Raw genomic sequence first — 144,179 nt, 5'->3', positions numbered from 1 at the left:
TTTTACATCAGTAAGCACTACAATCGGTGAAACTCTGCAAAATATTTATCTTTAGTTGATATTTCTGTTATTTTATCGTATAGTGTACACTGAATAGTGTGGTTATTTATAAAACATTCTTTTGTCTCAGCCTATGTCCGTCTTGCAAACTGCTAAATATTCATTTCTCCTCCTCCAGTGATTCAGCTGGATCTTGTTTTCTGTACCATGCTGCAGTGGTGATGCCACGTATATTGTATGGAGAGCAACCTAACATAAAACATGGTATGAATCAGTCAAGGAAGTTATGATGGATTTATATGAAGTGTCCATTGATGCTTACTGGAGGAAACTGCATCTAATTAAACCAGACATAGATTCGTGCAATAATCTTGATACTTCGAAAAAAATTGATTCCCAATTTTCACTCTCTCTTTCACATACATACACACACAGGAAAGAACATGTTTCTTAATGTGTTCGAGCTTTACTTAGACTGATAGTAATTTTCTTGTCTGTTGAAGATTTATTATCACTCAGGTATTGGTTTCCCCTTAAGCTCACCTGGCCATCCACTTAGTCTGATTACTGCAGCTCAAGGGTTATTGATTAGCTATTCCCTGCACGTTTACGTAAACGTTTTGACATACATCGATGCATGTGTTGGCGCTTCATTATGCGAGTATAGAGCCACGTTGACATGTTTTCTGGCCTGTAATGAACGTCCGGTTGTAACGTAAAAGTTAGTACGTAGGTGGTTTGATGACGCACGTGTCGCAGAAAACGAGTCATCATTGAATAAATGAGCTTCCAATGTTGCTTAAGACGGTTTCCTTAACGATTGCTGTAAACACTTAAAAACTGCTGACCTGTGCATCCACAGGGTGCAGTCCACCCCTACAACTGCTGAAAAGACTGCTGCCCCTCTTCGGGAACCACACGTATGTCAAAGTCTCAACAGATACCTCTCTGTTGTGGTTGCTCTTGTGGTACCAAATGCCGATATATAAGCACTGACATGTTGTCAAACGATTAGCACAAGCACAAGTGGAAGGATAAGCGGCCAAAGACACTACTAGCTAGGGCATAACCACCTATGGCAAGCTAAAATACACCCACAAGCGACAAACGTCGGCAAGCCCCTGCATATCAGGAACGTTGACTGCATGTACCAGCTGCTATTCGGGCCAACCAACAGGCTACAGCAGCGAAACCAACAACCTCGCACACTTACGCCCGAACAAATCGCCAACACTACCCTACACTGTGAATCTGATGTATGACCTACCGGACACAAAACGATGATGAACCTATCTATTACAGGTATGCTGACGCTGACCGAGAAATTCTACCCCGGTACCTAGTAGCAGCCGCCGAGTAACAGCACCGCACAACGTCACAGGTATCGACCTGCATGATAAACACTACTAACAAACCCTACCCTTGCAGGACCTGTCGCAGGCAGCATGAAAACCGCTACTGCTCTTACAACCCGACCCAACTATCGCAGAGGTTTCTTTCCCTTGGCTATTGCGTTGGCACCTTTTACCCTCTGACCTTCAAACCGCTACCCTTCGTTCAACTTTCGACCCAATCTATCTCCAGATGAGCGCGTATTAATGGTGAACCTTAATCTGACGTATGCAAACATCGCAGTACCCACATCCTGCGAGATCTCACTCAACTGAAATCTAACCCTTTTGCAGAGATGGCAGGAGACCTATTGTGTTGGCCATCATGCAGGTGTGAGCGTGGAGGGACTCCACCTCTAATAAACAAAATCAAACGATTAACATGGCATTCGAGTCTTACTGTCATGCGTGCAGTAAATGCGGAAAAGTGAACTATGGCAACGTTATTACCAAATGTGTCCAAGTAGGACCGAAGATCTGGTTTTCTTTTCTTGACTACCGAAAGAGAAAGAGCAGTAGATATCAACCGGAGAATGAAGACTGTGTTTTATGGCGGCATATATGGCGAAAACCATCGTTGTGGAATGGTGCTCCAAGTTTCGTGTTGGTCGCGATTTTACACAAGACGCCGGTCGATACGGGAGGCCAGACTCGTCCATTACGGACAACAAAATTCAATCCTAAGTGAGAGCCCAATGGTCCTTATCCCTCCCCAACTGATTAACACGCTTTCGGTCCCTGCCAGACTGCCTGGAGTGGTTGAAAATTCTTGACCAACGAGGATGTGCAGCAGACGGTTGCTGACTTCTTCAAGCAGCAGGACTTGATGGTATAGCATACGGGTATCTTCAGCCTCGAGCGTCGATGGGGTGATTGTTTCCATGGTAACAGCGATTTTACCTGATTGTCGTACCGATTCTGAACTGTACGGTCTTCCAATGGACACATTTTATCGCCCCTTATATTTAAAATGTACATGAATAAGTTAAAGTAGGCCCCATTTAAAATGAACGTTCATTTGGTTATGTTGATCTTCCTGGTTGAAACGATGCAGTTAGATTTCTGAGAAGGGCAATTAATTAAAAGCTGTAACAAACTGAAAATTCTATTACATTACGTAATGAACAAAAATTATAAGGTAATCTGTAAAACGGGAGGTAGTGTGACTCCCTTTTTGAAATCAGACATTCCTCCAATGTTTTCCATAGATCAAACAGCTGCATAAATTAATAGTTCATTGAAAATACCAAAACCTAACCCAGACGATTTTCAAAAAATTATGCGATTTTCGAGATTATATTACGTGCTTCACAACAGTCTTTAAATAGCACACCCCACCTGGAAATCACGAATATGTGCCCCCACATCATAGACCTAGTAACTGTGTATGTAAAGAGACTGAAACAGTTTATATCTGTGAGTCTTGAAGTCTGTGCCTAGCTATCTTGATGCTACCATCTATGTGTCGGTATGAAAAAATCCCGGTAGCGACATCAAACATGTAATATCAATACAACGTACCTTCGAAACTCTTTTCTAACTCCACAGTAGATACACATCTTAGTGTCCTGTAACAAAACGACTTAATGTATGTTTAATTCGGGTATCGACTTTCAACGCTACAATAACGATGCACTGCGTATTAGGACGTCTTCTGACTGTGACACGTTTTCACTGTGATATTCAACATTAATAACTGGACTATTTCTGTTACGACTAAGAGACGCACTTCTGTTTGATATGTAAACTGTTAAAGTGGAACCGGCTATCAAAATCGTTGGGGCCTTAGTGCCAATACGGTGTAAAAAGCCACTACAATTCAACTACTATGTGGTCTACATGCATTTGGTACTACCATTTCTAGATTCAGTTTTCAGAATATTATGTCAGAACGTAAAGATATGAGACTTCAAGTTAAGTGGAGCCAAGTGCAAAACAGTGAGGGTGTCTATCCGTCGTAGTCACTGTGCAGGATGCAGATTAAAATTCACCTACCTCAGAACTGTGTCTGCTCAATGTCCCTTCACTCGGCAACGGAGATACTTACAAGATGATGAAAGAGCAGCGTTGATAAAAAACACCCCCTAGTATCTACCATTAGTGAGGCGACGCAACTCTAGTTGTGAAATAAAGTTCTGTAGAAATATTTTCATCCAATTTTATCGGGCAGTAAGAAAATGGATTGGCTTCTAAAAAATAATATCCGAAATTTCCACACAACAATGTTTATATTCTCCTTGATAACCAGAGATGAGGTACTATTCACTCCACATTTAAACCATTGGCTATTTCATTCCAGTTAACGATTCATACACACATTTCATATGCACAGCAGCCAGAAATCTGTCCAAACCCGAACCAAATTAAACAACGTTTTCACACTCTTGAATTTCATCACTAATATGAGTTATTACATTCGGTCCTTCTTGTGGAATTATAAAAAAGAAACTGCTCGCCAAAAATGCTCTCGGTAGTTGAATACTGAAACATGCCACACGGATTCTATGAAGGCCAATATTTCACACGCGAATATCTGTCCAACAGTTTTAGCCAAAACCTCTGAAATTTCACCAAGCAGTCCTCAACAACAACTGCTATCGACTTTAGCTCACCAATAACTGAAACACTAAGTAATTCTTCATCTTACACATTATTTTAACTGGCACTAGTAACATGACCGTCCGCGTTCAAAGTTAGCAAGCGACCTCCTTCTTCCAGCCTCTCTCCCAGTACAACTATCACGTAACGAGCGGGAACTGTCTCAATTCTGATTGGCTGACCATACTGACTGCCAATCAGAATACTCGCTCATGATCATACTCGCGCCAAAACTGGTCTGTACCAATCCTTATACACAGATGCATTTGCGTCAATCTGACACACAAATATTCTAGTATTGTTTAATAAACGAAAACGAAAAGACCATAATTCTGGAAATATTCTTTAGATACAGATTTTACTCCAGCTGACTTTCTGGCTGCTCTGTGACAATAGCAATCACACCTAGACTTGCGTCATCAGCAAAGTGGGTAAATCCCCTAGGATCATTTTCCCACGACAGGCTTGTGTAACTCTCTCAGACGGTATATAATGCAACATTGAAATTTCACGAATGTCCCACATACACACTCTCATTTACTCACAGGCTCACGTAACACCTAATAAAATAAATATTGATTTTAATAGTTCTTTCTGAATTTATTCTAGATTTCATACTACGACAATTGTAAGGTATTTGAAACTTTTAAATTAAATGTCAGTTAAGTAGTGCTATACCTTAATACTTCAGGTGAGTATTTCAACTGACAACCAAAAATACGTCATAAATGCTCCCAGGTGAGTGTAGTATTTTTAACTTTAAAGTAAATTTTTCTATCTCCGAAAATATGTCCGCTAGAAAATTGAGATTTTCGTACTACTTTTCTATTAACAACAAAGTGCAGTATACAAGTTTAGAAAGCGATTGCACAAAAACTAGTGTCCTATATTTATATTTTTGTAGGTGGTGAATGTACGCGTTCAGTAAGAGACACGAGTAGCTTTCCCACGGCAGGCAGTGACAGACGCACGTGTGTCTGCAGGGTAGGCCGCTAGATGTCAGCCCCCGAAGATACATACAGCAAGCTATCCTAAAACAAACGTTCGCTCGGAACAACTTGCGACGCTACAAGGGGAACTCGCAAATTTCATTCAAGCTGTTTTATGTACTCACATAAGAGAATTGGACGGGAAATTCTGAGGAGGTCCAGTCTGTCTGTAAACTGAAATAGGAGCAGCACTGGTGATGGAAGTCGCCTTTCCCGAAAAAGTGCTACAACTGCCGTACGTGATGACTAAGTGTCAATTTTTCGTCTAACGGTGTATAGATTCATGTGGATACAATTCCTATGCTTTCCTTGCTTTAGTAGTATTAGTAAATAAAATCTGTTTTCAGTGATATGTGGCGTTGACACACTTTGTAGAAAATAAACACCTCCCCATGTATCTGCACATTGCGTCGCCAGTAATTCCCAAGTTGTGCTGTGGAAAGATTGGTATTACTTTGTAAAAGACGGTGTAGCTGCTTCTTGTGAGGTAATGGGGTAGAGGGAGTGGCGACTCAACTGCTGACCCTTCCATTTACAAGAATATGAAGTGGGGAAGATCAGACCCTAATCAATCGACCAACCTAACCTCACAGGTCTACCATTCACGCATCTCCACCTCCTTCCCCGACCCCCCCCCCCCCCCCCACAACCCCTCAAGCCCGCTCTGCACATTGTGTCGCCAGTAATTCCCAAGCTGTGCTGTGGAAAGATTGGTATTACTTTGTGAAAGACGGTGTAGCTGCTTCTTGTGAGGTAATGGGGTAGAGGGAGTGGCGAATCAACTGCTGACCCTTCCGCTTACAAGAATATGAAGTGGGGAAGATCAGACCCTAATCAATCGACCAACCTACCCTCACAGGTCTACCATTCACGCATCTCCACCTCCTTCCCCCCCCCCCCCCCCCACCACCACCCCTCAAGCCCGCTGCGCTTGAAGAAGACAGTTTATCCCTTAATATATCTCTGCTGCGCTTAGAAGTATTACACACATTTAATTTGAATTCTTATTCCGCTTCACATATCAAGAAACATTAAGTGTATACCATTAAAACGTTTTTTTTTTATAACAGCGATTTTTCTGTTCCCTGAAACGAGAATCCTATAAAAAAATTAAGAGGACTTTTTAATAGGAAATGTAATACAGTCTGATTTTGTACTGAGTAATATTTTCGCTAGAATCTGCAGTTTCCCAGTTATTTCAGAAAAAACATAGAAAGGTTATTTTTAAATGTATCCCCATCGCTGTGCTCTTACACCACCTATCAAGATTTTTACTATGTTTTTCATGGTAGTCCCTCCTAACACTGTAAAAAGATGTGTCACTACAGGAATTATTGTTTTCATTGATTGGGCTACAATGCGAGAGGCCATGGAAGCATGTCATTTCACGCTGGCCAGATGAAGTTCCCCCTGCTGATAAGGCAAGCACTGTGTGCGAGGCAACAAAGCAGTAACTACATGTTACAACCAAGCAGAGGATCCAGAGGCATAACAGCATGGGCACAGCAGAAAGACAATACCATGCAGGAGCTTTAGCTGTGTTGTCGCTTAAATTATAAGAATTGATGGTTTAGCAAAACAGGGACGAGCCAAGCCCGTATAAATTCTATCCATTTCCCATTTGTAGACAGAGGAATAGCAGTCTACCGCCCACAATCGCCTAATGGTGACTTTCTGCAGTCTACGAGATTACACGGTTGTGCAAGTCACCATCTCTGGTATCTGTCACTGATGGGTACAGCCTTCCTGCTCGCACTGAGTCTCATGCTGCTAGGTCTTACCCGACTTGTATGGGACCCACTGGCCTACCTCAGACGCTGCCTGACTCCCACCACGGAGTTCTACAGTTCGACTACGGGTCCGTGCAGCTCTTGAGCCTTGAGCCATCATCGCGTGCGTGGGCAAACTCCTTGCTGCACAACCGTCATGCGCGTCACGACGCGCCCCATCCTGGACAGCCATGCTGCTCCCAGTCTATAACGTGGGCTGCTGACCCCTGGAACGACCCTACTGAGTCACTGCCATGACCAGGGCGTGCGAAGCTGCCAGCTGAGGGGCTGCCTCCTTCGAGTTGCATATCCTCGCCGGCCGTAAACAGCGATCTGCTGGAAGCGTTGGCTTCTCTGAGCATTGGCACAACCGAGCAATACGAGAATGTTTTAACTAAAGAGGGTAAACACTAATAAAACCTACAAAGTGCAGAGACGGATTCCTGACCGCAAATGAGGAAAGAAAGCTCCTATCAACTTATGTCCGGAAATGAATCATTGGCTCTGAGCACTATGGGACTTAACTTCTGACATCATCAGTCCCCTAGAACTTAGAACTACTTAAACCTAACTAACCTAAAGACATCACACACATCCATGCCCGAGGCAGGATTCGAACCTGAGACCGTAGCGGTCGCGCGGTTCCAGACTGTAGCGCCTAGAACCGCTCGGCCACTTCGGCCGGCGAAATGAATCATTGTCATGTTAGATAGTGCTGAGGAATGACGGTTCCTATGACACCTGCCTTGTATTCCTTGTGTGTTGCAACCGGTCTGACTGACGCAGCGGACTGTAAGGAGCAGAATGGTCCTGTATTCATGTCGGGAACAAGCCGAGATCGTGTATGTTTACGGACAAGCAGATGCCAACGGTCGAGAGGCAGCACAGCTATACCAGAACTAGTACCCTCACAGACACCAACCACATCACAGAAAATGCCAAGCCGTTTTTGGGCGTTTGTGCGATTATGGGTCCTTTCAGACGAACTTGTAGGTACGCAGCTGTGCGTACACAATATTTGGACAGACCGGATTATACAGTATAATGAGAATAACCCTAGTGGCCGTCGGGGTGGCCGAGTGGTTTTAGGCGCTACAGTCTGGAACCGCGCGACCGCTACGGTCGCAGGTTCGAATCCTGCCTCGGGCATGGATGTGGGTGATGTCCTTCGGTTAGTTAGGTTTAAGTAGTTCTAAGTTCTAGAGGACTGATGACCTCAGAAGTTAAGTCCCATAGTGCTCAGAGCCATTTGAAGCAATACCCTAGTACAAGTTCCAATAAGTGCCCTCCAACATACTGAAAGCCAAAGTACTATTATGTGTATCCTGCATGACTACCAAAACTACCCCTATCACTTGCAATCCCATGCAAGCCACTTTGAACATCTGTTGTAGCGTGGGCGTGTTGCATGTCTGTATTGTGTCCCGTGACGATTTGTTGTCGTTGTGCGCACACCGTCGATTTCCGGACACATGTTCATAGGACCTTTTCCCCTCAACTTCCTGTCAGCAGTCGATCCCAGAAGTTTATCGGTTTTATGAATGTTCACCCTGTATATTCTTGACATCTTTTAAGGTGGGTTCGATGCAGAGTAATATGGAGTACAAAAGTAAAAACGTCAAAAGCCAAAATCGCTAATTATAATTTTTTTTTTTGTTTTAACACTGATGATCTCACGACGGTACACGGCGCATGCACTCGATGCCCTACTGCTGCCCCGTCCATGATGGTGAACTACTGGACTCCTGAACTCCACCAAGACAGAGGCCTGTCGTGTCCATCCTCTGTAGTTTAAATACCAGTCTCAGACCCACGTGGAAAACACATCCCATGAAAGAATTCGTCGTCTCTCAATGCAATCTTGTCACTACAGTATCCTACCTCATAAGACGACAGTTTGGAGCACTGTATTGTATGGACTGTGGGAAAACCAGAACAGAAGAGAGTCAAAGCATTTGAGATTTCATCTACAGACTAATGTTGAAAAGTAGGTGGACTGATAAGATAAGGAATGAGAAGATCCTGCGCAGGATCGTAGAGAAAAGGAATATGTGGAAACCACTGACAAGGAGAAGGGGCAGGATGGTAGGATGGTAGGACATCTGTTAAAACTTCAGGGAATGACTTCTACAGTATTAGAGGGAGCTGTAGAGGGCAAAAACTGTAGAGCAAGACAGAGCTTGAAATACATTCAGCAAATAATTGAGGACGTAGGTTGCAAGTGTTACTCTGAGGTGAAAAGCTTGGCACAGGAGAGGAATTCGTGGCGGGCCGCATCAAACCAGTCAGAAGACTGATGACTCAGAGAAAGACGAAAATCACTTGTGACACCAGCAACATCACATACCAACCAGACTGCAATCACTATTCATGTTTCTATGTGTGTCTCACAAATGGGCTCCGTATTAGAATGAGTGTAAACTACCAAACAGTGATCAAATGTAAGCTTCACGAATCCTTTAGAACATACTGTGTAATAGGTCCGAGCAGATGTAATTTCGATGTATTGCTCACGCGCTGCCTGCGATATGTAAGGTATAAGAGAATCTCAGACCTGAGAGCAGTGTTGACTGCAGTAGGAACTGTGTAGCAGTAGGAGTAAGTAGTTGCTAGCAGTCTGGTCTGGTCTGGTCTGGTGTATCGTGTGGGCTGGGGCGGTCGTGGTGCAGCGATGCCGGAGCCTGAGCATTATTGTATAGGGTAAAATGCAGCCTCGCGCATATGTAGTAATGTTATCTCATGTCCCATGTAAACGTTTTAAAAATCTCCTAATAATAATCTTTCTCATAAAAAGTAACTTTTAACAACCATTCATTTCAATTTAAAGAATTTACTAATTTCTCCAATCCATGATCATCCCGATTATTGCAAAAGAAAAATCAGTTGTTTCCTTTGATAAATGACAAATCTATCGGCCAGCATTGCACAGGGCCGTGCCAGAAAAATTTATTGTAAGAGCAGATGTATATGCGTTATCCGGCGACTTCATTAAGGTAAGAATTTTTCTTTTTTTATTCAGAATGATCTTTCAGGGCCATGACGCAGAACTGCTGACGTCCAAAATTTACCAGGTTAAATTCACAATCAATTATTGAAAAGTTATAAGTGAGCGACAATTTAATTGAGAGGTTAGTTACATTGTATTGTTACCAGGTTACTGAATTTATTTTTTGTTGGCACGTTACACTGAATGTAAACGACATAGTTACAATTTTTTTACTGTTGAGAAGTTTAGGAATTTTTCTGTTGTGAGGTTACACTAAGTGTGAAAGAATTTTGTGGGGAGGTTACACTTGGCGACAACCGGCCAGGATCGTATTTCTTTGTGAATTTCTGAGAAGCAGTTAGTTATATATCTGCTCTTATTTACTTAAATGAAATTTGCACCTGGAGCAACGCATTTACTAATTTATCACTCTTCCTTTCACTGATAATCGGCAATTTATTGCTCTTTGTTGTAATTGTGTTTGTTCCATTTTTGCTTTGTCTTTGTTTCATTTTGTGCTTAATTTTGATTTGTGAAAAATGCCGCGAAAAACTGTTAACAGTACATTGCGATGTGCAATGAGTGAAATAGCCGACTCGAATAATTTGACCGATAATACTTGCGACACTCAGTGTAATAGTGATAATCCCTTAATTACAGATAATCAGTGCCTGCCAATCATTAGTATGAGTTAAATCCTAATGATGGGCAAACAAATTCAATTATGTCCACAGTAAATTTAACAATTGATGACGCGACACGTTCCGTTACAATGAACGCTGCCCAGTTTGACACACCTGATTTGCAAAATTTACGTAGCGAACAGATAAAGGTTTCTAAGGAAGGTGAACAGTGTACTCAAAGTACGTCACATTTATTTGATTCCGATGTAGTGACCCACAGTGCACATCCAATTAGCAAACCTTTTCGTGAATCAGACAATGACCAAATGCTTACATAAATCGTGACAAATGCAGATACACCATCACACAGTACAGTGAATAGACTCACTAATTTTGGTTGGGATCAAGTTATGGCATTATTACTACAACTCAATGAAAAATACGACAATCAGCACAAACAATTCAATGAAAAACAAGACAACTATTTCAAACAACTCAGTGAAAAACTAGACAACAATTATAAACAACTTACTGAATCGTGGAAACAACTCAATGAAAGTTTCAAACAGTCGAATGAAAAACACGACAACCTTAACGAACAGAACAAACAACTTAGTGAACAGATTACAGTCGTTACCGTGCAACGTCATGATATTAAAGAACAATTACGTGACGAAATTAAGGTTTGTGCTAGGAACTGTAGCGAAGAATTACGTAATACACATGCAGCCTCAACAAAATTACTTATAGATGAAAGTAGTGCAGTCACTGAACAATTTTCTGAAAAAGCAACACAGTTACGCGACGAGTTTAAATTAATGTCAGCAGAACATTCACGCACACCGGACGCGAAAGTAGACACGAAATTTGACCAACAGAACAGCCAAATTGACGAAAGTTTTAAAGTGACAGAAATGAAAATTGTTTCAGTCTCTAACACGTCACAGCATGTGCCACATCTTGAACATTTGTCGCACTCACACAGCCAGTGTAACTTAGGTAATTTACAGAGAGTACGTGACTTGGATTAAGGTCAGACACAGACAAACGGATTATCATATAATCCTGAACCTCTTCAGACATTCAGAGACGATAATTTTGATTATAAGCACTTTCTATCCCTTAAGAAATTTAAGAATGGCAGAACACAGATTCACCCTTTTGACTGGATACAACAATTTGTTTTTGAATTTTCACCGGCATTGCCTGTAACGCAGAAACTAAAATTTATTTGTAGCGCGTAAGAGAGCTCACGGGATTCATTACACTTCGATGAATATGTGTCGTAGCGTGCACAGGGTCCCGAGCCGTAGTAGTGCTATTTCATCTTTAGTTTTCTGCACTGCTGCCTTCTCTTTTACTATCCTTTATATCTATCAAAGGTTGGTTGGTTGTTTCGGGGAAGGAGACCAGACAGCGAGGTCATCGGTCTCATCGGATTAGGGAAGGACGGGGAAGGAAGTTGGCCGTGCCCTTTGAAAGAAACCATCCCGGCATTTGCCTGGAGCGATTTAGGGAAATCACGGAAAACCTAAATCAGGATTGCTGGACGCGGGATTGAACCATCGTCCTCCCGAATGCGAGTCCAGTGTCTAACCACTGCGCCACCTCGCTCGTTATATATCTATCAAAACAGCTCTTCAACTATCGATCTATCTAGGATTACGTATGAGTAAAGAAAACCTGATACGACAAGTTTTACCCGAAAGTGACAATTTTCATTAGACACTCCAGAACTACCAGCGTAATTTTAATGAAAGACAGAAGTACGAGGGGCGTTCAGAAAGTAAGCTCCGATCGGTCGCGAAATGGAAACGACTATGAAAATCCGATAAAGCTTTGCACAGATGTGTTGGGTAGTGTCTCTAGTATAACCCCAGTTAGCATCACGTCGCTCTTCTCATTTCTGAGCTCGCAGTGAGTGCTTAAAGATGTCTAGAAAATAGTGTCTGCCGTCAAGTACGAGGGCCTGGTGAGAAATTTCGCCTGAAGCTATGCAGCTAACATTACATAACTGTCGTGCTGTTTCGTCTTCACGACAATTCTCAGCCGCATTCTGCAGGGGCAATGAAGATGCTCCTGCATCGTTATCAAATGGAAATGTTAGATTACCCACAATACAGTCCGCAATTGTCTCCCCCTGAGTTTCATCTCTGGTCACATGAACCGCTGTCTTTGAAGACAACATTTTGACACAGACAACGAGGTGTAGGCCAGCGTGGAGAATTGGCGTAAAGCACTTGCGGCTGCCTTCTATGATGAGGCTATTGAAAAGTTGGTACAACGCTATGACAAAAGTCTAAGTCAGAACGGCGACTACGTAGAGAAGTAGCTGAAAGGTGTAGCTAATTGTTACAAGTAAAACATTTCTGATGTTCACTGTGGTTTCAAATTGGCAATCAATCGGAGCTTACATTCTGAACAGGCCTCGTATAATCATCAGTATGTACAAAATTTTCAGCTACCGCAGACACATTTTGGTAACAATAGGGGCTTTTCCCCACAACATCAACAAAACCAGTCCGTTAGCATACCTAACCAACAATGTAATGTGCAAGGTCAACCAAGCTTTAATGTTTCGCCGCCTACACGTATAGCGTCGGCTCCGCCAAATAGTAACGCACAGCATCAAGGAAATCACTACGTACAGAAGACACATCATTTCAATTCCTATCGCAACGCGCCGTATAGCAATGACTATCATGAAAGACGTAAAAGTAATGAGCACAATTTTCAGCGTACGTTTAATAACAGTAGGTCTTACCAGCAGCAAAATCGTCTGCAACAACAGATTATCATGAATGAACCAGACAGTACGTATCATCCCGAACCTAATACGCCAGGAAGGAATAACAGAACAGTACAAATAGTTGAGATGCCACAGCATCCTCCCGCAAATAACAGTACGTCAGAAAGCATTTGACTAGATACAGTACAGGTTGCATCTTCCAGCATCGTAAGCAATACTTTTGACACAGAGAATTTTGTTCACGAAAATGTTATTACTTTTGACGACATCCGATACACACTTTTGCATGAAAGACAGAATCACAACGTATGTAGACGACATTCTTATTGCTGAAGCTAACTGGTCTGACCCCCCCATGAACCATGGACCTTGCCGTTGGTGGGGAGGCTTGCGTGCCTCAGCGATACAGATAGCCGTACCATAGGTGCAACCACAACGGAGGGGTATCTGTTGAGAGGCCAGACAAACGTGTGGTTCCTGAAGAGGGGCAGCAGCCTTTTCAGTAGTTGCAAGGGCAACAGTCTGGATGATTGACTGATCTGGCCTTGTAACAATAACCAAAACGGCCTTGCTGTGCTGGTACTGCGAACGGCTGAAAGCAAGGGGAAACTACAGCCGTAATTTTTCCCGAGGGCATGCAGCTTTACTGTATGGTTAAATGATGATGGCGTCCTCTTGGGTAAAATATTCCGGAGGTAAAATAGTCCCCCATTCGGATCTCCGGGCGGGGACTACTCAAGAGGATGTCGTTATCAGGAGAAAGAAAACTGGTGTTCTACGGATCGGAGCGTGGAATGTCAGATCCCTTAATCGGGCAGGTAGGTTAGAAAATTTAAAAAGGGAAATGGATAGGTTGAAGTTAGATATAGTGGGAATTAGTGAAGTTCGGTGGCAGGAGGAACAAGACTTCTGGTCAGGTGACTACAGGGTTATAAACACAAAATCAAATAGGGGAAATGCAGGAGTAGGTTTAATAATGAATAGGAAAATAGGAATGCGGGTAAGCTACTACAAACAGCATAGTGAACGCATTATTGTGGCCAAGATAGATACGAAGCCCACACCTACTACAGTAGTACAAGTTTATATGCCAACTAGCTCTGCAGATGACGAAGAAATTGAAGAAATGTATGATGAAATAAAAGAAATTATTCAGATTGTGAAGGGAGACGAAAATTTAATAGTCATGGGTGACTGGAATTCGAGTGTAGGAAAAGGGAGAGAAGGAAACATAGTAGGTGAATATGGATTGGGGGACAGAAATGAAAGAGGAAGCCGCCTGGTAGAATTTTGCACAGAGCACAACATAATCATAACTAACACTTGGTTTAAGAATCATGAAAGAAGGTTGTATACATGGAAGAACCCTGGAGATACTAAAAGGTATCAGATAGATTATATAATGGTAAGACAGAGATTTAGGAACCAGGTTTTAAATTGTAAGACATTTCCAGGGGCAGATGTGGACTCTGACCACAATCTATTGGTTATGACCTGTAGATTAAAACTGAAGAAACTGCAAAAAGCTGGGAATTTAAGGAGATGGGACCTGGATAAACTAAAAGAACCAGAGGTTGTACAGAGATTCAGGGAGAGCATAAGGGAGCAATTGACAGGAATGGGGGAAATAAATACAGTAGAAGAAGAATGGGTAGCTTTGAGGGATGAAGTAGTGAAGGCAGCAGAGGATCAAGTAGGTAAAAAGACGAGGGCTAGTAGAAATCCTTGGGTAACAGAAGAAATATTGAATTTAATTGATGAAAGGAGAAAATATAAAAATGCAGTAAGTGAAACAGGCAAAAAGGAATACAAACGTCTCAAAAATGAGATCGACAGGAAGTGCAAAATGGCTAAGCAGGGATGGCTAGAGGACAAATGTAAGGATGTAGAGGCCTATCTCACTAGGGGTAAGATAGATACCGCCTACAGGAAAATTAAAGAGACCTTTGGAGATAAAAGAACGACTTGTATGAATATCAAGAGCTCAGATGGAAACCCAGTGCTAAGCAAAGAAGGGAAAGCAGAAAGGTGGAAGGAGTATATAGAGGGTCTATACAAGGGCGATGTACTTGAGGACAATATTATGGAAATGGAAGAGGATGTAGATGAAGATGAAATGGGAGATACGATACTGCGTGAAGAGTTTGACAGAGCACTGAAAGACCTGAGTCGAAACAAGGCCCCCGGAGTAGACAATATTCCATTGGAACTACTGACGGCCGTGGGAGAGCCAGTCCTGACAAAACTCTACCATCTGGTGAGCAAGATGTATGAAACAGGCGAAATACCCTCAGACTTCAAGAAGAATATAATAATTCCAATCCCAAAGAAAGCAGGTGTTGACAGATGTGAAAATTACCGAACTATCAGCTCAATAAGTCACAGCTGCAAAATACTAACACGAATTCTTTACAGACGAATGGAAAAACTAGTAGAAGCCAACCTCGGGGAAGATCAGTTTGGATTCCGTAGAAACACTGGAACACGTGAGGCAATACTGACCTTACGACTTATCTTAGAAGAAAGATTAAGGAAAGGCAAACCTACGTTTCTAGCATTTGTAGACTTAGAGAAAGCTTTTGACAATGTTGACTGGAATACTCTCTTTCAAATTCTAAAGGTGGCAGGGGTAAAATACAGGGAGCGAAAGGCTATTTACAATTTGTACAGAAACCAGATGGCAGTTATAAGAGTCGAGGGACATGAAAGGGAAGCAGTGGTTGGGAAGGGAGTAAGACAGGGTTGTAGCCTCTCCCCGATGTTGTTCAATCTGTATATTGAGCAAGCAGTAAAGGAAACAAAAGAAAAATTCGGAGTAGGTATTAAAGTCCATGGAGAAGAAATAAAAACTTTGAGGTTCGCCGATGACATTGTAATTCTGTCAGAGACAGCAAAGGACTTGGAAGAGCAGTTGAATGGAATGGACAGTGTCTTGAAAGGAGGATATAAGATGAACATCAACAAAAGCAAAACAAGGATAATGGAATGTAGTCTAATTAAGTCGGGTGATGCTGAGGGAATTAGATTAGGAAATGAGGCACTTAAAGTAGTAAAGGAGTTTTGCTATTTGGGGAGCAAAATAACTGATGATGGTCGAAGTAGAGAGGATATAAAATGTAGACTGGCAATGGCAAGGAAAGCGTTTCTGAAGAAGAGAAATTTGTTAACATCCAGTATTGATTTAAGTGTCAGGAAGTCATTTCTGAAAGTATTCGTATGGAGTGTAGCCATGTATGGAAGTGAAACATGGACGATAAACAGTTTAGACAAGAAGAGAATAGAAGCTTTCGAAATGTGGTGCTACAGAAGGATGCTGAAGATTAGATGGGTAGATCATGTAACTAATGAGGAAGTATTGAATAGGATTGGGGAGAAGAGAAGTTTGTGGCACAACTTGAACAGAAGAAGGGATCGGTTGGTAGGGCATGTTCTGAGGCATCAAGGGATCACCAATTTAGTATTGGAGGGCAGCGTGGAGGGTAAAAATCGTAGAGGGAGACCACGAGATGAATACACTAAGCAGATTCAGAAGGATGTAGGTTGCAGTAGGTACTGGGAGATGAAAAAGCTTGCACAGGATAGAGTAGCATGGAGAGCTGCATCAAACCAGTCTCAGGACTGAAGACCACAACAACAACAACAACTGGTCTGAACACAATTTGATTCTAGAACAACTGTTACAAAATTTTCGTGCACAAGGACTCACAGTTAATCTTAGCAAATCGCATTTTGGTAAAACTTCCATAAAATTTCTTGGACATGTAATTTCAGCTGAAGGCATTGCGCCTGACCCGGAAAAACTTCAAGCTTTACGTGACATTACTGTTCCTACGACGAAGCAACTATTACGCAGCTTTCTGGGATTAATTAACTTTTTCCGTAAATTTATTTATTACGCTGCTTTAGACACCCCTAGATTATTCCAATTGATGGGTAAAAACGCTATTTGGTCCTGGGATAGCCGAGCACATTCTGAATTTGTTAATTTGAACCATGCCTTGTTGAATGCACCTCCTTTATCACACCCAGATCTTACTAGAAATTTTTCCATTGCCACCGACAGTTCTAACACAGCTTTAGGCGTACACATTTTTCAGGAAATTGAAGAAAATGGCACTACAGTAATTAAAAACATCGCCTTTGCGAGTCGCATTCTGTCACCTGCTGAACGCAATTATTCTGTTACAGAACTTGAAACATTATGTGTTGTATGGGCATTTACGAGATTCAGGCATTTTCTTTATGGAAGACATACTACCTTTTACACAGATCATAGAGCTGTACAGTTTTTACTTTCCGCAAAATTTACACACGACAGGTTAAGCAGATGGAAACTTTACTTATAGGAATTTAATTTTACAATTGTTCACATTCCCGGTACACAAAATATTGTAGCAGACGCACTATCCCGTTCTCTCAGCAACAATCAGCAAGACATCGCAACCAACTTCTGCCAAGCAAATTTTAGCGTCATGTATATTCAACAAGTCGCATTCGAAAATTTTATTTCGGCATCATTACGAGACATAGCACAAGAGCAGAGCAAAGACGACGTATGGAAAGAAATTAAACGCCTTTGACAAGATAGAAATATTGTTACCATCAGAAACCATTACACGGTACGCAGTAACATTCTGTTTCGCCGCTCTCTCCCTGACAGCAACAATCGGTTATTATGTATTCCTGACGAACTTGTTAACAAATTAATTTGGTATACTCATTTAAGTTACGCACATTACGGAGCTAGAAAATGTTTTCTTATACTGAGACAGAACTGTTATTTTGCCAACATGGAGAAACGTATTCGACGAGTTTTAGCGTCATGTAAAATCTCCCAGACAGCTAAATCAATCACGACTTCACATATTCCTCCGTTACATCCTATTGTATCCGTTAAATTAAGACACATGGCCGCGGTAGACATTTTTGGACCGATTCCCAGAACTAATAGAGGTTTTTGCTACATCTTTGTTGCTGTTGAACTCACTTCGAAATTTGTTACCTTCACTCCGTTACGCAAAGCTACTGCTAAATCTATTTCGAATGCATTTGTAAAACATTTTTTATTTCATGTTGGGCATGTATTGAAAGTAATTTCCGACAATGAACCACAGTTTCGATCTGCTATATGGACACGTATGTTAAGAGGAAGAAACATTTCTCCAATCTATATATCCAGGTATCACGCTTCTTCGAACCCTTGTGAACGTCTAATGAAAGAAATTGGTAAGCTATGTAGAATATACTGCCATAAAAAACATATTGATTGAGATACACACATACTCTCATTCCAGGATGTAATTAACTCCATACCAAATCAATCTATTATGCTATCTCCGACTGTTATACTGAAAAATGTTGAACCACCCAACAAAATTAAAGAACTAGTATCATTTCCTACATCTCGTCGACTACGCCACAATGAAATAATTGACATTGCGCTGAACAACATCAAATGTGCCGCAGAACGCCGGGGAAGCGAGCAAAAACAGGTTTGTACACGCCGTGACTTTCACGTTGGATAGAAGATATTAGTACGTACACACTATTTATCCAACAGAGGAAAGAGTAGATGCAGTAAATTTGAGCTTCTATACGCAGGCCCATGTCGAATTCTCAGCATTCCTCACCCCAATGTATTACACGTCGGAACTTTGAGAACCAGAAAAAGCAAAGGCAATCACCATGTCTCCAATATTGAACCCTTTATTGAATGAACATACTTTACGATTTATCACACTGTAATGACATTTCCTGATGTTTATATGAGCACTTAAGCAATCACATCTATGTGACTACTTACTGATAATGATCGTATTTTTTCTTGGCAAGTGCCCTGCAAGGTAAGGTTAGCAGGTCGCTTTCCTTGTCGTTATATATCAAACCGTACATATTTTCCATTTTTTTGTGTATGTATGATTGGTTTCGTATCGAAAGTAGAATTGTTCTCTGTATATACTATGAAATCTTTAAGATGTAACAAACACCAGTTGACATTGACATTTTGTCTTATGATATCTCAACATCGTGACTATTTTACACTTTTTGCTACTACATTATGATACTGTGTGTACATTTTTTGCATCTGAACACTCTCTATGTTTTTGACATAATACGTTTCCTGTCATGCTATGCTGTATGCTTAATTATATCACTAGAACAAGTTTTATTTTAATGAGTATGTGATTTAAATGCAAGATATTAATCCTTATTCATCATTTTCAGAAAGCAATAACGTGTACATGAAATAAATTAAACAAACCACAGTGGTTTACTCTGAAATGGAAATTTTACCATAGGAATGAACGAAAGAAAATGCAAAATATCTTGTAATGAAGAGTAAATGGATCAGAATTAACAACCATTAACCAGAATATACTATACACATCGTATGATAGCAGTCTTGACTAATTATTTTTCTTTCAGAATACGAGGCGATTGATGCAAGCTGTCGTACAGAACCACTCACGTTAATTTTAGTGATGAAATATGCTAGAAGTAAGAAAGTCTATACTATATGAAGTAATGAATGATAATGAATAGTTGTATGAAGTAAATGGTAATATGAATATGAATAATGCAGTGTCTATTTTTTGCAGATGATAATAAATGATGATGAATAATTATATGAAGAATATGCTAATATGAATAATCAGGTTTTCTTTGCAGGTGATGATAGTGATAAAGTTATGGTAATATGAATAATGAAGTTTTTCTTTGTGGATGATGATAATGATGACGTTCATATATTTATTATTAGTTAAGAGATGCTATGTAGTTATTTAAGTATTTGTTGCAGTTCCTTTTGACAGTATGTCTTATGTCACATGGTATAATGACTGAATGTTTTGGAAAGGACAGCTAGAGTACATACATATTGAGTATACGTTTCATTACCTGTTAATTCGAAGTTCATTACTTTTCAGCATAATATGCGTTTCTTCTTTCAGCTGAATAATCCATTTTGTATTTTTTCCAGGAGAAGCTATTCATGAAATTAATGTGCTATAAGCAGTTAGTCATTAAACCTGTTCTAGTACTTGCATTTTTTTTTACCCATTTGTGTGTATCATTCATGAATGTGATCACATATTCTCTACTTGTTTCATAACCTTGCTACAGCTGACTCTTGACGAATGACGTTATTAATCCTTATTTCCAGCAATAAGTCTTGCCAGTCCCAACTATTACCAGTATACAACGAAATAATGCTACCAGTTTAAGATATATTTCTAGTCCTAAATATAATGCAAATTTTTTTGATGTATTGATTCCATTATGTCTATGTATTAGTCGACCACAGACCTTGAGTAATAGTTACAGTGTGTTACATTTTAAATATGTCCTATGTCACTTGAATGATGAGTTCTGAGAAATACTGAATGATGTTTTGTAACAATGCATAAATGCTATGCCAATAATTTCTATAACTAATATTTTTTTTATACTCTATAAATGCTATGCCAATAATTAACTCTTGCTTTGAATGATGACTTCTGAATAATGCATAAAAATGTTTAGTAACCGGCCAATGAGTGCCAATATTTACTGTAATCAGATGACTTATGAATAATGTTCTGTAATACTCCATACATAGTACAGAAATGTTTAGTAACTAGGCAATAAGTGCCAATAATCACTCAAATCGGTTGATAGACTAGTGTAATTCTCAATGATGACTAGCATAAGACTTAATGTCTTTCACCTTCTGACCTAATTACCAGAAATTACTGCAATATCCATTTGTCCTGTCCATCCTCATGATCATGGAGCACTATATTTGGTTTTTGCACTAATTCTACGTTGGTGAAAGAGTATGGATTCTACAAGAATGTGGTGTTGACATATCAAGCTGTCCACCATCTTGAACGATGGAGATGTTATTATGGTCCTACTGTTTGGTGTACTTAATGTGCTACCAAAATGATAACATTGAATATTAATACAACATTTCAGTGTCTTCGCTACACTGATAAATACTTCAGGGAAGAGAACTTCGGATTGTCTCACTTGGTGTTGTGCTTCTGTAGAAAGATATGGACTTACAGTGCAACTACGTGCAACCTACTGTGCTACAACCATGATGCAATCCTTCCCATTCCTTTCCTAGTTCTTGTAAAATGGTAAAGACTCATACAGTGCGTTTAAATTCTTGTAAAAATACTAAATACTTATACAGTGCTTGTACACTTTATGTCATTTATTAATATATTTTGTATTCAGTGCGTGTGCACTTTATTTCACTCCATGATATGTTATGTGAATATGCTAAAGACTTTTACAGTGTGTGTGCACTTTATGCCATTTGTTAATATATTTTGTATTCAGTGCATGTGCACTTTATTTCACTCCATTATATGTTGTAAATATGCTAAAGACTTCTACAGTGCGTGTGCACTTTATTTCATTTTTAGGGTAATCAGTTCTTGTAAAATGCTAAAGATATTTACAGTGCGTGTGGACTTTATCTCATTTGTTAGTAAGATTAGTTGTCCTAAATATGCTAAAGACTTTTACAGTGCGTGTGCACTTCATTTCAATTGTTAACATGATCAGTCGTCCTAAAAATGCTAAAGACTTCTACAGTGCGTGTGCACTTAATTTCACTCCCTGATATGTTATGTAAAAATGCTAAAGACTTATACAGTGCGTGTGCACTTTGTCATTTGTTAATATCTTTTGTACTCATTGCGTATACTTTTTGTCAATTCTTGATATATTCTGTACTCAGTGCGTGTGCACTCTATTTCATTACTTAATACGTTCTGCACTTATCAATAATGTATATACTCTGTGACTGTAGAGTTAGTAACTAAATACATTTTAGAAAAATTTGTTTCTCATGGCAAGTCCAATTGACTCACCATCACTGCCAAATTTTTGCCCCCCCCCCCCCCCCCCCCCCCAGTGGAGGGTTATGTAAGAGGTCCAAGCAGATGTAATTTCGATGTATTGCTCTCGCGCTGCCTGCGATATGTAAGGTATAAGAGAATCTCAGACCTGAGAGCAGTGTTGACTGCAGTAGGAACTGTGTAGCAGTAGGAGTAAGTAGTTGCTAGCAGTCTGGTCTGGTCTGGTCTGGTGTATCGTGTGGGCTGGGGCGGTCGTGGTGCAGCGATGCCGGAGCCTGAGCATTATTGTATAGGGTAAAATGCAGCCTCGCGCATATGTAGTAATGTTATCTCATGTCCCATGTAAACGTTTTAAAAATCTCCTAATAATAATCTTTCTCATAAAAAGTAACTTTTAACAACCATTCATTTCAATTTAAAGAATTTACTAATTTCTCCAATCCATGATCATCCCGATTATTGCAAAAGAAAAATCAGTTGTTTCCTTTGATAAATGACAAATCTATCGGCCAGCATTGCACAGGGCTGTGCCAGAAAAATTTATTGTAAGAGCAGATATATATACGTTACCCGGCGACTTCATTAAGGTAAGAATTTTTCTTTTTTTATTCAGAATGATCTTTAAGGGCCATGACGCAGCACTGCTGACGTCCAAAATTTACCAGGTTAAATTCACAATCAATTATTGAAAAGTTATAAGTGAGCGACAATTTAATTGAGAGGTTAGTTACATTGTATTATTACCAGATTACTGAATTTATTTTTTGTTGGCACGTTACACTGAATGTAAACGACATAGTTATAATTTTTTTACTGTTGAGAAGTTTAGGAATTTTTCTGTTTTGGGGTTACACTAAATGTGAGAGAATGTTGTGGGGAGGTTACAACTGCTCAAACCATTTGACAAAAATCTACAACTGCCTTATATTTAATGGCATCGTGATCATATATGAACAACAGCTTGCTTTACATTTTCTCTGGTGGGTGTTGTTTGCAATATACCTGACACGTTCCAAATCAAACCAAGTTTTCATATTGCTGCAAGGTGCCCTTGCGAAGGAATTCTACCGTCCATGGACACAAAGGTTCTGACGGACGATGGAGGAATTAGGGGAGACTGGTCTTGACCGCGTAACCGAACAGACGTACCTGTAATCGGGTCTTACATTGTAATGTTACTCGTATGTACAAGAAAGGCAGTTGCATTATTTTCAGACTTTTAAAAAGATATCTACAGGGATCACTGTATTTGAGTTTCTTTATTGCCATGATAAACTTTTTATTTGTATTTTAATTTTTTTTTTAATTCTAGAATTTTCCCTTATAATTATTCTGTACCTCAGTAGTGATTGTATGCTACTGTGGTGCATCACCACCACCAATAAACAGATATATTTTGAATCACAATCGTAGCAACCTATGAAGTGTATTAGCTTTTAATGATTGTTAAGGTGCATCTACCACTTCATATACTCTTGAATATGCATACCCACAAATTTTATGTGAGGCACATCTGAGAATTTTTTCGTTCAGTAGTGAAAACAGGGTTTTTAGTAAAGAGGTCTTGTGTGGTGTGTGGATTGACTGCCAAAATTGTTTTTTAAATTTATGATGAGCCCTTTAGTCCTGAACCACTGTGCTAAAGTATAGATAACCAATGTTGCAATCACCTGCAGATTCCCCTCTGTGTGTAATTCAATGAGAATATTGGTATCATCTGCAAAGAGTACTACGGTTTTGTCACATGTTTTATCAATGAAGTGATTGATATCCAGCAGTAGTAGGGTGAGTCTTAGAACTGACCCTTGTAGGACTACATACTTGATATTTTTTGTTTGGCTCATTGCTACAAAAAATAGAAATTTTTGTTTCATCATTTTGAATTTTATTTCTATAATCGTATTTTCAACATCCTCTCCTTTGCAACGAGTGTATTCTTCTGGAATGTGGGACTAGCGAGGCAGCGCAGAATTACTGAGCGTTTTGCGGCTACCTACAGCAGGAAATGGCAATTATAGCCCATGGATTGTGCAGGTAACTAACAAATTCAGAAACTTGCTACTTAAAGGAGCTTCTGGGTTGTTTTGAGCACCAACTACGTTTGGAAAAATGGAAGACAGCCCCTTTGTATTGTATACTGGGAAGCACACTTCCTCTGTTACAGAGGATCTATCCTTCTCGGCCCTGCCAGGCATCTTGCGTAGTACTCAGCCGTTCATGAGTAGAAGCTTTGAGTTACGTAGGTTCACCTATCGCGTATGTCTGCGCGTCAACAGACCTATGATACATTGTCTTCCATATAGCTTCAAGCCATCAGCCGCCGAGCCAATATCAAAACCCCGCAGTGGGCGAATAACAAACAGAATGCAGGGGTGTTTTGACAGCGGATTGCTCAGCCGGTCGAATTAAATATGTAGAGGACTGCCGAGGAGTCGACCCTCAGGGCGTTTTTTGAGTAAACGCGCGCTCCCTTTCAACAGTCGAAGCTGCGCCCTGTCCCCGGAGCAGATGGCAGTGACTGATTCGTTTACTATTTACCTTGTAAATTGGAAGCAGTTTTTTCCGCCACTTGTTCGGTGCCGCTGGTATTCTTGCCTCCCCCCCCCCCCTCCCCCGCCCCCGCGGATTTTGCATTATGCATGCAGCGCATATCATCTTGGCGTCATACATATTTAATGAGATGAAAAGGACTAGTAGCGGCTGCGGCTAGTCTTTATTCAGAGCGCTGCCTGGCGCGCAGCACCAGCACGGACCGCGCGGGCGCCCACCGACATATGGCGCGGTCGGCCGCCGGGAGGCAAGCCGCCGCCAGCAGCGGACGGAAATTCGCACTCTCTCTCTCCTGTGGGCTGCCGATATTTTGTGCGCTGTCTACCCCGCCACCAGCTATTTTCGCTAGGGAACAATTGAAATAGACCCTAGCTAGGTGCACTCAGCGACAAACGCTGTACACAAGCGAAAGCAACCATAGGGAAAGAAGTGCATTAGGACCAGTAATGTTCTCAGTATAAAATAACGACCATTAAAATTGAACGTCGCGTGGACTACATCCCACAAACGCCAAACTGGTATAAAGTTCAGCCGATTTTTGGATATCCAAACTAGTAGTTTGGTGAAGACTCACAAAATAGGTTGGAGTAACACCACAGCACTAGGCAAAGCACTAAGCAAAGAAGGGAAAGCAGAAAGGTCGAAGGCATATATAGAGGGTCTACACAAGGGAGATGTACTTGAGGACATCATGGAAGTGGAAGAGAATGTAAAAAAATGGTTCAAATGGCTCTGAGCACTATGGGACTTAACATCTGAGGTCACCAGTCCCCTAGAACTTAGAACCAGTTAAACCCAACTAACCTAAGGACATCACACACATCCATGCCCGAGGCAGGATTGGAACCTGCGACCGCAGCAGTCGCGCGGTTTCGGACTGCGCGCCTAGAACCGCGAGACCACCGCGGCCGGCAAGAGAATGTAGATGAAAATGAAATGGGAGATACGATACTGCGTGAAGAATTTGACAGAGCAGTGAAAGACTGAAGTCGAAACAAGGCCCCGGGAGTAGACAACATTCCATTAGAACTACTGACGGCCTTGGGAGAGCCAGTCCTGACAAAACTCTACCATCTGGTGAGCAAGATGTGTGAGACAGGCGAAATACCCTCAGACTTCAAGAAGAATATAAAATTTCAATCCCAAAGAAAGCAGGGGCTGACAGATGTGAAAATTACCGAACTATCAATTAATATGTCACAGCTGCAAAATACTAACACGAATTCTTTACACACGAATGGAAAAACTGGTAGAAGCCGACCTCGGGAAAGATCAGTTTGGATTCCGTAGAAATATTGGAACACGTGAGGCAGTACTGGCAGTGATAAGGGTCGAGGGACATGAAAGTAGTTGGGAAGGGAGTGAGACAGGGTTGTAGCTTCTCCCCGATGTTATTCAATCTGTATATTGAGCAGACAGTAAAGGAAACAAAAGAAAAATTCGGAGTATGTATTAAAATTCATGGAGAGGAAATAAAAACTTTGAGGTTCGCCGATGACATTGTAATTCTGTCAGAGACAGCTAAGCATTTGGAAGAGCAGTTGAACGAAATGGACAGTGTCTTGAAAGGAGTATGTAAGATGAACATCAACAAAAGCAAAACGAGGATAATGGAATGTAGTCGAATTAAGTCAGGCGATGCTGAGGGAATTAGATTAGGAAATGAGACTCTTAAGGTAGTAAATGATTTTTGCTGTTTGGGGAGCAAAATAACTGATGATGGTCGAAGTAGGGAGGATATAAGAGACATCTGTTAACATCGAGTATAGTTTAAGTGTCAGGAAGTCGTTTCTGAAAGCATTTGTATGGAGTGTAGCCATGTATAGAAGTGAAACATGGACAATAAATAGCTTGGACAAGAAGAGAATAGAAGCTTTCGAAATGTGGTGCAACAGGGGAATGCTGAAGATTGGATGGATAGATCATATAACTAATGAGGAGGTATTGAATAGAATTGGGGAGAAGTGGAGTTTGTGGCACAACATGACAAGAAGAAGGGACCGGTTGGTAGGACATGCTCTGAGGCATCAAGGGATCACAAATTTAGCATTTGAGGGTAGCGTGGAGGGTAAAAATCGTAGAGGGAGACCAAGAGATGAATACACTAAGCAGATTCAGAAGAATGTAGGTTGCAGTAAGTACTGGGAGATGAAGAAGCTTGCACAGGATAGGGTAGCATGGAGAGCTGCATCAAACCAGTCTCAGGACTGAAGACCACAACAACAACAACACCATATATGTCCAGTACGTATTTATTGGTACCAAGCACTGTCCCCTCAATTGCCTGCTTAAAAGCTCTCTAATTAAGTGGAGCAGTTTGAGTATCAAAACTAATTTTCCATATCCAACAAACATCACCAATATCGTACCTACATGGGGAACCATCAGACGGAGGTTGAAAGACATTATTCCCATTCTCTGTTCAGGTAATACTAAAATCACTCAAGATGGCTGGTTCCCTTAACGATGGAGCCGTTACTTGACCAGAGGGCACACGTAGGGATACCAGTTTCTTGTGTGTTCGAAGAACCACTGCCACATATACCCAAACGATCGAGACGCACCACCGATCTGAAGCAGTAGCAACCGTTGTAACGTCCCCTTACAAAAAATTTAAAAAATGACTGCGCTGGAAAACCTCCTACTTTATTTGATTTTCAAACATCTGAGCAAAACTGAAAGTATTCAGACATTTCTCTCTTTACTTATTTTGATCATCACTAAACTGGCACAAAATATTTTAGCGCAACGCAATCTGACTTTCAATAATCCCCACAAAAGAATGGCCCTGACTAACAATAACCTATACCTTTCATGAATCACTTACCTCACAAAAATCTTCGTTACTCGAACTACTGCAATACAGCGAGCGCCAATACTGCCGGCTAAATAAAAGATTCTAACTACTGAAGGCACAAACTACTGATAGGCTAGTTAACAAATGAAAGATTTTGATAGAGAACAACTAATATATTTACCTTAATAATGTTCAAAAGTCATCATACATATATATATATATATATATATATATATATATATATATATATATATATATATAGCTATCAATTCATGACATCCATCTTTACAAATTTCCTTTTTCTGGCGGACACTCGTCCAGGTCGTCTGCTTATAGTGACCTCTCAAAACTCTGCCATCTCTCTCTCCACATCCACCACTACTGGCGACTCACCTCCAACTGCGCAACGCTACACGCTGTTCACATGCAACTGCCCAACACTACAATAGCGAATATTCCATCAATGCCAACCAGCCGCAGATTGCACACAGCACAGTTGGTGATTTTCATACAGAGCGCTACGTGGCGTTACCATCATGAAAACCTAAACAGCCTACTTACACCGTTAGCGCGTCCTTTCCCAGTTATGTTGGCTACGGGCATCTCATCGCCACATGCTGAAGCGTACTGCGAGGTGGCGACTGAGGTAACAAAAGTTGATGTGAAACTTCCTGGGAGATTAAAATTGTGTGCCGGACCGTGACTCGAACTCGGGACCTCTGCCTTTCGCGGGCAAGTGTTCTACCAACTGAGCGCCCCAAGCACGACTAACGACCCGTCCTCAGAGCTTCAATTCCGCCGGTACCTCGTCATCTACCTTCCAAATTTCACAGAAATTCTCCTGTGAAACTTGCAGAACAAGCACTGCTGGAAGAAAGGATACTGCTGAGACACGGCTTTGCCACAGCTTGGGGGTGTTTCCAGAATGAAATTTTCACTCTGCAGCGGAGTGTGACCTGGTGTAAGTTCCTGACAGATTAAAACTTTGTGCCTGACCAATACTCGAACTCGGCACATCTGCCTGTCGCGGGCAAGTGCTCCTTCTGAGAAGTAGGTCTGTCTCTCCGTGGGCAGCCGCAATGCGGACGCTACCTCAGTCTTAGGACATGGCTGAGTTCTCATCACCTCGAAAGCAGCATCGTGTGCAGACCGATAGGTCTCAAATAATATGACTGGAGATAGAGATTTTGAAGCAAGTACCGAAGTTGCACTCGTCCAGTCACACCGAATGTTTAGTTCGTCTTCAGCGCCTCAAGTCCGTCAGTATTAATAGAATATTCCTCCGCTTCTGCTAATTAGTTCTCTTTATCTCCTCTCTCTCTCTCTCTCTCTAGAGACTGACTTTAGATTTCTTTTTCTTTTAAGTGAAATTCTTGATGTGTTTGTCTTTTGTAATACTCGGCCTACTCCAACTAGCAAGTGACTGCGACTGGGCAAATGTAATCGTGTGACACAGGCACCTGAATTTATCGTCCTTTTTGGTTTTCAGTATACTTTCAAGTTTGATTTCAATTAGAACCCTTTCACTTACTGCAGCTTTCTCCTCTCACTTTTGTTAACTATATCATCAACGAAGCTATAGACCCAGGCAAGTAAGCTATGAAGCCGGATGTCTTTCTGACCTGGGGCATAAGATCGGCAGGTTATTTTCTTAATCTCTCTCTTTCGGACAGGAAAAAAATTCTTTGGTTATTCTTTACTTTTTTACCCGAGTGTGCAATGAATGCACAAAGTCGCATTACACCGTTACGACCAAATAATGAAACATCGAGTCGCTGCAAAACATGGCGACCGTGACAGAGCTCTTTTGTTGTCTAGGTTTCCCAGAAGCTATTAGGCTGTCCTGTTTACACATTCTCAATCGCATTTACAGGAGTTGAAGTCTGTTGTTGACTATACTTGGGCGAGATAGTATCTGTGACGGATGAACGATTCTTTTCCCGATAGCTGCAGTGTAGCTGGTGACTGCATTTTTCTGAGTGACCTAACTTTTTCCAGAGACAGTTTTCTTTTCTTTCGTTCCTATTCAAATGGTTCTCATTGCTCTGAGCACTATGAGACTTGACATCTGAGGTCATCAGTCCCGTAGAACTTAGAACTAATTAAACCTAACTAACCTAAGGACATCACACACATCCACGCCCGAGGCAGGATTCGAACCTGCGACCGTAGCAGTATCGCAATTCCAGACTGAAGCGCCTAGAACAATGAGAGTTTTTTGCTTCTAGTATGCAGGTTTACCTGCAAATGTTCACGCTGGCTCTTTCGTTCCTTTTCCAAACAAGCAGACATGAGTGAGACATTAGAAAGTTGGGCTAGAGCCTTGGCTTACGACCAAGAAGACCGTTTGGGCGCCAAGTGTGGCGTGTCATCCCGACCGTCGGTCTTCGCAGAAGCCGACACTACCGTAGATGCCAATACACCTGCCTGTGCAATGCTAACGGCAGGCCCAGAGGCGCCGAAGGGCATCCTCGATGTCGCAGCGAGCCAGGGCGCTTTTGCTGCTCAATTCACGGCTGAAATCAGCATACCACACGATCCCCAGCCGAACGCCGACGACATGTATCGTTCTTTTAATCTTAGTCCGCGCTGACATGACGACAGCCACGATCGTTATAACACCACGTTACGGCCAAGTAATAAAATATCCAGTCGCTACATCACTAGCTGACGAAAGTTAACATAAGAGAACTCTTAACAGAAGTGAGGGAGGCGCTCAGCGCCAGTTCCTGTATGTGTACTCCTGCGTCGTTAACATAGCAACAGGTACTTCCTACATTGTTAATGCAAATCGGCATCCTCTCCTGTGCTATATTTCTGTTATGGAGACTGAGCTACATATCTCACATCTCTGCAAAGCAGAAAATGTTATATTTGGAAACAGTGTTTTGGTATAACAATGTTTTAAAAATAAAAATTCAAAAATGCTACTGAAATATTAGAACAGATAATTAAATTATTCCTAAATATTCACAAATTCTTAAGAGGGATTAGTGTTCATAAACCAAACAAAGTATCTGAAATATACCATAGAAAATTCTGATTCAGTAAATAATAACTGCAGATAAATGAGGATATTAACAATTACTTATATCCTATGGAGGTCAAGCTTCTGAAGTAGTGAAAAGTATGTATAGTACCTTAGCTGGCTTTCAATTTGACTAGGTTGATTTCATGTCTTTTATACAAGGTGCACCATTATTAATGGTGTAACTGTGTATAATTGGAAGTTCACAACAACAGAAGCAAACAAGTCTCACTTACCAGGCGCTCCAAAGAGCGTATCTTAAAAGCTATCAGCACTTGTTCACCTTCATTACTGTGAAACACGCCGCTTCTATTGAACAAGTGTTCATAGCTGTTAAGGAATGCACTTTGGAACCCCTGTCTGCATGACATTTTTTTCTTGGTTTGATCCCAACTACCTCTTCCCAAAACATGGAAAGCAAAGAGGTTGCTGTAGAAGAGATGTGTTTCACAGTATCGAAGATGATGAAGAGTTCATAGCTTTTAAGGTATGCCTTTTAGAACCCACGTTCAATGAGAGTTTTCTGCTTCTAGTATGTAGTTTTACCTGCAAGTGTTCACGCCAATAATTATGATACATCCTGTATATACAAGTGCATTCACTTAGTTGAATATTTGTATATCAATTTCTACCCAGCCATCATAGTTTCAAGCGAAAAATATTCCTTTCACTTTTTTTTCGAATATCCTAACCGAAATGCAATAATTGTGTTTATATTGTGCTCAGATCGCGTATAGGATCTACATCCCTTCATTATACTCCACACAGCATGGTCATTAACAAAACATTTCTTCTCTCTCTACAAACATATTTTCTGATTGTAAAAGGGTATACAAGATACTCTTCAAACGTTACCACCAGTTTTAAGCTGTCATTCAGAGTTAGCGAATACAAGAAAACAGATTCTGTTTACTGTCAGCCTCTATCGTGTATAAGCAAGAAACATTTGTGCTGTCCGCCACACTAGTCATTGTGTGATACTGTCCGTAATTTATTCACTGAAGTAATCGTGGTCACCGCTCGGCAACCTACTTCGTCTTTACAATGAACGAAATATTTTCTGCACCACTCCACTTACCTTTTATGGAATAATTTTACCCAACACACGAAGGCGGTTCTCGAAAGTACATATATAATAATATATAACGCGTTTTCTTTAACTTTATGAGCAATAGTCACAGTTTCCCAAGACATCCTGTCTAGATTTTGACTGGGTCTTTTTTGATGTCATGGACTCACAGATAATTATCATTACATTCTATTCGGAAGCAATAGCCGGCACTTAGTAGTGTACTATTCGCACGCTGAGTTCAGCACGAGTGACTGCAGTTACTATCCAAATAGTGGTCTGTGCACCAATACCGTGATCCGGTCCACACGAAGATTGTTGTAAAGACAATAAACAGGATTTGAAGGGGATCGCTTCTCCTTTGCTCCTCAGTTTTAATCCAATGTAACTTTCATTGTATGCGAAACTTCCAGTATACCTATCCTGCTTTCCTTAAAATTCTTCTTAGTTCACCTTCCTGATTCGGTGCTTTGGGTAGTACGAATACTTCGTTGGGAGTAGTATCTAAGTAACTCAATGTATTTTAGCCATGTAAGCAGTTATTTTTGAACATAGCACACGCGTAAGAACAGTTGCATGCAATTATTGTTTCTCCGTGTTCAACAGTTTTCCCCCTCCTCTGCCATATTGCTTTCAAAAAGAAAAATTTTCCTCTTGAAACTTTACTGTGTTAGCATCGACGGTTCTCCTGTACTTGCGAAGGAAAGGGAGATAAGACAGCTTGCTATATGGCCCGGATTACCTCATGTGCGATAAGCTCAAACTGTTAAGATAAGAGCAGTATTATGTGTGTTAAAAATAAGGCGGTTTTGCGAAGTCACTGTTGAACGATTGTCAATAGCGTTTCTCAGCAGAGTGAAAACCACGTCCTCAGAAGAAATACAAACAATGTTTCCAATAAAACTGCCGTCCATAGACGCATAGTACATGCTGAAAGCAAAGGTTCTTCAGTGTAACTTCAGTAGTTACACTGCAGAATCTAGTGACACTTAATGTTTTCACTCACAAAGCAAGCGCAGTTCTGGAGTCATTAGACCCAATTACTGCACGGCCTAGCCTATCGTCAAAAACGCCATGTAGTAATATGCTAGAGGCATTGCTCTGACATTGTCCAGCAAGAAATAACAGTACGTCTTCTTAGTTGTGACCTCTCCGAAGTAAGGTTCCATTATAATGGTGACATACTTATCAGAAGTTGTTTGATAGAAGATAGGACGACTAACTGCGTAGAATAATCCTGTATTACTTTCGCACAAGCTCTTCATGAAACTGATCAACAATTTCAGAACGCCGGCCGGTGTGGTCGAGCCGTTCTAGGCGCTTCAGTCTGGAACCGCGTGACCGCTACGGTCGCAGGTTTGAATCCTGCCTCGGGCATGGATGTGTGTGATGTCCTTAGGTTAGTTAAGTTTAACTAGTTCTTGTTCTAGGGGACTGATGACCTCAGAAGTTGAGTCCCATAGTGCTCAGAGCCATTTCAACCAATTTCAGAACAACGAAGTGGATAGTTCTCGTGTCCACTTACCCTGACAAATGTAGTCATGCTTCATCAGCAGTGAGAGAATGAGGAAACCATTTTAGAATTAACGTCGTCGTCGTGCCCAGCCTCAGTAACCACCTGCTATAGTGACGTTGAGTACAAGTATCTGCGTTGGTCAGTCGAAGTACCACCGTGACTCTGTGAGGTTTCAGCGTAATTTTGAGCTCAAGCCGGTAGCCAAATACTACTGTCATAACAGTGTGAGAAGCTAAAGAGCGCTACGCCTTTCTCAGACTTCTTTCGAAGGCTGCTCAGAACTGTATAGTCAAAGACATATCTGTATAGTCAAAGACATATCTTTGACGGTAGAGTGTGCCGTTAAATTCGTTTACATGGGTGCGATTTGATTTTACAATACCGACTACGCTACGTGTATTTTCACTTTAAGAGCTACACCAACGTATTTTAATGTGTTGTATGCTGCCTTGGTAACAAATCACATGTAAGGATTGCGCTTTTTACTGTTTACACATGTACATCACATTTGGAGTACGAGGGCTTGCTGAACAGTAATGCCAGCGAATTCTTTAACTGAAAACTCTTAAAGCTTTTTGAATAAAACATTCTACGTCTTTATTCTTTATGTCCACATATTGATTTCTCAACATGGGCAACGTGGCAGGGAACACATTTCTCCCAACGAGAGACCAGTTTGGCCTTACCATCACTGCACAGTGTTTGACGTTGTTGTCGGAGCCACCACCTGCAACTCGGAGCTCTCTAGAGGCAGAGGGCTACAACTATTTAAACATGAAGAACAAAGATGCACAATGTTAATAATATTTGTTTTATTTAAAATGCTTATAGTGTTTTTACATTAAAAGGTCGCAGCCATTACTTTCAACATGTCCTCATAGTGGTGTTCGTAACTACTATGCTTCTACCATACTCTCAAAAGAGGTGTCTGGCAGTGCAAAGCAGCAGTATGGAGTGTCTAGAACAGGCTGCCTTCATTGGGAAGTGTTGCTCGTTCAAAAGATGATGTGGAATTTCACGTCAAAGGTTGAAGAAATTGCCTAAGAGGACTGTTATTAATATATCTCACTGTAGCTCTCCTAATAACGCAGTTTCTTTTGGTTCAGTTCCACCTAATGACACACGTTGATATTCTGTCCAAAAACACTCAAAATTGAGTGAATTTCACAGACAATGAGTAGAAAAATACTCGAAGAATTTACAATAGAAAAAGGAAGTGTTCATGCTTGCAAGATTACTGATTTTCTAACTTAAACACATCATGAGTTAATCTAACGTCGCATCCATTAGGAACTCACATACTTACCGACCAAGAACACGACTTCCCTACAAACTCAACCTCTGTCGCCTGTTCAGAGCGGAAGCCAATTTTTTTTAGGAAAGTCAGGTGGCGCCATCTCCATTAGCGAATGAGAATGGGCAGAACAGCCACGAAAAGTACTTGATGATTTAGCAGACAACCCGAACGAGGTGATATGGTCACTGATACGTAAGTGTGGTTGAGGAAGAAGTCTTTGCGGTACCAAAGATACGCGAAAATCGAGAGTCTAAGGGTTGGTACTTATACCTGCGAGATACAGGACTTCTTTGGCCTCTACAAGACATTCTAGCCGCTCACGCATGATTTCAAGATACACGTCATGGCGGGAAAGGAAACCATTATGGCTACAGGAGAGATGCTGCTGAATTTAAGAATAAATAAAACAAAATAACTCGTTCCCCTCCTCCCTCAAGTGTGCAATTTTGATATAGTAAATTAAGAGCAACAAAATGATTCAACCGTATAAAAATTGTATAAATTACGAAAGGAGTGCGGAGCAGCACACATCTTTTACGCTTAATGTTAAATGATGAAGTAACATGTTTATTTCAAACCAAAACAGCAGATTATGTTAGAAGAGTACTTCCTTCAAGAAAAACCAAGAATACAATACTACTACAACAGAACTGACACAGACGGCGTTAAATGTTCTTGTCCTTGAAGAAATTTTATTTTATTTTACGATATTGTAAAAAGAGGTCGTACACACAAATGACATTGAAGATCAACGTCTTGATGTTTTTCTAGCTTCGATATTTTACTGCATTTGACTCCAGAAATTAGTATTTGTCTCACATCCCGTTATTTGCAATAAATACCTTTTTATTCTGAAACAATTCCAAGTACTGTAAATGTTTAAAAAAACTGCCTTAGTTCGCTGGCAAACAGGCGATTAAATGGGTGGCGCAGGACAAATAACATTGCATTACTGAAAACGAACCTCTGGAAATTTAAGAGCTCTCGCGGGATTAATCCATTTTAACAGATTAAACGCCAGCGTACTTTGCGTAAAAGAAAAACTGTGTTCGTGTTTTGTGTTTAAAAAATAGGTAGAAATTTGACGTTAAGAAAACTGCTGTGTCATCAGAAATTTATTGTACTGTAGTCTTTTGTGCACATAAAAAGCGATAATCACATAAACAGAACTTATTCGGAAAGGAACTGACACAAGAGTTGCGTATATTGTTACCACAACAGTGGCGCACAGTGCTACCACAAGAAATACAACAGCGGTGGTAAGCGCTTACGTATTTGCATCTGACAGGTGTACATGTGAGAAAAGAGTTGTACAATAACTGATATTCATGATGGTCGCTAGTTGGCGTTGTGGGTTCCGAACAACACAAGCAGCGGCCAAGAATTCAACTGTCAACTTACACTAGGATTATTGTGACACATACCACACCCATAGTGTAGCGCCATTAGTAGTTTTTGACATGGCTGAATAACCGCCATTGCCACAGATAGTACAAGAAGCCACAGAAGTGGGTCAGATCTGAGATACTATGCCGAGGACTGAATTCAGGGTGTTGGGTCATTTACTGTAGGCTGAAACCAAGTGGAGGCACCCGAAGCGTAATGACATTCACACATAGAAAGGCAGAACTAATGCAATGTGGCTGACCTAGTTGCTTCCCGTCCGAACCATGGTTTGTTGTGGATTACGTGATATGAACTGATGCTGGAACAAAACAAGAGTGGGCCAAGTCAGTATTAATTCTTATTTCTAGTCAAAAGTATCGCAGTGTGCCTACCGCCAGCCGTGAAGCCGGCCTACGACGGTCTACGAATCTGCGGGTGTACTTGGGTCAACAAGCCACTCTGGACTCTGGCACTGCTAGCTGCCGGATTGCTGCTTGCACCAACTTTTGCAACCTGTGGGCGGGCAGTTTGTTGGAAGGTTGTTTTGACTATGCTGCAGAAGATTCGTTGGGAAGCTCCTACACATCCTCCAAACAGTCCCTATCTCTCTCTATGCGATATCCGTATTTTCGGAGTCCTGAAGAAAGACATCCACGGTTGTCGATTTGCTTTGGACGACGATGTGCAAACCCGAATACAGTCATCTTTCCGTAGGCAACCATATTTCACAAGGAAGGCAGTCACCGTCTTACCTCGCTTCCAAAGACACGACGACGACACTTACCTGATATATCTTCACTGACAAAATACGCTGCAGCAGTTCGTGGATCACATGAACTGTGTCCATCACAACATTAAATTTTCCATCGAGATCCAGAAGGATGGCAAGCTACCGTTCTTGGATATTTTAGTTGAGCAGAAGAAGTTGGTTATTCAGTTTACAAGAAATGGACACACATTGATCGATACTCAAACGCCAATTGTGTTCACCAGCTTGTACACAAAAAAGCGGCCCTGGATACGTAATACACACAGCAAACGTTATTTCTGACGATGACCTCCTACAGTCTGAATTGCAGCACAGAGAGAATGGTTACAGCGAGAGAGACATTGTGAACGCTCTCAGGTGCTACCCAAGAAGGAAGCCTTGTGAATCGGCTGAAGGGGCAAAAGCGTTGGCTTTCCTGCCATGTTGTGGGGCAACGAGCAGCAAGTCAAACTGTGTACTGCAGAGACATAGATTGAGAGCGGTGTTCCGGCCCGCCACGAAGACACGATATATGCTGCGCCCTCTTAAAGACGAAATAGCTCTTCGTGTGGTCGGTGTGTATGGTGTTCCTTGCGAATATAACAGCAACTAGATACAACAAAAAAAGTTTTTCTCATCACCTCGGTTCCGAGAGTTTCGGAACCTATACATAAAATTGGAATAGTGTTCAACATAAATATCATGTCCACCCTTTTTACTGCTCACGAAAACCACACACTGAGTGTTGTACCACCATACAGAGAGACCTTCAGATGTGGTGATCCGGATTGCTGTACATACCGGTACCTCTGATACCCAGTAGCACGTCCTCTTGCACTGATGCATGCTTGTATTCGTCGTGGCATACTATCCACAACTTCATCAAGGCACTGTTGATCCTGATTGTCTCTCTCTACAACGGACATTCGGCGTAGATCCCTCAGAGTGGTTGGTGGGTCACGTCGTCCATAAACAGCACTTTTCAGTCAATCCCAGGCATATTCGATAGGGTTCATGTCTGGAGAACATGCTGGCCACTCTAGTCGAGCAATGTCGTTATCCTAAAGGAAATCATTCACAAGATTTGCCCGATGGGACCGCGAATCGTCGTCCATGAAGACGAATACCTCGCCAATATGCAGGCATTCAGCCTGACCGGGTTGCCTCCAAACACGTCTCCGACCATTGTGTGGTTGAAGCTATATGCGACACTCTTCGGTGAAGAGAACATGATGCCAATCCTGAGCGATCCATTCGGCGTGTTGTTGGACCAATCTGTACCGCGCTTCATGCTGTCATGGTTGCTAAGATGGACCTCATCATGGACATCGGGACTGAAGTTGCGCATCATGCATCCTATTGCGTCGTGTTACGACGTCCTGTGGCTGCACGAAAAGCATTGTTCAACGTGGTGGCGTTGCTGTCAGGGTTCCTCCCAGCCATAATCCGTAGATAGCGGTCATCCACTGCCATAGTAGCCCTTGGGCGGCATGATGCCTCATATCATCGACGGTTCCTGACTCTCTGTATCTCCTCCATGTCCGAACAACATCGCTTTCGTTCACTCCGAGACGACCGGGCACTTCCCTGGTTGAGAATCCTTCTTGACACAATGTAACAAGGAGGACGCTATCGAATGGCGGTATTGATCGTCTAGGCATGGTTGAACTAAAGACAACGCGAACCATAAACCTCCTTCCTGGTGGAATGAGTGGAGCTGAACGGCTGACGGACACCTCCGTCAAATAGCCGCTGCTCATGCACGGTTGTTCACATCTTTGGGCGGGTTTAGTGACATCCCTAAACAGTCAAATGGCTAGTTCAAATGGCTCTGAGTACTATGGGACTTAACATCTGAGGTCATCAGTCCCCTAGAACTTAGAGCTACTTAAACCTAACTAACCTAAGGACATCAAACACATCCATGCCCGAGGCAGGATTCGAACCTGCGACCGTAGCGGTCGCGCGGTTCCAGACTGAAGCGACTATAGCTGCTCGGCCACACCGGCCGGCCTGAACAGTCAAAGGGCCTGTGTCTGTGATACAATATCCACAGTCAATGACTATCTTCAGGCGTTCCGGGAACCGGGGTGTGCAAAATTTTCTTTGATGTGTGTATATAGGTCACACATTTCGCACAGTCGCAGAGTATTGTACCGAGCTCAAGCGACACATTAAAGAGTGGGAGTTTGACAACACGCGAGTCTTGGTTCATGCTTCAGCATACTGGGTTTCCGTTATAAAACAGGCGTCTGAAATTAGAATGTACAGCAACAATTTTAACAGGGACTACGGATTCAACTCAGCACGAATTGGTTTGGGATCTGGTTGTCGAAAGGAATCAACGACGAATGCTTAACGCTTGTAGGGAGGCAGGAGCGGCAGTTTCAGACGTTGCTCCCGGCCCACGCGGCACCTCACGTCAGTCGGTCCCTTGGCGGCGCCAACGAGGTGTACGGGCCCTGCCACAAACTTACGACGTCACACTAGTCGGCTTCGAGGCTTACGCGAAAGACAGGCCGCGGCGCGTACGTCACGAAGGGTAGTCCTGCGCTCGCTCGAATCAGCAGACAAACTACGTGTCTACATCTGTTAACTCGTAACTAGGCGTGTCCGTACTAACGAAAACGGAATCTTCTACTGGAATCTGCTATTATGGAATCTGTTATTAGTCCTATAATGATGCCTACTTATAATTTGTTTATGTTGTACTGGCGTACAATATAATAAAATCATGCTAAAATGATTATCAGTTGCATAAGGCACCACTTCCAGCATGTAATGAGTAGTGTTAAGCAGAAGAGACTAAATGCTATAAACAAGCCGTTATACCGTTTATATCGAACATTGATCTAAAATTAAATTTTTCTGTGGTACTGTTAATCGGTAAGACTTCATAATAACAGCATGTAATGAGTAGTGTTAAGCAGAAGAGACTAAATGCTATAAACAAGCCGTTATACCGTTTATATCGAACATTGATCTAAAATTAAATTTTCCTGTGGTACTGTTAATCGGTAAGACTTCATAATAACAGATTCCAGTGGAAGATGCAATTCTCGTTAGTACTTACACACCCAGCTGCGAGTTAACAGGTTTAGAAACGCATTTTGTCTGCTGAGCTGAGCGAGCCAGCGAGTTCAGGACTACCTGCGAGCCGCACACGCCGCGGCCTGTCTTTCGAGTGGACCTCGAGTCGGCTTATCCTCCACACTTTGAGAACGCTCAGCATCGCGCAGAGCTCACGGGAAATCAATATATAACCGGAAAGGTATCGACTTAAAGTCTTATCTCTGTCGTGTGCTATCGTGAGCTTGCGTAAGTTTAAAGGTGCAGCCGAGAGTTATTAATCTCTCCTGAAAAAGTTACTAGCTGCCCGCTGGAGAAAGCTGCTTTCACACGTAAGACCAGTGTGACGTGGTGTGACGTACGCGCCACGGTCTACCTTTCTCGTGGTCCCGTAACGGGCCGGAGCCGCTATGAGCTGCCCAATTATGTTCCGCGCAGGTGTCGTTTCGGCCCACACGTGTCGTTTCGGCCCTGTCTGATTGGCTATATAAGCGGAAAACCACACCAGTCAGTCGTTTTACTCCTGACAACGTTGGCGGAGATCGCCATCGAAAGCTCCAAAATTTTATTTCCATTTTCAAATTTGAAGCAGGGAGTAAAAGAGCAGAATATCAGGGGCCACGTGAGTAATACGAGTGTATGTATAAACAGTTGCGCCATGCGATACTACCACGTATGTTACGACTATGTAAGAGATGATGGCCCGATGCAGGAGGGTATGTGCGAAAGATGGTATTCGGAACTGTAGATGCCGACGATATGTGACAGCAAAATAATACTCTTGCGTGAGTGCAGGAGGTAGCATATATTAACAAAGCTGTAGTAGAATTGCACACCATGCAATTGGTAAACCGGGAAGATAGCGTACTGAATAACATGTTTAAGCTTGGGGAGGTAACGTGGGAGTTAACGGCATAGGCAAAAACGGTTTCTGTTATATTAAACCTGTACATCGTAAGGACCCGTTTGAATATTATAGATGAAAGGTTGGCCGTATGGAAACTTTTCTGGTCACTGGCTAAGAGCGTGAAGGACATACGAGTACAGGTGATGGAGCCGCAGGAGCCCATTCAACATGTAGTGCATAGGCAGACATGTTTACCTCTGGAGCCATTTCTGGTGGGCATGTAGAAGATGCAGGAAGACCTAAAACTTGAGTGAAGACTCGTTACTACATCCAGTGAGCAACTTCTGTCACTATACTATCATGACACGACAGTAGGAATCACCACCGATAAGTGTGAGACTATCTGCTAATCAATTCATGCAAGAATGTATTTGATACATGACGACAATTGCTGACGAGGAAAAATAATTGTCTACCTTATTATTTTAATGAACGTGGTAGTTACTGTGGGTTTATGTTTTTACATGAGTGACATATGATTTGTATTGGCCAATTTTTCGTCCCATACGATGTTCTTAGACCGAAACCGGTAGCAAATAAATTGTTCTACTGCAGCCTTGTCTCTTTATTTTCCTGAAACATATATCCGCTGCTGGTAACAGCATGAAGAAAATATTTTATTTTGTAAGTGTAGCAGTCCAGAGTATTAATCGTGGTTCGCTTGTAAACGCTTCCGGGTAAATGAACAACATTTACTTCCAAGTCGCTTAACACTCAGCAAGATGTATGTGGATTCTCCGAGTCGCTACTAGTAAGGTTTCGCGCCACGCCGCTTAGCCTGTGATTATGGACGAAAGAATCGTTTTAGTACGACTTGCGAAATATGTCAAGTTGCTGCAAGTACCCATTAACGCTGAGGGGTTGGATGAGATGAAAGTCAGAAACGACTCTTAGTCAATTCTCAATCCTTTTGCTTCTCCCGCCGGCCGAAGTGGCCGTGCGGTTAAAGGCGCTGCAGTCTGGAACCGCAAGACCGCTACGGTCGCAGGTTCGAATCCTGCCTCGGGCATGGATGTTTGTGATGTCCTTAGGTTAGTTAGGTTTAACTAGTTCTAAGTTCTAGGGGACTAATGACCACAGCAGTTGAGTCCCATAGTGCTCAGAGCCATTTTTGTTTCTCCCATAGACTCTACACCAGTGTCACAGTGCATTAAACAGAGATAAGCTTCAGTGGCCATAGATGTCACACAGTCCCTGAGTAAGGCTCGGAATGCTCGACCGACAGGGCGTTGTTCACGAGAGGCAGTGATCTGTGATCGAATCCCAGTCCGGAGGATAGATTAGGCCTTCCAGGTGTTTCAGTACGATAAACTCTTAATTACTTTTAAAATTTATTTGATCTGACAAAACGTAGCTCAACTGAAACGAGACTCCACACTTATTTTGGCTAGACATTGGTAGGTTAGCATATGCAGACAATCACAGGCATTTGAGGAAGTAACCCATACCATTTATCGTACATTACCAACAGATTTTTACCGTCAATACTGGTTATACCCTTGAATATTAGCAGATACAACACACTTCCTGCAACCCAATGTAACCGTATGTATACTTTGACGTATGTAGAGTGGAGTCATCATTCCTTACTTGAACATTCCACCCTATCTTCATCCGTTTCCTGCAGCACTACATTTCCAAGGCATTGCACTTCTGTCTTCCCCGTCGTTTACGTTTCACAGCCATACATAGAGCTGTATTCAAAACACAGCACTTCATTAAATTTTTCTAGTGCGAAGACGGAAATTTTAATATTTCTACAACCAACTGCTGTGTGTGGTGGAACTGTAAAGGACAGATACGGTGATTTTGATGTGAACCATAGACCAACGTGCTTTTATTTTATTTTTTGAACGCCGCAAACACATTTCTAGTGTTTAGTGTTTTAACCACATGATTTGCGTGTTGACAAACTGGCGATCGGGGTACTGTCTCTCGAAAAGCGTTGTAGAATTTCATGAAGTTCTATTAAAAGGGTTGAACATGGTCACTTACGAGGGTCACTCCAAAAGAAATGCACACTATTTTTGTAAAAATACAGTTTTCATTCTGCATGTGCGCAAGTTTTAGTGTGTAGATACATCCTTCCCGCTTGTTTTTCAAACTTATTCCAACCTGTTCCCGTGAGTGGCTCCGTCACAGCACGTCTTCAAGATGGCGGCTACACTTGACGTTCATCAGAAGCAACGTGCTGTCATAGAATTCCTGTGCTGTGAAAACGAGACAGTGAGGAACATCCACAAGAGGTTGAGAAAGGTGTATGGCGATGCTGCTGTCGATCGCAGTACGGTTAGTCGGTGGGCAAGCAGGTTACGTGATGAAAGCGGTCAAGGCAATATTGAGGATTGTCCTCGCAGCGGCAGGCCTCGTACTGCACACGCTCCAAACAATGTGCAGAGAGTTAACGAATTGGTGACTGCTGACAGACGCATCACAGTGAACGAATTGTCACGCTACGTTGGGATAGGGGAAGGAACTATTTGCAGAATACTGGAAGTGTTGGCGTTAAAAAAGGTTTGTGCCAGGTGGGTTCCCAGAATGTTAACAGTGGTTCACAAAGAAACAAGAAAAACTGTATGCAGAGAGCTTTTGGAACAGTACGAGAATGGTGAAGATGAATTTCTTGGAAAAACTGTGACAGGTGATGAAAGATGGCTCCATCATTTTTCAGCAGAGATGAAGAGGCAATCAATGGAGTGGCATCATGCAAATTCACGCAAGAAAAATAATTCAAAACCACACCTTCTGCTGGAAAAGTTATGGCTACGGTGTTTTTCGATTCCGAAGGACTCTTGCTTGTGGACATCATGCCAAGTGGAACCACCATAAATTTTGATGCATATGTGACGACAATGAAGAAACTTCAAGGTCGACTGAGTCGTGTTCGACCACATCGGTAAAAGCAGTATGCTCTGCTGTTGCACGACAATGCACGGCCACATGTCAGTCAAAAGACCATGGAAGCGATCACAAAACTCGGATGGACAACACTGAAACACCCGAATTTACAGTCCTGACCTAGCTCCATGTGACTATCATCTCTTTGGGAAACTGAAAGACTCTCTCCATGGATCAAGGTTTGAAGATGATGACTCAGTTGTGCACGCTGCCAAACAGTGGCTCCAACAGGTTGGTTCAGAATTTTACCGTGCGGGTATACAGGAGCTGGTTCCAATATGGCGTAGGGCAGTTGAGAGGGATGTAAATTATGTGGAGAAATGATAATATTATTCCTGAAGGATGTATCTACACACTGTAAATCTTTCAAACCTGTAGAATAAAAGATGGATTTTTAAAAAATTGTGTGCATTTCTTTTGGAGTGACCCTCGTACATTTACACCTGTCACAAATTACTTATTTTTTGTTTATTACGACTGCCACTTCGAGTATTTCAGATACAAATCTTAAATGCAAATCTACAAACGGATGTACATACTGCCGTTGAACATGGTCAGTTACATTTACACCTGTCAAAATTACTTATTCTTTGTTTATTACGATTGCCACTTCGAGTACTTCAGATAGATATCTTAACTGGAAATATACCAACGGATGTACATACTGCCGCTAGTCAAAACGCCAAGCGATTACGAATGGCATGCAAGTCACCTTGAATACAAACATTAACATAAAACCAGAGTATATCTATAGAGTACAGAAATAAACGTAAAAATAGTCCATACCTGGGACGGCGTTCGTATTCACTTGGTGCTTAGGCTAGCGAACGTATTTATATCTCTGTGTATATTTGCTTCCTAGTTTTCAATCTTCAAATGACTAATACTCGGAAGTTCACTTGTAATAAATAAAAGAAAATATATTTTTGACGGAAGTAAGGGGAAACGACCTTGTCAAATAATTACATGAGAGCTGTGGGCCCGTACGACATCAAAGTAGGATTAAGGAAGTTGAATGCTATCGGTTATTACCCATAAAATATAACAAGTGTTACCCCATATCCAAAATATGTATAACATTAAAAACCAACCATTTGCGACCATGCGTAGATTTGCGATTGGAGAGAACCAGAGCGACAATATACACATATATATATATATATATATATATATATATATATATATATATATGTATGTGTGTGTGTGTGTGTGTGTGTGTGTGTGTGTGTGTGTATGAGACTGGGGGCACAGGAAGGAGCAGTAAAGGAGAAAAATAGTAGGAGTAGGTAAAGGTTGTCGGATCTAGTAGTTATGCAGAGATGGGGAAGATAGCGAGAAATGTAAAATAACTTGAAAGACTAAAGACTAATTAAAGGGAAAGGAAAGGATATTGCCTTTTGCGGAGTTCAATCGTAAAAATCAAGCGCAGTCAGTTCATGAGACCCTAGTGTTCCATTAGACGAAACGTGGATATCCGTTCTGTTCGTCCAAGTATCGTCTGTATCTGAGAGCACAGTGCAAAGGAGCACTGTGTCCTTGCTACTGTACAGAGAAATCGGTTCCTGCCACCTGAGTGCTTGTAAGTTCTTTTTACACACAAGAAGTCGAAACGCTTATTTCGATCGAATTAAGAGATTACCAATGATTATTTTTTTGTCTATTTCTGGTTCTACATGTTTTTAAGAAAAGAGTCTTTCTACGACACTATATAGCTTGCAATTGGATACGTAAGTGTAGTCCAAATGGAAATCCAAATTTAGTCTTTCTCAATTGGGGTATCACCTACTGGTTACAACAGTTCCACAACAGAAGGTATTTTACATTGGTCGCTATAACGTACTTGAAACTGAAAACTATATTATGAATATCGCTCTGCTCCGAGACTTCGCGGAATAAGCTGAGGATCCTTAATGAGTGGATCTGCACCTCACTACGTCAACAGTGCTCACCGTTTACTACTTTGGCCTACGGAACAGATTCAGCAGACCGGTCTGCAATTTCACCTGTGACACAGCGTCAAGCGGGAACTTTTTCAAACTCTAGATTGTTCCTTTAATCAAAACGTGGACGTTCTCAGTTAGCTGAACGACGAACACTGAAACGCAAGACAGAAATTTCACTATTTTTAATTTGGAGAAGAATCCTTTCGCAGTGAACTTTTCCAATTAAACTTTCCATTCCTTAACAGAATAACTTCTCGCAAAAGGCATGCGCTACCGGCAGTAATCGAGAGCCCGCCGCCCTGGGACAGGCCTAAGGCTGGCTGAGCCCGTACAGTCCCCGTGTTCTCGCTTCTTCCAGACAGACGGGGCGCCCACGACGCGGCAAGTTCACAGACGTCTCGTCTGCTCGCTGTTCCGCGACTCTTTCGAACGGACGCAGTCCAGGTGCTCTTCTGAAATTCAGGGGCACACGTAGACTGCTATAATTAGATTCCTACGACTTCTTGAATAGAGGAGACAGATAGCATCTCATGTAACTCTAGAGCAAGTTTTGTTGTCATTACGGAGTCTTGGCTCCAAAACTGTCACCTTTGGAGTCTACTCCAGTACTGAAATAGAGAGAGTATAAGCTACACTTCTCTATCGTTCTGCTGGTACTTGACTAAATCGATATATGTTAAGTACCAGTTTGCATGTACACTTAACATACGTGCGCAAACAGTGGTTAAGCCACCTACAAGACATAACTGTTCAATCAGATCACAAGGTCACCATCAGAACGAGCCTTTCTTAATATGCAAGAAATGACTAGAAATTATCGGACTACTTGTTAAGAAAAAGTATTAAAATTTCAACTGTAGTGAATTACATAAAAGTCGGGGTACGTAATATTGCTAAATAAGCCCAAAAATTAATCAACAACTTGCCCTTGTGTAGTATCTAAAACCATGCTAATATTTTAAAGAATAAGTCTCTAAAATCATTAACTTGCTAATTAGAAAGTTATTTGATGAGCTATAGAGGAAATAACAGCACACACGATATGAGCACTTACTAAACATATTTATTCGTAGATAGCCACAAAGAATGTTGTTTGGGCATCCTATCAACATTCTTAAGAAATTACTGTGCTTTGATAAAATAAACTGACGTTACACAATTTAACTAGACGCACATGAAAGAAAATGAGAGGAAAAGGAATAGGAAACACACGACTTTACTCATCCAATCTAAATCCACACGAACAAAGACGACTTTCAGAGGAACAAAGCACTAAGAGAAAAGAGTTTTATACCGCTTTTCACATATTGTTAGCATAAACACAAGACGCAAGAATTCGCGCACTTAAAACGCAATAAACCGAATTGATCACGTGGTGGACTAAGTCACAGATTTATCCAATCCCAACAGAAATACAAGAAAATCAAGAAATGTATAAACCAATGAGTAAGCACGACTAAAAGAACGAATAGATTACGAATCGCCGTGAACTGATACAAAACCAGCAGACTGGAAGATCTCAGTGGTCACCAGCAAAAAACGCAGTTTTCAAAGGTTCCCACAGAACACGAAAACGCGACGGCCCAATTAATGCTCCCAGTACTGATCAGTTAAACTAGATGGGACAACGTATAGAGATGGGACAACGAAGCTGAAGACTCACAGAATAAAGAATACGTGGGACAATACTAGAATAAGGGAAGCACTAAAACAGGTGAGTGAAAAAGTATAAAAAATGAAAAGAAACCTCGCACACACACGAAGTCACAATTACTCTTGCATTCACATAGGTTTAAAGGCACCCTAACTCAGTCTAACTATATTCCGTGGAGCGAACTCCACATCGAAATGTTCGAAAAGAAGGAAGTAAGCTTCAATCACTGATAAAACCGGGGGAACTCATGCACTGCTTATCATCAGCAGTGACTACACATCCTGCAGAATTAATCAGCACACTTCAGTTAGGCTGAAGAACTTAATTATTCTCAACGATTTCACACCTGAAGACCACGGTTAAAGCTACGGCTTGTCTCGTCGCTGGTAGCTTAAGTTTTACTTAATATCTGTGACCCACAGTAATCAACAGCTAGTCTCAGAGTATGGCTTCGCTTAGAGCATCCTGAAAACCCAAGCGTGATACGGACGCTACCAGACGGAACATTACCACCACAATCAAACAAACAGACAACACTCTAACAAAATGGATATGCCTATTTGCCCAAATTAGATATACAAGGCTAGTTAAATTGTGATCCTAGCAGACGAAAAGCAACTCAATTAATAAACACAGAACAAACCCGAAAACGTGGTAAAACTCATTCACTTACGTTGTAGCACACACAAGGTGACTTAAAGGAAGGACATGATAAATATGGGGGTGGATTGTACAGGGCAAATAAGTGAATCACATAAAGTATTGATATACTGTTGCAAAGAACAAGTTGCCCGCATTTAATATCAGATAAACACTATATTTTCATCAACTCCTCTGCTGAGTCCTGGGAGATTTAATAGAACAATACTGCAAATAAACGATGCAGAGAATGTTATATGAACAGAATCAAATGAGACAACAGTATTATGAAACAGAGGCGTTTCAAAAGTGAAAATAAATTGAATGATCGTATGGTATTGTTAACCGGGATGTCTCATTCGGCCGGGCGGTGTGGCCGTGCGGTTCTAGGCGCTTCAGTCTGGAACCGCGTGACCGCTGCGGACGCAGGTTCGAATCATGACTCGGGCATGGATGTGTGTGATGTCCTTAGTTTAGCTAGGTTTAAGTAGTTCTAAGTTCTAGGGGACTGATGACCACAGATGTTAAGTCCCATAGTGCTCAGAGCCATTTGAACCAATTTTGTCTCATTCGGGTTGGTCCGCCAAGTGCAAATCTTATTTCATTTTGCGCAACATTGTGTTACTTGCCGCCGATGTTGAGGACAACACAACACCCAGTCCACGAGCGGAGAATATCTCCAACCCGACCGGGGATCGAACCCCGGGCCCAGTGCATGAGAGGCAAGCACGTTACCACCCAGCTAAGCAGTCGGACGTTGCAAAATTCATTGGAATTTTATTCTATGTATAAAGGAAAATTAGATGCTACAGGGTCCATAAATTCTCTATAAAATTTTAGTCTTTGATAATCGTAACACTGGACTAGATAACACATCCTGGTTTTCAACATCTGATAACATAAATAACCTCTGATAACCTCCGTTTCGTTTCGAGGTACCAGAGATTTGAAGAAATATGTGGACGTAACAGTCGAGAGCTTAGTGCGGAGCCTGGTTCATTAAGATGAAGTCCAGTACCAAGTGCAACGAAACTTTCGGGTAAAGAGTACCAACTATCCGGATCTGACATTCGTTGTTTGCCTACAAAAGTTAAATAGGGGCGGTCGCCCATTTGTTTCAGACGCCAAAGTGGACGAACAACTGCAGGGGATTGCATGGAGTCAGAGTTTATCTCATCCAAAGAGTTTGAAATGCCATAACCAACAGCGCACGAAGTTCTGCATAACACATTACGTTCTAAAGTCTACAATCTGCAGCTGCTTTAGGTTTCAAGTGAAAGGACAAACGTCTGCTCGAATAGTTTGCTATGAATATGGTAGGCTAGATTAACTTTTTGGAAATGATTTGATTCTACAATGAGTCAAATTTTCATGCACGCATAAAAGTGAACAGTCTTAACGTTCATATATGGGGATCAGTGTGTCAAATGGAAAGAGACAATCGCAGAATCAGTGGGCGGTGCGGACTTAAGCGGAAATATATCATTGGTCCACTCGCTTTTAGTGCGTCTAACGTAAACTGTGGTGTTTATGTGAACACGATACAATAGTTCGCTGTTCAGCTAACAGAATACCAGAAACCTGACGTCATACTCCAGCAGAATGGGCACGATACCACCTCTACCTCAATTTCCTCTGTGCAGATGTAGGCGCAAGACTTGACATGTCTGAATATTTATCTTGTTGAAAGCAACTTCTTATGTAGTGTGGTTTTAAAGTTATTAAAATCTGAAGTAGTAAAGAAAATTTGTGGACATCCCGCAGTTCACGTCTGAGAAATATAATATGTTACACTACATTACAGTACAGAAATGATGGCCATATGAGTTACACTGTTCTGTCTTCTGCGGTACAAATTTTGTATTAATGGTAGATTGATGAGAGAATGTTCGATTTAATGGCATAAAATCAATTTGTTCAGTAGAGTCAAATGAGTTAGTGTTCCAACTGTTATCTGCACGTGTTGCAATTTTTTTCTTTTATTAGGGAATTACATCAAGATTTTGATAGGAATTCATGAACTGCGATGTCCCAGTGAACTAGAGATACGTAACTATTGCATTTCCCCCGGAAAACATTTATTACACAGTTTATAAAAGGAAAATATCCATGACAATTAAAGTTTGCGCGAACTATTCAGTAACAGAGGAAATCAGTTCCTTTAAATACTTATGCTACACGTTTTGTTGTATACATGAGAGCATATCGTATTACATTCAAAACTAAGAATGAACATTCAAAATCGCTACGGAAAGTTTTAAAAAAGGTAGTTCGAAAAGAAAGAAAATAAACAGCTTGCATAAATTAAGCACGACTGACTCTCTGTAACGGAAGGGAAACCTGGACCGTTCGGAATGAATATAGTAAGCAGCTGACAGCTGTTGGTATGAAATTTTAGAGAAAAAGTACTGGAAATAACGTAATGAAACCGTAAGAGAAGCAGTCGACATAACACCCATAACTGAATATCTCCACGAACACGAAATACTTTTCAGCATGTTACAAGGCTGGAACGTTACAGACTACCATGAAAAATTCTAAAGCACGTTCCCGTACAAGTGTTGAAAAGACCTAACACCTGAAAGGGCGATGATGATGATAATACTAATGGTAACGTAGGTGGCAAATTCTTCGACGATAGTAGTAAGTCAGACTCTGCTTTCCGAATTTTACACACCTTTGCAAGAAATTCAATCTGAGTGTGCACCCTAACTATGCAGTTAATTAGCTACCTTGAAGATGGGAAGATAAGAAGAGCAGAAGATATACTCATGAAACGCAAAATGTTTTAATAAACATTCATGTTAATCTTCTTCTGTTCGAAAATCAATTTTCTTGTTTCTTTGGATATTAATGGATATGCAGCTAAATATGGTGACACCTTTCAAAGCAAATAATCGTTTTATTGAAATCGAGGATTATTATTGTAAATTTTCTGTGTTTCAGACGTATACATTAGTTCACTACTACTGGGAGACAATGTTTATCGCTCATGAAGCAACATACACTCCTGGAAATTGAAATAAGAACACCGTGAATTCATTGTCCCAGGAAGGGGAAACTTTATTGACACATTCCTGGGGTCAGATACATCACATGATCACACTGACAGAACCACAGGCACATAGACACAGGCAACAGAACATGCACAATGTCGGCACTAGTACAGTGTATATCCACCTTTCGCGGCAATGCAGGCAGCTATTCTCCCATCGAGACGATCGTAGAGATGCTGGATGTAGTCCTGTGGAACGGCTTGCAATGCCATTTCCACGTGGCGCCTCAGTTGGACCAGAGTTCGTGCTGGACGTGCAGACCGCGTGAGACGACGCTTCATCCAGTCCCAAACATGCTCAATGGGAACAGATCCGGAGATCTTGCTGGCCAGGGTAGTTGACTTACACCTTCTAGAGCACGTTGGGTGGCACGGGATACATGCGGACGTGCATTGTCCTGTTGGAACAGCAAGTTCCCTTGCCGGTCTAGGAATGGTAGAACGATGGGTTCGATGACGGTTTGGATGTACCGTGCACTATTCAGTGTCCCCTCGACGATCACCAGTGGTGTACGGCCAGTGTAGGAGATCGCTCCCCACACCATGATGCCGGGTGTTGGCCCTGTGTGCCTCGGTCGTATGCAGTCCTGATTGTGGCGCTCACCTGCACGGCGCCAAACACGCATACGACCATCATTGGCACCAAGGCAGAAGCGACTCTTATCGCTGAAGACGACACGTCTCCATTCGTCCCTCCATTCACGCCTGTCGCGACACCACTGGAGGCGGGCTGCACGATGTTGGGGCGTGAGCGGAAGACAGCCTAACGGTGTGCGGGACCGTAGCCCAGCTTCATGGAGACGGTTGCGAATGGTCCTCGCCAATACCCCAGGAGCAACAGTGTCCCTAATTTGCTGGGAAGTGGCGGTGCGGTCCCCTACGGCACTGCGTAGGATCCTACGGTCTTGGCGTGCATCCGTGCGTCGCTGCGGTCCGGTCCCAGGTCGACGGGCACATGCACCTTCCGCCGACCACTGGCGACAACATCGATGTACTGTGGAGACCTCACGCCCCACGTGTTGAGCAATTCGGCGGTACGTCCACCCGGCCTCCCGCATGCCCACTATATGCCCTCGCTCAAAGTCCGTCAACTGCACATACGGTTCACGTCCACGCTGTCGCGGCATGCTACCAGTGTTAAAGACTGCGATGGAGCTCCGTATGCCACGGCAAACTTGCTGACACTGACGGCGGCGGTGCAAAAATGCTGCGCAGCTAGCGCCATTCGACGGCCAACACCGCGGTTCCTGGTGTGTCCGCTGTGCCGTGCGTGTGATCATTGCTTGTACAGCCCTCTCGCAGTGTCCGGAGCAAGTATGGTGGGTCTGACACACCGGTGTCAATGTGTTCTTTTTTCCATTTCCAGGAGTGTATATGCATCATGGCAGTGGTATATCATGTGATACTTCAGCTTCAGGTTTTGATGGTGATTGGTTATGGGATGAAAAAGCTTTCTCGAATGAATCTGTTACACTTTTGTGAAATTCTTAAACTATTTTGAAACTTACCGACATGTAAAACTGAGATCTGTTCCTAAACACGGACTCGGAACTGGCCCTTGGAACCTCAGTTCTTGTAACAGCTTTTATCTGTCACTAAGTTTCAAAATTGCACTTGAGGATGACAGATTCATTATGGAAACATCTGTCCAGGTTATGGCTAATCCAGTTTCTTCACGCTATCATATCTCCCAGAAGTATTACTCCAACAGAGCATATAGCAGAGTTTCAATAAAGTTTTGTAAAATGGAAGACGTATGGTTACAGAATTAAAGCCGTGAGGAGAGGTCGTGAGCCGTGCCTGAACGTTCAACCAATAAAAACAGTGCCAAAAAGGTAAGGCCTGGGTTCGAACACACAGTATTATTTTTTAGAAAGGTCTGTAGTAACTGGGTAGCAGATTTTCATTCTTACATGGCTTAAATAAATTATAATAACTGGTAATGAAATTTATTCACATATACATGTTTCTTGCATTAACCACTAATACAAATTATTCAGTTCACATGAAGCAATACTAGCGTTGATTGTGCATAGTATATGATTGAGGAGCTTGATCAATATTCGTAGTACCATCCACAACATCTCTATGTGACTACAAAGCATTCTTAAAACTGTATTCTGTGATTGTTTGTAAGTCAGATTGTTGCAGATCCGTTTTCAGTTTTTGTGTTAAAGATGCAACGAACACGTAGTCCTTACAGCACTTAGAAAACATCATATAACGTCACGCGCAGTGATCTGCGGCCACTGCGCCGTTGAAATGTCGCTATAGTCTAACGTCGCGCTTAGGGCCTGAGGCATGCTCTGTATAGCACCTGAACGGACTGATTTCTCTGCAGCCTCTGTTATCCAAGGATGTTCAATAATTCAACGAAACAAGTTATCATTTTCAAAAAAAAAAACCTGCTGTATTGTTGCTTGCATGTGATGTTTATAACAGGACAGATTTTCCACTACTCAACGGACCGTTTAAAGAACACACTCGCACACGTTCTGGAGTAAACACCGTCCTGGGATTGAGGCCAGCTGTTGGGCAAGTTGCCTCTGGCCGCACCCTCGTGACGTAAAACCTGGCCGCGGTGACATCACGCGCGGCAGGCAGTTCACTGCCGCCGAGACGCTGCTCTCTGCTGTGTGACGTCATCAGGCGAGCAGCTGCGGCGCAGCCTTGGCCGGGCCGTCGAGCAGCAAGTCGCCGCAGCCGTGCGCCGCCGGTTCCTCCTGTGGCAGGCCGGCTGCTGCCGGCGACAGCAGCGCCACGACGCCGGAACAGCCGCTCGCCGCCGCCACCTGCAGGGCGGTGCGGCCGTCGCTGTCGCGCGCCTCCACGTCTGTCAACGAAAAGAAATGAGAACCCACTTCAGTAGCCAAACAACGGGCCTCAAACCATTAGGGTCAAAATTAAGCAGAGAGTTCTTGTTTTAGTAGTAGCCATCACATCGAGGCTTGTTTTGATGCAGCTCCGCACTCCAGTGAACCATGTACAGGATATTTCATTTTGCGTAACTACAGCTCCCTACTACATCCATTTGAACCTGATTATTGAGCTCAGTCCTTGGACTCCCCTTACCGTTTAACTCACACCACTTCTTTCTAGCCGGCCGTTGTGGCCGAGCGCTTCTAGGGGCTTCAGTCTGGAACCGCGCGACCGCTACGGTAGCAGGTTCGAATCCTGCCTCGGGCATGGATGTGCTTGATGTCCTTAGGTTAGTTAGGTTTAAGTAGTTCTAAGTTCGAGGGGACTGATGACCTCAGATGTTAAGTCCCATAATGCTCAGAGCCAATTGAGCCCAACCACTTCTTTCCATTAACAAGTCCACTGTTCATTGATGGGCTTCCGTATAGGTCAACAAACAGCCCAATTTAGTAGCTGAATCTTGAGGAGATGATTCCCAACTTAACGGTTCAAGATTATGCTAGCAATTTCGGTCGTCGTAGACATCGGTTCAAGGACCGACTGGTGCAGCTTCTAACAACCCCACCACAACAGAGGTCAAAATTTTAATAATGATTGTGGTGTTGCTCACGCTGCTAAATATTGCATTTTCGGGCAACAACAAAGTTATTATGTGGCAGGTGTCTTTAGAGCACAGTTAATAAAGTCATTTCATGTAATAATGAATAAACTAGGCACTCATCTTTTCGTGTTTCCCACGCTGGTCCCGTTGTAAAATCATGGCTCAATCGTCGAAAATATAGGTGGTGATGATTCCAAGCTCGGATGCAAAGAGGCCTAGGTTTTGTTATGCGATATTCAAAAGTTTTATAGATGTGTTTCACAAACCATTCTTGAAGATTGAACCTTTGAAAGTTAGCACAATGGTGTTGTAAAAAAGTAATCAGCACTCCGAATGTAAGTTACACTTGCTTTTTACTGCATTCGTTGCAATATCACGTAACACACAAAACATCACTTCACGATACAAAACATACTTGAAAACATCTTCCTCGCTGTTAAAGTTCACGTTTTATAAGCTGACTGCAATTTACGTCTTTTCAACATGACGTCCAAGACTTGATTTTCTCAAGGTCCGACTCTCTAACAACTCTAACTAACTAATAATCGCTTAAGCGCCCAAAAATCAAGAGTTTCAAGTACGTCAAAGATCATAGTGACAAAAGAAAGAATACGCATATGAATAATATCATTGCAACATAAACATATCGATGTATCAAAGAACCTCTACATTAATGAAATAAAATCTGAATGTTGTCTCAGAAATATGTCAACTACTTTAGAGAAACGCAGTAGAATATTGCTGGTATCGAGAGGTTGAGTTGAGATGCCGTAATGGTTACGTAATTCAAGTACCATTACAAGCTCAGCATGCAAATGAACTCTGTAATGTTTTTCCACCTCTTTATAACTACAGCATCCCCCACTCAATTGAATCTGCTAACTGTAATGAAGTCTTGGTTTACCTCCACATTTTTCGTACTCATCACTTCCTTCCATTCCCAGATTTAGTATTTTTTCATCCCTCAGGATATTACCTATAATACTATCCAGTTTTTAACTAAGTTGTGCGATCAAGCTCTTCCCTCGTCACTTCCATACAGAACCTCTTATTAGGTACTCGATCTACCCACTCAACCTTCAACGTACTTCTCCAGTATCCTGTTTCAAAAGCTTCTGTTCTCTTCCTTTTTGTAGTATTTATCGTTCATTTACCATATCCATACAAGCAACACAGCAAAATAAAAAAAAGTTTGATTGACAAAATTTAGGTTAAATTGCAACGGGAGAGTACGATAAAATACAATAAAGAATATTCTACAGCCAACAAAAAGCGACAAGTATCAATAAACAAAGAGAGCAGCAAAAATGCGAGAAGATTTACTATATGATAAAGTGAAATCTTTAAGAAAATATAATACTGATACTAATACCTACGACCTCCATCTGTATTCAACATCAGTGTCATAGTCTGAACGTAACAATAAAAATGCATGTGATGCAAAATTAGCGAATTCTTTAGGTTTTCTGTAGAGTTTATGTGCATTATGTGTCCTTCGTTTGAAGGTAATACGCTATGAATGTGAACGGGGGACCACGAGATCAACAGAACGGGAGCGTATTTGCACAGTGAGATACCGGCCACAGCACTCAGTTGCCTTATCTATTATCGTTATCTGAACAAATTTCGGTGTCTCGTGCCAGTCACAAGTGGAAACTACACAGGACACAAATACACAGTCATGTGGCACCTGTCACATTGCACTAAGAATATATCTTGTAGAAGAGGCAACGTGTTTTCAGCGAGTGGTATTAAAATTACCAAATACATTCACGAATATGTCACACGAATAGGCGTCCAAAATATTCCTCACGGACCGTGGTCGTAAATTATCTCTCCCATTTTCTTTCCACTTCTTCTAGCTTCTGACAATATCCTGATTGCATCATTCTTGCCACATTGACATTCAGAAGGGAGTAGCACATATTCTAATATCTCCAGATAGCTCTATTCCAAGTCCCTCTGTTAACGAGTTGACAAATCACATTTTATGGTCGTTCATTGCGCCAATGGCGGTTTGACATTTCCATGTCCTAAGTCAATTCATCTGATAATCATTTCTTTATCGATTCCTTCACATTTTTCCGGCAGCCATTTCGCAATAACATCTCTGCACTACCTATTTATTTCATTCCTAAGTGACTTGTATTTCTGTTTGCCCGCATTTCCATTAACATTTTTGTACTTCCTTCTTTAATCGATCACCTGAAGTATTTCCCTGTTACCCATGGTTTCTTCGTATTTATCTTCTTTGTAGCTATGATTTTCTCTCCAAGTACAGTAACTGACCTCTTTAAGGATCACCATTAACCTTCATCTGAAATGCCGACTGAACTATTCCTCATCGGAATTTCTATAGCTTCAGAGCACTTAAAACTGATCTCTTCATTCCTTAACGCTTCCGTATTCCACTTCTTTGCGCATTGATTCTTCCTGACTAGTTTCTTAAACTTGCTGAAGTGAACTTCATCACTACTAAATTGGGATCTGAGTCTATATCTGCTCCTGGATACGTCTTCCTTTCCAGTATCTGATTTCGGAATCTCTGTCTGACCATGATCGTATCTCCCGGCCCTTTTCAAGTATACCTCCTGCTCTCGTGATTCTTGTACAGAGTAATCGCTGTTACTAGCTGAAATACATTACAGATTTCAATTAGTCTTTCTCTTCTCTCATTCCTAGCATCAAACCCACATTCTCCAGTGATCCTTTCTTCCACTCCTTCCCCTACATCTTAATTCCGATTCCTCATGACTTTTTCATCCCATTTTACGTTCTGAATTACTCGTTGAATATTGTCATACACTTTGTCTGTCTCTTCATCTTTGGCTTGTGACGTGTATACCTCAACTACTATTGTCGGTGTCAGTCTGCTGTCGATTCTGATAAGAACAGCCCTATCCCTGAACAGCTCACAGTAACTGACTCCCTGACCTATTTTCTTATTCATAAGGAATCCTACTCTCGTTATACCATTTTCTGCTGATGCTGGGATTACCCTGTACTCATTCGACGCAAGTCCTTGGGTTTTTTTTATTTCACCTCACTGACTTCCACTATATTTGGACTGAGTCTTTGCATTTTCCTTTCAGATTTTGTAGCTTCCCCACCACGTTCAAGCATATGGTATTCCACGCCCCGACTCGGGAACGTTATCCTGTAGCTGGTTATTCAGTCTCTTTCTCATGGTGACGTCACCCACGGCAGTCCCCTCCCGCAGATCTAAATGGGGATTAGAGCGGAATCTTTTGCCATCGGAGGGATCATCGTAACTATTTCAGTTACAGGCCACATTTCCTGTGGATGAACATTACATATCTTTAATGCATTGGTTTCCATTTCCTCTTGTCGTTGATCATTGCTGATTCTCCCGCCTTGTAGAGGCCGTTTCCCACCCCAAGGTCAAGAGAGTGCCCTGAACTTCTGTCCACACCTCCGCCTTGTTTGACAAAGCCGTTGGCTGAAAGAAGGCCGCTGCTTATGCCGAACGTCTTCGGCCGCCATTGCTTTGTTCGTTGCATTTCGTTTGGACGACTTCATTGGAGACCCGTTTAAGTTCACCGTTCATTCGTTTACTGAGGTTTTTTTTTTTTTTTTTTTTTTTTTTTTTTTTTTTTTTTTTTTTTTTTTACTACACAGGGCAGCCAGCCCTCTAACCGAACACGCTGAGCTACTCTGCCGGCAATCCCGAGACAACGAGTTCAATCGACCTTCTAAAAACATCCCACAAGTTTTCCATTAGGCTGAGGTCTCAGACCAGACCATTTAAAGAAATACCAAAATATTTTATTGCAGCAGTCGACGAACGCACTTTCTCAAGTTCTGTTGTCCTGATAATACAGGATAATACAGGACTGTTCTTCTTTTCTCAGAACAGGAAGCTTTCAGACGTGTCCCTCTCTTTCGGCATTTAGCTTTTTCTTAAGCGCAGTAGGGAGACCACACACAAACGATGAAAGTAGCCTCCAATACTCTACTACCACCTCCGTACTTCGCTGATGGAGCTGCACATTATCGCAGGTGAGCCCTTGCATCGGTTTGTCACTGTACACCGCCTCAAGCATCGATTAGCACTAATCAGACAGCAGTGGTCAGTTCCATATGAAGAAGGGATGTCCATATACTTTTAACCAGGGAGCGTATGGTACCCCTATGAGGAACGCCTAAAAGGAGAAATCGACTGTACAGAAAAAAGGCAGTACGAATGATCACAGTATTCTTTGTGTAGTAAAACAGAGTGATAAAAATGTGATAAGATCTCAAGTCGTAGGTACTCCTCGAGAGACACTAAAACCTGCAGACTACAGGTCATCTCTTTCAGGGTAGAAACTACGGAAACTGTCCAGCTCACTAAGTATCGAAGATCATGTAGTTGCGTTGATGACATTCGGGAAATAAGATTCTGAACAGAGGTGTATGAGCAGTCTCTACTACCCCGCTCTGGCCTTGAATAAAACGCGGAGGTAGCTCACTGTGTTTTGTGTATGTGATATTCCACAGCGGCTAAGTATATGAATAAAGAAGACATGACCGTCTCTAAGTTGCAATGTTGCTATAGTTATTCAATGACTAATTTCAATAGTATTGTCATCTTCTGTTGTTGTTGTTGTGGTCTTCAGTCCAGTGACTGGTTTGATGCAGCTCTCCATGCTACTCTATCCTGTGCAAGCTGCTTCATCTCCCAGTACGTACTGCAACCTACATCCTTCTGAACCTGTTTAGTATATTCATCTCTTGGTCTCCCTCTACGATTTTTACCCTCCACGCTGCCCTTCAATACTAAATTGGTGATCCCTTGATGCCTCAGAACATGTCCTACTAACTGGTCCTTTATTCTAGTCAAGTTGTGCCACATACTCCTCTTCTCCCCAATTTTATTCAGTACCTCCTCATTAGTTGTGTGATCTACCCATCTAATCTTCAGCATTCTTCTGTAGCACCACATTCTGAAAGCTTCTATTCTCTTCTTGTCCAAACTATTTATCGTCCATGTTTCACTTCCATACATGGCTACACTCCATACAAATACTTTCAGAAACAACTTTCTGACACTTAAATCTATACTCGATGTTAACAAATTTCTCTTGTTCAGAAACGCTTTCCTTGCGATTGCCAGTCTACATTTTATACCCTCTCTACTTCGATCATCATCAGTTATTTTGCTCCCCTAATAGCAAAACTCCTTTACTTCTTTAAGTGTCTCATTTCCTAATCTAATTCCCTCAGCATCGCCCGACTTAAACGACTACATTCCATTATCCTCGTTTTGCTTTTGTTAATGATCATCTTATATCCTCCATTCAAGACACTGTCCATTCCGTTCAGCTGCTCTTCCAAGTCCCCTGCTGTCTCTGACAGAACTACAATGTCATCGGCAAACATCAAAGTTTTAATTTCTTTTCCATGGATTTTAATACCTACTCCGTATTTTTCTTTTGTTTCCTTTACTGCTTGCTCAATATACAGATTGTATAACATCGGGGAGAGGTTACAACCCTGTCTCACTCCCTTCTCAACCACTGCTTCCCTTTCATGCCCCTCGACTCTTATAACTGCCATCTGGTTTCTGTACAAATTGTAAATAGCCTTTCGCTCCCTGTATGTTATCCCCGCCACCTTCACAAATTGAAAGAGAGTATTCCAGCCAACATTGTCAAAAGCTTTCTCTAAGTCTACAAATGCTAGAAACGTAGGCTTGCCTTTTCTTAATCTAGCTTCTAAGATAAGCCGTAGGGTCAGTATTGCCTCATGCGTTCCAACATTTCTACGGAATCCAAACTGATCTTCCCCGAGGTCGGTTTCTACCAGTTTTTCGCTTCTAGCAAACGTAATTATATCATACTAGCTTGACAGACCGAGCCATTGCTACCATATGCAATGGAAACTAGTCAGCCACGAACAAAGAAAATCATACTGTAACTAGGTAGGGCTCGTGTGTTCTTCCAAACCTTAATGTGTTGCACCGTAGACACTCCCTTCTGCCATGCATCTCACAGCGCAATGCAGGGTTCATGGTAGAATCACCGCCGCTGTTAGTGCACATTAAGAGATTGGTGTTGGACGGGTGAGGCAAGCACTTGCACAACGGTTCATTGCAACATCGAGGTGGAAGATGGGTGGGGTCACCTAAGATATGCGTGATAATCGCCCTGGAGCCGCAGTATCCGGAGATAAGCTGAGCCGCAGCGCACACAGCTCACCTGCCCCGGCGTCGACGAGCACGCGGGCTATGGCCACGTGTCCCTCTGCGGCCGCCACGTGCAGCGGCGTCCTCTGGAACAGCGGCTCCCACCGGTCCACGGACCCGCCGGCCCCAAGCAGCAGGCTGGCCACCTCAGCCTGGTCCCATTCGGCCGCACGGTGCAGACTCGTCATGCCGAACCTGCGCATCATGGCTACCATCGCTACCGCTCGTATGTCAAGTACACAAGCGGCAAGACGCAGTCAATACTTTCGCTGTGCAGTGCCGATGGTACTGTTACCGACGACTGTGCCGCTAAAGCGCAGTTATTGTACGCAGTTTTCCAAAATTCCTTCACCTGGGAAGACAAATGAATATTCCTGAATTCGAAACACGAACAGCTGCTAGCATGAGTTTCTTAGAAGTAGATACCCTATCGGTTGCGAAGCAACTCAAATCGCTTGATACGGGCAAGTCTTCTGGTCCAGATTGTATACCGATTAGGTTCCTTTCAGATTACGCTGTAACAATAGCTCCCTACTTAGCAATCATATACAACCACTCGCTCACCGATAGATCTGTACCTACAGATTGGAAAATTGCGCAGGTGTTTAAGAACGGTAGTAGGAATAATCCATCGAACTACAGACCTATATCATTGACGTCGGTTTGCAGTAGGGTTTTCGAGCATATACTGTACTCAAACATTATGAATCACCGCGAAGGGAACGATCTATTGGTACGTAATCAGCATGATTTCAGAAAGCATCGTTCTTGTGCAACGCAATTAGCTCTTTCTTCGCACGAAGTAATGGCCGCTATCGACAGGGGATCTCAAGTTGTTTCCGTATTTCTAGATTTGCGGAAAGCTTTTGACACCGTTCCTCACAAGCGACTTCTAATCAAGCTGCGGGCCTATGGGGTACCGTCTCAGTTGTGCGACTGGATTCGTGATTTCCTGTCAGTAAGGCCGCAGTTCGTAGTGATAGACGGCAAATCAACGAGTAAAACTGAAGTGATATCAAGTGTTCCCCAGGGAAGCATCCTGCGACTTCTGCTGTTCCTGATGTATATAAATGACCTGGGTGACAATCTGAGCAGTTCTCTTAGGATGTTCGCAGGTGATGCTGTAATTTACCGTCTAGTAAGGTCATCCGAAGACCAGTATCAGTTGCAAAGCGATTTAGGAAAGATTGCTATATGGTGTGGCAGGTGGCAGTTGACGCTAAATAACGAAAAGTGTGAGGTGATCCACATGAGTTCCAAAAGAAATCCGTTGGAATTCGGGTTGACGGAGGAGATAGAGAAGATCCAAAGAAGAGCGGCGCGTTTCGTCACCGGGTTATTTGGTAACCGTGATAGCGTTACGGAGATGTTTAATAAACTCAAGTGGCAGACTCTGCAAGAGAGGCGCTCTGCATCGCGGTGTAGCTTGCTCGCCAGGTTTCGAGAGGGTGTGTTTCTGGATGAGGTATCGAATATATTGCTTCCCCCTACTTATACCTCCCGAGGAGATCAAGAATGTAAAATTAGAGAGATTAGAGCGCGCACGGAGGCTTTCAGACAGTCGTTCTTCCCGCGAACCATACGCGACTGGAACAGGAAAGGGAAGTAATGACAGTGGCACGTAAAATGCCCTCCGCCACACACCGTTGGGTGGCTTGCGGAGTATCAATGTAGATGTAGATGTAGATGTAGATGTACTCGATATATAGTACAGTTCTCAAGGCTGTCAAATCAGCTAAGTACCTGGGTGTCAAAATTACGAACAACTTCAGTTGGAAACACCACATAGATAATATGGTGGGGAAGGCGAGCCAAATGTTGCGTTCCATTGGCAGGACACTTAGAAGATGCAACAAGTCCACTAAAGAGACAGCTTACACTACACTCGTTCGTCCTCTGTTAGAATATTGCTGCGCGGTGTGGGATCCTTACCAGGTGGGATTGACGGAGGACATCGATGGGTGCAAAAAAGGGCAGCTCGTTTTGTATTATCACGTAATAGGGGAGAGAGTGTGGCAGATATGATACGCGAGTTGGGATGGAAGTCATTAAAGCAAAGGCGTTTTTCGTCTCGGCGAGATCTATTTACGTAATTTCAGTCACCAACTTTCTCTTCCGAATGCGAAAATATTTTGTTGAGCCCAACCTACATAGGTAGGAATGATCATCAAAATAAAATAAGAGAAATCAGCGCTCGAGCAGAAAGGTTTGGGTGTTAGTTTTTCCTGCGCGCTGTTCGGGAGTGGAAAGGTAGAGAGATAGTGTGATTGTGGTTCGATGAACCCTCTGACAAGCACTTAAATGTGAATTGCAGAGTAACCATGTAGATGTAGATGTAGAATGGAAGCCTTCTTCTTACTAATATTTTTCTCCTAATACTTCTGTTACAAAAGACTTCTGTTACAGAAGACTAAGGAATTTAGTTAATAGAGAAGCTAGGAAAGCAAAAGAAAATTTTCTTGAAGAAATGTGCAGAGAATGTGTAGAGAAAAAAATGGCTGACATCGAAATAAGTGTCCAAGGAACAGAAAAGCAACCGAAATCACTCAACAGAGGAAAGCCCACTGGACCTGACGGGATACCAGTTCGATTCTGCACAGAGTACGCGAAAGAACTTGGCCCCCTTCTAACAGCCGTGTACCGCAAGTCTCTAGAGGAACGGAAGGTTCCAAATGATTGGAAAAGAGCGCAGGTAGTCCCAGTCTTCAAAAAGGGTCGTCGAGCAGATGCGCAAAACTATAGACCTATATCTCTTACGTCGATCTGTTGTAGAATTTTAGAACAAGTTTTTTGCTCACGTATCATGTCGTTTCTGGAAACCCAGAATCTGCTCTGTAGGAATCAACATGGATTCCGGAAACAGTGATCGTATGAGATCCAACTCGCTTTATTTGTTCATGAGATCCAGAAAATATTAGATACAGGCTCCCAGGTAGATGCCATTTTCCTTGACTTCCGGAAGGCATTCGATACAGTTCCGCACTGTCGCCTGATAAACAAAGTAAGAGCCTACGGAATATCAGACCAGCTGTGTGCCTGGATAGAAAAGTTTTTAGCAAACAGAACACAGCATATTGTTCTCAATGGAGTGACGTCTACAGACGTTAAAGTAACCTCTGGCGTGCCACAGGGGAGTGTTACGGGACCATTGCTTATCACAATATATATAAATGACCTAGTAGATGGTGTCGGAAGTTCCACGCGGCTTTTCGGGGATGATGCTGTAGTATCCAGAGAAGTTGCAGCATTAGAAAATTGTAGCGAAATGCAGGAAGATCTGCAGCGGATAGGCGCTTGGTGCAGGGAGTGGCAACCGACCCTTAACATAGACAAATGTAATGTATTGCGAATACATATAGAGAAGGATCCTTTATTGTATGATTATATGATAGCGGAACAAACACTGGTAGCAGTTACTTCTGTAAAATATCTGGGAGTATGCGTGCGGAACGATTTGAAGTGGAATGATCATATAAAATTAATTGTTGGTAAGGCGGGTACCAGGTTGAGATTCATTGGGAGAGTCCTTAGAAAATGTAGTCCATCAACAAAGGAGGTGGCTTACAAAACACTCGTTCGACCTATACTTGAGTATTGCTCATCAGTGTGGGATCCATACCAGGTCGAGTTAACGGAGGAGATTGATAAGATCCAAAGGAGAGCGGCGCGTTTCGTCACAGGGTTATATAATAAGCGTGATAGCGTTACGGAGATGTTTAGCAAACTCAAGTGGCCGACTCTGCAAGAGAGGCGCTCTACATCGCGGTGTAGCTTGCTGTCCAGGTTTTGAGAGGGTGCGTTTCTGGATGAGGTATCGAATATATTGCTTCCCCGTACTTATACTTTCCGAGGAGATCACGAATGTAAAGTTAGAGACATTCGAGCGCGCAAGGAGGCTTTCCGGCAGTCGTTCTTCCCGCGAACCATACGCGACTGGAACAGGAAAGGGAGGTAATGGCAATGGTTCTTAAAGTGACCACCGCCACACACCGTTGGGTGGCTTGCGGAGTATAAATGTAGATGTAGATTGGAAGTGGAAGAAAATATGCAACACGGTAGAACTGATTTAGCCTACAGTACAGCAAATCAATTTTTTAACAAACGTAAAACAACACTCTCAGGCGCAATAGAAAATAAAGAGGGGAAAACGCTGTTTGGTGAAGACGTGGTGAAGAGATGGAAAGAATACATAGAGGAGTTGTATGCCGGAACACCTCTTTCGGAGGAAGTAATAGGAAGAGAAGAGCAAGCAGACGAAGATGGCAAGGGAGATGACATTCTGCAAGAAGAATTTGACAGAGCTCTAAAAGAACTATGGGACAACAAAGCAACGGGTATTGAGGACATCCCTGCAGAACAAATAAAAAATACTGGTGACAGCATGAAAATGATGATGTTTAAACTTATTAGATCCCTCTATAACACAGGAGAAATACCGACAGACTTCCAGAAACGTGTCATTGTTCCTATACCAAAGAAGGCAGCAGCTACAAAATGCGAACAGGAGAGATAGCGACAGACTTCCAGAAATGTATCATTGTTCTTGTAGCAAAGAAGGCAGCAGCTACAAAATGTGAACAGTACCGAACTCTAAGCCTAATATCACATGCATCAAAAATTCTCATACAAATAGTTCTGAAGAGAAGGTGGAGGATATGTTGAGTGAAGATCAGTTTGGTTTCAAAAGAGGACTGGGAGCCGAGAGGCAATTCTGGCATTGAGACTCGTTATCGAAAATCAATTACAGAAAAATAAACCAACTTATAATGCCTTTGTAGACATGGAAAATGCGTTTGATAACGTTATCTGGCAAGAGATGTTCAGAGTGCTGAGGAAAAGTGGAATAAAGTACAAAGACATCCGTGTGATACTCAGTTTCTACAAGAATGAGGTGGCAGTGATTAGGAACTGTCACCATGAACGAGAACCAAATATTGAAAAAGGGGCAAGGCAAGGATGTGCTCTCTCTCGCCTAATATTCAACGCTTACATCCGGGAAGCTACAGACCAAGTTCGAGAAACTACTGAGGTGGGGATCAAAATTAATGGGCAGAAGACAGACATGCTACGTTATGCAGATGATATTGTTATTGTCACAGAGACAAAAGAAGATCTAGAGGAAGTAATCAGAACAATGGAAAAAATTCTATGCAATCTGTATGGAATGAGAATAAATAAGAAAAAGACTTAAAGTGATGGTATGCAGTACAGGAGCAAGATATGAACCTCTGAGAATGAGAATTGGAAGAGAGGAGCTGGAAGTGATAGAGGAATTTACTTACCTGGGAAGCAAAATCACAAGAGATGGAAGAAGGCGGAAAGAAAATGCGAACGGAATACAAAAGGACAAAATTGCATTTAATCGGAGAAGGAATTTACTCACCAGCAACAACATCAGTCTGAAAATAAGGAAACGTATCATACAAGGTTTCGTTTGGAGTGTGGCCCTATGCGGATGTGAAACTTGGACAATTAGAAGAGAAGAGAGAAGACGGCTAGAGGCCCTGGAGATGATGAAGATCAGCTGAAGAGACAAAGTAACAAATGAAGAGGTTCTTAGAAGAGTACAGGAAACCAGATCTCTCAGGAGGCACATCGAAACAAGAAGAGACAAACTCGTGGGGCCGCGCGGGATTAGCCGAGCGGTCTGAGGCGCTGCAGTCATGGACTGTGCGGATGGTCCCGGCGGAGGTTCGAGTCCTCCCTCGGGAGTGGGTGTGTGTGTTTGTCCTTAGTATAATTTAGGTTAAGTAGTGTGTAAGCTTAGGGACTGATTACCTTAGCAGTTAAGTGCCATAAGATTTCTCACACGTTTTTGAACAAACTTGTGGGGCACATCCTACGACACAACGACATCATTGGATCAATAGCAGGAGGAGCTATTGAGGGAAGGAATCGGCGGCGGCGACCAAGGATACCATACATGCAACCGATCATGAATGATGTTGGATGTAACACATACGTGGAAATGAAGAGGAAGGCAGACAAGAGAGGAATGGCGCTCTGCTGCAAACCAACCTCAGGGTTGAACACCAAAGACGGCAATCAATATTGCTCTGTGTATTACATTCGCTTGCCAACACTCTGCCTTCTTTTAATACACTGACGGAAATAACTGCAACACCAAGAAGTAATTTAGAGTAATGAAATTTCGGGAATATATTTGTCTAGGTAATATATTTAAATGATTATCATTTTTAAATCACAGGTTAATGTAAGCAATATAAGTCACTGCAGATCAGAAATGCCGGTGTGATAATAACAGGTGTAACTGCCAAAATGTTGGATGCTAGCATGCCAACGTGCGTGCATTCTACCATACAGGAGCCGAATGTCAGTTTGTGGGAAGGAGTTCCATGCCTGTTGCACCTCGCCGGTAAGTACAGGGACGGTTAATACTGGTTGTGGGCGATGCTTGAGCTCGTGTTTGATTGGAGACTGATCTTGTGATAGAGCAGACCAAGTCAACATGACACCACCTTGTAGCGCACGTAGTGTTAAGACGGTGGTATGTGGACGAGCGTTATCCTGTTGCAGAAAACACCCTATAATTCTGTTCGCGAATACCAGCAAAGCAGATCGAACCTCCACACTGACTCACAGATTTGCAGGCAACGTGCCTGGGATAACCGCGAGAGTGCTCCTGCCTTTATACAAAATCACACCCTCGATCATGACCCCAGATGTAGATCCAGTGCGTCTAAGCCGAAGACAGGTTGATTACAGGTGACCATCTGGCCTGCTGTTAACCAACACATGGCGCTCAGTGGCTACGAGGCAGGACAGGCTTTCATCAGGAAATACAACACAGCTCAACGTTCACATCGCATCCCAACGAGTTCTCGCCAGACACCAGCGACAGCGCTAGTGGTGGTGGTTTTGGGTCAGTGGAATGCACGGTATAGTGCTCCAGGCACGGAGCTATCCATCAAGTAACCGATTTGTAACAGTTCATTGTGTCACTGTGGTGCAAACTACTGCTCGAATTGCTGGTGCAGACGCAGTACGATGCGCCAGAGCCATACGCCGAACACAACGGTCTTCCAGAGCTCTGTCTTCTTGCCACCGTACATGCCCATGACCGCCGCTGCTAGCAGTAGTGTACAGTGGATAAATTCCGGACAAGTACACTCCTGGAAATTGAAATAAGAACACCGTGAATTCATTGTCCCAGGAAGGGGAAACGTTATTGGCACATTCCTGGGGTCAGATACATCACATGATCACACTGACAGAACCACAGGCACATAGACACAGGCAACAGAGCATGCACAATGTCGGCACTAGTACAGTGTATATCCACCTTTCGCAGCAATGCAGGCTGCTATTCTCCCATGGAGACGATCGTAGAGATGCTGGATGTAGTCCTGTGGAACGGCTTGCCATGCCATTTCCACCTGGCGCCTCAGTTGGACCAGCGTTCGTGCTGGACGTGCAGACCGTGTGAGACGACGCTTCATCCAGTCCCAAACATGCTCAATGGGGGACAGATCCGGAGATCTTGCTGGCCAGGGTAGTTGACTTACACCTTCTAGAGCACGTTGGGTGGCACGGGATACATGCGGACGTGCATTGTCCTGTTGGAACAGCAAGTTCCCTTGCCGGTCTAGGAATGGTAGAACGATGGGTTCGATGACGGTTTGGATGTACCGTGCACTATTCAGTGTCCCCTCTACGATCACCAGTGGTGTACGGCCAGTGTAGGAGATCGCTCCCCACACCGTGATGCCGGGTGTTGGCCCTGTGTGAGTCGGTCGTATGCAGTCCTGATTGTGGCGCTCACCTGCACGGCGCCAAACACGCATACGACCATCATTGGCACCAAGGCAGAAGCGACTCTCATCGCTGAAGACGACACGTCTCCATTCGTCCCTCCATTCACGCCTTTCGCGACACCACTGGAGGCGGGCTGCACGATGTTGGGGCGTGAGCGGAAGACGGCCTAACGGTGTGCGGGAACGTAGCCCAGCTTCATGGAGACGGTTGCGAATGGTCCTTGCCGATACCCCAGGAGCAAAAGTGTCCCTAATTTGCTGGGAAGTGGCGGTGCGGTCCCCTACGGCACTGCGTAGGATCCTACGGTCTTGGCGTGCATCCGTGCGTCGCTGCGGTCCGGTCCCAGGTCGACGGGCACGTGCACCTTCCGCCGACCACTGGCGACAACATCGATGTACTGTGGAGACCTCACGCCCCACGTGTTGAGCAATTCGGCGGTACGTCCACCCGGCCTCCCGCATGCTGACACTGACGACGGCGGTGCACAAATGCTGCGCAGCTAGCGCCATTCGACGGCCAACACCGCGGTTCCTGGTGTGTCCGCCGTGCCGTGCGTGTGATCATTGCTTGTACAGCCCTCTCGCAGTGTCCGGAGCAAGTATGGTGGGTCTGACACACCGGTGTCAATGTGTTATTTTTTCCATTTCCAGGAGTGTATTTCAGTAATATCGCGGAAGGAGAGCCTCACCTGTCTTCCGCGTCGGGGTCGGCGCCGGCGGAGAGCAGCGCCCGCAGCGCCGCCTGGTGGCCGCCCTCGGTGGCGAGGTGCAGCGCCGTCTGCCCCCAGCGGCCGTCCTTGGCGTCGGGGGCGGCGTCGCTGGCGGAGAGCAGCTCCCGCACGGCGCCGGCCCTGCCCCTGTCGGCGGCGCGGTGCAGCGGCGTCTGCCCCCAGCGCCAGTCGGCGGCGGAGGAGGCGGCGCCCGCCCCCAGCAGCAGGCGCACCGCCGCGGAGTAGCCCGCCTCCGCCGCCAGGTAGAGCGGCGTGCGCCCCAGGCGGTCACGCGGGTCCGTCCCGGAGGCGTCGAGCAGCAGGCGCACCACCTCGTAGTGGCCGGCGGCGGCGGCGCCGTGCAGCGGCGTCCACCCGTCCGCGTCCGCCGCCCCCGCGTCCGCGCCCGCCTCCAGCAGCGCCTCCGCAGTGCTCACGTGTCCGCCGGCCGCGGCGCGGTGCAGCGGCGTCGCCTGCCACAACAGCGGCTGCTTTGGGACCAATTGGTCTGTACACGGAGGGCAAGCCAAGTTCCGTGGTCGCATATCGAGTTGTCTACACCGTCAGATTGTGAGGGGGTCTGTAAGAGTGAAGTCCTCTGTGTGCATAGCTGAGAGTCGTGCAATACCAACCGGCTGCTGCTGTGATCTCACTTTCCGCCCCCAAATGGTGGAAGAGTGCAGTGAGCAGAAGCAAATTTGTGTAACCCCGTGCACTGGAGTCGAATATCTCTTCAGTGCTTTGTCCGCTCTGAGTGCTTGATGGTGTTGCTGTAGCTCTTAGCGCAGGGAAGAATTTTGAGGGTAGGTGCTCCTTTTTAGGATAAGTGATTCATTTCACTGATATATCTCGGTTATCTATATTATATGAGGAATAACATCCACAAAATATTTCATGATAATTTCTTTAAAAGAAAGTACAATATGTCTAGATGCATCTTCGTGTTTGTCGTGCAGTACTGGTTACCCGACTGTCGTTCAGTATTGGCCAAATGTAATATAAGTTTTTAAAATATGTTTCCTTCTTCATACTTACACTCAAATTGAAAAGGTGGAAAATGGGAAAAGATTAAATGGAAAATAAACTGAAGAGTTCACGGAAATGACTGCGAGCAGTTTTATGTCTAACGAAAGGACCGCGCGGTAGGAGCTTAAGCGTTTCTAACTATCAGAAAAGAAAAAGATCGTCATCGAAGAGTAGATATTAAAAACATCAAAAATACAAACTAAAATATAGTTGAAGAAAGCTGAACTTAAGTCGGGTGCTGCTAAATAAAATAAACACGCAAAGGGTGGCCATCGAAAACCAATTATAATGCGAGGAAAAAAACTGGAATTTACTGGAGATAAAGGGTTAAGAGCAGGGACTGAAAAGTGCATGATGTGTTTGGAGTTATTTGAAGAAGACTGAGTGGTGTGTACTAAGTGCATAAACTAAACTAAACTCCTTCTGAACAGGCCTTATTTTGTAGGAGCACTTCTGAGAAAATTTAGAGAACCAGCAATTGAAGCCGGTTGCGGATCGATTCTACGGCCGGCAACGTACATTTCGCGTAAGGACCACGAAGATAAAATAAGAGAAATCAGGGTTCGTAAGAAGGCGTATGTGCTATTTGCGAGTGGAATAGGAAAGGATATGGCTAGTTGTGGTACAGGGTACCTTCCATCACGCACCATACGGCTCATGGAGTATATGTAGACCCTCCCATCGACACCGAGGTCGTCTGGACGAAACACTAGCTCGGACTGGTCGTAGTTAGAGACGAGAAGTTTCGAAGAAACGATGCCCCACTGCAGAGATGACTGCTTTTACTGCAAGTGTGGTTGTGTAAGTTTTGAGATTACATTACAAATCTTACTACTTGTGAAGGAAATTAAGGTAGAAGGACAGTGGAGGCAGATGAGATAAGGAAATAGAGGACTTGGGGAGAGCGAAGAGCAAGAAAGCAAAGCCTAGGTAGATGGGGCTGAAGGCGGGAAAGGTTAGGAGGAAGATGGTAGAGCTGAGAATCGAATTAGTCAGGGGAACCAGAGGTAGAGAGAGAAGAGAAATTTTGGGGTCTAAGGAAAGGTAGAGCAGGGGCAGCATGTATAAGGGAGTAGAGCAACGATCATTGACAAGGGTTGAAAAAGGTCTGCAGTATACAGAGCTCTCGAAACGCCACAGCAAATTTAGCCACAATTCTTCTATTCATATTGCAGTAACCTTGTTATTGTTCTAAGAGAGCTGTTGACATCTGTTAATGATGCGTGCAACCATACCTTAAAGGGAACGATGAAATCACATGTAAATCATATGTTTATCATATTGACTCTTCTCTAAAATCAAGGCAGCTGCAGCTATGGCCATAATTATTCTTTGCTTCAATTGCTCAAGACGACTTTTTGCTGAGACAACTACAAATAACACTTCCTTCAACTAGTGTAACTCAGACATTAATCCATAACGGTTCATCGAACTTCACACTGTGTTCTACACAAATTCAGATACAAAGATTGGCCCCCTAAATTTCTCGGTAGATAAGTATTGAAACTACGAGTACACTTTAATAAATGCTGTCCCACATTTCCGATGCAGTGAAACCTTCAAAATGGTTCAAATGGGTCTGAGAACTATGGGACTTAACATCTGAGGTCATCAATCCCCTAGAACTTAGAACTACTTAAACCTAACTAACCTAAGGACATCACACACATCCACGCCCGAGGCAGGATTCGAACCTGCAACCGTAGCGGTCGCACGGTGCACTGAAACCTTAGAAACCAAGTATTTCAATAAGAGGAAAGCCAGTTTTAATTTTCAGTGTTGAGTTTGTTCTCCCCATGCCCGAATTTCGTCTTTGATCGAGCAAAAGCAAGGGACAGGACACTGGACTCACTTTTTTGGGCATTCTCATCCATGTGTAGTCGTACTGATTTCTTTTCTCCGTATTTCATCCAAGACTTCAAGGTGAGTGCTGCACCTATTCCTTTGTATAGGTCTTAGCAGACTTTCTCCGACAATCTTTTGTATCTAATTCTCATCTTTGATTAATCAGTTTCCTGATACTGGATTGAGAACAGTGTCGTTTCATAATTTCTCTTCTATTTAATTAGGGGAACGCTAATGAGGTCTCACGATATGATTAAACTTATAATTACATTTGGTAATTGTTAACAGCCGTTAATACTCCCATGAATATCTCTGCAGAAAGAAACGTCTTTTGCAAAATGTAACTTACTTAGTGAATTTTGACTGTCGTCCAAGTAATTACAGTATTTTAACCATCGTTAGAGGAGGTTAGCGAGCAGCGGGTGCGCAATGAGATTTCGAGAAACAAATATCGGTACTCTACATATCCATGATAAATTAGCGGAGGGTTAATACCGCTGCGGTATGGATATTAAGACGGAAAATGCACTTTTACTTATATGTAAAATTCCCGTTTGAAATTATCTAGTTATACATAAATCGTTGAAACTGACACAAAGAACTTTATCTTCTTTTACGTAAGACGCTGAGAATTCTGTCGCCTGCGGATACTGGAGATATGGCTTGTCACTTAAGATATTACAAATGACGAATTCGTCACCTGAATTACACAAGGAAATCTGTGTGATTGGCGAACGCATACTTTGATTCTTATGTAACTAGTATTCGAGATCTGATTTCAAGACAATTATTCGCGAAACACGGGAGGAGTATCTCTGAGAATTCGAATGACTGATGATGTAAAGTGATAGTGGAAACAATGTCTTTGGGATCTACAAGCTGCGAGCGCGAACGCCCTTTGTCCTGGTGAAAACGTAACCAAATTATATAACATAGGCTCTTCAGACAGTTTTTATACAGGAATGATTGTTAATGTTCAATAGCTACAATTACTTCACCAAAACGTGTTTAACTCGAACAAAGAATTTCAATAAGTTAACGGGATTTAGAGTCATCGAATATCTTTCAGGTGTAGTATCCCATCATATTCATTGTAGCTAACATAATTACGGTGTACATTAACTTTTACTGAGACATATATTTTCACATCTGTATTGAATTACAAATTGTTATTATTAAAATAGGAGAGCTAATTATTCAGTATGATAGGTACTATTTGTAAATTTGTCAAAGAAGTACATTAACTTCCCCCAAGCCATATTGTCATACATGTTGACTAATAACTAACGTTTGCAGAGTAAGCCAGGGAGTGCTGGAATTTCTGTCTCTATCTCTTTTATCTCCTTTTAACATTTGCAGATTCAGCAGCGACGACGTACGTGAAACTAGACTTGAGTGAACCTCTTTTTATGACTGGAGTAGTCCTTTAGTTTCCGAGAGCTAATATAACGCTTATACAATTCTAAAAAATATTATATCACTTCTAAAAGTTAAGCAGACGCGTACGTCAATTTTACTTTATGTATGTCGTGGTCTTAATGTGGAGACGTCCTAACGATATGACGAAACATGCTTACATGTGTTAAACGATATCTAAAGAACACTGCAATTCCCTTAATGATTCATTTAAATTAATTTGGTATATAAGAAACACATTTAATATCAGCAGACTCGATCGAAATGCGTTTACTTTGCAGTATTTCATAGTCACTGGAGTAAAATTATGAAAATTGAAACAAAATTTATAGTAATGAGAAATAGAATTTAACACCAGAAAAAATGTGTAAACTCAAAATTCTCTCTCTCTCATTCTCTTTCTCTCTCATTCTGTCTCTCTCTCTCTCTCTCTCTCTCTCTCTCTCTCTCTCTCTCTCTCTCTCTCTCTCACACTCTTTCTCTCTCTATCGTTCTCGGTAAATCTCGCCAGAGTTCAGACTTATGACATATTTATCGAGGATTTCTTATATAAGCAAGAGAAAGCGCAACCACACATCGCCTGTCGTAAAGACGTTCTTTCCAAAGCACAGCACACACACCTCGTACATTAAGGTCCACTAAGTACCTCGTGTCCTCCGACAGTCTTACGTGATAGCTATTTTCCTGTTGTACCTTAATGTTAGCGTCTTAATATTAGCGCTTCCTTTGAAACACAGTACTTCGGTTTGAACGTTATCACTGACTTCTGGTCACAAGAGAGTCGCAGCTATTGTGGGTACATTTAGTCGTATTAGAAATAAGGAATAAAACGTTCCTCTACGAAATAAAATAAGGATAAATTCTTTCGAAGGTCATTCCACGTACAAAGTGTTTCAAAAAGATTCCAATTTCCACAACTATATCTGCTAAGTGAACGAAAACATAAGCTTGCGATAAATTTCCACTTACATCTACATCTACGTCTACATACATACTCCGCAATCCACCATACCGTGCGTGGCGGAGGGTACCTCGTACCACAACTAGCATCTTCTCTCCCTGTTCCACTCCCAAAAAGAAAGAGGGAAAAATGACTGCCTATATGCCTCTGTGCGAGCACTAATCTCTCTTATCTTATCTTTGTGGACTTTCCTTGAAATATAAGTTGGCGGCAGGAAAACTGTACTGCAGTGAGCCTCAAATGCTGGTTCTCTAAATTTCCTCAGTAGCGATTCACGAAAATAACGCCTGCTTTCCTCCTGAGACTCCCACCCGAGTTCCTGAAGCATTTCAGTAACATTCGCGTGATGATCACACCCACCAGTAACAAATCTAGCAGCCCGCCTCTGAATTGCTTCTGTGTCCTCCCTCAATCCGACTTGACAGGGACCCCAAACGCTCAAGCAGTACTCAAGAATTGGTCGTATTAGTATTTTATAAGCGGTCTCGCGTGGAATTGTTTACCCTGGCGCCAGTTGTAAGGTGGTTGTCTGCAGGGTTGCTCGCTTGTGCATTATAGCTTCTTCCACAGTCACGATAACATAAAATTTCATTTTCAACTGGACGGAGCACCATCACAGTAGCGCCGAAATATAAGATTTCTAATCAATGAGCATCCCAAACGATGGACTGACCGTAAGGGCGTGTTGATATCGCACTGAGCCACAGACCTACATGATCGACTAATCTCACGTTATTCCTTCTGGGTTTCTATCCTTCCAACATCGTTGGGCGAAGCGTGACGCCTTGTATGAACTGCAGTGCGTACAATAAGTCCAGACACGCTCGCAAAAGAATGGGACGAATTTGGATAGTGTCTGAAAGTTAGCCTTGCGTCGTGTGAAGGGCGCATCGAACGGTCGTGAAAGGTAAACGAAAACTTTTATCCTGAACGCAATTGTCAAATGGTTCAAATGGCTCTGAGCACTATGGAACTCAACATCTTAGGTCATTAGTCCCATAGAACTTAGAACTACTTAAACCTAACTAACCTAAGGACACCACACACACCCATGCCCGAGGCAGGATTCGAACCTGCGACGTAGCAGTCCCGCGGTTCCGGACTGCAGCGCCAGAACCGCACGGCCACCGCGGCCGGCGAACCCAATTGTCAAAGGCACCCGAAGGTTGTATGTGGGTGCATGTAAAATATATGCTCTTGTATCATGAGATAATTATATGACAGTAAAACATTGTAGTTCTGTGCGTAATTTACAGTTTGCAGGTTTCTATTTTCACTGACGCACGTGGTATAGTGTTGTCTAATCCAGAACAATTTCTTTGAAACACACTGTATCTTACACCACAATTATACACAGATACAGGATGAGTTTAATCAAATCAAATCTGGCAGCGAAACCTCGCTGCAGCCAGCGGAACGGTATATATGTTCTCTGTGAATACTTGAACAGTATTACTGAGTGAGCTGGTAGCGTGTGTAAGGCACAGGAGTCGCTTTTCTACCTCCACATCCAATACATTGGTTGACTTTTCTAGGGACGCACGCTCTCGCAGTTTTTAAACAGTAAACACCATTCCCATGCACAAAACGTTTCTTGAAGCTGGTGCCACTGGAGTTACGATAACGCTTTCCGTCTTACTCTTCTTTGTCTCATCTGTGCCAGATTAAGGAACATTAGAAAGGAATCGGGCTTAACAACTCATCCTACCATCCATATACGATTTCGTCACGGTTTTCGTAAATTGCGTTGGGCCAGGGCCAGGCTAGATACTTTGAAAGGTTGCTGTAATTCCTTCTTAGTCCCTCTACAATTATAGTCTCTGATTTCTTCTAAATTGATGCCATAATCTTTTTTCCTTCTTCCTTTCTCTGCTTCTCGACATTGTTTTAGTCCAGCAAGAAGCCCACTCGTTACAAAACTACCACAGCAGCCAGAAAAATTGTTCAGTTTGACATACAAAACGCTGAAGAAAGCGTAACCTAAATTAGTCGTCCAGATTTTCCGAATGTCTGTATCATTAAGTGCACGTAGCTGGTGCAGTGTTTCATTATTTAGATCAACGTACTCTAAATCTTACTTCAAATATCTTCTAGGAAAGTTCTCTGTGTGACATCACGTGATCTACATGTTTTTTTTCCGCCACATAAATCTGGTGGATCACGTCTCACTGATGTTCCCATTTTTACGAGATGTAAAACTGGGCAGCTGTCAATCATTCAGCTTCATTCTGGAGATGGTGACCTTATCTGCAGTATCTCAGTTTCCTCCGCGCAACTGATAAAGTTAATCACCTTGCGCAAAATCTAGTACAGTGTTGAAAAGGCCGCTATACAAAGCAACCTTTGCTAATCAACAAATAAAGATATATATTCAACGCTTCCGTTTAATACGCAAAACACCGAAAAATTTTTTTCGTGCTGTGTATGTATTGAGTTACATCAATGTTTTCATGGACCATTGTGCGTTCATACCAATTCAAAGCAATTTCATAAGTATTCACCAAGAAAACTTGGCCCACACTAGATACGACGGTATGTGGTAACTGTAAAGCGTTCATGTCCTTCGAGATGGCTTGTATCGGTGTTCGTGACCATGCAGTTACGAAATGATATCTACATCTACGAAATGATATCTACATCAAATCGACGTGATTACTCTGCTATTCACAATAAAGTGTCAGGCAGAGGGTCCAATGAACCACCTTCTAGCTGTCTCTCTACAGTTCCACTCTCGAACGGCACACGGGAAAAACGAGCACATAAATTTTTCTGTGCGAACCCTGATTTTATCGTGATGATCATTTCTCCCTATGTAGGTGGGTGCCAACAGAATGTTTTCGCAATCGGAGGAGATAACTGGTGATTGAAATTTCATGAGAAGATCCCGTCGCAACGAAAAACGCCTTCGTTTTAACGATTGCCACTCCAATTCACGTATCATGTCTCTTACACTATCTCCCCCATTTCGGGATAATACAAAACGATCTGCCCTTATTTGTACTATTTCGATGTCATCCGTCAGTGCCACCTGATGCGGATCCCACACCGCACAGCAATACATGAGAATAGGGTGGGCAAGCGTGGCGTAAGCAGTCCTTTTGCACCTTCTAAGTGTTCTGCCAATGAATCGCAGTCTTTGGTTTACTCTACCCGCAATATTATCTATGTTATCGTTCCAATTTAGGTTATTTGTAATTGTAATCCCTAAGTATTTAGCTGAATTTACAGCCTTCAGATTTGTGTGACTTACCGCGTAATCGAAATTTAACTGATTTCTTGTAGTACCCATGTGAATAACCTCACACTTTTCTTTATTCAGGGTCAATTGCCACTTTTAGCACCATATCTTATCTAAATCATTTTGCAAGTCGTTTTGATCATCTGACGACTTTACAAAACGGTAAATGACAACATCATCTGCAAACAATCTAAGACGGCTATTCAGATTGTCTCCTATGTCGTTAATATAGATCAGGAACAATATAGGGCCTATAACACTTCCTTGGGGAACGCCGGATATTACTTCTGTTTTATTCGATGACTTTCCCTCTATTACTACTAACTGTGGCCTTTCTGACAGGAAATCACGAATAGAGTGGCACAACTGAGGCGATATTCAGTAGGCATGCAGTTTGGTGAGAAGACGCTTATGAGGAACGGTGTCGAAAGCCTTCTGGAAATCTGAAAATATGGAATCAATTAACATCCCCTGTCGATAGCACTCATTACTTCATGAGTATAAGGAGCTAGTTGTGTTTCACAAGAACGATATTTTCTGAATCCGTGCTGACTATGTGTCAATAAATCGTTTTCTTCGAGGTATTTCAAAATGTTCGAATACAGTATTATGTGTTCCAAAACCCTACTGCAAATCGACGTAAGTGATATAAGCCAGTAATTCAGCGGATTACTCCTACTTCCCTTTTCGGGTATTGGTGTGACTTGAGTAATTTTCCAGTCTTTAGGTGCGGATCTTTCTGTGAGCGAGTGGTTGTATATAATTGCTAAATACGGAGCTATTTTATCAGCATACTGTGAGAGAAATCTGACTGGTATCCAACCTGGACCGGAGGCCTTGCCTTTATTAAGTGATTTAAGCTGCTTTGTTACACCGAAGATATCTACTTCTATGTTTCTCATGTTGGCATTTGTTCTTGATTGGAATTCAGGAAAGTTTACTTTGTCTTCTTTGGTGAAGGAGTTTCGGAAAACCACGTTTAATAACTCTGCTTTAGTGGCACTGTCATCAGTAACTTCACCGTTGTTATAGCGCAGTGAAGGTATTGATTGCGTCTTGCCATTGGTGTGCTTTATGTATGACCAGAATCTCTTTGGGTTTTCTGCCAGATTTCGAGACAGAATTACGTTGTGGAAATTATTAAAGGCATCTCGCATTAGAAGTATGCGCTATGTTTCGAACTTCTGTAAAACTTTGACAATCTTGGGGATTTTGCGTTCTTTTAAATTTGGCATGCTTTTTTTCGTTGCTTCTGCAACAACGATCTGACCCGTTTTGTGTGCCATGGGGGATCAGTACCATCACTTATTAATTTATGTGGTATGTATCTCTCAATTGCTGTCGATACAATCGCTTTGAAAACATTCCACAACTTTTCTACACTTACATGATCAGATCGGAAGGAGTGAAGGCGTTAAGAGCATTTTTATCAGATTTTTAAAATAGATATACTTTGCGTTTCTTTTTGATGGTTGTAGGTGTTACGGTATTCAGCCTAGCAGCAACTGCCTCGTGGTTGCTAATCCCTGTATTCGTCACAATACTCACTATTTGTCCAGGATTATTTGTTGCTAAAAGGTCAAGTATGCCTTCGCATCCATTTACCCTTCGAGTGGGCTCATGAAGTAATTGTTCAAAAGAGTTTTCTGAGAATGCATTCAGTACAATTTCGGGTGACGTTTTATGCCTGCCGCCGGGTTTAAACGTATAATTTTTCCAGCATATCGAGGGCAGATTGAAGTCACCTCCGACTATAATTGTATGAGCGGGATACTTATTTGAAATGAGACTCAAGTTTTCTTTGAACTGTTCAGAAACTATATCTTCTGAGTCGGGGAGGGGGGAGGGGGCGGTAAAACGATCCAGTTAATAGTTTAGTCCGATTATCAGGTATAACCTCTACCCATACTACTTCACACGAACTATCCACTTCAATTTCGCTACAAGGCAAACTACCTCTGACAGCAATAAATACTCCCCCACCAACTGCATTTAATCTATCCTTTCTGAACACTGTTAGATCGTTTGAAAAAATTTCGACAGAACTTATTTCCGGCTGTAGCCAGCTCTCTGTACCTACAAATATTTGAGCTTCAGTGCTTTCTATTAGGACTTGGAGCTCTGGTTCTTTCCCAAAACAGCTACGACAATTTACAACTACAATACCAATCGTTTCTACAACTACCTTACTGTGTTTTACCTGCCCACTTTTAGACAGATGCCCCATCTGTGGTTCCCTGAGATCCTCTAACGTAAAAAAACCGCCCAGTCCCTTCCACACAGCCCCTATTACACGTGTGGCGGCCTCCTGTGTGTAGTGGACTCCTGACCTATTAAGCGGATCCAAGAAACCCGCCATCCGATGGCGCAAGTCAAGGAATCTGCAGCCTACATAGTCACAGAACCGCCTGAGCCTCTGATTCAGACCCTCCATTCGGCTCTGAACCTAAGGACCACAGTCGGTTCTATCGACGATGCTGCAGATGGTGAGCTCCACCTTAATCTGAAGCAAGACTGGCAGTCTTTACCATTTCCGCTAGTCGCCCAAAACCAGACAGAATCTGCTCCAATCCAAAGCGACACACGTCATTGGTACTGACATCAGCCACCACCTGCAACTGGCTGCACCCTGTACTCTTCATGGCATCCGGAAGCACCCTTTCCACATGCCGAATGACTCCCCCCGGAATGCACACAGAGTGCATACCGGCTTCCTTCCCCTCCTTTGCAGCCATGTTCCTATGGGGCCCCATTACGCGCCTAACGTTGGAGCTCCCACCTACCAGCAAAACCCACCACCTGCGAATGCCCAGACCTTGTCGGCCGAGAAGCTTCCTCTGAAACAGGGTGGACGATTGCATTCGGCGCAGAGACATCGTCAGCCACAGATAACACCCGAAACCTGTTCGTCAAACGAACCGGGGAGGCCCTATGATCGGCCCCTCGGAAAATCTTTCGCTGCCTGCCAGACTTTGGAATGATCTCCCACTAGACCACGGGTGTGATGTCAATCTCAGTGCAGGCAGTACCCGGGGCAGTCACAGCAGTGGACCGATCAGAGGAAACGTTGGACGTGCTCGACGTCCCTCGAATCCCCGCGTCCGATCCCCCACAGTGACACCCCTTGGCAGTAGCCTCAAGCTGTGTGACAGAAGCCAACGCGGCCTGGAGCTGTGAGCGAAGGGTCGCCAACTCAGCTCGCATCTGTACACAACAATCACAGTTCCTATCCATTACTGCAGCCACTCCTGTTTGAAGCTTGTAAAATTATGCAAAAAGCGAATGGTGTACTCGCCTTATTAGTAGCAGGAACTAGCGGTGCACTCTCGCTGACGGTGTAACCGATGTCATACGTATGTTCATCCTGCGCTAGAGTGTCACATGGATGGCCAGTACAAGATTTGGCTACACGTCCGTAGTCATGCGACAAGTCGTACTGTCGTAGTGTGCTCTTGTTTTCCAATACACCAAATACACAGGGTTTTAAAAATCCTATTACCAGCTTCTAGACGTTGTAGAGGGCACATATTACATAAACATTTGAGAAGGATCTCGTTTCCGGAAAAGTACCGTTTGGATGGAAAATAAATTTCATGATCGGGTCACTTTCAAATGTCTTATTTCACGGTACGCACATCCCGGTATCCATACAGCGAAAACAATGAACTCTGATCTCTGTGCTGTACTGTAACACGTGGCACGATTAGTGTTTTGAATAGTCACTGTCGTGTTCTCTTCTGTGAGACGAAAGACGTACTCTTCAAAGGTTAGCAGCACGTCCATGGAGTACCACAGTCAGTGCTCCTAGCTGTGAACGTACTAGTTTCTGGCAACCGTTGTTGTAGTCGGGCGAAAATAATATGTGATGTCTTAATTACGGTGGAGGCTGACAACAGCGCCCTCGTCTCATTTTGTGTGTGTACCGTGAAAGGAGAGATCTGAAGGCTATTCGATGTTCAGACATCTTTTATTTCTAAATAGTACATTTTCGGGCACGGGTGATTAACAAAACTTTATATACTCAGGCCGCTCTACAACCTCTACATGGACTGAACAGGAATTGTGAAACGCGCTGCATATGGCGCAACGCCTACTCTCAGCAGGAAATATCTCTCTGACTCGATTTCGGTAGGCAGTTTCCCATTGTTTTTAGGGTAGGAGCGAACGCGTTTGTAGCCATCTAAAATCTTGAAAGGCATCGGTTGTATTGCCAGAAGTGTGTGCGGAATGTGTAAGGATTTTGGAGGTGTAGTCGAACTCACTCTCTTTCGTTTTAGCATGCACTAGCAGCCATAAGTCTTCCAATTGTCCTTCTTCATCCCTTCGCACATAAACTCAGTGAGAACACCCGGCATGGAATGTTCACTGACGTCAATGCTGGTGTCGCACAAATATCAGTTGTGAGGCCGAGTCTATTCACACATTTCACAGCAAACATGCGAGTCGCAGATGGAATTTTGTCCACGTTGCATGCAAAAGTCGGCACGGCGATCTTCATGTGGAGCAGAAATTTTCGGCACCTTAGGCGTTGCCTCCAGCACACAACTAATACCAAAGCCACATTGGCCTGAGATGCCTGGTTTCAATGCGCATAACAGTCAAAGAAAGTGTCAACGAAATGGACGTTCACGGCAACGCAAAGCCCATTCCCGTCCACAGAATCACAATACGACGCAAAAAGCCGCGAGTAACCTTGCGGTCACGCTGGTTAAAACGAGCAGGAACTTCAGAGCAAGGCACTCTAATTACCTCTAACCGCTCCTAAAAATCTCTACCAACATTATGGAAATACATTGGTGTTATGCTATATAAGGTACTGCGTCCACTGGTCCTTGTGTATGACACACTCTAAGTCAAAAAAGAAAAAAAAAAAACGACGCACCACGACAGCTTTATCTGAATGCTGTAGAACTAAAATCGGCAGATATCATGTACATGTACAAACAAACAAAGGGTTACAATTTCAAAAATATTGGCAGTGTTATTTATGAGAAAAAGCTTCACGAAATGAGCAAGTCAACAACGCATTGGTCCATATATAGTCCTTACGCAATCAGTTTTTCGTCTCGGCATTGATTCACAGACCTGTTGGATGTCCTTCTGAGGCCTATCGTCCCAAATTCTTTGAAATTTTCGGGTGAGGTCAAAATCCCGAGATGGTTGCAGGGCGCTATCCATAATGCTTCGAATGTTCTCAGCTGTTGAGAATTCGGCAACATTGCTGACAAAGATACGGCTCGGCAGGTAGGAAGAGAAGCAGTGGGAACTAACGCTGTTTGTTGGCGAGCACTATCTTGCTGAAATGTAAGTGCAGGATGGCTTGCCATCAAAGGGACGGGACGCAGAAAATCGTCGACGTAGCGTTGTGCAGTAAGTGTACCACCAATGACAACCAAATGTGTGCTACTATGAAAAGTAATGACACTCCAGCCCATCATTCACAGTTGTGGGGCCGTATGGCGGGCCATAGTCAAACAGGTACCTCTCCACAGTCGCCGGCTTCTGCAGAGACGTCTTCGTCCTGGAGTTGCAATGATTGGAGTAGAATTGTCCTCGGTGATGAGTTCCACATCGAAATGAGTCCCAATGACGAGAGACGACGTGTCTGGGGAGAGCGGTTGGATACCAACCTGACTGCCAGACGGTGTGGCCGAGTGGTTCTAGGCACTTCAGTCTGGAACCGCGCGACCGCTACGGTCGCAGGTTCGAACCCTGCCTCGGGCATGGATGTGTGTGATCTACATCTACATCTACATACATACTCCGCAATCCACCATATGGTGCGTGGCGGAGGGTACCTCGTACCACAACTAGCATCTCCTCTCCTTGTTCCACTCGCAAACGGAACGAGGGAAAAATGACTGCCTATATGCCTCTGTACGAGCCCTAATCTCTCTCATCTTATCTTTGTGGTCTTTCCGCGAAATATAAGTTGGCGACAGTAAAATAGTACTGCAGTCGGCCTCAAATGCTGGTGATGTCCTTAGGTTAGTTAGGTTTAAGTAGTTCTAAGTTCTAGGGGACTGATGACCTCAGATGTTAAGTCCCATAGTGCTCCGAGCCATTTGAACCATTCTGAGCCAACCTGCCTGTCGCCTGGTAGTGGTAGTGACGATCCAGCGTGCAGTTTCTTTCGATAGCAGGACTACTCTTGTTGTCATCCGTGGCACCTTAGAACACAACGGTACACTGGCGATATTCTACGCCCTGTTTGGTTGCCCTTCAAAGCAAGCCGACCTGGGCTTGTATTTCAGCAAGATAATGCCGGCCCACACACGGTGAGAGGTTCTGCTATTTGTCTTCGTGCTTGGCAAACCCTGTCTTGGCAAGCAAGTCGCTAGATTTCCCACGAGATGACGACGTTTGGAGCATTATGGGCACTGCCCTCCATCCACCTCTCTATTTCGATGACCTAACTCTCCAAATGGACCGAATGTGGCAAGATATCACGCAGGAAGGCATCCAACAACTGTGTCAATAAATGTCAAACCAACTGCTTGCATTAGGGCCAGAGGTGGGCCAATGCGTATGACTTGCTAATTGCCGGCCGGAGTGGCCGAGCGGTTCTAGGCGCTACAGTCTGGAACCGCGCGACCGCTACGGTCGCAGGTTCGAATCCTGCCTCGGGCATGGATGTGTGTGACGTCCTTAGGTTAGTTAGGTTTAAGTAGTTCTAAGTTCTAGGAGACTGATGACCTCAGCAGTTCAGTCCCATAGTGCTCAGAGCCATTTTTTTGACTTCCTAATTTTGGTTCAAATGGCTCTGAGCACTATGGGACTCAACTGCTGAGGTCATTAGTCCCCTAGAACTTAGAACTAATTAAACCTAACTAACCTAAGGACATCACACACATCCATGCCCGAGACAGGATTCGAACCTGCGACCGTAGCGGTCTCGCGGTTCCAGACTGCAGCGCCAGAACCGCGCGGCCACTTCGGCCGGCTGCTAATTTTGGGAAGGTCTTTCTCATTAATAAATCATCCAATCTTTGTGACATCATGGGCAACTTAATATAATGCAAGAGAGCCAGATAAACGAAATGCAATTAACAACCGGAAGATTTAGGATTTGAAAACAGTCGATCCATAATGCCTACCTGCCACAGTGCGTCGTGTGCGGAGACGGGAGCGCCGCGCTCCAGGAGGAGGCGGGCGAGGCTGCGGCGGCCCTCCCTGGAGGCGGCGTGCAGCGGCGAGGCGCCCAGCTCATCGGCGGCGCCGGCGTCCGCCCCCGCGGCCAGCAGCAGCCGCGCCACCCCCTCGTGGCCCAGGCGCGCCGCCGCGTGCAGCGCAGTGCGGCCGTGGTGGTCGCGCGCGTCCGGCTCCGCTCCGGACTCCAGCAGCAGCGCGCAGGCCGGCTCGTGGTTCTGCAAACAGACGCCACTCATCCTCAGTCTATTGCCGGCTGAGGACACGGAGGTGAGGCTGAGCTGGATGCGAGGGGTATACTCGATACTGGCATCTGTTGTACGCCATTACCCTGAGATCTTTGAGCCACAGTCAAAAAAAAATTTGAAGCTAGAACACTTTTAGGTTTATAGTCACGTTGCTATCGCGATATTTTGTCAACACCCACATTTATTTATTTACTATTTTCTTTTATTCTGTTATGTACATACAGCAACTGATAAAATAATGCACATGAACTGGCATGAAAGTAGCACGTGATACACCGACAAAAAAAAAAAAAAATCGTAACACCAAATAGAAGTTGTGCGACATAAACGGAAGTTGGCAGATGAGTTTCTGTATCTCAAAGACGATTATTCTAACTTCGCGCCAGGCGTGCAACACTAACTCCAATAGCGCTGCCATGACAACGTAAATCCTATTTCCTTCAAGTGTTTGCGCTAAAGCTCATGAGCGTTAGTTACACTACTGGCCATTAAAATTGCTATACCACGAATATGACGTGCTACACACGCGAAACGTAACTGACAGGAAGAAGATGTTGTGATATGCAAATGATTAGCTTTTCAGAGAATTCACACAAGTTTGGAGCCAGTGGTGACACCTACAACTTGTTGACATGAGCAAAGTTTTCAACCGATTTCTCATACACAAACAGCAGTTGACCGGCGTTGCCTGGTGAAACGTTGTCGTGATGCCTCGTGTAAGGAGGAGAAATGTGTTCCATCACGTTCCGATTTTGATAAAGGTCGGATTGTAGCCTATCGCGATTGCGGTTTATCGTATTGCGACATTGCTGCTCGCGTTGGTCGAGATCCAATGACTGTTAGCAGAATATGGAATCGGTGGGTTCAGGAGGGTAATACGGAACGCCATGCTGGATCCCAACGGCCTCGTATCACTAGCAGTCGAGATGACAGGCATCTTATCTGCATGGCTACAACGGATCGTTCAACCACGTCTCGATCCCTGAGTCAACAGATGGGGACGTTTCCAAGAGAACAACCATCCACACGAAGAGTTTGACGACGTTTACAGCAGCATGGTCTATCAGCCCGGAGACCATGGCTGCGGTTACCCTTGACGCTGCATCACAGACAGGAGCGCCTGCGATGGTGTACTCAACGACGAACTTGGGTGCACGAATGGCAAAATGTCATTTTTTCGGATGAATCCAGGTTCTGTTTACAGTATCATGATGGTCGCATCCGAGTTTGGCGACATCACGGTGAACGCACATTGGAAGCGTATATTCGTCATCGCCATCCTGGCGTATCATCCGGCGTGATGGTATGGAGTGCCATTTGTTACACGTCGCGGTCACCTCTTGTTCGCATTGATGGCACTTTGAACAGTGGACGTTACTTTTCAGATGTGTTACGACACGGGTCTCTACCCTTCATTACGATTTCTGGATACAGAAAATGTTCGACTGCTGCCCTGGCCAGCACATTCTCCAGATCTCTCACCAATTGGAAACGTCTGGTCAATGGTGGCCGAGCAATTGGCTCATCACAATACGCCAGTCACTACTCTTGATGAACTGTGGAATTGTGTTGAAGCTGCATGGGCGGCTGTACCTGTACAACACGCCATCCAAGGTCTGTTTGGCTCAATGCCAAGGCGCATCAAGGCCGTTATTACGGCCAGAGATGGTTGTTCTGGGTACTGATTTCTCAGGATCTATGCACCCAAATTACGTGAAAATGTAATCACATATCAGTTCTAGTGTAATATATCTGTCCAATGAATACCCGTTTATCATCTGCATTTCTTCTTGGTGTAGCAATTTTAATGGCCAGTAGTGTAGTAAGTTAAAGGAGATACTGGGAACAAGAGCCACATCGAATAAGGAACCGCCATAAATCTGGGACGAGGCAAAAACTGGGAGAAGAATTTACCACTTCCTTCCCAGAATAAAACCAAAAAAAGAGTGTCACATTCCTTCAGACCATGGGACCTATACACTATCTATCGGGACATCGTCGAAATTTCAGTTGCTTGCTGAAAATGTGACAACGCACCACAAATATTTGCGAATGTGGTCAACCGGATTCTCATACCATATAATCTGGGTATGTTGCCATTAGACAAGATGAAATAAATCGGGACAGGGAAGTAATTCGTAATTCTACAGTCTATAACATAACAAGGTATGAGGAACTGTGGCATAATTGGAACTCGCTGACAGCTAAAATATCGGGTTATGAACTGCAGGCCTACATGGTGGAGTGACAACAAACAAGAGATCATACGTCATGGTAACGTGGCATGCGACTGCAGAACATCGACTTACAACAACCTTCCGGAAGCAGTGAGGCGATTGGCCTTGGGGAAGACCAGTAAGGATTTCCTGAATCCTGACAACCGCCTCCCTATCTCTACATCGTGGGTGTCACAGCAGCAGAGGCTCTGTGAATCCTGAACTGTATCTCAGCATACTGGGGGGCTAACTATGCAGACAAAGTAGGTTCAAATGGCTCTAAGCACTATGGGACTTAACTGCTGTGGTCATCAGTCCCCTAGAACTTAGAACTACTTAAACCTAACTAACCTAAGGACATCACACACATCCATGCCCGAGGCAGGATTCGAACCTGCGACCGTAGCGGTCGTGCGGTTCCAGACTGTAGCGCCTAGAACCGCTCGGCCACACCGGCCGGCCAGACAAAGTAGGAATCTAGCTCGGTTCTTATATCAAGTACAGTAGTGCAGTGTGGTGTAGTGTATGACTGTATAATGTAGTGTATAGTAGTGTAGTCCAGAGTTATAAACCACAAAATTTGTGATCCAGCAACATGTCCCCTCTGGATTCCGGATTAGCATATATCTTTGAGCGACAGATGACAAAAAGGAGCTTGCAAATTATTTCCATTTCTTTAATAAATGTTTTTATGTAGATATTTTATGTCGATTTTTCCCCTTCAGCACCATGACGCTGAATTATACATTTAAAATTATGTTAAAATATGCTGTTGGAAGAAAAGCCAAAAAAATAATTGATGAAAATTAATAAAATTTCAGGAATACATTTGTCTTGGTAACATATTTAACACTGGTAATATTGCAAGATTACATTTTAATGCAAGTGCAAAGTAAGCCATTGTAAATGTGAAATTCTGGCACATTAATAATCGGTGAAACCGCCAGATGTTTAATTCAAGCATACAGACGTGCATGCACTGTGTTGTACGGAGGCCAGACGTCAGTTTGTGGCATGGCGTTCCACGCCTGTAGCACTTTGTCGGTCAAAACAGGGGTGGTTAACGCTTTTTGTGGATGATGCTGGAGTTGTCGTTCGATGATATCCCTATGTACTCGATTGAAGATAGGGCAGAGAGTGTGTTAGTGTGAACAGTTCAGAGATAGGGTTATTCTTATCAGAATTGACAGCAAACCAACACCAACAACGATAATTCAGGTATACATGCCGACGTCGCAAGCTGAAGATGAAAAGATAGCGAAAGTGTATGAGGATATTGAAAGGGTAATACAGTATGTAAAGGGAGATGAAAATCTAATAGTCATGGGGGACTGGAATGAAGTTGTAGGGGAAGGAGTAGAAGAAAATGTTACAGGAGAATATGGGCTTGGGAAAGGAATGAGAGAGGAGAAAGATAGAGTTCTGTAATAAACTTCAGCTGCTAGCAGCAAATACTCTGTTCAAGAATCACAAGAAGAGGAGATATATTTGGAAAAGGCCAGGTGATACGGGAAGATTCCAGTTAGATTACATCATGATCAGACAGGCATATACAGGAGTAGATATAGACTCAGATGATAGTATAGTAGTGACGAAGAGTATGCTGAAGTTTAAAAGTCAGGAAGAACCAATACCCAAAGGAACAGGATACGGAAGTAGTGACGAGGTAGCCTTGAAGATTTCTGAGGCTATATACACAGCAATAAGGAACAGATCAGTATGCAGTACAGTTGAAGAGGAATGGACATCCTTAAAAAGAGCCGTCACAGGAGTTGGACAGAAAAACATAGGTACAAAGAAAGTAACTGCGAAGAAAAGATGGGTAACAGAAGAAATTCTTCAGGTGATCGATGAAAGAAGAAAGTATAATAATGTGAAGGAAAATTCCGGAATACAGAAATATAAGTCATTGAGAAAGAAAATGAACAGTAAGTGGAGGGAAGTTAAGATGAAATGGCTGGACGAAAAATTTGAAGAAATAGCAAAAGATATGACTGTCGGAAGGACTCATTCAGCGTATAGGAAAGTCAAAATAGCCTTCGGTGAAATTAAAAGCAAGATTGGTAATATTAAGATAGTAACGGGAATTCCACTGTTAAATGCAGAGGAGAGATCGGATAGGTGGAAAGAGTATAAACAGAAAGTACAGGGAATTTAAGACAAAATCACTGCATGAAAAATGTGAAGAAATCTAAAAAGAAATGATTGTCGGTAGGAATGAGTCAGCATACCGGAAAATCAAAACAACCTTCGGTGACATTAAAAGCAAGGGTGATAACATTAAGAGTGCAACGGGAATTCCACTGTTAAATGCAGACGGGAGAGCGGATAGATGGGAAGAAAACATTGAAAGTCTCTATGAGGGGGAAGATTTGTCTGATGTGACAGAAGAAGAAACAGGAGTCGCCCCGATCGTTGAGTGGTCAGCGTGATGGATTGCCGTCCTACGGGCCCGGGTTCAGTCCCCGGCTGGGCCTGAGATTTCTCCGCTCACGGACTGAGTGTTGTGTTGTGTTGTCTTCATCATCATTTCATCCCCATCCGGCACGCAGGCCACCCAATGTGACATCGAATGTAATAAGACCTGCACCAACGCGGCCGGACCTGCCCCGCAAGGGGCCTCCCGGCCAATGACGCCAAACGTTCATTTCCATTTCAGGAGTCGATTTAGAAGAGATAGGGGACCCGGTATTAGAATCAGAATTTAAAAGATCTGTGGAGGACTTAAGATCATGTAAGGCAGAAGGAATAGATAACATTCCATCAGAATTTCTAAAGTCGTTGGGGAAGTGGCAAGAAAATGACTATTCACGTTGATGTGTGGAATGTATGAGTCTGGCGACATACCATCTGGCTTTCTGAAAGACATCATCCACACAATTCCGAAGACGGCAAGAGCTGACAAGTGGGAGAATTATCGCACAATCAGCTTAACAGCTCATGCATCCAAGTTGCTGACAAGAATAATGTACAGAAGAATGGAAAAGAAAATTGAGCATGCTCTAGATGACGATCAGTTTCGGTTTAAGAAAGGAAAAGGCACGAAGAAGGCAATTCTGACGTTGCGGTTAATAATGCGAGGAAGACTAAAGAAAAATCAAGACACGTTCATAGGATTTGTCGACCTGGAAAAAGCGTTTCACAATGTAAAATGGCGCAAGATGTTAGAAATTCTGAGAAAAATATGGGTAAGCTATAGGTAGAGACGGGTCATATACAATATGTACAACATCCAAGAGGGAATAATAAGAGTGGACGACCAAGAACGAACTGCTCGTATTAAAAACGGTGTAAGACATGGATGTAGTCTTTAGCCCCTACAGTTCAATCTGTACATCGAGCAAGCAATGATGGAAATAAAAGAAAGGTTCAGGACTGGAATTAAATCTAAAGGTGAAAGGACATCAATGATACGATTCGCTGGTGATATTGCTATCCTGATTGAAAGTGAAAAAGAATTACACGATCTGCTGAATGAAATGAACAGTCTGATGAGTACAGAGTATGGATTGAGACTAATCGCAGATAGACGAAGGTAACGAGAAGTAATAGAAATGATAACAGCGAAAAAGTTAATATCGGGATTGATGGTCACGAAGTAGAGGAAGTTAAGGAATTCTGCTACCTAGGCATTAAAATAACGAGTGACGGACGGAGTCGCAGCTGAAATATTGTTTGACCAATTGTTGCTATTTTGCTCAAGATTTTAATGCCTCTCTGGCAGACGATTTCTAACTGTGCATGTTAGTTTTGCTTTTCGTCGATGTTTACAACAAAGTACCTACCTACTTCCTTTCTTTTCATAGGAAAGTCAAGCTCAGAAACCTTCTAAACCTGTCATTACGTTATTTCGCTAGAAGTCCACTGATACAGCAGCAAACTTATACGGCACGCCGATTACCAAAATCGTTTAATATCAATTGCGACCTAAACAAATTAGGGAAACATCTTTAGCAGGTGGACCTTCAGAAGTCTAAAAGTCTGTATTTCCTTAAAGTGGTACCACTTCTGAGAAATAGTTGTTTCGACATGCTTAGTCTCTTGAGCAGATGTAACCTCCTACTCTGTCGTTTTTCTCTTCATATGAAGATAGGTTGTAAAGTGTCTATAATTTCGCACCTTACAAGTACTCATCTACATACTTTGCCGTGATTTACAACCGGAATTAGGTATCATTTGATAGGTCGTACATTGTGTATATGAATATTTAAAGAAGACTGACATTGTCACGTACACCTTGTAAATAGCTGTTAACGCCCATTGTGTGAAAAGAAATGGAGTGTCTATTATCACAACGGCGTAATGAATGATTGGCTCTACTAGTAGACGCTAGAACGCCAGTGGAAATGAAACGGCAGGTGTAACTGAAGCCTTGGGTGGAAAAGCCCGCACAGGTGTGTTGGTCCTGCTTGACACAGGAAGTAGCCAAGACGGACAGTCGGGGCACCTGAGCGTTGACAATACAGCGACGGCTTGCCGGTATTGTAGCGGGGTCGGAAGGATAACCGGGTAATACTTCGGAAAATCTGAAAATCTTGGACACAGCAGAGAGGAACGAGGAAGCGTTACCTCGGAAATCATTCAGGCTGTTATTTCCGAGGAAGTACTACATATACAAATTCGCGATCATGGGCGAGAGTGGGGTGCTCATTGCGACTCCATCTGCTTGTTCATATTTCTGACAAACCATCGCTGGAGGCACCGTGCAATATGCTGATCGATCTGAGTGACGTGAACCTGAGTGACGGTACGGCGTCAGTTCTGGAGAAGGGGCTTAAATTCGATCCCACCCCTCAGTTCGGTCGCGGCCATCGTCAGCGAAATTGAACGGGCTGTGGCGCGAATACGGCCTGAAGCAGCCGAAGAAGTACGTCGTGTAGCATGCTGTAGTCTGATAAGAATTACCCGTTCGAAGTCGAACATTATCAGCAGAGAAAGGGCGGCTATTAGGTACATAAAAGAGTGCCCTGAGATTGTTGTCTTACTTGACGACAAAGACAAAAATAGTTCAAATGGCTCTGAGCATTATGGGACTTAACATCTGTGGTCATCAGTCCCCTAGAACTTAGAACTACTTAAACCTAACTAACCTAAGGACATCACTCACATCCATGCCCGAGGCAGGATTCGAACCTGCGACCGTAGCGGTCACGCGGTTCCAGACTGAAGCGCCTAGAACCGCACAGCCACACCGGCCGGCTTGACAAAGGCAGCGCTACTGTTATTCTTTCTCACAAGGACAACATTGAGAAGACGAAAAGCCTGATAGATGACGACTCCTACACGAAGGTCAAATATGACCACAGAAAAAAAGTGGGGAACAAGACTAGCGCTCTTCTCAAGGACACGGATTTACCAGAGGGAGTCGCAAAGAAACTGTTACCTCAAAGACCTGTACCACCAAGACGTAATTGAGTCCGAAAGGTCCATAAAAATGGGGCGGCGTTACGTTCCATCGTCAGCAACTTTAGGGCACGTACGTATTTACTGGAGAAATAACTGACGGGAATCCAAGCCCTTATGTGGTAAATGCACTCACCATATTCGCAATTCAGTGCATTTTGTAAAACGCCTCAATTTCAGGGTGAAAGACTCAGATATCGTGATAAGTTTTGATGTCGTTTCGTGTGTTCACCAGGGTACCTCTACGAAAGTCCCTACAGCTTGTAACTTAGAAATTTGACTAGATGACCAACGATTTTTCCAGGCATGTCCTGACCTCCACGTATTTTCTGTTTGATGGAGAATACCACGAACAAATGAAAGGAGTCGCAGTGAGAAGCCCACTCTCGCCTGTGGTCGCGGATTTGTGTATGGGTCCTTAGAAGAGGAAGTCCTCGCGTCATCCGAATAGAAACGCACGTATTTTTTTCGGTATATGGATGGCACGTTCGTCATCTGGCAACAAGGAACGGACAAACTTCTTGACTTCCTTAAACATTTGAACTCCATAATCCCAACATCTAATTCACTGTGGAGTCCGAATCAGAAGGTAGATTACCATTCTTGGACGTCATGATCAAGAGATGAGCTGGTGGCACCCTGAGACACGGTGCGTTCTGGAAGAAAATGCATATTGACCAGTGTTGGAATGTATACAGCTGTCACCTGCCTCCGAAGAGGAATGGGTGCCAAAAACGCTGGTAGAAAGGGCGCGCACCATTACAGCCGCAGAAAGTCTACCCCAGGAGCAGGAACACCTTTGAAAACGGGTAACCAGAATGGCAGATTAGGAGCCTCTCCACCCACCACAACAGTACAACCTGTGAATGTGGAAGAAGTCACGGAGGAAGAGGCAGCAACTGCCTTTACACCGTAAACTGGCGCACTATCGGGGAAAATCGGACGCATATTGAAGAAGCACAGAGTAAAAACTGTCTTTTGCACACCCAATAAAACGCTACCATTATTGGGAAGCGCCAAAGATGGTCTTGGTTTGCGGAAGGCCGGCGCATAGCACATTCCATGTCAGTGTGGAAAGACATATATTGAACAGACAGTTCGCACCGCCGAAGGTCATTGCCGAGACCACCAGAGGCACACTCGACAGATGTATCCCAACAAGTCAGCGGTCGGTCAGCACTGTTTGTCCGAGAATGACGCGATGGTGTACGAACATACTAGGATTTTCGCACAACTTCTAAATACTGGGACAGTGTCGTTAGAGAGGCCATAGAAGTCCGCACCAGGGATGATCTCATCAACCGAGATTGCGTCTATAATCTTAACAAGCCTTGGGAGCCAGCACTGAGTTTAATTAAGAAGACTCTCAGCAAACAAAACGATCTAGCGACCAGTGCGAACAGAGCACCCACATCAACGCTATCACAGACGCGACGCTAGCGTCTCCGGAGCAGCCCATTTGCGGCCGCCGGCGTGGGTCAAGGAGGGAGTGACTCGCGGGGCCAGTGGATATTAGTCGGCCACGCGCCCTCAGGAGCTAAGTTCGACTCAGTTCGTCAGCGCACTTGACGATGGAGACACTTCTGATGGGCGAAACATTATGCGCGTTGGACGCTATGAACCGGCAGCACACCCGTCAACTGTTCGATAAATAAACACGCTAGGAGAAACTGTGTAATCACATCATATACCCTTGGTTGTTACTGTCAATTAAATGTTTAGTTAATCATGGTATTACAAGACTCAAGTATCAGTTGCGCTCCAAGTGATATTTCTCCAATGTCTCACTGTATTGCTCAGCGTGTGCTCTCTCAAAGGTCTCGTTATGAGAGTACTTTAGAAAATATACAGAAAGAGTTCTATTAATTTACTACCGGCTAAGCTTCTTCTTTACATTCGTTTCCTAAAACTGGGTGACCTCCTTAAACTATGTCAAGATGTTGCCCCTCTTCTGTAGATTTAATTATATATTTCATTTATGTATGTAGGTAGATATGGCCAGGTAATGTATGCCGAGAAATAGCTATTCCTTGTAATAATAAGTTGATACGACTGAAAATGTTGTCAGTCTTACCTGATATGGTTTATATATTCCAAACATTGACAGTTAAACTGTTGTATGATTCTATAATGTTAGCAGTAAATCAAAACTACAGCCAAAAACACACACACACACACTCCCCCTCCCCCCCCCCCACCCCCGCTAGACACACACACACACACACACACACACACACACACACACACACACACACGCAAAGTAAACCTGAGGTACAGTATGTAGCTAAATGTGTCTAGTAAGTAGTCAATTTTCTCTGTTAAACACACTAACGAATGCGCATACACATGGTACGAATTAACGTTTATGTCGGGAACGTATTGTTCCTGAAATACATTAAAAATAGCTCCTGTCAGTCTATCACGCCTCTTACGAGTAAACGTCTATTTCACATTTGACTGATTTTCTACTGATGCTCTGCTGCCCTCCTATAAGGAATGTGATCTGTGTTATTCCAATGAAAAGTAAAGTGGTACGGTATCGTCAATCAAATGTTCATGTGCTGATATCGCACACATGTTGAGGAAGTTTCCAAGAATCCTTAATGTGTTTCGTAACGAGTAACTACCTCTCTGCTATGTCTTATCAAAAATCTTCTGAAACAGATATCACGTTGCCCGATCCAGTAACACGTCCTGCTCTCAGATAAAACGTATCTGTACGTATGTGGCGCTCAGTGCAAGAAAATATTTACCTTTCCCTGTGCACAAGCTCAGTAATCGTAGAACATTTTGCGAAAGGAAACAGAGACGAAGAACTAACTCTAAAACTGTTTTACAAAATTCAGCCTACTAACATTAAGCATAATATGGCGTGATACGTTAGCTGTTCTCGTAATATTATCATTCGTCTAACGAGAACCTGGCAGCGTCGCCACTGAAGAAATTATCAGATATTAGGCTGCCGTGCAGACACAACTGCCAACCTGACAACTTCAGTAGCAGTTGGGGCTAAATCCATTGAGGACTGGGAGACTGCGGTCAGAAGAGTCAGTAACAGATGCAGAGTAGGGGTGAGTTGGGCGCACCAGTCTGCGACCAACACCAAGTCAAGTATGTGCCAGTTTGCCGTGAGAAACCGCAACAACAGAACAGTCTGCGAACCATTTCACAGCCCGAACTAAGAACAAAAGTCTTTGTAATCCAGCGAATAACAATAAGTCTTGCGAACAGCTCTACTTTCAGTAAACAAAGTAAGTGCAGGTGTTTTTACGGGACGGTTTTTGTTTAGTTGTGCTTACATTATACGATATCAGTTGTGTTAAAACTAATAGCTGATTAGTCAAATGGGAGGAAATTTTCTGCAAAGCCATTGATTGTGAAACAAATCTCAAAGCTCGTATTATTCTCTAGCAATGAAATATGTTGTTGTATCAATCTGCTTGGAAACCACCAACTCATCTTCTGCCGATAGCAGAGAAGACAACAAACGTGAGCTGTCAATGTGGTTGACCTGGTATCTTACTGTGCTGGAAACATAAAGATCCTTCAACGCTTTTTAAGTTACTTTATTCCTCTGTTCATGCACTCACAGCTTCAGGAAAATTTGAGTCCAGGGACAATTCAGCGGCATATTAGTTGAATTTTATATCAGAATGTGTCAGTGGATAAGTCAGTTAAAAGTTAGAAATCCGCACGGTCGAACGTCCACTAAGAGATGTTTCGCTGGATTGGAAGTGCGGCATCCGTTGTTAGTCAAGTGGAAACTTCACTTAGGCACCTAGACATTGCGAAGCGTAGCAGGTAGAATTTTACAGGAGTGTTTTTGTGTGTATCGTTACGAGGCTTTATCTGAAGTCCAATGGCTTGTAAGACCGCATTTCTGGGCTGAAACTGTGGCCGGACTGTGCGATTGTGGCCGTATCACACTGAATCAGGTTTTTTCCCGCAATGATCATGCTCGACTGCCATTGCTTACACTCAGTGCCAAAGTCTCGGGCGACCTTCCAGCAGAAGTGCCTCAAGTTAGGTGCTGCAAAGAGGTGCGCAACAGCAGAATACCTTCTTTTCTCGTCTCTCCACCCGAAAAGTAAAAAAAAAAAAAAATCGAGTTCTGTGGGGCCTTACGTTTCTTTGGCCAACTCAGGTCCTTCGTCGTCCCACTGATTTATTTTCTAGCAACATCTGTTTCTATTTCCCTACACTAATAGTGCACATTTGGTAACATCGTTTTCTGTAAGAGCACTTCACAATAATGAAAAGCTTACAATTCCTCTCGCAGAATCTAGCAGTTATTGATACATGCCTTCGGTCACATTTCTGCGTCTGCTCTCCTATGTGCTTTACCATGCTGACCTGCCACATGGAGGTTCACATTGCATATAAACGTCCAATGGGTGTGAATTCCTAAGGGACCAAACTGCAGAGGTCATCGGTCCGTAAACTTACACACTACTTAAATTAAATTATGCTAAGAACAACACACACACCCATGCCCGAGGGAGGACTCGAACCTCCGGCGGGAGCGGCTGCGTAGTCCGTGACAGAGCGCCTCAAACCGCGCGGCCGCTCCGGGTGGCCATATTGCATACGCATTCGTGAAGGCTACTGTGGCATCATTGTCCAGCGAGATGTTTTCCTACTGTGTACTGGGGTCCCTTTGTACAAACGCATTGTAGCAATAAACGAAACCATTCCCAGAACAGGTGCAATACTAAACTAAAGCACCAGAGTATGAAACAGACTACTAGCACTGCCATCACATATTTTAGGAAATAAATTACAGCTCAGTTGCAGAGATCAGTGGTAGGACAATCACTGAGAGAAGCAACATAACTCCGTTTTTCTGGTTGTTCTGCTGCCTATATTCACCTATAAAAAGTGAAAAAACGCGAAGTGGTTTGGAATGATCGCATTTTTAGTAAGTGGAAGATGTACGAAGTGATTACTCACAGTCGTCGATGTAGCAAAATGACGACCGTGCATGGGAGTGGGTATTTTGCAATAACAGTGAATTTCGGCAGAGACCGTGTGACGCTCTGCTGATGAACGTTTCTTTTCGTTCTTGTTGTCAATGGAAAATGAATTACGGTGTTTGGAATTACTTTTGGACACTACCACTTTCCTGATGTTCGGGCATCAAAGTGAAATCCGACTGTTTCTGTTTTACCATGAAATACTTTTACCCAGTCATTCCATTGTGGTTCATAACATGTAAAATATGAAGGGTGCTTGGGGTATAAGTGCTGATATTGTGATCATTGGTATTTTAAAATGTATCCACTTCAGTGTGTTTGTTGTCGATAGTCTTCCCGCAAACACGTCACATAATTTACTACCTGGGGTTTTCTGCACGCTCGTAACTGCACCACTATGTGGACTACGCTTATCATTATAGGCTCACAGTTTTGCCTCCACGTGTCCATTGTTAAACACCTGTCCTGCTGGCCAGCGAAAAATAAGAAATAAAGGCTTTCTCTTGTCACACCTACTTGCAAGTCCTCCTAATAGCTACAATTATTACGCCACAAATGAAAGAAAGACTGATGTAATGTTATTCAGTACACTGTCGTCAGACAGCAATAGAAATATTTGCTTTTATACTCGTATTAGTAAAGACATTGTATATGTGGACTACAACTCAGACATTCATTTCAACCATTTGGAACATGGCTGGGACCAATTACAGTGTCACTGTGTGCAACGGTTATGGGAGAATAAAGACAAAAACCACATTCAGGTGTCAAGTTCGTGCAGATCCATTCTCCAACAAGTAGGAAGGAATACCCACAAAAGAAACTCTTATCTGCTGTTAGCTACATAGCTGGCAATATCAAAGCGGACGTCTTTGAGAGCATATGGATCTTTTCTGTGTACTGCAGATGTATAGGTTAAATAAAGGGAAGTTAACGTTGTCGTATCACCAATATTATGAAAAAGGATGGAATTCTATTCACCACAAAGATGGCACGTTGAGCTGGAGACAGAAACGACGAAAAGACTTCGACATATGAGCTTTCGACCAAAGCCTTCTTTGGAAAGGAACTTAAACGTAAATATGAAACCTCGTCCACATGCCTTGACGGATCCAGCGGTACCGACCGGCCGCCGTACCTTCCTCAGGCCACAGGCGTCACCGGATGCGGATATGGAGGGGCATCTGGTCAGCACACCGCTCTCCCGGCCGCATGTCATTTTCCGAGACCGGAGCCGCTAGTTCTCAATCAAGTAGCTCCTCAGGCTGCCTCACAAGGGCTGAGTGCACCCCACGTGCCAACAGTGCTCGGCAGACCGGATGATCACCCATCTCAGTTCTAGCCCAGCCGGACAGGGCTTACCTTTGGTGGTCTGACGGGAACCGGTGTTACCACTGCGGCAAGGTCGTTTTCTTTGGAAAGAAAGACATACACATATTCACGCAAGCAAGCACACCTTACACACATGACTGCTTTCTCCGATCTTGTAACAGCCTTTTCGAAGTGCCTATCTGATACTCAACGTCCATCTTTACGGTGAGTAGCGATCTAGCCTATTCATGACATAGCATATAATGAAGTTACATAGATAGATATATATATATATAAATCGAAACGGCAGATTGCACGGGAGCGGTAGAGAGAGTGCTGGTGTTGTCCTCACCTCAGCCGCAGCGAAGTGGAGGGCGGTCCGGCCCAGTGAGTCCCTCTGGTGCCTCGAGGCGCCCTCCTGCAGCAGGTGACGCAGCGCCTCGCAGTCGCCGCGCCGCGCCGCCGCATGCAGCGAACTCACTCGGTGTCTGCTGGTGGTGCTCTGCACAGGGGAAGGAGTGCCGTCTGTCAACGTGCCCTCTGAGCCAGAGGCTTTACAACCGTTAACGTCGAAACTTTTGTTGCTCTGATCGCTTTTGACAATGTAAACTGGGAGAAGCTTGTTGAGAACACATTTCAAGGTAAAGAGCTGGTTTGAAAGACACGTGCCTAACTAACTACAGCTCAATCAAAAGGCTCCGATAAAACAGAGTGGATAGCATAAGGAACAGATTTGAAGTGTGGTTATTATCTGGCGCACTCTTCTCTGTCCGCAGCTCGTGGTCTAGTGGTGTACCTACCAACGTGCGACTTTTTCGTATTGGCCTCAGTGTAATGGGTCGCTGCAATAGTTGCCATGAAACTGATACATTACCTCATCGGTTGATTTCCTGCGGTCATGACCATTGGAGATGGTTTCGCCGACAACTGGCTTTTCTCCTCAGGACGTCGGAGGCGGCTATCTCGGAAGAGATTATCGTACGTCCCGATTCAGCCTTCTTTCCTCGGTCGAAGAACAATACCGTCATGTGGCTTGTTGGCCATTATGTCCAATACGTGATGGTGAGTGGATATGACGCAGATTCGTGTGCCTGTTTCCACTATATGGCCACCGCACATTGGACGTGGCTCCGGATGCCCCGTTATCGTGAATTTCTTTTCTAGTATGTTGTATCTTGTTTTTCATCGCCAAGGCGTTCGATGAGTTGCAATGCCCCCTTTTTATTTTTTTTTATTTTTGTGGACACTTCTATGGATTTATATGTTCCACCATGTAGAAGTGGCGGAAGAAAGAATGTGTGGGAACGTTAAAATTGACGCTCCAATCCTTCCTATACGTTTTTTTGATTTCACTCTTTTGTTTTTGTCGAAATGACTTCTTTTGTTTTATTTTAATTGGTTGCCTTCAATAAGTGTTTTGGAAACAACGAGAATATTTTGTTTCTTGAAGAAATACACTGCCATTTTAGTGTGTTTCCTGTGTCAAAGAAAAAAGAAACAAAAAAATGCGCTGCAGTCATGGACTGTGAGGTTGGTCCCGGCGGCGGTTCGAGTCCTCCCTCGAGAATGGATGTGTGTGTTTGCCCTTGGTATAATTTAGGTTGGGTGATGTGTGCGCTTGAGCACTGGTGGCCTTGGCAGTTATTAAAAAAAAAATAAGTGCATAGCGTTGCTGCCTCTGGATCACGGGGCCCAACTTCGATTCTCGACCGGGTTGGGAATTTTCTCTGCCCAGAAAGTGGGTATTGTGTTGTCCTCATCATCATGATCATCATCATGATCATCATCATCATCATCATCATCATCATTCGTGACAGTAGCTCGACTGGATTGTGTAAAAATTGGACTGCGAAAAATTGGGACTCTGTACGAGAGCTGATGACCGCGCATTTGAGCACCCCAAAAACCAAACATCATCATCATCACCCTTATCATTATATTTAGAATCTGTGCTTCAGCGTTGCCAGCCGGCCGCGGTGGTCTAGCGGTTCTGGCGCTGCAGTCCGGAACCGCGGGACTGCTACGGTCGCAGGTTCGAATCCTGCCCCGGGCATGGGTGTGTGTGATGTCCTTAGGTTAGTTAGGTTTAAGTAGTTCTAAATTCTAGGGGACTTATGACCTAAGATGTTGAGTCCCATAGTGCTCAAAGCATTTAAAAAAAAATTTCATTCAGCGTTGCTAACGAAAGGACCATGTGACATAACCTCACAGTTCGACAAATAGGGTGTTGGAGTTTTGCAGAGGATGCGGTTTTTGTAGGTATGCTATCGTCCAGAAATCGCGGTGCCACACCAAAATCAGCAACGCGAATAAATACCACAGAGATTACCGAGGCTTCGCTGCAGTCCGCAAGAACCAGTGAGAGGCACTCCAGAAGACACACCATCCCACTCAGCATATCAGCGTTCAGGTCAATATTGTGTCGCGCATGCAGTACCTCGCCCGAAGCAGTCAACATCACAGTGTAGGACCACCAGGTTATCAAAGTTCCTGATGAAGTGGCTCTTTAGAAAATGATGAACAGTGTAACTCACGAGTAAAGTTCGTTAATCAGTGTATTAAGCGATGCTTTACTATTCCATAATAGTTGTAAATTGTCCAGTACACCTGCGACAAAGAGGTATGTGGAAGTTAAGCAAATTTTTTATTTAATAATGTAATAAACTAATATTTCAGGTGTTCTAGTTTGATGAATCTTCTCCCAGGGCATACACGGAAGTTATGGCCAGGTGAAAGTATTTTCGTCTCGTCACAACACTAAGCAAGGGGGTGGGGTGTTTGGACGAAGAGACCAAACTGCAAGGTCATCGGTCTCATCGGATTAGGGAAGAATGGGAAAGGAAGTCGGCCGTGTCCTTTCAAAGGAACCATCCCAGCATTTGGCTGGAGCGATTTAGAGAAATCACGGAAAGCCTAAATCAGAATGGCCGGACGCGGAACTGAACCGTCGTCCTCCCAAATGTGAGTCCAATGTGCTAACCACTGCACTTCCTCGCTCGTTACTAGGCAAGGAAGGAAAAGGTTTCCAAGCAATGGTAGAGAAGATTCAAGCTACAGCAAACTATTGTGGTAGGACAATACGGCAAAGAGAACGAAAATAATAACAGGAGGAAATGAATGAATAAAAATAATGCCCAATGGAGAGAAACTACGATGTTTGCAATGCTTTAAGCATGTCAGGAGTAGAGTAAAAAAATAGTTAGAGGTGTAGCAACAACAGTAAACTGATCATGCCAATGGCAAAATTGGTGTTTTCGCTTTTTTTTGTATTGTAGAACTGAGAGGTTTTGTTCATAAATTCATTCAGGAAAAGGAAGTGTGGGCAATAGGAGAACAGAGAAGGATGATGGGACACGTGTTAACACAACAGGAAACAACTTTTATGGTGCAAGAGGGAACCGCAGAAGGCAAAAGTTGTGGAGAAAGACATAGATTGTAACACATGTAACAATTAGTTTAGTTCGCTCCATTTAAATACTACTATGAGATGAACAATCTAATGAATACGGAATATGGATTGAGAGTGAATGGGAAAGAGACCGTAATAATGAAAATTAATAGAAATAAGAGTAGCGAGATACTCAGAATCAAAATTGGTGGTCACGAAGCAGACGAAGTTAAGGAATTCTGATACCTTGAGAGCAAAATTACCCGTGACGGACCAAGTAAGGAGGACATAAAGAGGAGATTATCACAAGCAAACAGGGCATCCCAGGCCAAGAAAAGTCTGCTAATAACAAACATAGGCCTCAAATAGAGGAACGAATGTCAGAATTTACGTTCACAGCGGAGCATTGTGTGATAGTGAATCATGGGCAGTGAGAAAATCGGAACAGAGTAGTCGAAGCATTTGAGAAGTGGTACTATAGAAGATGTTGAAAATTAGGTAAGGAATCAGGATGTTCTCCGAAGAATCAGCGAGGATAGGAACATATGGAAGACTGACAAGAAGAAGGAGTAGGATGATGGGACTTGCGTTTAGACGTCAGGGAAAAATCTCCAAGGTACTAGAGGGGGCTATAAAAATTAAAAACTGTAGAGGAAGACAGACATTGGGATACATCCAACAAATAACTAAGGAGGTAGGCTGAAAGTGCTACTCTGAGATGAAGAGGTTAGTGCAGGAGAGGATCTCGTGGCGAGCAGCATCAAAGCAATCAGAACACTGTTGACTCAAAACAAAAAGTGCAACCTATGTCAATTGAACTTGTTTACAGTATTCATCCCTTAGTCTCCAATTGTTACTCACGGCATTCTTCCCGGACTCTTTCCATAAGCAAAATGACGATTCCTTCGTACACAGAAATATCCAATTACCTCCTCAGCGTTCATCTATAGCTAAACATTTCAAAAGTATGCATTCCCCTATTGTCTGAATAGCTAATCCTATAAGTTCACTTTCGTACAACGCTCCAGTCGAGAAAAATACCTTCAGGAACAAGTTCCTAACTGTTCAGTTTGTGTTAGAAGTTAACGAACTCCTATTTTTCTAAATTGTTATCGTGCTCTAGCCCGTCTACATTTTCTACCCTCTCGACCTTGGCCATCATCAATTATTCTGCTGCCCAAACAGTAAAATTCATCTACTACATTTAGTGTCTCATTTCCTAATCTTATTTCTTACGATCACCTGATGTAATTCGACTTCATTTCATCACCTTGTTTTACTTTTGCTATAATTCAGCTGATAACATCTTTCCAAAACATTATCCACACCACTCAGGTTTTTCATCCAAGACTTTGATAGCTCTGGTTGGATTACAATGTCACTGGTAAACTTCAAAAGTTTTAGTTCTTCTCCCTGAATTTTAATTCCATATCCTAATTTCTCCTTGGTTTACTTTACTCCTTTTTCAGTATACAGGGGTTGGGGTACGACAGGCTCAGTCCTCTCGCAACTAGAGCTTTCCTTTATGCCTTTCATAACCACTGTCTGGTTTATGTACAAGTTGTATATAACCTTCTGTTTCCCGTTTTTTTTTATCTCTGCTACCCTCTAAATTTCAAAGAGTGTAATCCAGTTAACCTAGTAAGAAGCATTCTCTAAACCTACAAATGCTATAGACGAATACTACCTCCTAAGATGAGCTGTAGGGTCAACTTTTTCTCACGAATTCCCACGCTTCTCTGGAACCCAGACTCATATCTTACTATCAGTATTTCCATTCTTCCGTAAAAACTTGTCAATATTTTGCAATCATGACCTATTAAATGATAATTTGGTAACATTCACATTTATTAGTGCCAGCTATTTTGTAACTGACATTATTACTTTCTGCATTAGTCTGACGCCATTTCTTCTGTCTTCTATATCCTGCGCAATAGGTGGAATAGTTTTGTCATGGCTGGCTCTCCCAAGGGTCTCAATAATGCCGCAGGAATATCGTGTATTTCACGCACGTAGTTTCGTCTTAGTATTTCAGTGCTCTGTACAAAACTCATCTTCGTCTACTTCCTCTTTCCTTTCTACAATATTTCCCTCATCTTCATTTCCCTTGTATGCCGGTTTCATTAAATTCCTTCCACCCTTCAACTTTTCCTTCCTTTCTTAGCAGTCGCTTGCCCTTTGAATTCTTGAGATTCGTACAGCTTCTTGTATTTATCCCCAAAGATCCCTTAATTTTTCTGTATCCCTCATCCATTTTTGCCCTCGTTCTGCATGCTTCTACGTACTTGCATGCTCTGTTTTCCAGTTTTCCACTTCCTGCCAGTTTCAGTTTTTACACGCCTGTAGTTCCTTTTGCCAGCTTCATTTGCTGCATTTTTGTGTTTACCCATTCCTCATTTGGATCTAGTATCTATTGTGTTATTCCAGTAATTCTGTTGGGCCTTCTTGTCTTTCTGCCTATTGAGTTCTCCAGTCTCTTCACTATTTCATCTCTCAAGGTTAATTAGCCTAGAGTTGTGCTCCTTACCTTCGTCTCTCGTTAATAACACTCCTTTTGAAACTCTCAACGTGCTTTGCTTCGTTCAACTTATCCAGTTCCCATCTACTTAATGTCTCACACTTCTGCAGTTTCTTTAACAGCGATGATTAAATTCTGTTTGAAATTCTGCTGGACGCCTTCATCTTTCATTACGTTACCGCAGTTCGTGATCTCCTACTATTTTTCCTTCTACTCCTTATCCTGCTACCGAATTCCAGTAAACCATCACAATTAAAATTTTCTTAACTTCATCATAAACTCTTTACCTCTGTTCATTTTCTGCTTACAGAGTTGGCATGCAGACTTCTAGTAGTGTGGTGGATGTTGGATTCACGACTGTCTTGAGAACGATTATGGGTTGACTGTGCTGTTCACAGTAGCGTACCATCGTTGCTACTTTCTCTTTCATTGTTAGACCTACTCCTGAATTACCCATATTTTATTTTGCATTTATAACCCTCTACTGACGTGACCTAAAGTTTTGTTAATGCTGCCACAGAACGTCACTAATTCCCACTATATCTGACATTAAGATATCCATTTCTCTATTCAAATTCTCTACCTTACCTACATGATCAAGAGATCTGATGTCACACGCTCCGAACCGTATATTCTAGTTCTGTTTCTTCTGATAACGACATCCTCCTAAGTAGCTCTCGCCCGGAGATCCGAAAGGTGGATTGTTTTACCTTACGAATATTTTACCTAGGAGGATACCAACATCATTTAACCGTACAGGAGCATACGACTGATGACTCAAAACAATGAAAATATTACTTACGAAAAAGCTAATAAAGGGTTTTGTCTTGAGTTCCCCACTGTGCATTGTCGAAGCTGGGACAATGAGGAGGGCAGTCAAGAAGATGCTGTGTGCATTTGGAATCTGCACATAGCAGAGATTAGGAAAAAATAAAGTATGCAGACACTCTGCCAGACGAGGAGGTGCTGAGGGGTGTGGGAGATGAAAAGCAATCGCTGAATGTATCAAAAAGTAGAAAAAGAAATTGTATTTGTCATATACTCGGTAAAAATGTAGGCGAAACTATTTAATGACCACAAGGAAAGAATTCTATCGGTGTTAGTAGAGGGACAGTATTTTTAAAACCGTAACAGAGGGTTAACATAACGCAACAGAGCCGTTACTTCGAACCTGTATGTAAGTAGTGCCGAAAAAAATTATAAATGAAAAGCAAGCGAATCTGGATTTTCGTACCATCTTTTATGTTTTCATATTAATTTCTTCAACTGTGTGTAAATTCGTATGGGACCAAACTGCAGCGGTCATCGGACCCTAGAGTTACACACTACTTCAACTAACTTATGCTAAGAACAACACGCACTAATGCCCGAGGGAGGACTCGAACTCCGGTGGGAAAGGCCGCGCAATCCATCACATGGCACCTTAAACCACGCGGCCAATCGGCTCGGCTTAATATCTTCCTCGCGTGCCGGTACTATAAACGGTTTCCTGTCTTGGCTAGTTAACAGAAAGTGAGGGCATACTCTTTCCTCCCATCTTCTGACGAAATCGTGATCATATTGCGAATAAACATGGTTAGAATGTATGTTTCCTTCCATCATCGAAAAGAATATTTCTTTTTTACAAGACAATTGTAATGTTCTGCGATAACTCATCTTTAAGAAGGAAGTCTTGACAGGTCTAAAATGTGCTGCAAGTATAGCATGTTGAGTTCACACACAGTCATTTTGTAGAAAACTGTGTAAGAAGTTAGGCGTTTTGACTACTGCTTCATAATGTATTTATTACCTAGTGTAATATGTTGTAAATAATCAACTGCAGTTTAAAAGAAACAATGATATACATAATTACAATATCAGAAGTAAAACAATTGCACTCATTCCTTTAGAACAAAGAGCGGTGCACAGTACTACAACCAAAAATTTTGGTGACTTGCCTAGTGATGTAAAATGTCTGACGGACAGCAAAGTAAAATTTGTAAGCAAACTGAAGAAGTTTCTACTTGCCAATACTTTCTGTTCCATACAACTGTTTCAGTTATTTAATGTGTGAAGGTGGTGGGGAGCAATTCAAAATGGTTCAAATGGCTCTGAACACTATGGGACTTAACATCTATGGTCATCAGTCCCCTAGAACTTAGAACTACTTAAACCTAACTAACCTAAGGACATCACACAACACCCAGCCATAACGAGGCAGAGAAAATCCCTGACCCCGCCGGGAATCGAACCCGGGAACCCGGGCGTGGGAAGCGAGAACGCTACCGCACGACCACGAGATGCGGGCTGGGGAGCAGTTACTAACTCACATCTATACACTTAAAAAAATATCAGCATGTAACTGTACTTACAAATTATTTTTTTATTGACTGTGAAATAACTCGTAACCTACCATGACGATTTATGGTCCAAATGATCCATGGAACTTGAAACTGACTTATTAACTAACCAACTCGTCTTCATATTCCATTGGATATTATCATTTTCTTTTGTCCTTCAGCCTTGCTGAATGGCAGCGATAAGCAATAGAAATATAAGAATGTTTTGTTCTTTGTATCTAAATTAATTTCCTTACTTGTAAAATGCACTTCCCCTATAATGACATTGTTTCCTTTTGTCAACATTCATATAATGTATTTATAAGAGAATCGTTTTGAGACACGTGCGCTCTCTTCAAAAAATGTACTTCTTATTTATCTAAAACTTGAATTCAGATACTTCATTGTTCCTTTGACGTTTATTTCCTATGCTCCAGCAATTTTCTGCAGTATAGATCATTAGCGCGCTCGGTGTGTACGCATTCGTGTCTTAAGCGTTTAGTTTTTGAAACTATCGTAATGGCTCTATCACTGAATTAATGAGTTAACAGCTCATTATGCCAAATCACAGTTTGATTTTAGAAATCACTGTTTGAATTTTGTTGTTGAAAATATACATGCTTTATTAGCAGCTACACACATAAATAGTGACTATCTCCGTACAAGAAGCAAACGACTGTAGCTGAGGTATGTTGCCAGGCGTTGCTTCTTTTCCTTTGGAGTTTACTTCTTCCAACATGAATGTGATGTGCTGTACGTCATTCAGTATTTGTTAGCGATATATGCAGTAACATACTAAAATCTACTGCTGCATAGACGAACATCTTTTATGTCATGAAGAAATAGAATTAGAATGGTTGCCATACGTTGTTTTGTGAGACACAAACCTTTAAGAATACTTTATAAAATTTTCCTCATCGCTCTTTCGCTCATCGGTGTTTGTCAAGCCAACTGCGTAGCATCTAATCACTAGAGTTTAACATGTGAAGGTAGCCTGAAAGTTTGAGCCAAGGTGTGATGTGTATCTGAGTAGATTAAGGAATGAAACTTCTGAAATTAGTAAGAATGCTATGTGGCTCCGGGTAGGAAAGTCTTCTTGGTTCGTATATTTCTGCTTGAGGAATCATATTTTACTCCTATTTTAAATTTTTTCTATTGAGAAGCCTTGCGTTGCCCTTCCTATAAATACGATGTATCCAAAGCGGAAAATATTCCAGCGAATCTGAAGCACGAATTGTTGGCGTAAGGCCGTACAACGTTGAAGCTGTCCTGGCGAGAGCAAGCACCAGCTAAGGAGACAATCAAAAGGCCATTGATTAACTGCATTTCGAAATGTTAACGCCAAATAAAAGACGTAACCAGTAATTTTACATTTCAGTTTCGAATCTGCTCTTAGAATCTGCTTTTTAAATAATCATTGTTTGGCGGGACTCAAAACTGAAGAGGGGAATTTATAATAATATTTAAATCTGAGTCACTTCTCCATTCTTTTTCAATTCGCTCATCAGTGCTAGGTATTCTCTGGTACAGCAAACGGAATTCGCTTAGTAGGAAATTTATTTTGGATCTGTCTTCAAATTATTCCAAAACTGTCAATAAACATCAATCTATTTAATACGTTAAGTATGACGTTACTGGTAGCTAAGTGATTTATCCTCTCAAACTAGCTGTCAGTATATAACAATTGTTATGGATGCGCTGCCACTCATATGGCATTTCATTTATGTCCGTGTTATAAATTACTGTGTAGTGCAAAGCGGACGGGTCGCTGCCTTGAATTATTGATATTTCCGTACCGTCGACAGGTGCAGCGTTATGTGATCCACATTTTTGCTTTCTCTTAAACTAGCTTGTGGTTCAGTGGAATGCACGCAGTCAGCACTCGTGGGAACCTATTTGGCTGCGCCGTGCTCGTGCATAAAACATGACTGTGCGGCCTTCAGTCCCAGGCACGGTTGTCACACCTTCTTCATTTGACACTCGCAGCTGTCTGCCGCGTAACGAGCAAAGGGGAAAGACTCTGTAGGATTGCGCAGTGTAAGGCTCCGACTTCCTCGAAAGTAGTTGCGCAACGTTCTCCTCGCGGTTACGTATATTTCCATTTACTTACTCTGCTGTCTGTTACGTATAATTACAATACTTCTACACAGCAACCATCTAGCCAGGGTGTCGCTGTAAAATAACTTGAACTGATGCTGTCACACAGCCAGTACGCATGCGCCTAAGATCAATGACCAATAGCTGTGAAGCGTTAAGTCTTCTGAGTCGAATGCGGCGTATAACCAACTTAACAATAGAAAAGTGTATGTGGAACCGGTGCCGCAAGATTCAACAAAAACAAGCTCAAGAATATGTTTGTACTGACACTGTGAATACTATTGAAAATAACCTTGATTTTTTTGGAAATAGTGATAGCATGCAGCTAATCTGGTTTCCAATTTATGATCCAGGAATTAATGCCAATCCATACATTGGAAGGGCTCGACTGCATCGAGAGCAAAAAAAACGTCGAATGAGCAATTCAATATTTCTGCGATAACGACTGTTCTTTTCTTAGATATTGATGAAACTGTGTATCTTCCCTGGGTTTCTGAAGGTCAAACTATTGATAAACATTACTATCATGAGGAAATAAGAAAAAACCAACCCAGACTGTGGAAGAATATGCGATGGGTTGTGTGTGCATCAAGGCAACGCACCCACTCATGCGGCATTGTCTGTTAAGACGTTTCTGGCAATGTACAGCATCCCGTGGAAGACTACCTATCTTATTTGCGTGACGTAGCACCATGTAACTTTAATCTATTCCTCAAGGTCAAATCTGCATTCAAAGGAACAAGATTTCAGACCGATGAAGCAGCGAAAAGATAATCGGCATGCGCCATCAAGCGGCTCATAGAGGAAGACTTCCAGTGCTGTTTCCATCAAAGGAAAATTGGCATGAGGCGTTATAGTGATAGAGGAGTGAAGCATACTAAGGGTGTCGATCAGTAAATATGTATGTTTTTGAAATAAAATGTTTTACAGCAACAATCCCGTTATTTCATAGCCACATCTCGTATATGGTGGTATTTCAGAGAGCCTGTCTTGAAGTCGTGACTAACGAAGTATCAATGTATTCAGATATATGAACAGAGAAGGAACAGAACAAGCTTAGTTCCATACAGCGAGGGAAGTGATGAAGAAGCTGCAAATAACGCACGGCATAGGATGGATGATATGATAAATATTGAAGTTTTTGTCGTCAGTTTGCTATAAAATTACAGAAAACAGAACATGAAGATAGAAGTTCCGTGAACTGAGACAGTATCTACGTTACGTTTTCTTTATTGGCCACCATAGTCATCCAAAAGTTCCTAAATGACAAAATTTTCGGCATTTGACTCCAATGAGGACTATCATACCCACAACCGATTTCGGCTTTGGAGACTTTTCAGCTGCAGTGTATCATTTCTCAAGCGTAGGTCAAACGTGTCAGGCAGAAATATACGTGTCGTCAATAGGCACACTCCATCTGAATCATTTCTGTTAAGGCCTGTAGTAATGTCAACGAAGTGAAGTGTCTTAGCGTTCAACAGCTTGACCTTTCAGCAAACTTTGTTCGGACATGTTCGTGTGTATTACGCCACTTTGTACGCAAAGAAGAGTAGCAGGTGTAATGGGCACGGGAAGTTTATAGAAATCACGGAGCACAGTTTCATGGAAAAACGGAACTCATGTGTCAGCACACCACTCTCCCAGCCGTATGTCAGTTTACGAGGCCAGAGTCGCTACTTATCAATCAAGTAGCTCATAAGGTTGCCTCAAAAGGGCTGAGTGCACCCCGCTTGTCAACAGCGCTCGGCAGAGTGAGTGGTCAAGCCGTCCAAGTGCTAGCCCAGCCCGACAGCGCTTTACTTCGGTGATCTGACGGGAAGCGGTGTTACCGCTGCGGAAAGGCCGTTGGCGTTGAAAAGGAACACACGCACAACATATTCATGCAAGCAAGCACACGTCACGCACATGACTGCTTTCTCCGGTCGTGTTTCATGGAGTCTGTGCTGAATTATCGACGGAATAATCTGGTTTGGTTACAGTTGTATAGTAGGCAATAATTGCGATAGTCCGCAGCTCGCGGTCGTGCGGTAGCGTTCTCGCTTCCTGCGCCTGGGTTCCCAGGTTCGATTCCCGGAGGGGTCAGGGATTTTCTCTGCCTCGTGATGACTGGGTGTTGTGTGCTGTCCTTAGGTTAGTTAGGTTTAAGTAGTTCTAAGTTCTAGGGGACTGATGACCATAGATGTTAAGTCCCATAGTGCTCAGAGCCATTTGAACCATTTAATTGCGATATCTAAATCAGCGAAATGAGGTAAGTGAGCACATTAGAGAATTCAGTTACTGTAAAAGATAGTAATAAGAGCTACGCGACAAGTATTTCCCGAGGGGGAACAGTGTGGTAGCTATCCTCCTAAATTCGCTGACATTTTTAAACGTTTGAAACGTAGATATGAATATGGCGAACAGAAAACGCACTACGAAGGGACCTTTCCAGCTCATCCACTACGTTTATCTGTAGACACTATGCAACCAATTTACACGCTTCCTGCTCAGAATTTGAGATAAGAAATGCAGTTCACCATTTGCTTTGACGTGGAGCAGCTCTGATGTTTGATGTCTACAGGTTCTCAGTGAGAGTTCTGCTTCTCTCAACAGAAATATGACTCTTCCTCTTAAAAGAACACACTGGTAACCGCTTTGGAGAGCTGTCGGTTGTGTAAAACTGGTACGATGCCGTCGTGTGACGTTGCGATGCTAACGTAGGTAATGACAGCTAAATGTTGCGTACGTGCCGGCCAGTCATGTGGGAACAGCGCAGTAAGACGCGCCGACCTGTACACGTGACAAGGCAGGAAGGAGTTAACTCAAAGAACGTGCCCATGACGGTACTCCGTGAATTGAGCTCCCTGGTATGTTGGAGTATCAACACGGACTCACCAGCATTTATGTAAGGAACGGATGTGCAAGGCAGCAATCAGATCATACTTACACTCAGGAATACTGAAAGTTTCGCACCCAGAGGAAACAAAGGTACATCTGCATTTACATATACATGGTTACTCTGGAATTCACAGTTAAGTGCCTGATAGAGGGTTCATCGAACCATTTTCTTACTACTTCTCTCTCTTTCAACTCTCGAATGGCGCGTGAGAAAAAGGAACACTTAATCTTTCCGTTGCAGCTCTGATTTCTCTTATTTTATTATGATGATCATTTCTCCGTACGTAGGTGGGTGTCAACAAAATATTTTCGCATTCGGAAGAGAAAGTTGGTGATTGAAATTTCATAAACAGATCTCGCTGCACAGAAAACTGCTTTTGTTTCAGTGACTGCCACCCCAACTCCCGTATCAAATCAGTGACACTCTCACCCCTATTGCGCAATAACATGAAACGAGCTGCCCTTTTTTGCACTTTTTCGATGTCCTCCGTCAATCCTACCTGGTAAGGATCCCACACCGCACAGCAATTTTCCAGCAGAGGACGGATAAGTGTAATGTAGGCTGTCTTTTTAGTAGCTTGGTAGCATCTTGTAAGTGTTCTGCCAACAAAGCGCAGTCTTTGTTTCGCTTTCCCCACAATATTATCTATGCGGTCTTTCCAATTTACGTTTCTCCTAATTTTTATTCCTAGGTATTTAGTCGAATTGACAGCCCTTACATTTGTGTGATTTATCGTATACCTAAAATTTATCGTTTTTCTTTTAGTACCCATGTGGATTACCTCGCTCTTTTCTTTGTTTAGTGCCAATTGCCACTTTTCGCACCATACAGAAGTTCTCTCTAGATCATTATGTAACTGGAATTGATTGTCTGATGATTTTACTAGACAGTAAATTACAGCATCAAAAATGGTTCAAATGGCTCTGAGCACTATGGGACTCAACTGCTGAGGTCATTAGTCCCCTAGAACTTAGAACTAGTTAAACCTAACTAACCTAAGGACATCACAAACATCCATGCCCGAGGCAGGATTCGAACCTGCGACCGTAGTGGTCTTGCGGTTCCAGACTGCAGCGCCTTTAACCGCACGGCCACTTCGGCCGGCAATTACAGCATCATCTGCAAACAATCTAAGGGGGCTGGTCAGAGTATCACCTAGATCGTTTATGAAAACCAGGAACATTAGAGGGCCTATGACACTACCTTGCAGAACGCCAGATATCACTTCTGTTCTGCTCGGTAATTTACGGTCTGTCACTACGAACTGTGACCTCTCAGACGAAATCACGAATCAAGTCACGCAACTGAGACGATACTCCATATGTACGCAATTTGATTAATAGTCGCCCTTGAGGAACGGTATCAAAAGCCTTCTGGAAATCTAGGAATATGGAATCGATCTGAGATCCCTTGTCGACAGCAGTCATTACTTCACGGGAATAAAGAGCTAGTTGTGTTGCATAAGGACGATATTTTCTGAATCCGTGTTGGTTAGGCATCAATAAGTCATTTTCTCCAAGGTGATTCATTATGTTCGAGTACAGTATATGCTCCAAAATCCTGCTGCAAATTGAGGTCAGTGATATGGGACTGTAATTCAGTGGGTTACTCCCATTTCCTTTCTTGAATATTGTTGTGACCTGTGCTACTTTCCACTCTTTAGGAACAGACCTTTCGTCAAATGAGCGGTTGCATATGATTGCTAAGAAAAGCGCCATTGCGTTTGCATTCTATGAAAGGAACCTGATCGGTATACCATGTGGACCGGAAGACTTGCCTTAATTGATTTGTTTCGCAACACCTAAGGCGTCTACTGTTACGTCGCTCATGCTAGCAGCTGTTCTGGTTTCGAATTCTGGAATATTTACTTCGTCTTCTTTCGTGAAGGAATTACAAACGCGATACCTCGCAGATAACTACAGTGAGATCCGACATCCCGATAGTACAAGTTTTGTGCCACTGTTCATACCCGCAGACACTGCAGTTCCGCTGTCATCACACATGGGTTCCTATTTAAACGGCGCGTAGGCGACGAGCCATATGCGTGACGAGCTCATCCCGACTTCAGAAGGACTTTAGTAAGCAGATAAAGCCAGGGAGACGTGTTAGACGACATTTCTCACAGTTAAGCTAGTTTGAGAGGGACTTAATCATGAAAATCGCTATATGGTCGACACGCCGTGTGAGTCGCCAGGCCGATTGTTCGGGGTTTTCCGTCAGATTGTTTGCCAACAGTGGACACGAAATGGCACTCACGTGTGCAACGTCCGGAACGACCAGGAAGGCAACGAGCCGAGAGGTTGAAGGTTCGTGTGGCAGACGACCAGGGATCCTACAGTAAATCGCTCCACGTCACAAGCATATGTACAGGCCCTAGCTGTTCCACAACCCATTCCCAGACACCTTGCGGATGTGAATTTGCAATCCAGGCGCTCTTGTCGCCCACTGCCCTTAAAACCAAGACATCGGCGATTCCGTATAAAGTGGTGCCAATCCAAACAGACCTGCAGTGCCATAGACTGACGAAACATGACGTTTAACGATGAGTTCCGATGCGTTTTGGGGACAGACAATAACCGCATGTGGGCAGACTAGTGGACGGCAGCACTGCCGGCCTAATGGTCTAGCTGCAGGCGAGGGGGGAGTGGGGGGGTGACGGCCTCATTGTGGTTCGTGGAACCTTAACGGGCCAGCGTTATGATGATAATATTCGTCAATCATCCCGTGAGGAGCTTTCTTCCATTGTCTACCACGGGCACTTCCGCAGTAATATAATACAAAGATCTAGATGCTCAAGACTTGCTGCGTCATTTCCGACTTTTCCATGCCCGGCCTGCTTCCTACTCGTGTCCCCTATACGGCACGTGTGAGACCAGCTGTCACTCTGTACATGATTTGGAGGCGGCTGTTCAAGATTTGTGGCCAAGTCTTCCCCAGGACAACATCAGACATCTAATGAACTCGATATAGGACCACGCTGTGGCATATATTGCAGCAAAAGGTGGCCCAACACGTTACTACTGTTGTACTGTATTTGTCTAAACTGTATCGGCTTAAATGTGTTGATTCTGGGATCAGGAGAATCTCTCGTCTGTATCATTACGTCTAATGAATTCCGTTTTCATACGATGCCCCCCCCCCCCCCCCCCCCCCCCGCCGCCTCTTGGGGTGCTATTTTCTACGTTCCTGACAGTATTTGGTGTTACAGAAAAAAAACCATGCCTATGTGATGTTTCATCATCAGTATTTTAGGACAAATATTTGAAAAATGCTTCCTAATAGTGTTTGCGGATATTAACATACTAAATTTCAAACATTCAAATGAGCTGCCTCCACTCCAAAATCGTATGTTCTAATTCCTTGTAGACTGGAATTGCCTACCTCATGCTGTATTGTTTTTCTGTCCTTACTCGCATTGACGTTAGTGAATAATTCTTACCCGTTGTGGACAAGTTAGAACACTGTAATTATTCAAGTTAAATGTAATTTATAAGTAATTAGTGTCCGCCCCCGGTAGCTGAGTGGTCAGTGCGACAGAATGTCAATCCTAAGGGCCCGGGTTCGATTTCCGGCTGGCTCGGAGATTTTCTCCGTTCAGGGCCTGGGTGTTGTATTGTCCTAATCATCATCATTTCATCCTCACTGACGCGCAAGTCACCGAAGTGGCGTGAAATCGAAAGACCTGCACCCGGCCAGCGGTCTACCCGGCGGAAGGCCCTAGTCACACGACATTTACTGATTAAGTAATTAGTTCCAAGAACTCTATCCTGTAGGTGTTTATTTCTACGTTATGTAATAAAAGATGCCTAGTTTCCATCTCAGACGTTTACATTTATTTACGTTTCTCGAAGATTGTTTCTTTACTAGCCGCGTAGCAGAATTTTGCAATGGAACGTTTTAGGACAGCGAATGTAAAACGTCGTAAGTAAAGAAACAACGTTCACTACTTATGAATAAATACAAACATCTAAAGACAAGTGAACATAAATTGAATGTACTGTGAAAAAAGCATGCTTTTAGGCGATATTCGTTGGCGTCTTGTGTCAGGAGAACGGGTGTTACTCATGCCAGTGCGTTACCTATAGTTTTGATTTTATGCGCGGAAAGCGCGTGAGCTTAAGCAAGTATGTGAATCAGGCCCGCGAATCACCAAAGACTGTCCATGCCCGCTGGAAGGCATGGCGCCGGCCGGGGTGGCCGAGCGGTTCTAGGCGCTATAGTCTGGAACCACGCGACCGCTACGGCCGCAGGTTCGAATCCTGCCTCGGGCATGGATGTGTGTGCTGTCCTTAGGTTAGTTAGGTTTAAATAGTTCTAAGTTCTAGGGGACTGTTGACCTCAGAATTTAAGTCCCATAGTGCTCAGAGCCATTTGAACCATTTTTGAAGGCATGGCGTATCAGTCGCAGCCGTGGAAGCCGGTATAAGAACGGTGGCCATAAAAGGATCATAACTGACTAGGACCGTCAACGAGTATCACTCCTTGTGAACGATGATCGGTTTCAGACCCGGTAGGAACTGCTACTGTCAGTAACTGACGGTGAATCTCAACCAGTTTCCGAGCTAACATTTTACAAAACGACAACAGCGGTGTTCGCAGGGTTGCACAAAAATCTTTCATGGTTTGCGAACACTCACGAACTATATCGCACACTGAGTGGCCCGCTAAATTATCCGGTCTTAATACACTAGAACAGGGGTGTCCAATCCACGGCCTTCGGGCCTCATGTGGCCCAAACCAACTACCTATGCAGCAAAACAAGTGAGCATCTATCACACGGTCGATAAAACATAAATACGCAAAAAAAAAAAAAATTATTAAGTTCCGACTGTGTAAAGTTATGGTAAAATTAGTATTAGACATTCTTTCATTGGACCATCTCGTTTTCCTTTGTCATTTTTCCTTCTTTTTCTCTCTCTCTAACAGTTATTGTTGGAGTTAATCATATTTTGAGCGGCCCCAAAATACTCCCTTTCTTCCATTGTGGCCCAGGTAAGCTAAGGTTAGATATCCCTGGCCTAGAAAGTGCGTGGTTTGAACAGCGGGTGAAATGTCGCATTCAGAATCCCCGTAATATGGTAGCTTTATGGAATATAATCACTGATGAGTGACTTCAGGTGGACACGGTACACCTGCAGACAGTAATGAGCTCTCTTCGTCTCAGAACTGTGCACGCTATCAAAGCTAAAAGCTGCGTGGTTTCTCCTGAGTGTCACGAATTTCTTGTCTAGTGTGCTTATTGGTAGGTCCAGGTACCACTCTACTCCGTTTCGTTATTAACTCTTGGTCCGAGGTTATGCTAATTTGAGTTGTTTATTACAGGTCCGAAGATAGGGGCTGACATTATACTTCAGTTGTGGTCTCACTCATCACTTTCAGATTTTAAGTTGCAGTTTGTTGCTCAGTACCTTCCCACATCAGTACAGACAGTATCGAGAGACGATTCTTAGATAAATGCGATTGTAACGGCAGAACAATAAGGGGTGGCCAAAAGGCTTCCGTTTCAGGATGTTGTTGAAGCCCAGGTGCGGTTGTATAAGCACCGACGTGTAGTCAAAGGATCAGTACGGCATTCGTGTATTTCCGACGTGCGTACGGTAAGTTCGAAAACATGAACTATGCCGACATTATTTCGAAATACCTTCAAACAAGAACAACCTGATGTTATTCTCTTTTTGGCTGCCGAAGGACGAATACAGTTAGACATACATCGGAGAATAAAGAACGCGTGTGCAGAAGTGTGTTTGTCGAAATTCGACTTTGTGAAATGGCGTGCCAAGCGGTGCTGTGGCTTCGTGATAACGCATGTCCCCATATCACAAATATCGTAATGCAGAAGGTACGCCAACGCAAATGGGAGAGACTCGAACAACCGCCTTACAGTACCGGTCTTTCCCCGTGCCATTATCACACCTTCGGTCCCTTAAATAACCCTTGAAGCGCCGACGATTCCCGTCGGACGATGATTTGCAGCAGTTAATTAGGGTCTACTTCACACAGAAGGACACGGCGTTTTACTAAACGAGTATCTCCAATCTGATGCGTCGGTAGCCTGATTGCCTCGATGCTCACGGCGGTTTTGCCTGACTGGCATACCGATTCTGGACTTTACGGCCTTCGGAAGGAAATTTCTTGGTCCCCCTTTATACCAACTAAGTGGGTCGTCTGGCTTCTATCCAGTTACTCGTTGACCAGTCTGGTGTGGCAGTAGAAGAGAGCAAAAGGAAAGCCGAAGTTTTACATATCGCATTTAAGAAATAATTCACGCATGAGAATCGTACGAACATGCAGTCGGTTGACCACTGAACAGACTGCTGTACAAAAAAAATGGTTCAAATGGCTCTGAGCACTATGGGACTAAACTTCTGTCGTCTGCAAGTATGCTAACAAAACACAGGTATACTACAATCTCGAAACAATATATACAAATCTTTTACAATAACGGGGAAATAAATCTTATTATGAAAACAAGATCCAAACATTAGGCATTTATATTAATATGTCCATACCCTGTTGTTCAGTCCCTGCAGATAAATTCTCAACTCAAGAAAATATTTTGCGTTAAAATTGTACAGACAGCACGAGGTTGTAAACCGAGCTTTTTGAGACAAGAGACGAACATGTGGAAGTGAATTTTTCAGCCAGTACCATGCCTTCAATGGGCAATAAATGAGAGGCAGAGCATCTGCAAACTGTTTACACTCTTAACAAAAATACTGCCATCCACATCAACGCTAGTGGTGCCACTTTGAAAAGCATTACACAATCGTGTTCGAAGTTTGCTACTGTTCACATTTTCTGGCTGATTGTCGACGTACGATTTTTTCTCATTAAATGAATTTGCAAGGTCGTATTCAGTATATGGTGCTGCAGGACGCAGTGTCTCGGATCCTGAATGAAACGAGTAAAACTTCGTAACAGCTGTCATAAAGAATAGACCAAATTTATCGTCGTGGATTGAACTTAGGCACGAGCGTAGTGGTCCAACGGTTATCTTAAATTACTTTATCATCCACAGATTACCAGTGAGGAGGTCGTCTAGGTTGTAGAACACTGATAAGAAGGACGTTCCGAAAGTGGATGTCGTCATTGTGTTTGGAAGAGCAGATGGCACACAAAGTGGCACAAACAAACGCCACATGAATCCACACTCGTTGCTGCTTCGACGATGGAAGGGGCATCAGTGGAGCAGGAATACCACATGCGCAGACCGCTGAAGAAGAGAGAGTATCAGCAAACTTGGGGTGCCCGATGTTATTCGAGTACGCATCATGACGGCAGAAGGACATGTACTGATAACGTGGTCGCCAGTGGAAATGCGTGTTGTTTGTTGTTGTTGTGGTCTTCAGTCCTGAGACTGGTTTGATGCAGCTCTCCATGCTACTCTGTCCTGTGCAAGCTGCTTCATCTCCCAGTACCTACTGCAGCCTACGTACTTCTGAATCTGCTTAGTGTATTCATCTCTTGGTCTCCCTCTACGATTTTTACCCTCCACGCTGCCCTCCAATACTAAATTGGTGATCCCTTGATGCCTCGGAACATGTCCTACCAACTAGTCCCTTCTTCTAGTCAAGTTGTGCCACAAACTCCTCTTCTCCCCAATACTATTCAATACCTCATCATTAGTTATGTGATCTACCCATCTAATCTTCAGCATTCTTCTGTACCACTACGTTTCGAAAGCTTCTATTCTCTTCTTGACCGAACTACTTATCATCCATGTTTCACTTCCATACATGGCTACACTCCATACAAATACTCTCAGAAACGACTTTCTGACGCTTATATCTATACTCTGAATGTGCGCGTTGAACTATTGTTTTCGTTATCCATCAACGCCTACCGTCCGTGTATGATGAAGAAGTCATGTCTTGTCAAATGGTTGGTCGCTGGTGTTGCGTGTTGAGAGTTTTCAGCTGTTCCCTGCATTGAAAGCCGCACGCTTAGGGGGTCACTTCCAAACCTGTGTTGAGGTGGAGTAGGCTGTGCGCCAGTTCTTGGCATCGAAGGGCACTGAATTTTACCAGAGTGGTTTCTCCAAAATGACTGGTCACTACGATAAATGTCTGAATGTCAGTGGCGACTATGTCGAAAAATGGCGCAAGGTGTGTAGCTCATGATGCCACCGTGTATTTGCTTTTGGCAATAAACTTTCCATGTGAAACACAATGATGAAACTTAGTTTCGGAACGTCCCTCGTATAACAAGAATAGATTATAAATATCTGTATGTAAAAACAGATATGCTAGTGCTCCTCCAACAGATCCTAAATAGAAAGGTCCTCGTGAATGTGGAATAAGATACAGGACACACACAATCGGGAGGATGGGGGTTCAAACCCCAGTCGGCCTTAAATGTTTGTGTTTCCCATGGCTTCTGGAAATTATTTAAGCCAAATACCGGAAGCTTTCTTTGAAAGTGACACGGCTAATAGCCTGTGCTGCGTCTCCAATGACCCAGTCGTTGATCGTAAGTAAAAGCGTAATCTTCTTTTTTATTTTTTTAAAGGCACATTCGAACGACGAACTGTCATTGAAGCCACAGAAAGAGCTGATCCCTCTTTAGAGTCTAAGGGAATGGCGTTGAGTTATATGGCAGAGCATTTACCTACACCCAGCCATAACATTCTCTGTCATTCTGATCTTCGAAGAACTCAGTTTGGAGGATTGAAGTCGGGCAGGAATTGCTGTCTTATTAGAAAAAGGTCAGCAAGCAATGGGTTCAAACGATTTCAAATCCAGAGTTCAGTTTGGTAAACAGTTTTTATAGTAATACGCCTATTGCGAATTCAATACTTAGTCTGAATAGTTACGAAGAGCTCAAGTTGTTGCTATAAGATGTAAGTTGTTTACCTCATATGAAATCCAAATATTCATTCAAAACCATTAATTCCTTATCCCAAAGTGCTCTGTGACATGACTTAATTTAGACCATAAGGCCCGATGCAAACGAGCAAGTAACATTCGCGCTAGCTTGCAGCGTCAGACATCATTTCGCTACACTCACGGCGACACTGCAGCGATAATCGTACAGCACCAACAGATTACAAGGCAACCAATATGAAGATAGGCAGAAGGAAGCAGGCAATATTTGTTAATTTCGTTTATGAATACTTTAAGGAACGTCAAAGGGGGTTCTGCACTCATCGTCTAGTTATTCGTGAAGTCCCTAAGCGGGTCTAGGGCTTCTATCCAGTTACTCGTTGACCAGTCTGGTGTGGCAGTAGAAGAGAGCAAAAGGAAAGCCGAAGTTTTACATATCGCATTTAAGAAATAATTCACGCATGAGAATCGTACGAACATGCAGTCGGTTGACCACTGAACAGACTTCTGTACAAAAAAGATGTTTCAAATGGCTCTGAGCACTATGGGACTTTACTCGTGTACACAGCAGGCTTTTATCGCGAAGGTCCAAGCGATCGGAGAAAAGTGCAGGTGACTCTTGTATATCAGACGGATAAAAGAATGAACATTAACAATACAGAAAAATATCCATAACGTCGGTTGGTTGCAGAATTCTTTAACATGCTCTCAGGTCCAAAATAATTATTTTACTCGAGACGGAAAAGCTTCTTACCACGAATAAGGACCGTTTTAGAGAGCATCGCTCGTGCGAAACTCAACTTGGCCTTTTCTCACATGATATCGTACAAACTATGAATGAAGGGCAACAGGAAGATTCCATATTCATAAATTTGTGAATAATGTTTGACACGGTGCCCCAACGGAAACGGTTGGCGAAGGTACGAGCATACAGGAAAGGTTCCCCGATATGGGGAGTGGGTCGAGGAATTCTTAAGCAACAGAACCCAGTACGGCGTGCATGGTGGCGAGCGTTCATGACAAACAATGGACGTTTAACAGGACCGCTGTTAGTGTCTATACACGTAAATGATCTGGCGGACAGGGCGAGCAGCAATCTCCGGCTGTTTGCTGATGAGGCTGTTGTTTACGGGAAGGTGTCGTAGTGGAATGGCTGTAGGAGGATACAAGATGACATATCTGTAGTGTTCGAATACAGCATCAGTAGTGTGCTGCTTGACACAATCAATACCTGGGCGTAACTCTGCAAAGCGGTATGAAATGGAATGTAGTAGGGAAGGCGAACGGTAGCTCATGTGTAAAGAAGACCGCATGTAAGATACTGGTTCAACCCATTTTTGAGTACTGGTCGAGTGTCTCGGAACTGCACCGCGCCGGATTGAAGGAGGAAATCGAAGCAATTCAGATTACGGAGCTGCTTGATTGACTGACTGATTGATTGATTAATGGGGGTTATGGGACTAAACGGAGATCTTTCGGGAACTCAAATGAGTGAAAATCTCATTCTGGAATGATCGGCTTATTTGGAGCATAGGATGCCGTCCATTCCACGCAAACACAGCCCATACTCCATGGAGCCAACACTAGCTTGCACAGTGCCTTGTTGACAACTTGGGGCTATGGCTTCCTGGGGTCGCACTGGAATCCTACCGTCAGCTCTTACCCACTGGTATCGGGACTCATTTTCCCAGGCCGCGGTTTTCCAGCGGTCTAGGGTACAACCGATAAGGTCGAAAGTCCAGGAGAGACGCTGCAGGCGATTTCGCGCTTCCAGTAAGGGTACTCGCGTCAGTCGTCTGTTGCCATAGACCATTAACGCCAAATTTCGTCGCACTGTCCTAAGTGATATGTCGTCGTCCGTCTCACACTGATTTCTGCTGTTATTTCACGCAGCGTTTCTTGTCTGTTAGCACTGACAACTCCCCGCAAACGCCACTGCTCTCGGTCTTTAAGTGTAGACCGTCGGCTACTGTGTTGCCTGTGGTGACCGGTAATGCCTGTTTGGTATTCCTGGCACACGCTTGGCACTGTGGATCTCGGAATACTGAATTCCCTAACCAATTTCGAAATGGAATGTCCAAGGCGTCCAGCTCCAACTACCACTTCGCATTTAAAGTTGTTTATTCCAGTCGTGCGCCCATAATGACGTTGTAAAACTGTGTGAGACAGACTGATGGAGTTGCAATGGGAAACCCGTTGTCACCTATTGTGGCCAGTTTGTTTATGGAGGACTTTGAGGAACGTGCATTGCAGTCAGCGACCTTGAAACCTGCGTGTTTTTTCAGATATGTAGACGATACTTTTGTTGTTTGGCCTCATGGTAGTGAGAATTTAAATCGGTTCTTGGAACACCTGAATTCAGTCCACCCGAATATTCAGTTCACTATGGAGGTGAAAAAGAATGGATGCCTTCCCTTCCTTGATGTGTTGGTCAAAAGGGAGACTGACGGTACGTTGGGACATTCTGTTTATAGGATGCCTACTCACATTGACTTGTATCTGTTAGCTGATAGTTGTCACCATCCAGCTCAGAGTGAAGGTGTACTTCGTACCTTGGTTCACAGGGCCCACGTTATCTCAGACCCTGAAAGTTTGGCAGCTGAGCTATCACATCTCGAAGTCACCTTTCGTCAGAATGGTTACAGTGTGAGGCAGATCAAACGTGCGTTGCGCTATCAGTCTTCTGTGCAACGGGTCAGTGACGGTAGCAACGAAGTGGCACCTAAGTCTATGGCCTTTTTGCCTTTCTCAGGAATCATTTCCACCAGGATTGGTAGTATTTTGCGGGAATATGATGTGAAATGTGTTTCTCGACCACCTTCTAAGATTAAGGTCATATATTGGTGAGACAATCCGGACTGTGGAAACCGGTGTATTGGACATAAGCGTCACACATGCTTACAACAGCCGAGCAAATCCGCTATTGCAGAACATTGCCTTGAAACAAGTCATCCTATGGAATACAGCAACACGGAGATTCTGGCTTGCACGTCCAGCAACTGGGATAGTGTTATTAAGGAAGCTGTTGAAACCAAACTATCAAGCAACCTTATTAACAGAGATGGTGGATTTTGTTTAAATGCTGCTTGGAATCCGGCTCTGTCCCTCATCAAAAAACAGAGGGACAGAATTAGTGCTACCTCACCAGTTGATTAATAGTCACTATCGATATTTCTGATGTAGGTCATTTTTGTTTGTGTTGACACTTGTTCTGTGTGTGGTATCTTCCTTGTTTCTCCTCTATGAAGCGAGGTATTTCTTCCTCCTTGCATTTGTGCCTTGAGAATGGCAGGGTGTGCTCCTGTCGAAATATCGGCGGTGGTCGACGACGTCACCCGGGAGCAAACCCGTAAGTTATTTGAACGTTGGAAACTATTTCACACGAATTACCTGAGTAGAAATGACAGCTCCACCAATGCACTGCCCTGTAATACGTTGATTATGCGGCACTACCTCCATCTGTATACGTGCACATAGCTATGCCACGACGTATGTCGCCTCAGCGTACTTTGCGGCAGCGCAGCGCCTACCTGGTTCGCCGACTCGGCGCGGCCAGCGCAGAGGTGCCCCGTCGCCGCAGACGCCATGCCAGTAGCCTTAGCGTGGTGCTCGTGCTGCCGCGGCCCGCCGCTAGCGACTCGTTATCTCGGCCGCCGACCGCCGCTTTTATCGCGGCCGTATCTCGGCCCGGCGGCACCGCAGCGCCACAGCCACAGCTGTTGAGCCAGGCCGCCCGCCTGGCCTTGTCACGTCTCTGGCTGCGCCTTCCTTCTTTTTTTCCTCGCTCGCTAGGTCGTCAGACGCCGCAGTCCGCCCCGGCTATAAATACTCGTGACGCGCTTTGAAGACGCCTCGTACTAGCAAACAGCGGCCGGCCAGGTACGCTCGCCGTAAGAAGATTTCAGGGGCGAGTGTCACTACACCCTGCTCTGCGAACATATATGTGTGACTATACCTACATACAGAATGTTTCAGATAAGGTTTTTTATCTGTAACTGACAATATAAAATGTGAAAGGCGTATCTGTTGAGGTAGGTTAACATAATAAACGTTATACATTCTGTGGGGTTATGGACATACACACCTGGCCATTAAAATTGCTACACCACGAAGATGACGTGCTACAGACGCTAAATTTAACTGACAGCAAGAAGATGCGGTGATATGCAAATTCTTAGGTTTTCAGAGCATTCACACAAGGTTGGCGCCGGTGGCGACACCTACAACGTGCTGACATGAGGAAAGTTTCCAACCGATTTCTCATACACAAACAGCAGTTGACCGGCGTTGCCTGATGAAACGTTGTTGTGATGCCTCGTGTACGGAGGAGAAATGCGTACCATCACGTTTACGACTTTTATAAAGGTCGGATTGTAGCCTATCACCAATGCGGTTTATCGTATCGCGACATTGCTGCTCGCGTTGGTCGAGATGCGACGACTGTTAGCAGAATATGGAATCAGTGACTTCAGGAGAGTAATATGGAACGCCGTGCTGGATCCCAAGGGCCTCGTATCACTAGCAGTCGAGATGACAGGCATCTTATCCGCATGGCTGTAACGGATCGTGCAGCCACGTCTCGATCCCTGAGTCAACAGATGGGGAAGTTTGCAAGACAACCATCTGTACGAACAGTTCGACGACGTTGGCAGCAGCATGGATTATAAGGTCGGAGACCATGGCTGCGGTTACCCTTCACGCTGCATCACAGACAGGAGCGCCTGCGATGGTGTACTCAACGACGAACCTGGGTGCACGAATGGCAAAACGTCATTTATTTCGGATGAATCCAGGTTCTGTTTACACCATCATGATGGTCGCATCCGTGTTTGCGACATCGCGGTTAATGCACAGTGGAAGCATGTATTCGTCATGGCCATACTGGCGTATCACCCGGTTTGGTGGTATGGGGTGCCATTGGTTACACGTCTCGGTCACCTCTTGTTCGCACTGACGGCACGTTGAACAGTGCACGTTACATTTCAGATGTGTTACGACCCGTGGCTCTACCCTTCATTCGATCCCTGCGAAACCCTACATTTCAGCAAGATAATGCACGACTACATGTTGCAGGTCCTGTACGGGCGTTTCTGGGAACAGAAAACGTTCGACTGCTGCCCTGGCCGGCATATTGTCCTGACCCTATACCGGGTTGTGAACCACATTCTATACATCTGCCGGCATATTCTCCATATCTCTCACCATTTGAAAACGTCTGGTCAATGGTGGCCGAGCAACTAGCTCGTTACAATATGCCAGTTACTACTCTTGATGAACTGTGGTATCGTGTTGAAGCTGCATGGGCAGCTGTACCTGAACACACCATCCAAGCTCTGTTTGACTCAATGCCCAGGCGTATCAAGGCCGTTATTACGGCCAGAGGTGGTTGTTCTGAGTACTGATTTTTCAGGATCTATGGACCTAAATTTGCGTGAAAATGTAATCACATGTCAGTTCTAGCATAATCTATATTACGAAATACGTACCAACAATTAAAAGAAAGTGCATCCCAATGAAACAAATATTAGTTCCCCTTTATAACGAAGACCTTGCAGCGATATTAGTACTTCAGTGAACGCTGCGATAAGACGGGCACACTTCTTGATCACTCTCGCAACACTCGCCATACTAACATCTCTTTAATAGCGGTTTTCAGGGGTGGCCAGCCTTCACTGCAAGCGCTAAGCAAGAAAACAGCGGTTTTCGTGATATTCTTAGATAACATCCAGTCCATGTCAGCAGCTACTATTTTGCTTGCGGACTTTTCTCACAGTTAACTGGCAACGTTACAAAAATCAATACATGTTTGGGCATGACAAGTCTGATAATTCCCTTGTTAGAGAGACACAAAGAAATAATGATAATGAGTAAGGCTAAATGGGCAACAGGGAGTGGCTGCTTGCTATGGAGATAAACGGCAGACGCCAAATGAAGCTATCAACAGAAAACATCCATGAAAACATTGAGATGTGCGAAATGGTAGTTAAACTTCTAGGCGAGTATGTAAACAGCGTAAACTTGTGCTCAGAAACGACTGAAACATTTGATACTGCAGACTGCGAATCCACTGACGGCGAAGAAACTGAAGAAAGTTGTACTCTTAAGACTCTTCCCGTGATAGTGCCACATACAATCATCAATAAACCCTGAATGTAACACCAGGAATTAAAATTACCTGATCAGGCAAAGGAAAAGTGGTGAATGAAAACGGTAAGAAACGCTTACGTGTCAGTACTGTTCAAAATAAATATCGCTTTGTCCATTCCGAACGTGAATTGTACATATGCAAAAAGGAAGCAGCTGAACAACGTAAGAGTTGACTGGAAATTCCGATGAAGTTAAATGCGCGACTTTTCGAGCTATTTACCAAAGCCAGACAAAAGTCATTTAATGTCAGCGATACAGCTTTACGTGACTGAGTGTTAGATATTGTCAACGTAATTGGCGCTAAAGAATTTACAACTGCTCAAAGCTGTATTTGTCGCTCCAAGAGATCAGATAAAATTGTGGCAAGAAAAATAACTAATTTGTTTCTAGGCACCAGTCGGAAAATGAAGTGATTCAAATCTAAATAATAGAAGCTTCTATTAAGAATGCAAAGCTAAAGTTCGATAGCTCCAGTTAATCTTACTTTTACAATGCAGATCAGTCCGGTTTTCAAAAAGAAATGCTTTCTAAAAAACACTGTCATTCAAAGGGCAAAAACATACACAGGTGACTGAGCAGGTCATGACTACAGTCACACATTCAGACACTATAATGCACATAATTACTCTGGATGGTTCATTACCGTCTAAACTATGTCTTCAAAAATCAACGGGACGTTTGGGATCACGTGTTAGAAGAACAATGTTCTACGCAGACAGTTTTGCGGTAGACGCATCGAAGTCAGGAAAAATGGAAATGAAAACGTTACAATTTCCATGTGTCATGTATTTCTTCTGTTCTTTCGGAAAAGACCTCCTTCTAGATTCGTGGCCAGATCATAAAAGCTCTGATTCAGTAACAGTTGTATTTTGAGCTCTTCCTGACAAAGAAGTAGGTAAAGCGCCCATTACAGCCGGACAACGAACATAATTCAGCCGCTAGACAGAGAATTTCACAGGAAGGCTTTTTACAGAAAACTAAGAGAGAAAATTATTGTCTGCAGATCACTGCAGTTTCCAATCTACCAGCATGACAATACTCTCAAGTTTCAATTAGTTGTACATTATCAGGTTCCCTCTTCGCCGTTTCGACGTTTGATTAAATATGCGTGGCACTCCTCGAAATATACTGATATTAGACCTAATTCATTTCTAACACCGGCGCAGTTTTTTCTAAGGACCTTTAATAACTTCCACGATTCGCAGGGATGTCGTATGTCGGGTTTACTTGTATGTTCTTGGTGCACAAAAAATGTATTTTTGTATCATTGCGTCAATATTTTGCACTTATGCGGTAGTTGTAAGAAATAAAATTAATTTTGACGAATTCTAAACTGTATATTCCATAGTAACTTCGAAAGAATGTTGTAAAAAACATATTGGCTGTAAGTGTCAACGAATGTTTAATTATCTTACAAGCTGTTACTGGGCGAATCCATCCTCTTATTGCTGTCGCAAAGGAGCGGCCCATAGCTAACGCCACCTTGTCCCTCGATGGCGTTGCCTTAACGTAGCGAGAGAAGTCAGTGCTGTACAACAGGCAGTTAGAAGCGCGGAAACCACTTTATGAAGTTCTTTTACAGGCGTCTAGGCCAGTATTGCCTCTTTTGGGTACGTGAAGATTTAGAATGAGCTTGTGATGCCGGCCGCGCGGGGTAGCCGCGCGATCTCACGCGTCTTTTCGCGGTCCGGGCGGCTCACCCCGTTGGTGGTTCGAGTCCTCCCTCGGACATGGGTGTGCATGTTGTCCTTAGCGAAAGTTACATTAAGTTAGATTAAGTAGTTTGGTCCCATAAGACTTTCCCACAAATTTCCAATTTTGTGATGCGGGTACGAGACTGTTATATGATAAATTTGGAATTCATCTGTAGTCTCGTTGGATGATCGCCACGTTCTTTCTTTAAATGTGTTGACATAATTTTGGGGCTGAAATTTCTATACAGCTCTAGTAGTCTCTTTCCACTCTGAATGGTACATTTTTCATTTTCCTGAGTTCTCCTGAGTTTTCACGCTTCGTTAACTAAACTCGCCCATTAGAAATTTTGTAAATTTTTGTGGAATTTATAGAGCTTATTTCTTATCACATTCCATGACTTTTTTATTTTCTTACTTGAAACCATGCGTGCATTAATTACTTAGTACATTTTATTTGCACATTTTAAGTACATTGTCATCAGTCTATTGTTTACAGTTTTATTTAGATTACAGTTCAGTCTTGATCACGTTATGTCTGTTTTAATGAGTAACCAGTTTCGGTTTTTTCTATAAAACCATCATCAGACCTGTGAATAAATTTCAGAAATACTAGATACCAATCTTTAAATGAAAGAAAAAGTCTAATGAGGTCAAATTTTTAACAAAATAAAATAAAATTAGTTATACCCATTGGCTCCCTTGGGTTGGTAGGTGGAGCTCTCCTTGCTGCTGTGCAGTCAACTGATGGTTATGAGTGCTGAGCACGAGCTTAAATATGCAGAGGCTCCGCCTACTTCCTGTCACACTACTTCATAACTGCCAATCAGCGTTCATAATATGACGCCATCGTCAAAGTATAAAAGTAGGAAATACACTAATAACATAAAATTGATTCATTTAAATATCTGATTAACAGATAATAGTTGTGTCTACAACTTATTTATATTTTGGATAAAAACAGTGAATTATGATGTGTGATAGCTGTGCCCTCTATGGACAACCTTAATATTATTACACTGCCAGTTACATCAAAGATGTAAAATCCTTGGCGTTGTGGTATGTATCGACTATCACAATTGCATCTTTGTTGGATGCTGCAGAATCATCTTGTTTTAATTGTAGTTTTTATGGTAATGTTCTTTATAGCATTAAGTTAGCAGCCAATAGTACATTCCACATTATGTATATCTGAATAACTGATGGGACTGCTGATGCAGCATATTTTACATATACTGCTTTTGCCATGGGTATAACTAATCTTATTATTTTTTTTTTTTAAACAAAAGAGTAGATGCGTTTATTATAAAATTTCGTCAAAAAGGTCATAATAATATTTTTCGCGAAAATCTAATTGTTCATTGAGCAGCATTGATGATTTGGTTTTCAAATGAGCATATATCTCGATTTCCTCTAGGATATTCGTAAGTAAGCCTTTATTTGCATAATGAAGAACTTGTAAATTCTGTTGTACTGTCCCCTCAGCATGATTATTGAATGTTATATGATGACCAAAAACAGACTTTGTTCGTGAGGTACCTGACGTATGTTCTTTGTACCTTACTGCAACCCACCATTGTGATGTAACTTAGCATGACACGAGCAGTGAAAACACGAGATGGTTAGAGCTAATAGTGAACATCTGCAGCATTCATCGATATGACCTGTCAGTGCTCGTACCCCTAGTTCGGATGGCTGAGGGCAGACTATGGGACTACCAGAAGCTATGTCTACTTCACTAGCTTCTCACTGCATAAGCACCTCTGTAGCTTGCCAGAGATTAAACATCCTTCGTGCCACCATAAAATAAACGCAACGTCTCACTTATCTAGTCTCCTAGCTGTACCTAACCATAAAACGGAAACATTTGCAGACTCATTAGTTGTCGCTGCTGTCCGACTCTGGAACAAGCTGCCCTGCACTCTCTGCAGAATTCGATGTCCTGCTGCTTTTAAGTAACAGTGGGTAGTGCTTCCTCCTGTCATCCACATAGTGCTTCTCCAAACTGACGTATACGAGGTGTATTGAAAAAGAAACAGAACTTTTGCTGTATCAGCTTTACTGCGTATTGTACAACATTTTAAGCACTTTTCCCTTCAAAATCGTCCCCTCTACTGGAAATGCACCGTTCCCGTCGTTTCTTCTAGTTTCGGAACGCCTCCTGAAACAAATTTTGATGGATGGCGGGTAGGTTTCTCGTCTCATTGCCTGTCTCTTCTCTATGGCTGGCAAATTATGTCCTTTCAAAATGTTTTACAGCTTGGGAAACAGGAAAACGTCCGTAGAATACGGTGTATGGAGCACAACTGGATTGTGGTGTTGTGCCAGACAGCTTCAGACAACGAGTGATACCTGAGGTGGCGCTGTGTCATGATGCAACATCCAACTATGGTATTTCCACAATTCAAGCATCTGTCAAATAATAAAGCCAGTACTTTTTTCTCCCAAACATGCTCCTTTCTCTTGCCCTGTCCATTGTATTCTTTGGTTCTGAGCACTATGGGACTTAACATATGAGGTCATCAGTCCCCTAGGACTTAGAACTACTTAAACCTAACAAACCTAAGGACATCACACACACATATGCCCGATGCAGGATTCGAACCTGCGACCGCAATGACAGCGCGGTTCCAGACTGAAGCGGCTAGAACAGCTCGGCCACACCGGTCGGCTCTTATTCTTTACCTGTGCGTTAGCACATTCCTCTTTCCCTTCGTCGACCGCCCCTCTTTCGATGATCATCGCTGCTAGCGCTTATTAAAATCCCACCTTTTCGTAATCTCTAATTATTGTTTATTTATCACGAACGCATGTAAACTGTGTGTATGTGTGTTTTTTAACAGTACTATTACAATTATTATTTTATAAATGTGGTATAACATGCTTACTCTAGTATATGTATGCAGTGTCAATCATGTAGAACTCCTGGTTACATGTGAGAGACCGCCTAATGACAACAAAAGGGATTTAACAGATGTTTTTATTGGTATCAATAGAGTATTGGGTACTGCTGAAGAACAAGCATGTTTTTATGAAACATATGTCCACTAAAGAAATACCAATAAATGTAAAAAATTTCAATAAGTCAAAAATTTTTATTTGAGTTGCAAAACTCAATGATTATCCTTTGTTTATTGTTTATGTTGTAGAAATATGGCTACACTTTTGACCAATTCACATTCTCTATAAGACATTCACTAGTAATACAGCTCGAATACGAGTTCGAAGACGCAGTCGTCTATACTTACAGTGCTGACAGCATCACAAGCAATGGGTAGCTCGTATTTTGCCCTGTCTGACTGATGATCATTTTACGTTTGTTAGCATGGAGATCAAACGATATTAAAAATGCCGCAAAAGACTGCACCAAAAATTTCGTATTGATGTCACTAGCTGTGCAGGCGTTCTGAAATGCAGAATATATATTACACTACTTGGTATAAGTTTTTTCCCTCTTGAAATGAACTTTTTAACACTACCGGCTTGACTTTTAATCTCGTATCCACCACTTAAGGACTCACAGTTAACATAACCAGAATTGAATATGTTATCGACAGAAAAGCAGCAGCTTCAGCCTTTAATCACGCATCCGCCACTTCACGTCATGAAACTAACATAAAATGAACGCTAGATACGTCACCAGCACATAGACAGCAAAGTCTTGCTTTAGGAAGGTACTTACACAGCGTATCTGGCGCTCGCGAATCATTTGTTGAATAATCACACGTGCGAAAAATGGTAAGAGTCGTACGCAGCCTAAGGGTTTCACGGCCTGGGACAAAAATCATAATGCTGGAAATGTTGAGAATGCTCATAAATTTGCACAAAACATTATTTCCATTAACAAGTTTATCGCTAAAATACAATTTTCAGAAGTGTAACGGACCGAATGGGTAGATTTACAGGTCTGTGGGAAACATGCGAATAAAAATCTTAAAACCCACTTGCATTTTATCTTCATTAAGCCTTCACCATTTCACGAATGTGAGATATGGACATTAAGACAGTACGGCATGAAAGGGCACAAACAGGTATGAGAGTTTTTCGACAGGGCAAGATGTATATACTTAGTAGTAATCATGCTCATCAGGAATATTATGTTGATATAAGTACCAAACTACCCAGTGTAATGGGTCTCACATTTATCACGGATAACCAAAGATCGTCCCCTGCAACAAGCATACATCTACAAACCAAAAGCATTCTGGGAGCTCAGCTGACCACAAGGAAGTTTGAGTGAGCAGTTCCATAAAGGACATTCACCCAGCATTATTAGATATGTGAAGAAGAAGAAGAAGAAGAAGAAGAAGAAGAAGAAGAAGGAGGAGGAGGAGGAGGAGGATCCTTTCATTTCATATATCACTATAGCAGTACAACTGTTTGTCAAAATGACAGAGAAATATACTACGTACATAGACTTCATGTCTACTGAGTATAAAAAAAGTTATTGTGTGGCTTCCCCATGATATACAGTGAATGGAATAACGGTTACACTAATGTGGCAGATAATAAATGAACAAACTGCAGTGACATTTAGCTTGCATACATCCAGATTAAACCTGCCGCTAAGAGCAACCAAGAGTAAGCAGCAGGAAAAAGCGTCTAACTATTTACGGATCGAAGCGTCATATTTGAAACAAAATTTTTTTCTTTTGTCTTTGTTTTCTGGCAGTCTTTGAGTGTCAAATGCCTGGGCCACACTGCACATGCTGTTCTTTAATTTAACTGAATATTTGTGTCGAAATGGTTCTCAGTGTTGGGCAATCACTTACGATGCTTGTGCAGCTTCAGAGCCGTCAAATTAAAGAACTACTGACCTGCACAACATAACTGCTTCAAGCAGAACAAAACCGCCAAGCAGTACGGAAATCAAGCAATGTAGCACAGAATTACGCAGGTTCAGTTCCGTCTCCACCATTTCGATCATTCGACGCCAAAGTAGAAGAATGACCCGAAATTACGAGTGCAGTAAGTAATGCAACATATTTTATTCTGAAAGCAGGTTGTTCTTATTCAGGATTCCAATAAACCGTATTATTCCCTATTCGTTTCACTACAATACCCTATTTTTCAACATAATGTCCGTTCAGTGCGACTGCCTTAACGCCATCTTACTGGCAGGATCTGTACGCCTGCATGGTACCACTCCGCTGGTAGACGTTGGAGGAAGCGTTTGCAGCGTCAATGAACTCCACATCGTCCACGTACTGCTTGCCGCGGAGAGCTTTCTTCGTTGGGCTAAACAGACAAGTCGGAAGGTGCGAGATCCGGGCTGTGGGATGGCTGACGAACAGTTTAATGAAGCTTTTGAGCTTCTCTCTGGCACGCAGACTTGTGTAAGGGTTTGCGTTGTCATAGAGAAGGAGAAATTAGTTTGCATTTTTGTAGCGACGAATATTTCTTGCGGTAGAGCACTACACTGCAAAACTGATCATTGCACCATGGAAAGGAACATCAAACGGTATAACCACTTTAAAGTCCTAGAAGGCTGTCTTCATGAATTTACCGGCTGAGGGTGCGGCTTTCAATCTTATCTTCGGAGGAGAGGTGGTATGGCATCACGCCATGCATTGCTGTTTTGTTTCCCGTTCGAAGTGATGAACCCATGTTTCATCGACTGCGACGATGTTAGACAAAAGATTTTCTCGATCAGCCTCATAACGCGCTTTCAGTTCGTCAAGATGGTCTGGCGGTGCTCTCTATGACACAAACCTTTGTGTACCCCAAATGGTGGACCATTATGTCAGCACTAACAACAGAGACTCCAGTTGTGCAGCGAGGTGTTTGAATGTGATCCGTTGATCACCTGTAATGAGAGCGTTCGCAGGTTCCAACAACACAGCACTCAGCTGTGTGCGATCGGCCGGCACGCGGAAGATCGGATTAGTACGCGCGACCTTGTTGCAATGATAACAAACGCCTCGCTCAACGACTCACCATGCTTTTGTTACTGCTAGGTCTCCGTAGATATTCTGCAAATGCATATGCCTTTCTCTGATGCTCTGGTTTTCCACCAAAAGAAGCTCAATGACGGGTGTAGGAACTTCATCAAACCATAGGGGCTGATGCGGAAATACTCCACAATGTCCCACAACAATTTCTGCCTTTTTTCTACGAAAATTTGCTTTGAAAAAAATGTGTTGCATTACTTATTGAGCGCCCCTCGCAAGACGTAGCTCCAGCAGCACTTCTCTGCGTACAACACTGACGGTCACTCTTTCTTATATTGGGAACGAGTAGAAACGTTTAGAGACTTTAGAAAATTGTTTCGACATATAGAGAGACAGACTTCGTCCTACGCTAACCTTTCAGAAAATTGTTTCGACAAGTGGTGTGAGAGACTACTCTGACTTAGTGAATAAATCAGATAAATGTTATAAGTCTTAGCTACATGTGGCTACTCGCTACAAATGTTTCAGAACGGTTACACATCATAACCAGTCTTACGAAGATTGGATAGCAGAACTTAAAGGAACAACTGGGAAATGACAATTTAATTGCACTTGTAGAGCTTTATTTCGGACGAAATGCCTCGCTATGTGCCGGCCGGTGTGGCCGAGCGATTCTAGGCGCTTCAGTCTGGAACCGCGCGACCGCTACGGTGGCAGGTTCGAATCCTGCATTGGGCATTGATGTGTATGATGTCCTTATGTTAGTTAGGTTTAATTAGTTCTGTTCTAGGGGACTGATGATCTGAGCTGTTAAGTCCCATAATGCACAAAGCCGTTGGAGCCGATTTGTTTCGCGATGTCATTATCGAAAATACAACAGACAGCAGTAAACACAAAGTATCGAAGTAGCTGTCTGAACGACGTCTTGTGAGTGATAAGCTCGTACAGTACAAGGCTTCTCGGAATTAGATCTTCACGCGGCCATAGTTGCAGCAGTGTTCAACACGGGCTAGCAAGTCACTAACTGCTCTTGTTGCTCCGTGACGCAAGCGGAAATAATTCGCAGAGCGACGGAGCCGGCACAGCAACCGTCATGCGCCAAAGTACTAAGTGTTACAGAACAGACAGTCACCAAGCAGCGTGCCGACATTGTCATAAAATGCGACACACGGTGCAAGTATGCTTACAAAATGGCTCTGAGCATTGTGGGACTTAACCTCTAAGGTCATCAGTCCCCTAGAACTTAGAACTACTTAAACCTAACCAACCTAAGGACATCACAAAAATCCATGCCCGAGGCAGGATTCGAACCTGCGACCGAAGCGGTCGCGTGTTTGCAGCTGTTGCGCCTAGAACCGCTCGGCCACACCGGCCGGGAGTATGCTTACAGGAGATACGCAAAGTGATTTCAGTTCCTCGTGGAGTTCAATTACGGAAATGGAATATAAACATGATATCACAAACGGAACATACAGGCGCTCCTCCATACAGAACTCATGTCAAACGGAAGATAAATCGCACGAAGCGTAAAATTAATAATGCAAATGAAAACTTCGCTATTGATAAATAACATGGTCTCTCCTCAAACAGACTAAAATCACATCATGAACTAACCCAAGATTATAAGCCTAACTGTCTTACAGGAAAATAACCGCAAATTGATCATTATTTCACTAATTGCAAATCAATCTGTGGAATTAATCACTGGTGCTTCAGTTACTTTGGCTAATCAGTAAATAGTACGAACTATCAGGATGCCAAAAGCTTCAGCAATCATACCATCATCTAATACTTACAATGGCGAAAGAATTTCTGTTCTCGAGGCGTGTACAGTATGAGCACAGTACAAAAATGTGACCAAAGCAGTGACATTGACTGTATTTCAGTTTTACACCACTCCAAACACATTTTTTTTATTATCAGAATGACTTTTTACTATCTTGACACTTCAGTAGACTATAGTCTGATCATCATGTAATATAAGCGGCAAATGAGAGAAAAAATGAATGATAATAACATGAAAATAAATAAAAGGAGGAAGGAAAAAAAATCGAGAACGTAGCCGACAAACCATCACCAAGCTCACATCATATGTATCAACAACTACTTTTATATGATTTTTTACTAATTTTTAAATTTGTTTACTATTTTGTGTTTTTTATATATTTTAATACTTTGTAACAGAATCTAAAAGAAGAACGAAAGACGAAACCAGATGACATTCGAAATAGCAAACTAAGAAAAATCCCAGTCTGACTGCAAGGATTGTATACGCTCATGTGTAGCTATACTTCATCTATACACATTTTACAATAGAACCGGAGCGACGTTGAGTCAAAACACTAAACAAAACGAACAGGGAAACCAGGATAGGACAAGCTGAAGCAATCGGATGGGAACATATATAACAAAGAAAAACACTCATCACAAAAAATTAAATTAACCAACACCTTGGAGAAGGAAAACAAGATTCTACATGTTGGCGAAGAGGACTCGATATCGAGGCATTCGCAAACATGTCCAATTAGCAGCGATCATGTACTGCATGAAGTTCATGCGATCTTCCCCCTCACCTTCTACAACATAATGAACGCAGTGTCCCGGCAGCCTCATAACGGTATGGGCTTTCAATCGTGGAAAGAAAGAAAAATGCGGGCGCAATATGATGTCCGTAGTATATGCTGTCTTAGACGATCGAGTAACGAAGGCCAGTTGCGTTCCGATCCAAAACCAGTTTGCCATACGACCTCCATAAGTAAAACGATGTCGTATCGTATCTGGAGACGTACAACGACGACATAAATCAGTGTCACTAAGAGCAATACGGAAAAATCGCTCGTTCGTTGGAATCAAGGTATTTGCTACCTTATATCACGAGGACGCTACGCGCATCGGCAAAATCGATTGATATTGAACCAAACTGTCGTCCTAGTTGTTTGCGGGGATTCTCTTTCACCAAAGTTAGGGCAAGGAACTGCTTCCCAACGAGTCTTTAGGAATTTCGTGGTGAAAGCAGGTCTCCATAAGATGTCAGCCCCTAAATAGCTCACCGCAAGACAGAAGTCACGCATGTGTTTTAACTTATAATTTATGCAGGACGGACACAGAGAAATAAATGAGATTTGAATGTGTGAGTTGCTGGAGTCATCGTCAAAAAGTACGACGCACATATAGCGTCTACGTCTTTCTTCGTATATCAGTCAGGTCCAGCTCCCAAAAGAACGAGGCTTCGTAATCGCCTCATAACGTAAGCGAAATATATGTCTTTTCCGTAAGAAACGACCAGTTTCTTCGCCATCATCGAGGGAAGCGGATAAACTTGAGCCACGTAATAATCTTTGAATAAGACATATGTATCCAGTATTCGGACTTTCTGGAGCAGAGTAAGAGAACGCCTTTCATGCTCTAGTATGGCTCCCTGAATTTTTTCCGTAACACACTTCCAGCTGAGCGCCGCCATTTTGAGTGGAAAACGATCAATGATGATACGAATAGATGTATGTCGACCCACCGCAGCAGCCCATGGAACAACTGCGTCATAAAAACCTCGCATGGGACCTTCATTAAGTTTTGCACCAGAACTCCGACAAAAATCTTCGATTACAGCCTTCAGTCGAGGTATCTCAGCAGGATTGCGAAGTAGAACCATCACGTCATCCGCGTATGCACGAAAAGCTATAGTCCCACCGGAAAGCGTCCAACCTGTCAGCTGGGATGCTAGCATCCGAAGTAGGGGCTCCAGAGACAACACAAACAATGTCATTTACAGCCGACTTCCTTGAGGCACTCTCCTACGGATGTTAACTGGGGGCGTCAGTTGGCCATTAACAACCACTGAAGCCGAAATACCCGTAAACAGATCTGAGAGCACATGCCGTGTGTCAACAGTGAAACCAGCTGCCTCCAGGATCCGAAGCAGAAGTCGTGATTAACACGATCAAATGCCTTATCGAAGTCTAGAAGAGCAAGGGCAGAAGGGACGGACGTTACAGCAGCAACCGAAACCACGTCACGACACTCGACTATACGGGTAATAATGGTACGACCACGTGTGTAGCTTTGGTGTTTTGCAACAATCGTCTCCATCAGAGCCGACATCCTACTATTAACTGCCCTCGCCACAGTCTTATAATCAAAGTTTAACAAAGTAAGTGGGCGAAAGCTAGAAGGGGCAGCCGGTCCAGTGCGTTTCGGCTTAAAACAATTTTTCCCATTTTGAACGAGGTCGATACTACCCTACCCTCTAACACTTCATTCAAAAGGGAGGTAAGGGTAGCACCCAAACGCCAAAAGCGCACGTAAAATCCCTTGCGTAGTCCATCTCGACCAGGGGACTTTTGAGAAGGCGATCCCACAATAAGTGTGTAAACTTCCTCAGGCTGAAAGGCAGCTAAGAGTGTTGCTTATTTTCAGGTGTAATTGTCGTATCCAAGACGCTGACGAGTGGCACGTAAAGGGTTTCAGTGGACTCATCGATGTCTTAGATGTCTACATAGTACTGGTCTAAGATACGCACTATATCAGCTTACGCCATTACGATACTTCCATCACTTGTCGTGAGAGAATAAATACAAGCACGTCGGCGACGGGTCTGATGCCGAGGCAAATGATGTATGGAAGTCATTTCTTCTGTCACCAATGAACGCGGCTTCGATCGGACTTTCAAACGTTCTCCTCGAGGTCAACAATTTAGCCTTTACACGCGTAACATCCGCAATTCGCAAAGGAGCGTGATCCGAAGCAGTATAAAGTTCACGCAGGATGGAATAGTAATATTCATAAGTTCTCCGAAAGTCCCGCGCTTTGGCAGCGCAGAAAAGTATCAAGGTTTGCCTGAGCCTCGGTTTTGCTAGCTGTGTCCACCAGTCAAGGATGGAAGAGTATTTCCCAGTGGACCGTATAGTACGCTCCCACACGACTCGCATTATGTCATCGAGAGAGCGGTCAGCTAAGTGAGGGACGTTTAACATCCTCGGTGGGCGAAACAATTTGACTGGTTGCCGTGCAAGATTGAGAGTTGTGGCCACAGTACAGTGATCCGTGAAGGAAGCTGGGATGACTTTAACATTAAGAATACAATCGCTCAGGCAGTCTGATAGCAAAACCTATCTAAACTGCTACTAGAAGTCGCAGTAAAGGGGGTAAATTTAACTAACGTTGCGCATTTACGTATCCAGACGTCCTTAAGCGTAAGGAGCGGACCAATTCATGTAATTCACGAGAGAAATTAAAATTTGGAGACTGATCTGCAAGACGCAATACACAGTTAAAATCGCCACCCAAAAGAATACCTAGTGGACTCTTACGCAACAGATAAACAATATCCTCTTAACAAAAACGCGAACGATCCACTGCGCGACCAGAGCCAGAAGGGGCATATAAGATAATCAAGGTAAGAACAAAAAATTGACAATCTATGCCTCTGCCAGAACCCAACATTTCCACCTCAGCAATAGGAATGCCTTCGCGGAAAAATAAGGCGGTCCTCGTAGAATATTCGGATGCTACATTGTAGATCATACGAAAACCGGGTAAGGAGAAATTACTAAATAACACCTCCTGTAAGAAGACTATGTCCGCACATGAATCATAAATGAACTGACGCAGCGAAGCCAATTGTAGTTCTAATTCCACACGATTAACATTTAAGGAAAGGAACGTGTAGGTTTGGGTCATTGATCACAGGTATACAACGATGTACGGAACGTATTGAGCAGAATTAGGTGGACAGCGGAGCGTCAAGGTCCATTGTGGAGTCCACAGATGAATCAGACATCGGAAGACCAGAACCCCCATCATCACAACCATTTTTCTAAGGTTTCTTACGTGCCACCGCACGGTCAGGTTGTATACGTTGTTTCTGCCTCTACGTGTTATGGCGGACAGCCTCCTGCCACTCAGAACAAGAGTCATGTACTGCAGCTCCAGTCACTAAGGCGGAAGCATTCTGTGGAACTACCAACACAACGGGTGATACTTGGTCGCCTTTTTTATTTTGCTGAGGAGTTGGAGGCGGCAAATTCTGGAAATCGTCGGAATCTGAAGACAAAGGAGCAGGAGGACATTACGTAGTCTCAGATTGTAACAGAGGACACACAGGCTAAAGGGGGGGGCCGGACTTCGCTTCCTCTCCACACATAGGCAGCTCAGGAGGAGCAACTTCTCTTAACGTACCACGGATGGGAGGTATCATAGCATTGAGAGGTGCAGAGGACACAATCGATGTGTAGGAGGATGGGGCAGAAGGCACAGCCAAATCCTCGTCCTCACCATCTTGAGTGCGTCGTCGCTTGTTTGTCACTGTTACGGGTTCTATACCGGGGCAATAGGATTATGAATCTGTAGCGGAGGTAATGGCGGAAATTCGGTTTCACGATTATCAGAAATGAATTTTTGTTCATTATGATCTGAAGCAGAAGCACGCCTGACGTCGGGAGTGGAAGGTGCTAGATCAGCAACCGTGAATTTGCGACGCTGCAATAAGGACGGCTTTAATACAAAAAACCTCGATGGGCAATTAGGCTGAATGTGTCCACTGTCATTACATTGAAAGCAGGTTCCCTCTTGACTAGTATTGATGACATGAACGCGATAACCACACACCAGTAAATGTGATGGAATGTTGCGTTTGACATGCATCTCCGAAGAACGAATTCCACTATAACACTGTAATCTGTGTCGAGTAGACCAACGTTCACGACGGACGTTTTTCACGTTACCATAAGGAGTCAATATGTTCTTTAGAAAGTTGTCATCAACCTACGGCGGGAGGTTGAACACTCGAATATTGCTGTAGTCAATTTCAGCATCTGCGAGTGACACCATACTAACGGAATTATCGCGCTGCTTGAATGGCACCTGAGAAGCATCTCGCGACAATAATCTTTCAACGTGAAGAGGATCCATAAATTTCACGTAAGACACGTACTCGTCTGCGTCAAAATAAGCGGTTTGCACCTGATCATAGTTCACATGAACTGTATCGACAAGCCAATCGTGGATTTCTAGAGACCCGGACTGCACATGGAGCGTTGGTTTATCGAAAGTGAATCTTACAGTACATTGTCGTGGAATACACGTGGAAACCATGATAGCCATGGCGGAACGGCCGACGCCGCTGCAACTAGACTAACACAAACAGACAGTAAGGCGGAGCGGATGCGCTAGGACTCACTCGGCAGGGAGAACAACGCTAACGAGGAAAACTTCACACAAGTGACGCTGCGGCAAGTGAAATAAACAAGAATCTTCCCGCTCGGCGTTCGAAGCGGAACTGAACATATTTGATATTCACCAATTCGATTCTGTGAATTAAAGATAATATACATGCAGTCAGTAATCAAATTTCACACGAAAGCATTCAAGAATTATGTGGGAAATATCAACATACGTTTCGGTGACGCACTGCTTAAATGTAGGATTTACAATCGTGTGTTACGCTAAGTTTACAAAATACTTCTTGTACCATACACTCTTCGGAGGAGTTACTGAACTGGAACAAACCGGCGTATCGCAACCCAGTGGGCATCTCGTCTGATAATCGCTAGCAAGTAAACAGGAAAATTCAGAATAGTCCAAATCTCAAAGTAACTGCAAATTTACAAAACAGTGATAGAATTATTCACGCTACCATATACCGAGGGATTATCGAAAAGGTGAGAAGCAGGAAGATTTTTCTCGAAAACCGATTTAGCTGTCGCTTACCTGCAACTTCCCCTTGACATCAAAATAAACGATGTGGTGCTAATTAATACGTTCAAAGACCCGTACATCTGTCTCAGCGGCTTACCTATGGAGTCGCTTCAACTGCTGCTTTATTCCAATGTTTTCTTTTTACAACAAGTGACGACGAAGATTCGCCATGTTCTAATTACTTGGATGACATTATTATGTGCATATAGACATTGGAAGAAGAGCTTAGAAGTTTAGAATGCCTTTTTCAGGTCTTATCTAAGGCAGGATTGAAATTTCGTTTCCCAAAATTGTCATTCTGTAATACGTAAGCTGTACATTTGCGACTTGTCAGGAAAAACGTCCCACTGCCAAAGATTGGGAAACCATCCGAACATTAAAGGTTCAGTTTTAGGACAAGTTTGCATACACTGAATGCACGCCTGTCTACAATTTTCGAGAACTTCAAGAAAATTACAGTCAGAAAAAAGCCTTGGCAATCATTTGTGGAGTCGCAAATTTTCACCGGTATTTTCATGGAGAAAATTTTTCTTTTTGTGTTTCACTGATCACAACCCACTGACAGCCTTATACATCCAGCAAAAGTTTGCAAGATCGAACTGCTCGAAAGCAACAATGTTGGCTGCTCATTCTTTCTAATTATTAATATGTTACTATTTATTGCCCCACTTAAAACCATGCAAACGAAGACACTCTTTATCGTTTACCATTTGGCAATCCCCGAAATTCGATGCCTCAGAAACAGTCTCCTTTCTTCAAAGAGGTGAGTCTGAGACAGAATGTCTAAGCGCTTTTCACACAGATCTCTCAAGCAACAGAGCGTGATTGTGTACCACGTTTGCTGAAAAATTACATTATATTGGGTTGACATCATGATATGAACTCAATCACTGATGCGCTGCCTCGATGATAGCATGTGCAATACAACAGTTTTTCCGTAAACAATTATGTGGTAGTGTTAGGCACACAGAGTGAACAAACTAGAACCATGTTTCCCACAGCATTACAACATAATACACTGACGAAAATTTCTGGAATACGTTTGTCTAGGCAACAAATTCAAGTGATTAACATTGCAAGATCACAGGTCAATGTAAGTGCAAGATATGCCACTTGAAATGTGACATCCTGGTACACTCATAACCGACGTAACCGCCAGAATTTTGGCTGGAAGCATGCAAACGTGCAAGCATTGTGTTGTGCGGATGCCGGATATCGATTTGTGGGATGGAGTACCAAGCATGCTGCACTAGGTCGGTCAATGCAGGGACGGTGAAAGCTGGTTTTAGAAGACGCTAGAGTTGTCGTGCAATGATGTCCCATGTGTTCTCCATTGGAGACATATCTGGTGATCGTGCAGTACAAGGCAACTTGTCGACATTACGTATATCATGTTGGCTTACAACAGCGGTATATGGGCATGCGCTACCCCATTTGAAAACAACCCTTGGAATGCTGTTCATGCAAGGCAGCACAACAGGTCGAATCACCAGGGTGATGAACAAATTTGCACTGAGTGTGCGTGAGCTAACTGTGAGAATGCTCCTGCTGTCGTACGAAATTGCACTCCAGACCATAATTACAGATTTAGGTCCAGTGTGACTACCAGACAGACAGTTTGATTGCAGGCCATCATCTGGCCTGCTCCTAACCAACATACGGCCATCACTGGCAGCGAGGCATTTCTACCTCATCATGAGGCGTCCACCCTGCCCAAGTGAGCTCTACCTTGACACCACTGAAGTCGCAAATGGAGTTGTTTTGGAGTTAGTGCACTGCACGCAACAGGGTGTGTGGTCCGGAGCTGTCCTTGAAGTAACCAATTTGTAATAGTCCGTTGTGTGACTGTGGGGCCAATTACTGCGGATATTGCTGCTGCCAATCCAGTACGATGGGCCAGAACCATACACCGAACACGATGGACTTTCCTCTCTGTAGTTCCACGCGTCCGTACGGAGCGCGCAGATACAAAACTGCAACATCCATCATAATCCACAAACAGTTCAGTCTTAGAAATAGTAAAGCATTGAAGTATGGGGAAGGAGGGGGTATGGATTGGGAACATGTACCCTGTAAAATGATGGAGATTGAAAAAAAAATTCATGTGCTATTTCCGAAAAATATGACCAGTCTTGTTGAAGAGTCGTCCTGTGTAAGGCAGAAAGGCCGTAGACTTAACTACCAACTCGGTGTTACCATTATTCACCCCGCGCAACATTATTCGACGGTGCAACACAGTCTGAATC

The 144,179-nt window shown here is 43.1% G+C and overlaps 1 protein-coding gene across 1 annotated transcript; it reads right to left on the bottom strand.

Annotated features, from left to right (window-relative positions):
• Window positions 1-52,446: 52,446 nt before the first annotated feature.
• On the bottom strand, window positions 52,447-124,232 carry LOC126417033 (ankyrin repeat domain-containing protein 65-like). Its single transcript, XM_050084924.1, has 6 exons — window positions 124,043-124,232; window positions 98,844-98,993; window positions 84,289-84,558; window positions 68,685-69,178; window positions 60,234-60,415; window positions 52,447-53,346 (listed from the first exon to the last, which is right to left on the bottom strand). Exons 1-6 carry the CDS (start codon window positions 124,097-124,099, stop codon window positions 53,159-53,161), a joined length of 1,341 nt encoding a protein of 446 aa, XP_049940881.1. The 5' UTR covers window positions 124,100-124,232; the 3' UTR covers window positions 52,447-53,158.
• Window positions 124,233-144,179: the final 19,947 nt, after the last annotated feature.

Source organism: Schistocerca serialis, chromosome 8 (assembly GCF_023864345.2).
Source record: "Schistocerca serialis cubense isolate TAMUIC-IGC-003099 chromosome 8, iqSchSeri2.2, whole genome shotgun sequence".
NCBI classification, from domain to species: Eukaryota; Metazoa; Arthropoda; class Insecta; order Orthoptera; family Acrididae; genus Schistocerca; species Schistocerca serialis.
This window is presented reverse-complemented; position numbering and strand designations above follow the sequence as displayed.

Coding starts and splice junctions, on each gene's coding strand:
- LOC126417033 (XM_050084924.1), bottom strand. CDS start 124,099: ATGGCGTCTGCGGCGACGGGGCACCTCTGCGCTGGCCGCGCCGAGTCG. Junction 84,559..98,843: donor TCCACTTCGCTGCGGCTGAG/GTGAGGACAACA, acceptor GTCTGTTTGCAG/AACCACGAGCCGGCCTGCGC. Junction 60,416..68,684: donor GACCCCGACGCGGAAGACAG/GTGAGGCTCTCC, acceptor CATGATGCGCAG/GTTCGGCATGACGAGTCTGC.